At 46.3% G+C, this 144179-nt stretch overlaps 1 protein-coding gene across 1 annotated transcript; it reads left to right on the top strand.

Annotated features, from left to right (window-relative positions):
• Positions 1-81879: 81879 nt before the first annotated feature.
• On the top strand, positions 81880-126234 carry LOC135891824 (sodium- and chloride-dependent betaine transporter-like). Its single transcript, XM_065419497.1, has 14 exons — positions 81880-82027; positions 84982-85116; positions 86087-86227; positions 88770-88857; positions 91236-91368; positions 94669-94803; positions 97296-97399; positions 98492-98616; positions 99119-99231; positions 100180-100317; positions 102531-102633; positions 110472-110572; positions 111959-112129; positions 126073-126234. The coding sequence occupies exons 1-14, from the start codon at positions 81880-81882 to the stop codon at positions 126232-126234; spliced, it is 1797 nt and encodes a 598-aa protein (XP_065275569.1).
• Positions 126235-144179: the final 17945 nt, after the last annotated feature.

Here is a 144179-nt window from a genome sequence, read left to right as displayed (position 1 = left end):
AGCCTTTTTACTTCACTAAACTTCTACAAAATATCCCTAAGAGGGGCCTTGTTTTGTTACAGCTCAGTCAATACTGCTTTTTCATAATAAACTTTAAAAAAACATAATGCTTCAAATAGGCCTCACTACATACAGAATATCCTTTAAAAAGGTCCTTTTTTTAAAAATGGAGATATCCTATCTCCTAGAACTAGAAGGGACCTTGAAAGGTCATCGAGTCCAGCCCCCTGCTTTCACTAGGAGGACCAAGTACTGATTTTGCCCTACATCCCTAAGTGGCCCCCTCAAGAATTGAACTCACAACCCTAGGTTTAGCAGGCTAATGCTCAAACCACTGAGCTATCCCAGTCAATTCTGAATTTTCATGTTAAATGTTAAAAACCTTTATATAATGAAACACTGCATATTTAGCAAGTGATAAAAGTATGGGGGGAAAGTCAAGGGGTGAGGATATTCTTTAGATAGGGTATCTCTAAGCTTCATGCAGTCATAAAGTGGTGGTTTTTGTCTTTTAGAATCAGTAAATGGAAAAAATACTTGTTATAACTTTCATAAAGTATCTTTCAATGCAATCTCACCATTTTTTAAAACTTTAACAGCATTTAAAAAGTTAGGAAAGAAGTCTGTGTAAAAAAACAAGCAAACTGAAGAAGTGACCCCTAGAGCCTTCTTAAAGCAGCCTATAGCGCATGGAGCACTGGCTAGCCTAATTAGTTTTATCTGTTTTTGAAATGTAAAGAAAGCTCCAGCTCCAGCCTGTGTTGTATTATTTTAATAAAATCTATGGACCCAAAACAAACACAGGAGCTTGTACCGGTGTCTCAGCACACGGGTTGCAAACATTTAAAAACAAAGACATTCTAATAATGCAACCAAAAAAAATCATACTTAAATCTAAAAGCCCTAGGAAAATAACAGCTTACTATAACTTGCACATGAATTTGTTAAAAAGTGGGGAGGAAAATAAATTTCTCTCTGATCCATTGGATTACAAAATAAGGGGAATATGAACTAGCTGTTACTAAGGTTCTGTGGTTTTCACTCTGGCATATTTTCTGCATGCTCTTTTTTTTTAAATGGAAACACACATGTAAAAATGTTAAATAAAGGGCTCTGTCTTCATATAGGCTTGTCTTTTAAAGTGTTTATTCCTTTACAAAACTTCATAACTTTCACTTGTATTTGTTAAAAAGCAGGCAAAGAAGCAGCCTTCTTATCTCTGATCTACTGGTTTACAGAGGCTGTTTTTGCTGACCGCTGCTTTGCTGCAAAAGCCTGCTGTTTCAAACTCTCCTTACTAAAAAAAATGACCAGTGCGAGCCTAAAACCTAGAGGAAAACTTTTTTATCACTATACATTACTTTTATAAACAAGTTTTCTGTGTTTTTAACCCTGGATTGTTTCTGCGTTTTATTGAAACACTTATGCCCATGGGGCTAAATAAAAAAAAGGGTCTTCAGGCAGCCTGTTTTTCAAAGGGGTCTTCTTTTCTAATCCACTACCTTCAAAAGGCTGTTTCAAATGGTTCTCACTAAAAACCTTGGGGGGAAATTTTTTCTTAGTAAGGGTTTTGTGGGTTTAGGTCTGGGGTGCTTCTGCCTGCTCTATTTCATTAAAACATATGCAAAAGGAATGTGTCTTCAGATAGGTTTGTTTTTTCATGTGTTTATTTAATAAGTTAAAAAGGGGGGGGGGTTAGATATTACTTTAAAAAACACATTTTAAAATGGTTTATCATATGTGTTGGTCAGCTTTTGTTACAGGGTCCTTGTTGTTTAGATAAGAACAGAGCAGGGGGCCTTTTCCTGGAAAAAAAAACTCGGGAGGGCCTCTGGCTACATACTTTAGCTTTTTTAAACTTTTATTGTAAAAAGTTTTTATTTTATATAGTAAGCTTATTTACAGTTAAAGTTACTATTCTTTTTAGTACAAGTTTTTGGTATAATTTTGTTTTAAAAGCAGGCCTAGGGCTTTCTTGTTATGTTCTGGCCTTCTTCTCTCTAATCACAGAGGCTGTTTTTGCTAACAAGGGCTTTGCTGCAGCTTCACGGTTTTTACTAAAAAAATAACCCATTTTAGTCTAGGACCTAGGGAAAAACTGTTTTATCACTATACATTACTTTTATAAACAGGTTTTCTGTGTTTTTAAACCCCGAACTGTTTCTGCGTACTTACATTTTATTAAAACACTTATGCCTCAGGGGCTAAATGAAAACATGTGTCTTCATATAGGCTTGTCTTTTTCAAGTGTTTATACCTTTACAAGACTTTCACCTCTCTCTTTTTTAAAAAGTGGGGGAAGAAACAAACTTCTTCTCTCTAATCCACTGGTTTACAGAATAAGGGGAATATAAACGGGCTGTTACTAAGGACCCGTTGTTTTAAACCTGGGGTGTTTCTGCCTGCTCTATTTTATTGAAACACTCCTGTAAATAAAAGGGATGTGTCTTCATATAGGTTTGTCTTTTAAAGTGTTTATCCCTTTACAAGACTTAACATAACGTTCACCTCTATTTGTTAAAAAGTGGGGGAAGAAACAAACTTCTTCTTCTCTCTGATCCACTGGTTTACAAAATAAGGGGAATATAAACTGTCTGTTACTAAGAATCTGTGGTTTTAAACCTGGGGTGTTTCTGCATGCTCTATTTCAGGGGTAAGCAACCTGTGGCACGTGTGCTGAAGGCGGCGCGCAAGATGATTTTCAGTGGCACTCATGCTGCCTGGGTCCTGGCCATCGGTCAGGGGGGCTCTGCATTTTAATTTAATTTTAAATGAAGCTTCTTAAACATTTTAAAAACCTTATTTACTTTACATACAACAATTGTTTAGTTATGTATTATAGACTTATAGAAAGAGACCTTCTAAAAACGTTAAAATGTATTACTGGCACACAAAACCTTAAATCAGAGTGAATAAATGAAGACTCGGCACACCACTTCTGAAAGGTTGCCGACCCCTGCTCTATTTTATTAAAACACATCTGTAAATAAAGGAATGTAACTTCATATAGTTTTGTCTTTTAAAGTGTTTATCCCTTTACAAGACTTAATATAACTTTTACTTACATTTGTTAAAAAGTTTGGGGAAGAAGCAGCCTTCTTATCTCTGATCCACTGGCTCACAGACGCTGTTTTTGCTAACAATGGCTTTGCTGAAAAAGCATGCTGTTTCAAATTGTGCTTACTAAAAAATAACCCATGTTAGTCTAAAACTTTTTTGTCACCATACATTACTTTTATAACCAGGGTTGTTTCTGCATACTCTTTTTTTTTTATTAAAACACTTATGCCAAGGGGGCTAAATAAAGAAATGTGTCTTTAGATAGACTTGTCTTTTCAAGTGTTTATTCCTTTACAAGCCTTTCACCTCTTTTTGTTAAAAAGTTAAAAAGAAACAAACTTTTTCTCTCTGATCCACTGGTTTACAAAATAAGGGGTCTATAATCTGTCTGTTACTAAAAAAACTGGGGTTTTAAACCTGGGGTGCTTCTGCCTGCTCTTTTTTATTGAAACACTTCTGTAAATAAAGGACTGGGTCTTCATTAGGCATGTCTTTTCAAGTGTTTATTCCCTTAAAAGCCTTAATATAACTTATAAGCAATATAAGCAATCTTCTTCTTCTCTCTAATCCAATGGTTTATGAAATAAGGGGTTTATAAACTGGCTGTTACTAAAAACCTGGGGTTTTAAACCTAGGGCACTTCTGCCTGCTCTTTTTTTTTAATTACAACACATACAAAAGGGATGTGTCTTAGGTTTGTCTTTTCAAGTCATTATACCTTTGCAAAACTTAATGTAACTTTTACTTGTGTTTGTTAAAAAGCAGGTGAAGAAGCAAACTCCTTCTCTATGATCCACTGACTCACAGAGGCTGCTTTGCTAACAGGAGCTTTGCTGCAGCTTCACATTATTTTTACTAAAAAAAATAAATAAATAACCCCTGTTAGTTTAAAACCTAGGGAAAAACTTTTAAAAATTGTTTGTTAGTAAAAGCTTATGGTTTTAACTTTTATAAAAACCCCTATGCAAAAGGGCTACATGGTGGGGAAAATGCTGGGGGTCTGTTTCTTTAGATAAGAATAAAAGGGGGGGGAAGAGGAGGGGTGCGGAAAGAGGAGGGAGATGGCTCTTGTTTAAAATCTTGGAACTCTAGAATTGGTTCAGGAAAATAAATTCTATGATGCTGTTGTAGAACAAACTCTGATTGGTCCGATCCAAAGGTCATGCTAACAAGTCTGAGAGGGTCTGAACCAGGGAAGTTGCCTCATTTTACAGAAAGACTTGAAAGATGAGATTTTTCTCTCTCTCTCTCTCCTTCGCTCTCTCTCTCTCTGTGATTCAATCATGTGCTGTCTATCTTGCGCGTTGCAAAGGGGGCTCTCTTTTCTTGCTCTGTTCTTTCTTTTAACCTCTCTTTTTTCTTAACCTACACTGGTATTGAATAATTTAAATGCTTTTTTATTCACTTTTTTACCATGTGCTTACCAAACAGACTTTGCCGTAGTAAATTCCCTTTTTAAACCTAGTTTTTAATGTTTTTAAACGCTTTTTTCTTAACCTACACTGGTATTGAATAGTTTAATGTTTTTTATTCACTTTTTTTAATCATGGGCTTACTAAACAGGCCCTGCCTTAGTAAATTCCCTTTTTAAACCTAGTTTTTAATATTATTTAATGATTTTAAATGCTTTTTTATTAGTACTCCTTTATAGTTTTTGGCCATGTGCTTACTAAACAGGCCCTGCCTTAGTAAATTCCCTTTTTAAACCTAGTTTTATTGTTTTTAATATTATTTAATGATTTTAAAGGCTCTTTTCTTAACCTACCCTGATAATGAGTTGCTTAAATGCTTTCCTATTCACTTTTTTACTACATGCTTACCAAACAGGCTTTGCCTTACTAAATGCCCTTTTTAAATCTAGCTTTTAATGTTTTTAAAGGCTCTTTTTTTTAAACCTACCCTGATAGTGAATAGTTTAATTGTGTTTTTCTTAGCAATCCTCTTACCATGGGCTTACTAAACAGGCTCTGCCTTAGTAAATTCCCTTTTTTGCCTATATGTGTTCTTTTTAAAACTAGTTTTTAATATTATTTAACTCTTTTCTTAAACTAACCCCTTAAAAACAAAAATTTACTTTTTTCTTTAACTTCTATTTTTCTATTCTTGAATAACCTACCAAACTAAGTCTTTACCATCCTCTCTCCTGACTCAACCTCCCCAAATAATCTTTCTTTCCTTTTTTCTCTAAACCTTACTCAAACTTTCTTTTTTCATCTTTAAACTCTCTCATTCTATTCTTTCAACCTTTTTCTCTAAATGTATCCAAGCACAAACACACACAGCACTTCCCCTAGTCAAACACACACACACAATTTTTTTCAAAATGGCCGACGGTGCCAAACTTTGGCGCCAATGGAAACGGGGTGGGAAGGCGGGACATAAGCCCTAAATGGGGTGTGGAAACCTGTCAAAAATGCATGGTGATGAATACTATCAAGGTTATACTACTTACAGCTCATTCAGAATTGACAGTGGGCAGGAGGGTGCTTTAAATGGCTCCTTCCAATAAGAATTACCTTGTACTTTTCAATGGTAAGTTTCATCTGCCATTTCGTTTAGATCAGTTCCTCCTGATTTACCCTGGTCTATGTGAGAGCAGAATCTGGCTCTCTCTCTGTACAGTAGATACAATGTGAACCTTGCCTGACTAGTGTGCAATAATGAAGCAAAAGGGGCCGGGCAGAAGAAGTTCTTTTCTGAACTCAGAAGGGTGCTCATTCCCTGTAATTAAAATCCTAGTTACTGTGTTTGCAGGTGCAGAGTCAGATTTTGATCTCACCCACACATGTGTAAATCCAGAACCACTAAACTGATTTCAGTAGAGTTACTCTGTTTAACACTGGTGACTATGAGAGCAGCATCTGGTCCATTGGTAAACTTCTCATTCCTGCCACTGGCCTCCATGAATCTCACTGAGCATACACCTTGAAGATACCTTGCAGCAGCAACTATCATGAGTCAATTATAAGAGGAGTAAAAGAAAAAAAATCCCCTTTTCAGTTTCAAACGAGCAGCTCTTTATTTTAAGTGCTGTCTTGTAGGCCAGGGTAAATAGGTATGTTGAGCACATACTCTCCCCGCCCCCTCCCCATCCCCTTTGCCATTCTCCTTTCTACACTGGGAGCTGGTCTGCACACAGTTTGGTACTGCTCGTAATACATTGCTTTAGGAACAGATATAGTTAAAGCAGTACAACCCCCTAATGTGGATGTAGTTATATGGGTACAAAGACACTTCCATTGCTATAGCTTTCCTGTAAATTTACAGGCATAAACAGTACCAGTAGAGGCACTTTTGTACTGCTTTAACTATACCTCTTTCTAAACCAATACAGTACTAGTGGTGCAAAATCTGTGTGTCGGCCAGCACTAAATAATCCTGGTTTTTAATATTTCCTTCTATGGATTTCCTTCCCCCAGTATCTCTCCCCATTGTTGTTGCCCTTGTGATGCTGGCCAATCAGGTGCCAGCTTATGCTAAGGACCCCATGCCTCAGTGGAACACTGACAAATCCATAGGTGGAACCAGTCTGGCTAACCTGGGTATTACTATTGGTCAAATTGGTATTAGATTAATAAAAATGTGCTTTGTGTTTAGGCTGTATTGAATGCTTGTAAGTTCCTGCAGGCATCAATCTCATGTCTAACATCTCTATCCCATATCGTAAGGTGATAATTGAACATTTGCATTGTAAGCCTTTGTAACTGCATAAATCACCAGCCAGGAGAGAAGCATTAACTAGTGTGAAATACTAGTCTCCAACAGAAGGGGCGATGTTCTGCCAGACAAAGAAGTCCCATTGATACCAGGCAAATCATTATGGAACATCAGATGACAAAAAATATTGCTGATGGCTCTCCTTCCACCCTGCACCCCCAGTAAAGAGCAGACATGCAAGTGAATTCTACCCATCAGCTAAATTTGCAACTTGAAGCAGAAGGGGGTAGGGATAAAAACCCCTAACAAGGAAGAACTGTATTATTATGCTGCTTGGACAGTGAGGGGCAAGAAGTGCTAAGGATAAGCAAAAGAGCCCCAGTGCTCAGCCTGGGTCAGCCCTAAAGGACCTAAAGTGAGCAAACTCTAGATAAGCTTCTATTCATAGGTGGCATGTGACTCTTGTGTTTGGCTGGGCGTGAGCGCCGGAAGATCTCTAGAAATATATGTGTGAGTTGGGGGCCACCAGCAGCTGGACTGTGGCTCTGGCCCCCGCTCTGCTCTAGGCCCCACCCTTTCTTGACCTCCTCCCCCTGAGGCCCTGCCCGTGCTCCACCTCCACTCCGCCAAGAGCCCCCGCTCCAGCTTGACCTTTTCCCCCGAGACCCCCCCGACCGCTGCTCGCTCCTCTCCAACCCTTTTTTCTGCCCTCCCCCTTTTTTCCTGCATTAAGGTTAAGGAATGGGAGGCGGGGGAAGGGGCAGAAAAGAGTGAGTGTGGGTGGGGAGAGCCTCGGGTCGGGGGTGGAGAGGAGGGGTTGGGGAAGGCCTCGGGGGGGAGCGGGGGGGGAGGGCCTTGGGGGAGCGAGGGTGCGGTGTCAGGGAGAAGAGGCGCAGCATGGGCAGGGCCATGGGGGAAGAGGCCAAATGGGGGTGAGGCCTCAGTCTGGGCTCTGGCGGCCCCCCCCCTTCTCAGGAGTTTCTAGTGGTGGCGCTCCAAAGGCCCTCGGCCGGCGTGCCTCCAAAGGGAACTGTCGCATCTGGCATTTCTTGCCTCATTTGGGGAGGCTCAGCCTCCCCAAGCCTCTTCTACCCACTGCCCCTGCTTCAATTATTTTTTTGAAACTTAACATTGGAACTCATTTGTGTTTACGTATGTTTACCTGCTTTAACCTTGTAAATAACTCTTGTGTCATTTTTCCTGTATGATGAATAGCAAGATATTTTATTACAGGATTGGCTACAAGCGTTGTCTTTGGTGTGAGATCTAATGTGCAATTGACCTAACTAGTCCTTTGGGACTGGGAGTAACCTGAATTGTAAGGGACCATCTATTACAAAGACAAGCGTACCTGGGTAGCAAGACAGATTGGAGTATCCAAGGGGACTACCATGGCCTCCATGTTAAGGCTGTTGTACACTTGATAACTGGTTGGTGAAAGCTCACAACCAATTTCAGGGTTGTGTCTGCCCTGAGTGTGGTACCCAGGCTTTTGAACCATTACAGGATGGCTTGACTGCCCCTTCCACGCTGTTTTTTTTGTGTCAGTGATCAAAACATAATGCAGTATTTTAGCTGACCATATATTGCCACTTTATATAACAGTATTGTAGCATTTTCCAGGTTATTCTATTCCCTTCTTATAGGCCAACATCCTATTCACTCTTTGACTCCTCCCTTGCCCCATTCAGTTGTGTTTTACACTCCCTGTTCCTCTTGTGCCTATTTAGAGTGTAGGTTCCTTGTGAAAGGGAATGTCTTTGACTGTTTGTACAGCGCCCAGTGCAATGTATCCCTGATCCTCACTTTGGATGCTACTGTGATACAAATAAAAAGTGATGCCGAGAAACCATGATCCAGCTGTCCACAGGGCCAACTAGATTATTTGCAGTAAGATTACAGCTCATTCAGAATTGACAGTGGGCAGGAGGGTGCTTTAAATGGCTCCTTCCAATAAGAATTACCTTGTACTTTTCAATGGTAAATTTCATCTGCCATTTCGTTGCTCAGTGTTAAGATTTGTCAGGGTCTCAGGTACTTCGAGATAATGTGGCTGAAATGTTCAAATGTAGATGTGAACTTTAAGAGAGCAGAATCCCCCTCGTCCTACAGCATTCACAAAAACAATCACCTTGTTTGCTGGAGGGTGGGGGAGAAAATATATGGAGGAGCATCTTCCTTTTTTGGTTGTTCAGTAGAGGATTTGGATGCCCTCTCTTGGGCTCTCAGGTTCTGATGTTCAGTGGAGATAGCACCCATAGCTCCAGTTGAAGTCAATGGGAGCTGCAGGTGCTCAGCGTCTTTGGAAATCTGACCCTCAACCAACAAGGGTGATATTCAAAAGAGAGAGTGGGTGGCGCTTGTCCTTTGAAAATCTGCTTTCGGGACTGGTTGCTCAAGCTGTCCTGGTGCTCGGGCTCAGCAGGGCATACTGCCACTCGGATTTTCAAACCCTCGTGGTCACTACCACGTGACACTTTCTCCCTGTGCCTTGCTCAACCCAACTGAAAAGTCACTGAAGATACTTCTGCAAACATCTCATGGCAACCTGCTGGGACAGTACAACCACTTTGTCAGCACTTGAACTGATAGAAAAGCTTTAGAAACATATTGAGGAGAAGAAGGGGAGAAATGAACACAAGTTTATGGAGATGATGATAAAACAGTTTTCCACATTGTGTCTCTGGTACTTATGAATGATCTTCCCACTTCCCCATTATCCTATAAGTCAATCTAATGAAGGGTTTGTTAAATAGTGTGATATCAAATGCTACAACAATAGGCACCGTTATCAATGTATGTAATAATTTCCTACTTCTTTTCAGATGCACCCTGCAGTGTCTGGTCTGGGAGAGGTAAGCTCTGTTTAGTTCTGCGTGGGGTTATTCTTGTTAATTATTGCAATAGTGCCTAGGACTAGGGCTCCATTGTGCTAGGGGCTGTACACATACCGAACAAAAATGTGGTTAGTGAGAGACCAGAATAGCTCATTCTAGTACAGGACTTTGAAGAAGAGAAGCTTTATAGAAGTGCCATGTGCTGAATGGTGTAGCCTGTACTTACTGCTACCTCCAGGTTGTGGTTGTTTGTTTTAGTGGCTGTCTGAATTTCAATCCCCATGTGGTTCCCTATTTCTCCCACAATAAGTCCCTCCCATGAAAAGTGGCCACCTGCAAACAGTGTTTCAGGCCGCGTGCTGACCCACCCAGCTGCAGTTCTTTTGTGCAGTGTCATGTGTTAAAGCAGCCAGATAGGAAACAGCCCACCTGCCCTGGAAGCTGACAAACTGGTTGTTGCACACAGACAAGCTGCCTACAGATGCAGATAAAGGCACCAGATAGAGGTGTTGAGTTTGGAAAGCTGCAATAAAAGGCATCAGTGAGCGTGGTCAGAGAATCAGGAACAGAACAGAAGAGGTGGCTTTAACAGAGGTCCAGGATATTTTTACGGAGCATAGAATCTTTTTAATGTAAATGGGAGGAAAACTTTACTGGTGAAGGCGCTTTCTGAAGGAGGAAAGAGACTGAGAATGATGGTCTCCGAGAAGTACCGACTGGAAGCATCTTTATGTTACTAGACTGCAGAATGCTCCTATCAAGTGACTTTTACTCCAGTTCGAGGTATTTGAGCAGTGGTGCAAGTACGGTGGTCCGGTCCGGTACGCTGTACCAGTAAGCTAGGTATAGCTGGTACGGTGTACCGGAAAGACACAGCAGGCACCCGCCACCAGCCCCATGCCCAGCCCTTCCACGCAGCCTCATCTCCTGAGTCCTCCTGCCTTAGGTCCGTACAGCAGCACTAGCAGAGGACAGGTCGAGGGGAGTGGGGGGGCGAGGCTGAGGGTGGTACAGCAGCCACGCCAGAGGAGCTGCTGGTGCGGGGCTGCCTCGTGGCTCCATATTCTGCTCCTTTCCCCACTGTGGTTCTGGAGAGCCCTGATCTTCTGGGAGCTGCAGCGGCAAAAGAAGCAGAACATGGGACTGCCAGGACCCACACCGGCGGCTCCTCTGGTGTGGCTGTAGCGCCCCCAGCCCTTCCATGCAGCTGCATCTCCTGAATCCTCCAGCGCAGTGGGAGGAGGACAGAGCCCCCCTAGCTAATGTGGGACCGATGTGGATCATGGGAAGGGGACGGACAGGGAGACCGTGGGGGCCCCGGGCTGGGGGTAGGGCAGGGAGGGGTCACTTGGGGAGGTCATGTGCCACCCCTTTGTGTCCCTCCCATGAGTGCAGCATACTAGCAAGACATGATTTCTACTTGCACCACTGTATTTGAGATAGAAAACAGGTGAAGATGGGAAAAACTAGCCAATTAGGAGATGCAGAATGCATTACGCTTTGTGTCTGAAAATGATGTGGCGAGGCTGCTGCTGGTCCCTGAGAGTGGACAGTGTTAAAAGGAAACAAGAAACCATCCAGGGTCTCCTCTGACCTGAAAACACAAGGGAAAGGAAAGAAATAGGGCCTCACGTCTGTGGGTTGTGCAGAGATTTTTTCTTAGAAGCAACAGGCAAAACAAAGGTGGTGAACTGACAAAAGGCAGCATAACTTGTGCTGCGTGATAGTGACTGGTGAGAGAGAGAGAGAAAATGTTGCTAACTGAGTAAGCCACAAAACTTTGAGCATCTGTGTCACTTGCAGCCCTGCCAGTTACTTGTGGACCCAAGAAGAGAGCTTGGATGCCATCTGACATAACGGGTATATTTTTAATCTCATCTTTTTTTATAAGAAAATTAGGCTACAAAGGCACTGCGGCTTCCTGTAAGTAGACAACACTCCTTGCCATCTGTCTGCCTAGGTGTTTATCCCATGCTTGCTATTGTATACACTACCTCAGAGTCACTGCAATTTGGTTTGGCCTATTATAGAGAGAAGGGCCATCTGCAAAGTCCAGTTTCATGTCCTGATGTCTCTGAAGTTCAGGGTAGTTTGTGGTCAGGGAATGGGCATAGGGGCAGGAACTATGGGTATGGTGGTGCTGCAGCACCCCCAGGTTTTACGTGGGGCTCTGCTCCCTGCCCCGCATGTGGGGTCCTGGATCCCAGCCACGCGCCTGGCCTCTGCTACTGCCCCCCCCCAGGGTTCTGGCCCCGCATCTGGATGTCCCAGCTGCCGGCCCCGCGCCCGGGGTCTTGGCTGCTGGCCCCAGACTCAGCCCCCTTATCCCTGTCTGGTTCCCCCCCTCCTGGAGAGACAGCCCTGCTCCCAGCCCCAGTTCTGGGGGGCAGGACGCAGACGGGGTAAGGGGGCTGGCTTTTTGCACCACCACTATTTAAAATGTTCCAGCGCCACTGGGAGAGGGACCAGAATTAACTGAAACTAGAGAACCACTTTGAACCGCTATTTTTATTTGAACTGGAACTGAACCTGACCCATAATTTTGTCCTGAACTAGGGTGACCAGATAGCAAGTGTGAAAAATTGGGATGGGAGCTAGGTGGGGAATAGGTGTGATGAACCCCTGGGATGCAGCTTGGGAATGTGGGATCGCTGTGCCCCCTTAACTCTCCAGCCTGGGCTGTCTCTCACAATGCTTTGCTAGTGATAAGCAGCAAACCCCTTCAAACTAGCTGAAACTAGAGAACCACTTTGAACCGCTATTTTTATTTGAACTGGAACTGAACCTGACCCATAATTTTGTCCTACCTACTGAACCAGAACTGAACTAGGGTGACCAGATAGCAAGTGTGAAAAATTGGGATGGGAGCTGGGTGGGGAATAGGTGTGATGGGACCCCCGGGGTGCAGCTTCGGACTGTGGGACTGTTGTGCCCCCTTGACTCTCCAGCCTGGGCTTTCTCTCACAATGTTTTGCTAGTGACAAGCAGCAAACCCCACCAAGCGCTGTGATCACTTAGTCAACAACATGCAGGGACGCACCCAGCTAAATTGCATGAATGCTCTCTATGCCATTCATGAACCATACCCAGGGAAAAACCAGCAAATCTCCCCCACCCCAGTGCACGCTCATTAATTAGTTCGCCATTCCTTCAAAGGGTGGTGGACATGCCTCAGCCTGTAATCTGAGCAGATTCCCCAAGCTCTTCAGACAAACTCTCTGGTTAAGATAAAACATTAAAATAAGTTTATTAACTACAGAAAGATAGGTTTTAAGTGATGATAAGTGGTAGGCATAAAGGTCAGAAATAGTTACCTAAGAAATAAAAAGAAACACGCATTCCAAATCCTAAACGTTATCAGACTCAGTAAGTTTTGAGTCAAGCAGCTTTTCTTGCCCCACTGGATATTACAGGCAGGTTATAGTTCTTAATACACAGGCTGAATTCCCTGCTCAGCCTGAGACCAATCTCCCCAGTTCAAAGTCTTTGTCTTTCCAGCGTTCCTGTTGCCTTCAGTGCAGGTGGGGGAGGAGAGGGGAGACCCTATGATGCCACCATCCCATGTTTTATATTCTCAATTCATGTCCCAGGGAAAATACTGGCCCAGGCATGTCCTGGTGGGCCTTGCTGAGTCACAGAGTTGAGTAATCCCCATTGTGTGGTGCTTACGCGACTGTGTCTTATTGAATTGTAAATCCCTTGTTTACAGTTCCCCTGCTGGTGAATGGCTGGTGATGATCATTTCACACTCGCCTAGGTGTGGGTCCCCTCTTTTGTTGCCACTAGAGAGCTAGCTGTAGATGCCTCCCAGCCTCACAACATATTTCAATAACAACCATATGGCAAAATCTTATAACTTCCTACTCACTACAGATATACATATTGTGACAGAACAATGAGTTTCAGCAGATCATGGCCTCTCATATGATACCTTACAAGGCATGCTGTGTATGAAATATCACAACCAGCTACAAATGATGAGTACTGGGGTTACAGGGTGCTATTTTAAGGTACAGTGCCTCACAATAGGGTCCTATCGGGGACAATAGGCTCCTATATAAGACAAAGCTCCTAATATCGGAACGGTCCCAATAATATCAGGACATCTGGTCACCCTAAACTGAACTGGAAAAAAAATTGGGTGACTGGTTAAAATAAAGGTCCGGCATTTTTAAGCCCAGTGCGTTTAAACTACTGTGATCTTATTTTCAAACGAGACAGCACAATAACAAATAGGCTTGTGATTGCTACAGCAAGGCCTGTGCCAGTAGAATGAGATGAGAATACAAGGATGCTAGCCCACAAGAGTAGGGAGGGAGAGAGAAACTTAGGAGCAGCCTGCCCAACCATGAACCATCTCTGAGATTCCCCCTGGGGAGAGAAGAGGTGGAATGTTACCTTGTCCCAGAAGTTAACAATAACTCTTCAAGCCCACAGGCAAAGGTATTGGCACCCCAACCCTTCTCCCCCTTAGGCAGGCCACCTCCCTCCCATCCCCAATCCCTGGGGCAGCCCCTCCCACCCTCCAGTTGCTCTCCCCGAGCTAAGGCCCATGCCCCAAACTCAAATGTATCCTGTCACTGCAGAGGTCCAATATTATGCAGCAGCAAATATTAGATGTTATATTAGTCTGCGCAAAATAATTGTTCATAAAGACGTGTTTATCTGACAACACAAAACCAAAGTTAAATGGTGAAAAATAAAAATAGTTTCAATTTTAAGTTTCAACTCTTTTAATTTACCTCACTAAGATTGAAATTTGATCTGAACTGGTGTTTAATTTTTTTTTTCTTGAGTGGCTGGAACCTGAACACACAGAATACAATTGGACCCGAACCTGAACCAAACCGAAATAAATACCAGCTTGACTCCCTGCCAGGTTAAGGTACTGGGCTGTGAGTCAGGAGATCTGAGTTCCAGTCCTGGTTCTACCACAGATTTCTTGTGTGACCCTCAGCAAGTGACTGAATCTCTCTCTGCCTCAGTTCACTATCTGTAGAATGGAGATAAGCCTTCTTTTCTCCCACCCATGGCCTTGTCCATGTAGGGACACTCTCTTTCTATGGTGTACGTGCAGCATTTAGCATAATGGGGCCCTCATTTAACTAGAGTCCCCTAGGGGCTTCCATAATACAAAGAGATATGAATAAAAGGAGGCTGACTCTGTGGTTTTGCTTCAGGTCCATCTCAAATAAATGAAGTTAAGCCGCCTGCTCCCAGCATCAAACAACATCTCCAATCAGCACAGACAAAAGCATCATCCTGCGTGATGATGTGCACTGGGCTACAGCAAATTGGAGCGTAGTGAAGACTGTGACAGATCAAACGAGAGGCCTCTAAACTTTCTCTCTCCTTCCTTGCTCTTTTGCAGAAGCATTGCGATGAAATTATTAGCTGGGTGGCCTATCTGCTGCAGATGAAGTGGCAGTGAAAGACGCTTTGCGCGCTTGGGAAGCTTAGGGAAGGCTGTCAGGAGAAAGCTCTCAGAAATGGCTAGACTTCAGAATGACATGTTGGTAGGAGATCTGGCTGACGGTGACAGTGTGGGGGTCTGACAGGTTCCCCACCCCACTGAGCCAGAGGGAAACGCACTTGTGCTTCAGCAGTCAACAACCTGGGACAGTTTAGGGATTTCTGTAGATAACAAAAGTTTAAGGGACATCTGTGCCTAATAATAATAATACCCAGATTTTATATAGTACTTTTCATCAGCTGATCTCAAAACACATTACAAAGGAGGTCAATATCATTATCCACATTTCACAGATGGGGAAACTGAGGTACAGGGCAGGAAGTGACTTACCCAAGATCACCCAGCAGGTCAATGGCCTGGAGTGGAAACCAGGTCTCCTGTCCACTAGGCAGCACTGTTCTATAGAACTGTGGGGCTGGATCCTGTATGTTGCTAGAAATAAGAGCCCCGATCCAGCATAGCACATAAACCATGGGACCTCTAACAAGCTTAAAGTTAAGCACATGCTTAAGTGCTGCACTCAGTACCTTGCAGGATCAAGCCCTTAATAGACGTCTACAGGAATTCTAAGTTACTCTAGAATTCAACAGGGAGTGAGAGCCACACGAAGGGTTTTTTTAAACCATCCTAAAGAATTCTACAGTAGGGTAGAATTCTCTTAAACTCTACCACCCATGCTTTTACTCTTGTTGCTACAATCTCTCTTAGAAAAGACAGAATCAACTGCTTTGCGGGATAATCTAAACACTGCACAAAGCTGGCTCAGTGTTTGGTGGGATTAATAGGAAAGCTTTTCTTCTGTCTCCGTGGCCATTCAAGGGGTTGAATAATTTTCCAATGTATCTCCTCCACTTTTTTCTTTTCTTGGAGGTGCTATTTTCTTGTCAAGACCAGTTGTGAGAACACGAGAGAGTCAGATTGTACAAATAGCTCTCCTGAGAGTAGAACAAATGCTCAGTCCATGATACTGTCATTGCACAATAGAGAGCCAAAGGCCGTTGCTTCCATAGGGCTTCCAACTATGCTTGGGACCCTTGCAACATGTAGAGATGGGCTTGAACTAGAAACCCGGAATCTAAACATACTGAACTTCAGGGTAGTTCACACCTAGATCTAAACTTTATGGCTTATGCCCAAAGCTCAACATAGCCAAGGACCACATTCAGAAACAGTGCTAGAAACTTGCCAGGGAGAATGATCTATAGCAACGTTTAAAAAACCCCCAAATCCCTGTTCTCTGTGGACACTGAAATCATGCTATGAAATGATTGTGAAACATCATCCTGGCCCCATGCCTGACCATCATTTTAGTGCCTGGTGGTAACTAGTATAATTTCCTAGTGTGGACAGGCTTAGAGAGAGATCTCTCCTCCTATGCCCCTTTGCTCTGTGTGCAGTTCCCCTGTCCCTCAGCCTTCTTTTGTATTTGTCCAAATTCCATTTTCTCTTGCACATACCCTTCTGCTGAGCCCTCCACGTCTCCCCTTTCTCTGCTTGACACAGGGTGGAATGTACATCTTCCAGCTGTTTGATTATTATGCTGCCAGCGGTACGTGCCTACTGTTCCTGGCCATTTTTGAAGTCATCTGTGTTGGCTGGGTATATGGTAAGTGGAACACAAGGACCCAGGCTGCTATGGGAGGGATGGGAATAGCCATGTCAGCCCCATGGAAAAGCAGGAATGCCTCGTGCTTCCCATTTAATCTGTTCACCCATGGGATTCCTCAGTCCCCATACACTTAGTGTGGGAATGATTCTTATCTCTGCTTTGAAAGGGATTTTCCCAGGAAGAGAAGTGAATTCAGTCTTCCTGCTCATTCAGGCATAGGCACAGTCTCCCACGCACTGTGCTGTTCTGCCTGTGGACCTCTAGCCCTTTCTGGCTGACACAGACTATGCTCATTTAGAGTAGAAGAGGATTCTCCACGTAGGAGTGGCACTGGCTGCCGTTTTATGGCTGACCTGTCATGCGATCTCCCTCTGTCTTTCTGTTAATTTAATCCTGACAATTTATTTAACCTGAAATTCCATATACATACACACTGTGAATTAGCATGCATAAAACTCATTTGCATAGTGTCTGGCCACAGTTACAAATGAAATTAAAGGTCTGATCTAGCGCCCAGTGAAATCAATAGAAAACGCCCAATGACTTCAAGAGGAGCAAGGTTGGACCCCAAAAGCTTGTGCCTGCTCCCTCTGTGTGTGCATGTGTCTGTGTGAGAGAGATTTATACAAATGCAAAAACCAGAGCATGGATTCATTGCAGGACCACCCAAAATGCTGCCTTAGGGCATCACTTCACCTTCTATCTGCTCTGGTTATCTAAAACAGACCTCATGGTTTCAATCTCAGCTCTGATGCAGAGAGGACTGTATGTGAGCTCTCTTCTGGAACAGTTAATCCCAGTGTGTACGTGTTGTTTGGAGAATGCTCCCTGCAGCATGTTATTGGGGCATCAGCCGTCAAATCCAGAGCTCTGAAAACTTATCAACTTATTCTATGCTCGGTTTTCAGAGCTGGAAAAAAATTACATTAGTGCTTCCCCTTTGGCAAAGGCCATCAGTGGGTATGACTCAGCCTGGTCTGTTTACAGGACTAAAGCTGTGGACCTGAAATCTCAAATCCTTGTAACAATGCCTTGCTGACAGGCAGGAGGAAGCTACTTAGTGGTGGATGGCATCATAATCCCTGGCAATAGGGAAGCTTGGAATGTGTGTTTGTGTTAGCGCCACTGCTGTAATACTTTGCAGTGTAAGCCAGAGAATCGGTGCTGCCAACCCATAGGCAGGGAAAACCCATTAACTGGCATTAGTCACTTTTTTTTTAACCAACTCCCCCATTTTTTTCCTACTGACTCCATTTCAACACTCTTAGAAATGAAGCCAGCAAGTGCAAATTAAGAGTAAAGCCATTACAATCACAACATGTATTGTCCTGACCTGACCTATGAGGAAATGTTAAAAAAACAAAACAAAACTGGGCATGTTTAGTCTTAAGAAAAGAAGACGGGGTGGGGGTGGGGGGGAGCTGAGAAGAGTCTTCAAATATATTAAGGGCTGTTCTAAAGAAGTCGGGGATCAATTGTTCTCCAGGTCCACTGAAGGTCGGACAAGACGTAATTGGCTTAATGTAAAATAAGGGAAATTTAGGTTAGATATGAGGAAAAACTTTCTAACTATAAATAGTAGTTAAGCACTGGAACAGGCTTCCAAGGGAGGTTGTGGAATCCCCATCACTGGAGGTTTTTAAGAACAGGTTAGACAAACACCTGTCAGGGATGGTCTAGGTTCACTTGGTCCTGCCTCTGAGCAGGGGCTGGACTCGATGCCCTCTTGAGGTCCCTTCCCGCCCCACATATCTATGATTCTATGAATACTCAGCATGCTAACACTCAGCAGGATAGTGGCTCCCAACAGGGCTGGCTTTCTTCTTCGTTCCCAGCTGCTATGTCCCATTACAGACTGCTAAGCGTGCCCTGACTTCATTGCTAGTAATTCTTTTCTACATGAGCAATCGGTGAATTGTCACCAGGATGTTATATGATCACAGTTGGGAAGGGATGTGGCCTGTGCAATTGTGAACGGGGAGGCGTGATGCTCAGGAGGCCGTCTGTCTGTAAATGTGGTCCATGCCCTGGCAGTGTTTGAGAAGCCCTGCAATAGGGGGAATGAAATCTCATTGCCATAGAATGAATGGAATCCTCCCCCCTAGAATTTAAACACAGCCCAGGTTTTCTTTCACAAGATCGCATGGGGACCTTCACCTTTAGGATGCATCCCTCAAACAGACCTTCTCCTGGTGGAGATACAGAGTCACACAGGGATTGGGCCCCAGGATCTGTTCCCTTTTTAGTAGGGAGGGAGGAGAGTAGCTCCCTTTATGGGACTCTCACTAATTTCTGTAATGTGTGTCCAGCTACGACAGCTCTGGGCTCCTTCCTGCATATAAAGATTTACGAAGAACAAGGGATCCCCCTCACCACCCTCATGGAGCATTACTCCTCTGGCTAACTGCATGGGTTATCCCTTTCTCTGGAGCACCAGCACTGACCATCAGATACCGGACATAATGATCCATCTGGTCTGATCAATCCTGTGCTCCTAGTCAGATATGATTCTAAGAGATGCTGACTGCCTGCAGCTCTCACTAAAGTCAAGGAGGGATGTGGGTGCTCAGCACGGCTCAGTAGTAGACCCCAGGCCTGGAAATGTCTGATCTCTAAGCGACAACACTCGAGTTATAACTTGAGTGAAACTTTGCAATGAAGATAAACCCATAATCAGTTCCTGCAGGAATTAAGCTCTTTCGGAGGGTGGGTGTGGAGGAGAAGAGGTTTCTAGCTCCTATGATTGTGGAGAGAACCTTCCAAAGGGAAGCTGAGGCAGCGCTGTCAGACTGAGTTTGGAGAGAGAGAAGCCATTGTTTCTCTATTGTGATACCTTACAGTGCTCCTTTGGCAAGCAGTGAAGCCAGCCACTGGAGGATTCCACCTGCATAGGAGTACCTCAGGAAGGGGTAGTTGCTGTAGTGACTTTATGCCAACCCCTCTCCCCGTAGTCTGTGCAGGAGATAAGGCCGGAGGAAGGGAGCATAGCCCCAGTGACCCCTGGCTGCCACAACACCCCCTTGGGACCATTAGCAGTCAGTGTCTAGTAGAGAATCCACCAGACTTGTCTAATTTATGCCAGGAACAGGCCCTGTGTTTGCACAGTCTAGGATTGAGGAGCTACAGGGGGCAGTTCTGTGCCCTAGCCCCAGCTGCACCAAGCCCATCGAGAGGCGTGAAAGTTCTTCCTGCCTCCCTGGGGTGCTGTGTTTCAGGAGCTCTGCTGTCATTGTGATTGTAAACTCTCAGGGCAGGGACTCGGTGTCTTCCCGTGTGTTTGTGCAATGCCCAGCAGAATGGGGCCCTGATCGTGATTGGGTGCTACAGCAGTGTAATTAACAGATAAGAATGAATTACACTTTTTTTTGGCCCTCCTCCCATCTTCAGCGTGGATTCCTGGACAACTAATCTTTGCCATCGCCTCTTCTCTTTCATAACATGATACCTGGCTGGTGCTCTTTCCTTCCCCTCTCATGCCTCCTCATCAGTCTCCCTCTATTTCGGGCAAGGTGAATGCCTCTGGAGACTTTATCCTGATCTAAATATTGCCACATAAGGTTTGCATTGGAGACTGCCAGTGTCTTTCCATTTGTTCACCTCCGATGAATTCTCTTTGCCCGTGCCTTGTGCTGGTTCCCAGTTCTCCCACCTCATGACACAGCTCACTCTTGCCCATGACTATAGCATTTTCATGGTCAGTAAACTGTCCCTTGGTTTCTTCCCAATCACACATGCACCACGCACTGTCTCTCTGCTTCATTCTTCATCACTTTCCTTAGAGCCCATGTTTCTGTTCCATGGAAGGTTGTTAAGTGTCAACCTGATCTTTTCAAACAGAGAGGCCTCTTACTCTTTGTGATGTTGTTCAGCTTCCCCAGCGGCTTCTTGTCCATCCTGGAGTCTTCTCCTCAGCTCTGCCTTCTGCTTTGGAATAACAGGGACTGGTTATCTGAGGCAAGCATCCACTTTAGCAGCTTCCTCGTCCACTATGATCTACTTTTGTTCTACATTTGCATGTGACATTTCAGAGCTATGTCTCTGCCTACTGTGCAGATTGCTTATAATTTAATCTGCAGACTCCCAAGTCCCGGTAGCTCACACTTCTACTCCCCCGCTCCCCTCTATCCCATCCTGAACTGAAATGACTTTTTGAGCCACTTTTGAAATGAGCCAACACCATGGCCGATGAATTCCAGTGTAGACAAGTGCAAAGAAATGCATGTTGGGAAGAATAATTTAAAATACACACCTGCAGTGATGGCTTCTGAATTTGTTTCATCCTCTCAGAAAAGGGATCCAGGCATCACTATGGTCATGTCAGTGAAGATGTCTGCTCAGTGTGTGGTGTTAGTTGAAGATGTGATTGAGGCTGCATTAAGAAAAGAGAGAATAAAACAGACAACACTGCTGTTCAGTGGATAGCTCAGAGAACAGAGAGTCTGAAGAACTTGGGCCAGATCCTCAACTGGAGCTATGCCAGTGTGCATCAGCTAAGGATTTGGGCCATGGTTTCCATTCTGGGCTTTCCTATTGCTTAGCTGGGCAGATCTTGGACAAGTTATTTGGCCTCTCTGTGCCTTAGCTTGCTCCTCGGTAGAATAGGGACAATAATATCTACTTTTGTAAAGTGCTTTGAGATCCTCAAATGAAAGGTTCTATAGGACTGCAAATGATGATTATGCTACTCTATGAATGGGTTGTATAGTTGAATTCTGCTTTCGGCTTTGGTGAGTTCATCTCAAATTAGAGAAAGAAGGGCAATCAAACTGAGGGTGGTAGTTACTGTATGAGCAATTGCACCTTTTTATCTTTTCTCATAATACAAGAACAAGGGGAGACAGAGAGCCACAAATTTAAAATGGATTGAAGGAAATCTTTTTTTCCCTAATGCACCATATAATTAACCTGAGGAACTCACCATTGCTGGATAGTCTTGAGAACCAAAATTTAATAACTTCAAAAATGGATTAGACACATTTGAACTTGAACAGCATCTGCGGTTCTTATAGGCTAGAGAAAACATTATAAGGGCTCTGCATCCTGATGCTTCAGGGCATAAACAGATCACCAGCTGGGTTCAGAAAGAAACTTCCCCTCTGGATATAGGTTTGCAAAGTAGGGGAACTGTCAATGGGTTTTTTATGTCTTCTAAAACATCCAACACTGGTCACTTGCAGAGGAGATACTAGGGTTCATGGACTATTGCTTTGTTCCAGTCTGGCAATTCTTAGGATGCGCAGGATAAAAGCAGACACCTCTGTTCCTTCCAGCGAAGATCGCTCTGGGGAGTTCTTTAGGGCATTCCCTCCCGTAATGCATATAATCCTTCTTCAGCCTGATTACTTTGTCATTTGCTTGTGAAAGGTAGATCATGCAAACCTCATGTTCAAGGGCACTCCGAATCCATTCATGTCGGGTCCCAGTGTGTTCCACTACATCATCCACTGCTTGCAATGGGTGCGCTGGAACCACAGAAAAAGGTGTTTATCTGGAATACATTTGGAAAAGAAAACATTAACGATACTACTACTAAATATAATTAGTAGAATATGGATTCCTGTGCAGAGATGTCTTCTGTGTTCTCCTTGCTATTGTTTGGTATATTTGCTTTTGAAAAAGAGCTCTTTTCCAGTCATCCAGGATTTCCCTTCCACTTGATCCTGTAGAGAAATCCAGGATGAAAGTTTTTCTTCACACAATGCACAGCATGTGGAACTCTTTGCCAGAAGCTGTTGTGAGGGCTAAGACTATAACAGGGTTCAAAAAAGAACTAGATCAATTCATGGAGGATAGGTCCATCAATGACTATTAGCCAGGATGTGCAGGGATTGTGTCCCTAGCCTCTGTTTACCAGAAGCTGGGAATGGGTGACGGGATGGATCCACTTGATGGTTACACTGCTCTACAGCCAAAATGCTTCTGAAACAAATGTAGTCAAACGTTACTAATTCTGGGTCACTGAGGACGAAAATGATGCTTAAAATTGTTGATTGGCTCTAGTTTTCAAGATATGCTATTCGGTCAGTATATACGACCCTTGACTTGGGAATGGCAGAGGATAAGTGAGTTATAAAGGGAAGGGATCTCAATTTAAACCAAAAATGACTAAAATACATCTTTGACTGGACCTATGAATAAATCTATGACTGGGTTTGGACAGTACTTGCTTTTTAGGCAAAACAATGAATGATGCAATCTGAAGCTGGTATTGCGTCATACATGATATGAATTGCATCATGTTATTCCTAGAAGTCATGGATGATGCAATCATAACGAAGCTTACATCACTCTGCTGAACAAATTGCCCTATATCAGCTCTAGAAATCATACAGTGTCATGCTCTCTTATTTGTCAGTGTTTGATTTTGCAAAGGGACACATTTCTGTTTAGCCAAAGTGAGCAGAGATGCCTCGTACTTGTGTGAACAGTGCAGATAACTTCTGCTATGTTTGTGGTGAAGTGACTTTTGCATCACAAAAGCGCAGTATAACCTCTATGGTTAAGAAAGCCTATCACCTTTATTTTGGCTGCAAAATTGGAGATCAGGACAAGAGGTGGGCCCCACACATATACTGCAACACTTGTGCAACAAATCTTCGCCAGTGGTTGAACAGGAAAAGGAAATCTATGCCTTTTGCAGTGCCAATGATTTAGAGAGAGCCAACAGATCATACCAGCAATTGTTACTTCTGCATGGTGCCTCCAATTGGGAAAGGTGAGTCAAAGAAGAAAAAGTGGACTGTGCATTATCCAAACATTCCCTCAGCTATATGCCCAGTACCCCCCGGAGAAGGACTGCCGGTTCCTGATGCACCAGAATCATTCTCACTTGAGTCAGACGAGGAAGAGGAAGAGGATGAAACTTCTGGTCCTGAACCATCAATGTCACAGGACCCACATTTTCTCCCATCCTCCTCCTCTGAACCACACCTCATAACACAAGGTGAACTGAATGACCTTGTCAGGGATTTGGAACTACCCAAGAGTAAGGCAGAGCTGTTGGGCTCCAGACTACAGCAGTGGAATCTCCTGGCAGGTGATGTTAGGGTTTCCATGTTCCGTGACCGTCAAAAGGATCTTGTCCCATTCTTCTTCATGGAAGGTGATCTTGTAGCCTGCAACAACATGGATGGTGTGATGGCAGCCCTCAACATCGTTCACGATCCAGATGAGTGGAGACTGTTCATTGATTCATTGAAGACGAGTCTTAAAGCTGTTTTACTGCATAATGGCAATGTTTTGCCATCAATTCCAGTTGGTCATGCAGTCCATATGAAGGAAACCTATGACAACATGAAACAACTTTTGAGGTGCATAAACTATGACCAACATCAGCGGCAGCTTTGTGGCGATTTGAAGGTTGTTGCTCTCTTGCTTGGTCTGCAGACTGGATACACAAAGTACTGCTGTTTTCTCTGCGAATGGGCTAGTCGTGCAAGAGATTCCCACTACATCAAGAAAGATTGGCCACTCCGACAGTCATTGGAGCCTGGGAGGAAAAGTGTTCAGCATCCACCACTTGTTGAATCAAGGAAGATTTTGTTACCACCCTTACACATCAAGCTGGGTCTGATGAAGAACTTTGTCAAGGCCATTGACAAAACACAAGCAGCTTTCAAGTACCTCCGTGGAAAATTTCCAAGGTTAAGTGAAGCTAAGATAAAGGAAGGTGTCTTTGTTGGTCCTCAGATTCGTGAACTTCTTCGAGATGATGCATTTGACCATGCACTGCGTGGCAAGGAAAAGATGGCATGGAAAGCCTTCCAGTTAGTGGCAATAAATTTTCTCGGAAACAACAACAAGGCAGACAACTACAGGTTGTTGGTGGAAAACCTCCTCAAGGCATACAAAAGCCTTGGTTGCAACATGTCACTAAAGATACATTTTTTGCACTCTCATCTAGATTTTTTCCCACCGAACTGCGGAGCAGTGAGCGACGAGCACGGCGAGCGATTTCACCAGGACATTGCAACAATGGAGAAATGCTATCAGGGCAAATGGAGCCCATCAATGCTTGCAGACTATTGCTGGACAGTGACAAGAGATGCTCCATTTAATGAATACAAGAGACAAGCCAAGAAGCGCCAAGTAGACACTGAATAGGACTAAACTATGTACTTAATAGTTTTTTGCCTTTTGTTTCATAATAAATTTTATTTACATAACCCTTTTGCTGATTTTTAAAGTGTTACATAAACAGGACAGGTGAAATATTCTCATGTAAAGCAACCATAAACGCATGAAAAGACCTAGGTTTACAATTTATGATTAAAACTCTACTATCTACACAATATACATAGACATAAAATGTAAAAACTTAAATATCTTAGAAACAGTAGCCAATCAGTTGTTTTAATTGTCATATTTGAATTCAGCACATCAAAATACATAATAAATAGCACATTTTATCACTGAAGCAGACGACTTCTCAAAAATTGTAGACCAGTGTTACCTGTTCTGTTCGTTCCCTCTGGGTCACATGGCATTGGTCACTGTCAGAAGACAGGATACTGGACTAGATGGACCTTTGGTCTGACCCAGTATGGCTGTTCTTATGTTATGTTCATGATACTCTATTGACTTCAGCAGATTTACACCAGGGATGAATTTTCCCAGGCTGTATTTAACATCACAATGCGTTCCTGTGGAAAGATTGTGCAATGTCACACAGACTATTCCATGGTCCTGTTTGAACCTGGAAAGTGATATCAGTAAAGCTGGTGCAAAAAACGCTTTTTCCCCCGTATGGAAAATTTCAAATTTTCAGAAGAAAAAAAAAACCCACCACACTGAATATTTGTGGCCAAAATCAGAAATTCAGAAATGCTGCCTCCGTGACTCATGGGAGTTTTCCGGTGCCTCATGTCCAAATTAGTCTAGGGGTGGACAGTGGGCTCCCTGGCCAGACTATCTATCCCTTGATATGCCCCAATCTCCTGTCTTTACTGAGCCACTGCAGTGTATCATGGGAATCACATGGACGTGGTGCACCATGGAAGATGTAATAGAGCTGGGGAACCCAGCCACAGACAATGAGGGCATGAGCCATCCACTTCAACTCCCATTAAGCACCATGTCAACATTTGCAAATAGATTTTTTTTTTATTTCAGCAAAAAGTTTTCAGATTTTAAACAAAAAAGATCAAATTTTTCTATGGAAAGTTGACACTTCATGGAAAATTTTGCTTTGTCAAAAACCCAATTTGCCTTAAAAAACATTTTGAGGGAAAATATTGGACCAGCCCTAGAAACCAGCTAGGACAATTAAGCTGAAAGCCCCAGATGTATCCATCTGGTTACTAGGGCAGAATATTCTTCAGAGAGCCCCATCACCCACAGCCACACAGTTAATCTAACAGAACTGTCTCCTGTTGACCTACGGGGCACACTACAAAGCCTGTGTATACCCACAGGTCTATTCTGCGGGGGCGGGGGTTCAGCTAGGTTAGGGAGTTCTTTTAGGCCCAAATTGTTAAGAGTCGGTGCCTAAAGTGAGACACCTAGCCATAGGGGTCATTTCAGAAAAATTCAGGTGGGCAAAATTTGCTTTCCTGATGACCACATTCCAAGGGGGGGTGGGGGTGGGAGAAGGGGAGGGCAAAAAGTGGAAGACATAATGGAGCATGGGTGAGGGTGAAAACCAAGGTCTAACAAGGGACAACTGCCCCTCTTGCCCAATAGGTGCAGGGGCGTTATTTGCTATCTCCATATTTAGGCATCTAAATAAGTGGCCTGAATTCCAGAAATTCTGAACACCTGGAGGACCAAATAAACCCCTGCTGTATGGAATTAGAGCTTCCATTTTAGTAAAGCATAACTAAACCTGGATTTGGCATGAGTAATTTCTGAAAAACAAAAATTCTCACCCCCCTTACCTCTCTCTTTCTCTGTCCTTTCCTCTGGTGGTCAAGGTGCAGACCGTTTCTATGACAACATCGAGGACATGATTGGTTATCGGCCATGGCCGCTGATTAAGATGTGCTGGCAGGTTGTCACCCCTGGTGTTTGCCTGGTAGGTACAAACTATGGTGAGGCAAGTTTGTACAGGGATCCTGGAATCTGAGTGAAGAAGACAATTTGAGGGTCCACTATTGTATCATAGAATTGCTGTGGAGGAACAGTAGCTTCTCCGTAGTTGAAGCTGGAATCCATTTCCATTGTAAAGCCTTGTCTTAGGTCTGGAAATTTCATTTAGCCTGAAAATTGGCGTATTTATTCTGCAGGCAAAGGAGAATGTATCTGCAAAGCGTGAAGGGAATTGATCAAATCATTTTTGAATTTCAGCCCATTAAAGAATTACCTTGTTCTGAAATGTTCTCTTCTGTCAATATTTCTATGACTCCCGCTAGTTCAAAAACATCTTGCTCCTGCACCTTGCTTTCCATAAAGTCAAATCACCTTGAAAATGCACCCACCAACTATGTTTGAAGAAAACAGTTTATAATTAAGGAAAGATTAACTATTTTTGTCTCGTGCCCAGTTCTGTTTCCATTGATTTCAGCAGATGGTATGGGCCTAATTCTGCTCCCATGAACGTCGTGTATTTGTTTGCCATTGACCTCAATGGGATCAGGCACTATGGCCAAAATCTTCAACAGCTTGGATAGGCACAAATAGCTTTTGGAGCTGCCACCTGAGGGCTCCAATGGGAGTTGAAAACAATCAGGGAGTTTTCAGAGCTGCTGCTTGGTCATGCATGAGTTGCTGAGAGCTCAGTGGTTTGAGTGCTCTATAGGGCTGGGTGCTGGCTGAGAGATCATCTTTCAACGAGTATTTTCAGAGAGGGCCTTGGGTGCCCCAGGGCTGTTCTCAGAACTCAAAAGTCAGTCCTGTCAGAGGCATGACTAAGCCAGGAGTCACCAGAGAAGGTACCCAAACTGCAGCCCGATTGGCTGCTCCAGAGTTTCTGCACCCTGACTACAGAGAGCTTACAAATAAGGACCTTCCTCCTACACATACAAAAATTCTTGTTATTAATCCCTAAATGCATGACCTTGCACTTTTCACTATTAAAATTCATCCTATTAGTATTACTCCAGTTTACGAGTACTTGTGGCACCTTAGAGACTAACAAATTTGTTAGAGCATAAGCTTTCGTGGGCTACAGCCCACTTCTTCGGATGCATATAGAGTGAAACATATATTGAGGAGATATATATACACAAATACAGAGAGCATGAACAGGTGGGAGTTGTCTTAACAACTCTGAGATGCCAATTAAGTAAGAGAAAAAAACTTTTGAAGTGATAATCAAGATAGCTCAGTACAGACAGTTTGATAAGAAGTGTGAGAATACTTACAAGGGGAGATAGATTCAATGTTTGTAATGGCTCAGCCATTCTCACAAACATGATACAGTTCTGCGGTGACCTAGAATCCTACTTTCGACATCTCCGACTCAAAGAATATTTCCAACATACCTCTGAACAGCATGCTAACCCACAGAATCCCCCCTACCAGCACTACAAAAAAAAGGATTCTGCGTGGACTCCTCCGGACGGTCGAAACAACAGACTGGATTTCTACATAGATTGCTTCCGTCAACGTGCAAAGGCTGAAATTGTGGAAAAGCAACATCACTTGCCCCATAACTTCAGCCATGCTGAACACAACGCCATCTACAGCCTCAGAAACAACCCTGACATCATAATCAAAAAGGCTGACAAAGGAGGTGCTGTCGTCATCATGAATAAATTGGAATATGACCAAGAGGCTGCTAGACAGCTCTCTAACACCACATTCTACAGGCCATTATCCTCTGATCCCACTGAGGATTACCTAAAGAAACTATACCATCAGCTAAAAAAACTCCCTGACAAAGCACAGGAACAAATCTGTACAGACACATGCCTAGAACCCCGACCAGGGGTATTCTATTTGCTACCCAAGATCCATAAACCTGGAAATCCTGGACGCCCCATCATCTCAGGCATTGGCACCCTAACGTCAGGCGTGTCTGGTTATGTGGACTCTCTCCTCAGACCCTACGCTACCAGCACTCCCAGCTTTCTTCGAGACACCACTGACTTCCTGAGGAAACTACAATCCATCGGTGATCTTCCAGAAAACACCATCCTGGCCACTATGGACGTAGAAGCCCTCTACACCAATATTCCACACAAAGATGGACTACAAGCTATCAGGAACAGTATCCCCGATAATGTCACAGCTAACCTGGTGGCTGAACTTTGTGACTTTGTCCTCACCCACAACTATTTCACATTTGGGGACAATATATACCTTCAAGTCAGCGCACTGCTATGGGTACCCGCATGGCCCCACAGTATGCCAACATTTTTATGGCTGACTTAGAACAACGCTTCCTTAGCTCTTGTCCCCTAACGCCCCTACTCTACTTGTGCTACATTGATGACATCTTCATCATCTGGACCCATGGAAAAGAAGCCCTTGAGGAATTCCACCATGATTTCAATAATTTCCATCCCACCATCAACCTTAGCCTACATCAATCCACACAAGAGGTCCATTTCCTGGACACTACTGTGCTAATAAGCGATGGTCACATAAATACCACCCTATACCGGAAACCTACTGACCGCTACACTTACCTACATGCCTCCAGCTTCCATCCAGGACACACCACACGATCCATTGTCTACAGCCAAGCTCTAAGATATAACCGCATTTGCTCCAATCCCTCAGATAGAGACAAGCACCTATAAGATCTCTATCAAGCATTCTTAATACTACAATACCCACCTGCTGAAGTGAAAAAACAGATTGACAGAGCCAGACGAGTACCCAGAAGTCACCTCCTACAAGACAGGCCCAACAAAGAAAATAACAGAACACCACGAGCTGTCACCTTCAGCCCCCAACTAAAACCTCTCCAGCGCATCATCAGAGATCTACAACCTAGCCTGAAAGATGATCCTTTACTCTCACAGATCTTGGGAGACAGACCTGTCCTCGCTTACAGACAACCCCCCAACCTAAAGCAAATACTCACCAGCAACCACACATCACTGAACAAAAACACTGACCCAGGAACCTATCCTTGTAACAAAGCCCGATGCCAACTCTGTCCACATATCTATTCAAGTGACATCATCATAGGGCCTAATCACATCAGCCATACCATCAGGGGCTCGTTCACCTGCACATCTACCAATGTGATATATGCCATCATGTGCCAGCAATGCCCCTCTGCCATGTACATTGGCCAAACCGGACAGTCTATACGCAAGAGAATTAATGGACACAAATCTGACATCGGGAATCATAATACTCAAAAACCAGTGGGAGAACACTTTAACCTGTCTGGCCATTCAATGACAGACCTGCGGGTGGCTATCTTACAACAGAAAAACTTCAAAAACAGACTCCAACGAGAGACTGCTGAGCTGGAATTGATATGCAAACTAGATACAATCAACTCAGGATTGAATAAGGACTGGGAATGGCTGAGCCATTACAAACATTGAATCTATCTCCCCTTGTAAGTATTCTCACACTTCTTATCAAACTGTCTGTACTGAGCTATCTTGATTATCACTTCAAAAGTTTTTTTCTCTTACTTAATTGGCCTCTCAGAGTTGGTAAGACAACTCCCACCTGTTCATGCTCTCTGTATTTGTGTATATATATCTCCTCAATATATGTTTCACTCTATATGCATCCGAAGAAGTGGGCTGTAGCCCACGAAAGCTTATACTCTAATAAATTTGTTAGTCTCTAAGGTGCCACAAGTACTCCTGTTCTTTTTGTGGATACAGACTAACACGGCTGCTACTCTGAATCCAGTTTATGAGGTCATCCAGATCTTCCTGTAGGATATCCCGGTCCTTCTCTGTATTGGCAATACCTCCCAGCTTTGTGTCATCCACAAACTTTATTAGCACATTCCCACTTTTTGTGCCAAGGTCAGTAATAAAAAGATTAAATAAGATTGGTCCCAAAACCGATCCCTGAGGAACTCCACTAGTAACCTCCCTCCAGCCTGACAGTTCACCTTTCAGTATGACTCATTGTAGTCTCCCCTTTAACCAGGTCCTTATCCACCTTTCAATTTTCATATTGATTCCCACCTTTTCCAATTTAGCTAATAATTCCCCATGTGGAACCGTATCAGATGCCTTATTGAAATCTAGGTAAATTAGATCCACTGTGTTTCCTTTGTCTAAAAAATCTGTTACTTTCTCAAAGAAGGAGATCAGGTTGGTTTGCACGATCTACCTTTTGTAAAACCATGTTGTAATTTGTCCCAATTGATGTTCGTCCATCGTTATCGATGAAGACCTCAACAACTCATTCTTTCGATGACCGGGCTTTGTGCATCCGAAGATGACTGATCAGTCCAATTCGGGCGTGGAACGTCCTGTCACACGTCGGGCAAACATGTAATGGCACTGTCGATGATGTACAAGCAGCTCTGGACTTGCGCAGCTCACGCTTTTTTTCAGCCTCAGCAATACGCCTCACCTCAGAGGTATTATTGCCTGTGTGACTGAGGCTGTGCCATGCTGAACGGTTCAGTGCAAAGGTTTCCCGTGTGGCGGTGTTGATCTCGAAGGACTTCAAAGAGGTCTTCAGCGTGTCCTTGAATCGCTTCTTTTGTCCTGCATGGGAGCGCTTTCCCTGAGTGAGTTCTCCGTAGAAGAGCTGTTTAGGAATGCGTTCATCTGATATTCTCACAACATGTCCGGCCCACCTGGTCTGGGCTCTCATCAGCAATGTGTGAACTGACGGCAGACTGGCTCTAGTAAGGTCATCAGTATCGGGCACTTTGTCCTGCCATCTGATTTTTAGAAGCTTTCGCAGACAGGAAATGTGGAAGTGATTGAGCCTTCGTGCATGACTCCGATAGACAGTCCACGTCTCGCAGGTGTACAGCAGAGTTGGAAGCACCACTGCTCGGTAGACCTTCAGCTTCGTTGATAGGCTGATCTCTCGACGTTCCCAAACACTGAAGCGTTTACAGTGACGGACAGTTCTGAGTATGGAGTGTGGGGAGCTGGCTGGTGCATGACCGCAGTCTTCTTGATGTTAATAGTGAGACCGAAGTTATTGCATGCAGTTGAAAACTTGTCCATAGTGGCTTGCATTTCTGGCTCAGTATTAGCATTCAGAGCACAATCATCGGCAAAGAGAAAGTCTCGAAGTACAGTTTCCTTCACCTTGGTGATAGCATGCAGTCGCCTCAGACTGAATAATTTCCCATCAGTTCTATACTTCAGGCCTACTCCTTCAGTGCAGTGTTGAAAGGCATCAGTCAGAGTGGCAGAGAATATCATGCTGAACAAAGTGGGTGCTAAAACACACCCTTGCTTGACGCCGTTGGTGACTGGGAAGGCCTCAGATGTTTCACCGTCATCCAGGACATGAGCCATCATACCGTGATGAAATTGACGTACCATTTGTATAAATCTGTCTGGACAGCCAAATTTCGACATGATCCTCCACAGGCCCTGGCGACTGACAGAGTCAAATGCTTTCATGAGGTCCACAAAATTTGTTCACGATTCTGCTCTTGACATTTCTCCTGTAGCTGACGCACAGCAAAGATCATGTCAATAGTCCCACGACCTTTGCGGAAGCCACACTGTGATTCTGGCAGTAAGCCCTTCTCCAGGTGAGTAATCAATCGGTTCAACAGAACCCGTGCAAGAACTTTTCCCGCTGTAGAAAGCAGCGAGATTCCACGGTGATTGTCGCATACCTGGCGATTGCCCTTCCTCTTATAGAGGTGCAAGATGGACGCGTCTCTAAATTCCTGTGGAATGGTTCCCTGCCCCCAGAAGGACTGAAACAGCTCAGTGAGTTTCCGTAGCAGCACGGGTCCACTGACTTTGTACACCTCTGCTGGTATGGCATCTGACCCTGGGGCTTTGCCACTTGACAGCTGATTGATAGCTTTCTTCACTTCGTTCTCTTCTGGTGAAGCATCCATGGAGTCATTGACTGCAACTTGGGGCATCTTGTCAATGGCTTCATCATTGATGACTGAGGGGCGATTGAGAATTGCTTCAAAGTGTTCAGCCCATCTCTGGAGAATCTGCTTCTTCTCTGTAAGGAGCACAGTACCATCAGAGTTCAGGAGGGGAAAGCTCCCAGAAGACTGTGGACCATAGAATGTGTTAAGGGCTTCATAAAACTGCTTAAAGTCGTTCCTGTCCGCATATGCCTGTATTTCATCTGCTTTGGCGCTCAACCACAAGTCCCGCATTTTGCGCAATCGGTTCTGTACTGTTCTGCGAACGTTGATAAAGGCGGTCTTCTTTGCCGCCGAGGATGGACCGTTTTGATATGCACGATGCAGGCGGTGCTTCTCAGCAAGTAAGGCCTGGATTTCTGCATCATTTTCGTCAAACCAGTCTTGCCGCCTGCATGTGGAGGGCCCCAATACCTTTGATGCAGCTGTATGGACAGTGTTGCGGAATCGCTCCCAGTCTTTCTCAGCGTCATCCTCAATACGAAGATCAGCAAGCTCATTCTCTAGGTCTTCCACTAGATTTTCAGTGATGCGGCTGTTCTTCAGCTTCAACACGTTGATCCTTTTGAAAGCCTTACAGCCTTGTGGTCGTCTCTTCGGCATGATACGGAGCTTCATTTTGGATACTATGAGCTTATGATCCGTCCAACAGTCAGCGCCACACATAGCTTTTGTAACCCTGACATCTTGTCTGTCCCTTCTCCTGATGATGACATAATCGATCAAATGCCAGTGCTTGGAACAGGGATGCATCCACGAAGTCCTGTTGCGGGTAGGAAGGCGGAAGACCGTATTGCTGATCAGAAGGCCATGTGCTGCACAAGTTTTCAGCAGTAACAGGCCATTGCTGTTGCACTTTCCCACTCCATTTTTCCCGATGACTCCTTCCCAGGCTGCGGCATCGCATCCGACTCTTGCGTTAAAATTGCCAAGCAGAATCAGCTTGTCTGTGCGGTGCACTGACGATAGCAGAGTATCTAGTTCTTCGTAGAATTTATCCTTCACATCCTCTGGGTTGGTCATTGTAGGAGCATATGCGCTGATCAAAGTAGCTTGTTTTCCTTTTTGAAGTGGAAGCTGCGTTGTCATGAGCCGGTCATTCATACCCTTGGGGGACCTGGCAAGTTTCCAAACAAGATGATTCTTGATGGCGAAGCCAACTCCAGATTCGCGACGCTCATCACTGCTGCGGCCACTCCAGAAGAATGTATAGCCACCACCTGACTCGGATAGCTGTCCTTCATTAGCAAGGCGAGTTTCGCTAAGGGCTGCAATGTCAATGTTGGGTTGTATGGGGTTGTCAGGGAGGGGTAGTACCTCTGATGGGGGAGCAGTCGTACTCCTAGGAGTAGCTCATCCACTTTGGTCCCCACTTGACACCCAGCTCTCACCTGTGGCTCTAACTAGCTGTCAGCATGCGACAGCGGCCACACCCTGGAGACCGTCTCGACTGGTGGGCTAAACCAGGTGAGGGTAGCTGATGAGTATGAGACTCTCGGTGAGTCAGGGCCTGTCTACCCATTGCATGCGAAGGCTGGATCCGGCTGACTGAGGCAACCTGGTTCAACCTGGTTCAATGGTCAGGAAGGCGGTGACAGCAAGCGTTGTGGAACGCTTAAGAGCATGACAAGACACGTAGGCGTCCTGGTCATCCACTGCGCCCTGTCCTATCTCCAGCCGTCTCGACTTCTGTCCTGCCACTGGATACAGATAGGAACTGGGAAGAGAGAGTGAGGCTGACGTTGCGCAACTCTCCCTCACTTTAATCCAATTCACGCGCAAGTCTCGACATCATATCATATCATATCACATCATATCAAGTCCTGTGGCGATGGGCGAGCAACGAAGCAGCAGGTGTGGATACACTGGGAGCTGTAGCCGCGGACCTGCACGTAGGCGGCTCAGGCATAATGGTCGTTCCTCACTGACCGAAGCAGCAGTGGAGCTCGGCATCTTCTTGAGCGACTGAGCAGCACTATTCAGGATTGCACTGCTCACCTCCGTAGAACGAGGAGGGGGCTAGAAAAGGTGCCCTAAACATTGCCTGCTTCACCCTACCCTGGCCAGCACACCGCGGCTGGCGGGGATCCCCTAAAAGCGGTCGAACAAAAACAAAAACAAAACTTAGAGTGACACCGATCACTATTGGCACATGGAATGTGCGCACGTTACTGGACAACATCACGGCAGACAGACCGGAGAGAAGAACAGCACTTGTCGCTAGAGAGCTCGCACGCTACAACATTGACATTTTCCCAATTACCGTTGACCTCAATGTCCTTAACTACTTTCTTCTTCAAATTTTTTTCCAAGACCTTGCATACTACAGATGTCAAACTAACAGGTCTGTAGTTGCCTGGATCACTTTTTTCCCCTTCCTTAAAGATAGGAACTATGTTAGCAATTCTCCAGTCATATGGTACAACCCCTGAGTTTACAGATTCATTAAAAATTCTTGCTAATGGGCTTGCAATTTCATGTGCCAGTTCCTTTAATATTCTTGGATGAAGATTATCTGGGCCCCCCGATTTAGTCCCATTAAACTGTTCGAGTTTGGCTTCTACCTCGGATGTGATAATATCTACCTACATATCTTCATTCCCATTTGTCATCCTACCATTATCCCTAAGCTCCTCATTAAAGACTGAGGCAAAGTATTTGTTTAGATATTGGGCCATGCCTAGATTATCCTTAACCTCCACTTCATCCTCAGTGTTTAGCAGTCCCACTTCTTTCTTTGTTTTCTTCTTATTTATTTGGCTATAGAACCTTTTACTATTGGTTTAAATTCCCTTTGCAAGGTCCAACTCTACATGGCTTTTGGCCTTTCTCACTTGATCCCTACATGTTCTGACCTCAATAAGATAGCTTTCCTTGCTGATCACTCCCATCTTCCACTCCTTGTAGGCTTTCTGCTTTTTCTTAATCACCTCTCTGAGATGCTTGCTCATCCAGCTTGGTCTACAACTTCTGCCTATGAATTTTTTCCCTTTTCTTGGGATGCAGGCTTCTGACAGTTTCTGCAACTTTGACTTGAAGTAATTCCAGGCCTCCTCCACCTTTAGATCCCCAAGTTCTTCAGTCCAATCCAATTCCCTAACTAATTTCCTTAATATTTTTAAGTTAGCCCTTTTGAAATCAAAAACCCTAGTCACAGATCTATTTTTGTTTATCCTTCCATTTAGTTTAAACTGAATTAGCTCATGATTGCTTGAACCAAGGTTGTCCCTTACAACCATTTCTTCTATGAGGTCCTCATTGCTCACCAAAACCAAATTTAAAATGGCATCCCCTCTTGTTGGTTCAGCAACTACTTGGTGAAGGAATCCATCAGCTATCACATCCAGGAAAATCTGAACCCTATTATTATTACTAGCACTTGTCCTGCAGTCTATATCTGGGAAGTTAAAGTCTCTCATGATGACACAATTCCCATTAGTATTTACTTCATTAAAAACATTAAAGAGGTCTCTATCCATATCTAAATCAGATCCTGGTGGTCTATAGCACACCCCAAGCACTCTCTCAGGGGAGGCTCTAGTAGCTTTCTTCCCCAATGTGATTTTTGCCCAGACAGACTCTGTCTTATCCATTCTATCCCTTCTTATTTCTTTACAGTCTACCTCATCACTGATATACAATGCTACTCCACCACCTTTGCCTTTATTTCTGTCTTTCCTAAACAGCACATACCCTTCAATATCTGTATTCCAGTCATGACTACTATTCCACCATGTTTCTGTTATCCGTATAATATCCGGTTTCACTTCCTGCACCAGTAACTCTAGTTCCTCCATTTTGTTACCTAGGCTCCTCGCATTGGTGTACAAACATCTTAATTCTTGATGTTTGGCTTCGCTCACATTCTTTACCCGATTAGGCCCAGACATTCTACCACCAGTATCACCTATTAGAATGGTATCTACACTACCCTTCCTCCGTATGTCCATTCTCCTACCCACGGCTGTATCCTTTCTTTCTTCGTTTTCGTCCCTCTCAATGTTAAAATCTGGTGTGGAGATTACCTGTACATCTCCCAACCATCTCCCCCCAATTCCTAGTTTAAAGCTCTCTTAATCAGTTGTGCCAGCCTCCATCCTAGAAGTCTATTTCCCTCCCTACTCAGGTGAAGTCCATCCCGAGAGAACAGTCCTCTGTCCATGAATCCCTCCCAATGGCTATACATCCCAAAGCCCTCCTTATAGCACCACTGCCTGAGCCATCTGTTGATCATCATAATCTTGTCACACCTTTGCTGCCCTTCTCTAGGAACAGGCAGAATCCCACTGAAGATCACCTGAGCCTCGATTTCCTTAAGCGTCTTCCCCAGCCTGGCATAGTCTCCCCTGATACGTTCCAGCTAGAATCTAGCCGAATCATTTGTTCCCACATGAAGGACAATCAGCGGATTCTTTCCCGCTCCCATTAGGATCCTCTTCAGCCTCAGGTCCATATCCCGTATCTTAGCACCCGGCAGACAGCACACCCTTCTGTTCTCTGGATCAGCTCTGGTTACAGGCCTGTCTATTCTTCTCAGTAAGGAGTCTCCAATCATGTAGACCTGCCTTTTCCTGGTGATGGTGTGATTCTCCTGTCTATCCCCTGTTCCCTCTGGCTGCAAGTCCTCTCGATTCCTATTCACCCTTGCAATCCTCCGCAACCCATCGCGTATCCTCCTGGGGCTCATGTTAGGTGTTGTTATCTCCATTGACTCTTCCCTTCTTCTTACAGGACTAGCTGCTCTTCTCTTCTTCCTTGCCTTCTCACCTTCAGCGACCACCTGCTGTGCCCCTTCTTCTTCATTTTCCAACTCCGCAAACCTGTTCCTGAGCTCTATTTCTCCTTCACTAGCCTGTCTTTTCCTCTGCCTGGTTCTCTTAGTCACATGCTTCCACTGTCCACTTTCCTCACCCAGCAGTCTCCCCTCAGAGTTCTTTGGTCCTGTTTCCATCTGCAAGTCTGAGCTTTTCCATTCAGACTCCTCATGTCTTTGCTCCATCATCCGCTCGAACCCGCTTCTAAACTCAACCAGAGTTTCCACCTGCATCTCCAGGCCTCGGATTTTTTCTTCCATCAGCTCTATCAGGCGGCACTTCATGCAGATGAAACTCTTATCAGGTACCCCCTCCAGGATCATGTACATGCTGCAGCTTCCACATCCAGTCATCTTCATTGTGTCTTCCACTGCTTGGGTCACTACCACTGCTGCCTCTGCATCTGTCATAGCCTTCTCATCTAAATCCTGTAAATCTGGGAAACACAAACCAAACCAAACCACCACCACCCACAGCAAAACACCCCCAACAAGCACTAAAACACTGCTAGAACACTGCACACTCCCTTCACTAACCTGTCTGATCCTCTGCTTGCCTCTCTTAGTCTTCCCCCAAACTTCCCTTGCAAACTCCCACTCAAACTCCCCTGTTTACAGCTCTGTTTGCTGGCTCCTGTGCCACTGCAGCTCTCCCCCTGTTTGTCCCAGTTTGAATGACAGCTCAGGCTGATGGAAATGTAAATGAATTGGGGAGGATGGAATGTAACTCTGGGGAGCTGGGGGGAGTTATTCAAATCTCGCTACATGAGATGAGTGGAGAGGAGAACCCTGCAGTACTATTGCATCAGGGGGGAAGTGGGCTCACAATGTCCTTTCCAGCTCTGTAACCTCAGGGAAGTTGAATCTGTGCCCATGAGGCTCTTATTTCCTGGCTAGGAACTCTAACTTAATTAGACGTGACAGGCTGTGTGGCAGTGCTGATTAGTGCCCACCTCAGGTGCCTAATGAGTTACAAGGCAAAGCCCCATTCAGAGGAGAGGGGGAGAAAAAGCCTTGAGCAAATGGGGAAGGGAGGAAGTTAGAGAAGACAGTCAAGGAATGCAGCCTCCTGGATTGGAAACAGCACTGGGAGTCAGGAGACCTGCCTTCTAGTATTGACTACATCTGTGCTCTTAGGCAAGTGACTTGGCTTTACTGGCCCTCTCTGCACAGGGGAAAGGGTCTTTTATCAGCTGGACCAGCTTTATGCAGTTGGAAAGGCCCTTAACACCTGGGCCTAGTCTACACTGATTTTGTAGCAGTATTGCTATTTTGGTTAGGGTTGTTGTTTTTAATTGGAATGGTTATACTGGTACAACCCTTAATGTGGATGCAGTTATATTGGTATAAAGGTGCCTTTTGTGGGTATACCTTAATCCCCTTCCCACACTGGAATAAGCTAGACTGGTATAAGCACTTTTATACTAGTGGAACTGTTCTTAGCTTTTAGCTGTGGAACCTCCTGAGCCTAGAGGTGCATGAGGCAACCCATTTTCCCCACTGCTGTCTGTCCAGAGCAAGATGTTTGACTCAATAATATGTAGTCTCCATGATGGCAACATCATTTTCAGTCATCCTGCAATAAGTCATTCATTGTCCTCCATGCCTTCTTTTCCCCCCAGGAAGAATCCAATTTAAGGCATACCTTGTGCTTCTGCTACGGGTAACCTGATGGTATGGCCAAACCACCGTAGCAGTCTCTGTCTGATCACAAAGGTCCTGGTGGATTCTCCATCATTGACCATTTTTAATTCAAGATTGGATGTTTTTCTAAAATATAAGTTCTATGGCCTGTGTTATATAGGTAAGAAGTCAGACTAGATGATCACAATGGTCCCTTCTGCCCTTGGTATCTATGAATCACTGAGTCCTCAATCTGCTGACCCATGTGATGCAACACTTCCACATTGGTTATATGATCTTTCTAGTGAGTTCCTTAGAGTCTTTTTAAGCAATGCCTGTGGAATGCTTTTAGCATCCTCTTGTGTACTTCTGCCATCTGCCATGTTTCTGAGCACACAATAGAACTGTACAATCTCATTTTTGTGTGTAGCTGTGTCTTACTCTTCCAGATGTTTGACACATGGGAAAATGATCCACTGGCTTTGTCGATTCTTGCCTTCACATCTTTAGTGAGATGGCCATTAGCAGATATTGTACTTACAAAATAGATTAAGTCATTAACTCCTCTGTAATCTTCTCCATCAATCACACATCTGCCCGTGTTGATAGCATTCTCTCTGATCTCCATGATTTTGGTCTTCTGTATACAGATACAAAGTCCCACTTTGGCTGCTTCTGCTTTTGGGTTCATAAAGAGTCTTTTCATTCCATCCCAGTTGGTATCCAGCATGACAATATTGTCTGCAAAATCTCAGTCTGCAGCCTATTTCTTGCCTAAACAATACCACTGTTCTCGTCAGTAGCGGTCAGTCTTACCATCACAAAATCTATGACAGTACAGAAGACATGTGGAGAAATATGCAACCTTGCCTTATGCCAGTAACACTCTTAAACCATGCTGTGTCTCTACTTTTGGTCCTGATGCAACCTCGTCATACAAAGCTTTTATCAAATTAACAGTCTTTGCTGGGATTCCATAGTGTCTCAAGATCTTCCAGAGGGCATCTCTGTGCATGATATCAAATACTTTAATAAAATCAAGGATGTTAAAAACTATATTCTTCTGGTATTCTAAGCCTCTCTCAATGTGTCTTCTCAAGGTGAAAATCTGTTCCGAACATGACCTACCAGATGGAAATCCAGCCTGTTCTTCCCTGAGTACTTTATCAATAGCAGTTTTCATCCCATTCAAAATGATAATACAAAACACTTTCCCAGGTACAGATAGGAGTATCACCCTTCTCTAGTAATCACAAATAAGCTGTTCTACCTTTTCAGGGACTTTGCAGATAACACCTCTTCTCCAATCTTTGGACGGGTGTCCCTTCTCCAGACCACTCTTCAACTGCCTGCACATGTAATTCACCATCACTTCCTCCCCAGCTTTTAACATTTCAGCATTTGTTTTATCATAGCCTGGTGCTTTAAAACTCTTCAGCTGGTTTATAGCCTTAGTTCCTTCCTCCGAGGCGATTACTTGTAGTGATATAGATAAGACCGCTATGTCGTCACATTTCTAAGTATGTGTTAATGGTTCTGGCTGGTTTAGCACAGCCTGGAAATGTACCATCCAATGGGCACTCTGTCCATCCTTTATGGTTGAAATTGTACAGTCTTGAGCTTTTCTACACAATTCTACAAAGGTTAGAGCATTGTGATGTCAGTTGTTTAGATACTAGAGAAAACTTTTTAGAATCCTCTCTCCTATGTGCCTCCTCAGTGTCTCTTGCTTTATTTTTCATCCATTCTCTATGATCTCTTCTGGCTAATCTTTTAACTTCCTTGTCTCTATCCGCATATTCTTGTTGCAGAATAGTTCTTTTACTGCTCTCTCATTCTTGTTGCTTTCTCCTCTTTAATTCTTTCCTCTATTCAACTAGCTTCCATGTATTTGGTTGGAGCCATTCTTCTTTCTTCTCATCACACATGGTAGTATTGGATGCATCCTCACTTGCTTCTTTGAAAAAGTTCCATTGTTTTTCTGTCATCCCTGTGTGTCTTTAACTCTTCAAATCTATTGCTAAATTGCATCTTGAAATGTGCCTTCACTGTTGGATCTACTAACTTTCTAGTATCATACATTCCTTCTGCCTTGAGTGTTATTTTTGGGGGGTTTTATTTTGATTGTCCCAATAACAAGATGGTGGTCACTTCTAATACTAGCACTCCTATACAGCCTGGTGTTCAACTGAGATCTACTAAAGGCAACATGATCAAGCTGTTTCTGGGTGAAGCCATCATTTCATCTCCACGTCAGTTTGTCTTTCCTTGTGTGAAAATGCATAGATTGCATAGGACACAGAATTATAAAAACATTTTCCATTGTCAGTCTGTTCTAATATGCCATTTCTGCCCATAATGTGCTCAGATCCAGTATTATCATAGCCAACCTGTGTATTTAGATCTCCCATAGAGATAATAATATCATATTTATTGATCTTGCCGAAGACGCTGTGCAACCTTTCATAGAAACAATCTTTGCCTTGTTCATTGCAATCATTCGTTAGGTGCATAACACTGAACAAGTGTGACTTTTGCTTGGTTTGTCATAAAGCGAGCAGTCAGTATTCTTGATTGTGCAGGTACCCATTCCTTCAGTGCTGTAGTAGCTTCCTTGCTAAACTTAACCTTCCCAATGTTTATCATCTTCTCTTCAACCATGCCTTCCAACTATAATTAGATGGGTCCAGTCCACCTCATCTCAGTCAGTCCAAGTATACTTAGGACAAAGATTTTCATTTCTCTGATAACCTGGGTCAGTCTACCTGTGCTCTTGTCACAACCCAGTGGCCCCCTTCCTGAAGGGGTCCCCTGCGGAGGCAGATCAGCATTGTAGGTTGCTAATGCTATTGCAAGCATTGCCAGGGCCGGCTCCAGGCACCAGGCAACCAAGCACATGCTTGGGGCGGCACCTGGTAAGGGGCGGCCAATCTTGGGGTGGCGGGGGACAGCGCGGCGCGGCATTCCGTGGGGGGGGGGGGGCGCTCCAGCGGCGAGGCACTCGGGGGGGGTTCCGGCGGCGCGGCGCTCGGCGGGGGGGCAGCGAGGGGCGCGGTGCTCGGGGGGGGGTTCCGGCGGCGCGGCACTTGGCGGGGGGGGTTCGGGGGGCGGCACTTTTTTTTGCTGCTTGGGGCAGCAAAAAAGTTAGAGCTGGCCCTGAGCATTGCAAGGCATTTTGGGAAGGGTTAAATGGTTAAAGGTGTGAGTGTGGAGTGGAAGATTCCTTTTCGGGTTGTGAGATGCCGAAGGGGGAGGAAGGGAGAAGAGAACGGGTTAACTCAACGTCTCAGCTCTCAGCTCAGCCCGAAGATAAGATGCTGGCTCCAGTCCAAGGTCACGGTGCTCAAACAGACTCTATGCAGCCAAAAAACCTGCAGCCACATCTGCTTCTTACCCAACCCCAGCCAACCGTGGGAAAGGGGGGGTCAGCTGGGCAGGGGATCTAACATTCCAACTCCCAATTCTTGACTTACTTTTAGCTGTGAAGATACCCCATTTCACATTAAAAACTTGCTTGTGGATTTGATTCTCCAGCATCAGAATGTCAGCTGGATTTGCTGGTTGATCAATACTATCTTGTCTTACATCCAGCACATCATGGTTCTCCACAGTTGATATTTGTATTTGCAAATCTGTGACAGATTCATCTTGTCTCCGGGATGTTTCTGTAACAGAGAGCATTTTTGTAAGACATGTGGACTGCCTTTATTTTGGCTCCTACCCTTTGAACTTTCTGTCTTGGGTGACCCTACCAGGAGTTCTACACCTGCCAACATAGCTCTCAGGGTACCTGGAGTACACAAGCATACGCACCATATCAAGGTGCAGTCCCTGAGGAAACTATAACTGTCCTCACACTGGAGGGGTGGTTATTGTATTAACGAGACCGATATAATTAAAGTGGTAAAACTTGTGTGTAGACAAGACTTCAGCTACCTAGTCTACAACACAACCAGCTTACACAGCTGAAAGATGTTAAACTGTCTAATATTAAAGGTAGATGGGGGCCTTTGTGACTTAACTTTCCCAGCTGTAAAATGGGAATGATACTTATCCACCTTTGGTAAGCATTTGGAGATCTACAGCCAAAAAGTTCCTGTAGGTGCCAAATATTTTATTATGATGCGTTAGTGCTAATTTATAAGTGTGCTCAAGTGACTGATTTAGTCAAGTTACAGATAACAGATTTTTTTTGTTTACCTCTCACTTTATATAATGTCAGATATAACTTCCATGGACTTTTTAACTGCCTCTTTATAAAGAAGCTTCCGGGGACATGGATTAGAAATGCAGGAAGGGGTCTGTCTACCTCCCCCCACCCCAAAGAAAAATCCTCAATGAATATTTGTTCTGATTTTGAAATGGCGTCTCCCTGACTGTGCTTGTGCCCCTCTTTAATTCACTGCCTATGAATATTTTAAGAAATGCATGTACTGGCAGCAAAGCTCCAAGGACCAGCATACTGTATTTCAAGTGACTATTGCAGTATATTCATGGAAAGCACATTTCTAATTGGTAATTGTGACTATTCACACCAGCAAGCTAACTCCCAGAGTTCCACTGGGCCAATCAGGAAACACAAACATTGTTACCTTATGTGTCCAGCTAAAAACAGCTCAAATTCCAAACATGGAATCACAAACAAGCTACAGGCCAAGAACTATACCAGAAATTACTGGATGAATATTTTTGAATAAATTAGAGAAAATAATCTGTTCGCAGGCAATTCCCAAACAGAGAGAGTGTGTCAAAATTAGTTATATAAATGAGCTAATTGCTCAGCCCTGTTTGTGATATGGTCTGTAAGCATGTGATCAGATGAGTGATGTGTGCTGAACCAGACAGTCTGAGTAGAAAGATATATCTAGCTATGAATATAAATGTCTGTTAGAGAAGTGTTTTGATGCTCAGTGAGTCTGAAAACCACTGAGAAACACTTCTTTGTGGTAGTCCCAGGGAGTGCAGGGTCTCAGGAGGGTATAGGGTGTGAGACGAATGCTAGAAACATGGAGGGGGGGGGAGATCTATAGCTAAAAGCATATCTATCTATGGCACTGCTCTGTGGGTAGGTGTGTGAAGTGGGATAATAATATTACCTAGCGTTTTTCATCCAATGATTGCAAAGCGTGACACAGCCTCTAATGAAAGCCTCCCAGGACCCCTGTAAGGAGGGCAGTATTAGTAACCCGTTTGCATGTTTACAGTTGATGACATGGGTACAAAGAGCTGAAGATGCTGATTTTTCTATTGACGTGAACTGGATCTGTGACTGAGCATCACTTCTTTATTATCAGCCCTTCGAATCGGATGAGTTCTGGGATGTAGCATTACTGATAATACCCCTGCAGTAGTGGGAGACCATCCTGAGAAAATGTCATACCAATGGTAGGCTGTTATGTCTTTCTGTAGTGGCAATTCTTAACATGTCCCCGTTTGCATGTATAATATGAATGGTTCGGTTTTCCACATTACCTTTTTGTTTGTTCTAGGAACTATGTTACCTTTTTACCTTTAACAGATGATTGGTAACTTTCTGCCATTCAGTGCCAAGATTGATAGAGAACTCAGCTAAATCAGTGCTCACAGTAAGCTGAGACTTTTTTGTAGTACATGTGATTATTGGGAAACACAGTACTTACATTCCATTTACATTTGTCTATTGGAAGGTTGCTAACACTTCCATCCTTTCAAAACACTTCTTTCCAAGAATTAACACATACACATTGCCCATTATACAGTACTTTGGTCTCATTATCCATTTTATCCCACATATAGGATCCTAGTGAAATGTCTTTACTACAGGGCTTTGGAGCAACAGGCATGGATAAGCATACCCACTTTTGAGGGGTCCACTCGGTACAACCTCTGGTGTCCAATAGCTTCCCTCCCTCCCCAGCCCACTGGCTAGAGGTCCGGGGCAGCCAGAATGATCCCATGTGCAATAGGGGCTAACCTTCCATATCTTTGCTTCCAGAGCCTGTTGGTGTGTGATTTTAACAACAATTTTCCAATTAAAAGGTCTGGCCGTACTATGCTAGATACATACTGCATCCATTCATGTTTATATGTATTAAACAAAGATCTTTTTTGTTGTTTTAGCAAGTGTATCAAAACCTTAGTGTTTCCTGATATTACCCAAAACATTTTGTGTTCCAAGGTGGACAAAGCAAGTATTTACATTTCAGTACATCCCATATCTATAGCGGTATGGTTTTTCATTTCCATTTGTTTCTGTATTAGGTTGTCCTGTAGCTGGTATTCGCTTTTTCTGATTTTCTGAAAGACAAAAATAACATTTTTCTACCCCTCTTGGGGTAGCATTGATTATTGCTTAAAATATTTCTTTCTTTTACAAATACCCTTGCGGTTTGCAGGCAAAACAGAGGAATTACCCGCATATTTTCCTGTGTTTTTGTTCTATAGGCAGGCCAGGTTTTAATGGCTTCTACCTTTAAGGGTTATGGGGAAATTATCCCACTGTTTAGTCATTAAATCCATGAGGTGGTGTATCTCAGTTTTTCTTCTCATGCAGCAGACCAAGTTTGTAATATTTTTCCTGCTGTGTTAAGCTTTAAGTTTATTTACAGGTAATAGCAGAGAAGCATCATTACCATATTACCTTAAAGGATTTTTCCAAAAATCATACACACTATACATTGTTACAGGGGTACTTATTAGTATTAAATTTTAACAATAACATTATCATTGAATCTATTAAAGGTATTCTGTTATACCATGCCTTTTATTTAGACAATTTGTTTGCTGACCAGGTATGTCCTTTATCTGCAACTTCTTTTGTGCTGGCACTTCTTTTCTTCCTTTATCAGTTAAGTAATTTGCATCAATACAGGCTTGGCTTTTGGATTCAAAGCCATCAGCAGCTCAGAGACTCTGTCTTGAAAGGAACACAATTAACTTTTACCAGAGTTTTGATAACTTTTAACTCTTGCTTCTAAAACACACACAGATCTGAAAAAGAAAACACAGCCTATTGTCAGGGCCTGCTCTAGGTTTTTTGCTGCCCCAAGCAAAAAAAATTTTGGCTGCCCCCCCCCGCACTGCACCCTCCTGCCGCCCCAGCCCTGGGTCACTGGTAACTCGCTCCCAGGGCGGGTCATTCAGCAGGAATTTTGGATGTGCACAGAACACAAACAGGATTGGTTCCCATATGGTTACAGAACTGCAGTCAAGTGGAACAATTTTCAGCTTGTGTGATTGGAGGATATCTGGATGCATATTATAAGACTGTCCTACATAAATGAGGAAAAGTTGAGGTGCCTTTATTATTCTTTTGTTCCATTCTTTGTTTCTATGGGAAATTTGCCAATGCAATACCACTGTCTTCCTTTTAAACAAATAAAACTAAAACTTAAATAATAATAATAATAATAATAATAAAAAAAGAAATGGCTGTTGAAAATAGCAATTCCAGTCCTAATAACCACTGGGAAGCATTTCTTGCTCAATTTATTCTACTTTTTCTACAGCAAGTTACAGTGGATCAGTATATTTGATTTGGGAGTAATGAGGTAACAGCTGCCCAAATTGAGCTTGAGCACTCCTGAATTTTGAGGGTGTTCAAATCTGGAAGGCAGGTGCTGGATTCCCTTTCTGAATATTAGCTAAATCTGGAAAAGAAAAGTCAATTTCTGCTTCCATGGCTCAGAAGTGTAAATCCTCCTATGTGCCTGGTACTGTATCTAAAACTGCCCAGTCTAGTAGAGCCTCCCCTCCCTTACTTTTCATTTTAAATTCTAGTGGGATCCACGTACCTGCCTTGCTAGGCTTCGGATAGAGAGGTGCAATGTCCATTTAGTCCACCCAGTTCTTTCTTTGGGGGAGAGCCCAGGCTGGGGCGGCAGGAAGTGCGGGTGCAGGGGGGGGGAGAGCCCAGGGCTGGGGCAGCAGGAAGTGCGGGTGCGGGGGGGGGAGAGCCCAGGCTGGGGCGGCAGGAGGTGCAGCTGGGGGCCAGAGCTGGGGCAGCAGGGAGTGCGGGTGCAGGGGGGGGGAGAAGAGCCCAGGGCTGGGGTGGCAGGAGATGCGGGTGGGGGGAGAGCCCAGGCCTGGGGCGGCAGGAGGTGCGGGTGGGGGCCAGAGCTGGGGCGGCAGGGGGTGCGGGTGGGGGGAGAGCCCAGGGCTGGGGCAGCAGGGGATGGGGGCCAGGGCTGGGGTGGCAGGAGATGCGGGTGGGGGGAGAGTCCAGGGCTGGGGCAACACAGGGGTGCGGGGGGGGCCCAGGGCTGGGGTGGGGGGGCGGCAAAAAACCTAGAGGTGGCTCTGTCCCTACCATTTACAGCAAGCTGCAGCATGAGGTTTCAGTTCCACACTCCTTTCCCCTCCCTTTCCTGTTAATTGCGGCCAAGGGAATGCTGGGAAATGTAGGTCTTTCCCTGCTCCAGGGCTGGCTCTATAGGCAGGGAGCTAACCAAGGAACTACAGCTCCCAGGGCTCCCTGTTGGTTCTCATCTCCCATGCTGGATTCTTGCACCCCTGCAAATTTGCTGCCCCAAGCACCTGCTTGCTTTGCTGGTGCCTAGAGCCAGCCCTGCCTATTGTGGCTTTTTTGGAGCCCTAATAGGATTTTAATTAAGTAGCATGTTTTGTTTGCATTTCTTTTACCCCTTCCAGAATATACACTGCACATGTCCTGGGGAAAATGCACATTCCTTCTATACTTTAACTTTTAAAACATTAGCCATATCAATTTTTACATAAGGTGTAACTGTTTCTTTTGTTCTTACAGAGTTTTTATGTACCCTTATCAAAGTGACAGTCTGATTACACCGAGCCATCTCATAGCTCAGTGTTTCTAATATTGCTTCTTTTTGTTTTGTGCACCTCACCCCTGCTGTTGCTTCAGAGGGGCACTGTTTTTTTTTATTATTTCTTATTCTTTTACTACAGTTCTGACCTGCTGTTTTGTTACAAAAAACAAACAAACAAACAAACAAAAAGAATCCAGAATCTTTTCCCATTCTCCTGATTTTCACTGCCATGCTGCAGCCACGACTTTGGTCTTTATTTAAAAACATTTTAAATTTTGTAAAGAATCAAGTTACCCCTTAAGGGTTAATTGCCAAATCCCAAAGCCAAACAAGAGTGAAATGGATTTTTAGTGGCATTAAAAAACAAAACAAAACCAATTTATCTTAAACCTACAAAACAGGAATTTTACAAACCAGATGTGTTTGTTTAGGTTCTTAGAACCTCACATATTTCCACAGACAAATAGATACATACACTTTTCTTTTCCTTAACATCCCTTTCACACTGTTTTGTTTTTACATAGTTATACATAGATTACACTCCCTTTATACATTTGTGGCAGTTAAGTTCCAATAGAACCCCCTTATGTTCTTTTAGCAAATTTGACTAAATTGTTCATAGTCAAATGATTTTAATCAGATAGTCTCTTTACCTGGATTATTTACAGACACTCCTTTGGAAAAGGGCCCATTTTCCCTTCAGAATGGCTGCAAAGAAACCAAGAATTCTTTTTTTCCCTTTAACATGGTCCTTTTTAACATTTTCACCAAGTTTAACTGCGTAATTCTCTCCAGCCTCTGTAGAGTTAACTTTTTACTTTCTTTCCTTAAATCACTTATCTCCCAAAATGACATCTTTATCAACTCAGATTTCACCATTTTAAGTATTGTCCCAGGGATTCATGCCTGCACTTGCTGCTTTTCTTATTCCTGCCACTATGCCCTTAGGGCTTCCAACCTATTTTCCAATTTCTCTATCTGTTGCTTGCCTGCTTGTCTGGGCCCAATCCTGCTTTTTCCAATGAACCTTTCCTTTCCATAAGCACAAGCTTTGTTCCACTACCAATTTAGCAAGGAGGGTGGGCATCTCAACTAGCCCCCACCCTTCCTGGTTCCTTTCCTTAAACATTTCTTTCAGAATTGTGAAATGACCACAATATCACTCACAAAAAATACTACACTGCCCAAACTCCTATATCCTTCAGAGTTTGGTTTAACAGAATAAGATCTGGATCTTATGTTTGCCCGTGCCAGTGTTGGGGCTTATGATTTTAACCCACTCTGGGCCAGAGGGAGAGATGCTAAGCTTCCCTCTGTATTGCTCGGCCTTCTACCACCGAGGATTCATACACCAAATATAAAAAAAAAAAACCTCCCAGGGGCAGAGCGAGAAACCCTAAGTTCTCCTCTTATGCTCAGTCATGCTACGACCGAGGGTGTATACACCTATAGTTTTCTTTCTTTCAGTTTGGAGCGAGGATCTCTAAGTCCTCCTCCTACTGCCCAACCATACTACAACCGGGGGTATGCCCACCTTCTCTTGAACATTTTTTAAAGCTTGTTCAAACTTTCCTGTCGCTCCTGACACCGTTCAGTGAGTGACACAGCGTAGATTCTGAAATCGTAGCTTATCAAATTTCCCCGTCACACCTGACACAGGTCAGTGAGTGACACAGCCTAGATTCTCTGACCCTGCTACTCCTTGTTTCAGCGAGCAGCACTGCCTGGCCCTTAGGCCTTCTTGTTGCCCCTGATACTTCAGTGAACAATAGGACGTGGATTCTGTAATCATAGCTTAGAATTATATTATGAGTTTGTTATTTTCCTGCTACCTATCCGGAGGCCAGCAGGTTTGGTTAACCAGATTGTATTGTGCCAAGTTTACTTGGTGGTGTGCACACCAATCTTTACAATAACTGAGGCCTTTTACCAATATTCCCCCTTTCGCAATTCTTCACCAATTATGTTACATTAATAAAATAATACCAACAGGATCTTCTAAGAGAGATGAGGCAAAACACCAGATTTATTGTAAATACAGAGAAAGAGCGAGAAATCAGGATATGCAATTCAATATTATTTCACTACCATTCCTTATTCATTCACACACTCATTCATACAAGTTCTGCAGAGTTGTTCTAGTTACCAGCCTAGAGGCTGCTCGTGGCAGAGTACTGGCCAGGTAGCCAGGATTTCGGCTTGCTCTCCAAGGGTCATCCAGTTATCTTGGTGCTACGCATTCTTCGGCCATGGGAGATCACAGTTATAACTCTTAGGCTGGCACCTTTGATTTGCTACTTATTTATTTGCATCACACACATTCATCCTTTATCTTTAAGTCACATCTTACACTTTTGTTTTATTACCTCCTCTTCCTTGACATCCTTATTTTACAATTCTATTTTCCAGCTGTGACAGACTTTAATCAGCCTATTTAACCTTTTTGATACAATAGAAGAAGACAAGCAGGATAATAAATGAAGGGGGCAGGGCCGGCTTTAGGCCGATTCAGCCGATTCGGCTGAATTGGGCCCCGCGCTAAGAGGGCCCCACGCCGCAGCTCTCCACCCCGCCCCCAGCTCACTTCCCCCTCCTCCCCTCCCCTGAACGCTCCGCCCCCTGCTCCTCCCCCTCCCCTGCTTCCCGCGAATCAGAGGTTTGCGGGAATTCTGAAAAGAAGCAGGGGCGGGCAGGCAGCACCAGGTAAGCTGGGGTGGCGGGGGGCGCAAGAAGGGCTCCGGGGAGGCGCGTCCCAGTCCGGCCCCGGTTCCGGCCAAGCGCGCCGGCCCCAGCGGGTCCGGCCTGGCTCGGCTCCAGCCTGGCCCCCGCGGCACGGCTCAGGTCCGGCACGGCCCCCTCGGCTCAGGTCCGGCCCGGCCCGGCCCCTGCAGCTCGGGTCCGGCTCGGGTCCACCCCTGGCCCCCGCGGCTCGGCTCGGGTCCGGCGCGGCGCGGCTCGGGTCCGGCCCGGTCCCCGCGGCTTGGGTCCGGCCTGGCCCGGCCCCCGCAGCGCGGCTCGGGTCCAGCCCAGCCCCCACGGCACGGCTCGGGTCCGGCCCGGCCCCCACGGCGCGGCTCAGGTCCAGCCCGGCCCGGCCCCTGCTGCTCGGCTCCAGGCCGGACCCAAGCCTGGCAACCCCGGCCGGAGCACGGCTTCATTCCTGGGGGTGGGGCTTGCGGCAAGCCCCGCCCCCAGGAATTGGGCCCCGCTCTTCCTAGAGCCGGCCCTGGAAGGGGGTAAGGGATTTCTGCAAGACCAATTTCAGAGCACAGTTGTTTTTACAACAACTCTTATCACCTCCTCGAACAGACTCTTTGTCTGTGGATGTGTAACTTTTCACATAGAGATACAAGGAGGATAGTTTTAATTAGCTTGTCCTTGGTGCTCGAGCTTCTATATTCCTTTCTGTTGGCTTCATTTGGTTTGGGGCCTAAAAGGGGATATATCTATACCTATGAAATTACAAAACCATATATATATATATATATATATATATATATATAAAACTATCAATATCTCAACAGCGGAAGTTGTGACTACTCAGCACCACAGAAAATTTAAGTCACAAGGGGCTTGTCTGAGGCCACTGGAGATGTGAGGCAGAACCAGGAATAGAACCCTGGTGTACTGATTCCCACTCCTGTGCTGTAAACAGAAAACCGTCCCTCCTTCTATAAATACATCTCTAGTGCACCTTGTGATACATGTGTCCCAAAATGTAAACAAATAGCAACATTGTAAGCCTGGAGGTTGAATAATCATGGGTGAAAACTGGTTAAAGATCAGAAAAGTAAAGTGTGTGTGTGTGTGTGTGTGTGTGTGTGTGTGAGAGAGAGAGAGAGAGAGAGAGAGAGAAGACGGAGGAGAGGAATGGAAAGTGGAGAGGATTAGGTCTCTGAAATGCCTTTGCCCACAGCAATTACTGTGGATTGCTATTGGGTGTCAGTTTGTTTATCAGTTTAATTAACAGAGATTCCCTCTGTCTGCCTGTCTCTCTGCAGAGGCTAAAGCAACTCACTTCCCCAGCAGAGGACTTGCTTCAGCCAAAGAAGCACCGGGCTAGCGTGTCTGAACCATTGGAGAGCTCCAAAGCAGAATAAAGGATTTCATCCGCATCAGCCAAGGAATGCTCATAACTACAGAGAAGGAAACCCACTTGTAAAGCATATGGGAAAGGATTTCGCCTTTGCATTCTGGAGTGATTCCCCTTCTTGTTCCTGAGGTGGCTTCTCTTCACACCTGGGACAATGCACTCTTCATTTCTCCCCTGCACACCTGAGGCAGAGCCTCCTAGTCAGTGACTCTGGGATATCCTTCTCCCTCCCCAAGTTGATCAGGTAGTTAACTATACCGACGGGATGGCAGTTCTTTTGACACCGCTGGGACAGCTCTCTCCTTCTGCACCTGGGAAAGAGCACTGTGACTTCACCAGAGGCACTTTAGAGCCCTGACACTGAAAAAAAGAACTGGTGCCCCTCTGCCTGACTTGGGGCACAGCCACCACCCCAGCCCACAGACCCCCAGAACACACCCCCTTCCGCCATTGCTGTCACACACCGAGCTTCATACGCAGCAGATGCTGCAGCAGCCCGGGCTCGCAGCCTGGGGGGGGAGGGACGAGGCAGCAAAGGATACCGAGCGGCCTGGCCCGCCTCACGGCAGCGGAGAGTCACAGTTCCGCACCCTGTACCCTCTCCCTCACATTTGGCTCTGTGAATATGGCCCCTGCCTAAGGAGACTGCAGCGCGCGCTGGGTGTGCGGGAGCCGACCCGCTCTTACCTGCTGTCCCGGTGGTACCCCAAATTTTCGGGTGCCCTGCGCAGCCACCTATGCCTAAGGATGGCCCTGAGGAGACTGGAGGTATTTCAACTTGAATAAGGCATTAGATAGAGTTTCACATGACAGTCTCTTATGGAGACTGAATTCAAATGGAACAGCTATAAACTGAAATGCCAAAAACTACATCGATGTATATCAAGACTGCACAGTTAAAATCACAGGAAAAGCTGAAGTTAAGGGCCCATCAGCCGCATTACCTCAGCTCCGTGGCACGTATATTGGTATATAGACTGTGTGACATAATAGCAGCCTATTGAACTGAAGCACACACTGAACCAGAAAAAGAAGAGGAGCAAATACTACACACTGTGGGACTGGTTCTCCATTGCACTGCACTCTGTGGGTATGTCTACACTGCAGCTGGGAGCGAGGCTCACAGCCCTAGGGGAGAGACCTGGTGTTGCTGAGGCTGAAGCTAGTGCGCTAAAAATAGCAGTGTGGACATTGCTGTGCTGGCGAAGACTCAGGCTAGCCAGCCAAGCTTGGATCCTGTGTCATTCCTGTCCAAACTTGGCTGGCTAGCCTGAGTCTCTGTCTGTGCAGCAACATCCACACTGCTATTTTTAATGCTCTACCTTGAGTCCCACTAGCGTGAGGTCTGTCTGGGAGGTTCACTCCCAGCAACAATGTAGACATAACCTGTGTGGTCATTGACACCTGTGCTGAGTGGGCATAAAACACTAACACTGATGAATGTGAGTGGAAAATCCGTGCCTCTTGTGTGCAATGCAGTAGCATTTATATTGCTATTGGGGCCTTAGCTTTTGCTCTTCTTGTGAATGTCACTGTGCAGCCTTATTGCTGAATTAGCACCATTTTTTTTGTGTTTAGTTTCCTTTCCTTTAAAAAGAAAAGAAAAGAAAGAAAGAAAGATTTCTGGTGCAAGGAATATTTAAATGGCCCCAGTTAAGTGTCAACATTCACACTTCATGGATGGGAATGGTTGGAAGATGTGGAAATTTGGTTGGAGACAATTTTTGGCGAGTCTGGGTGGATAGCAGGCCAGCACCACATCTGGTTCATTGTGATGGGTGTACTTTTGCAATGAAAACAGGGTTTTTAAAAAAAAGAAACTTTAGAATGTGCAGACAGCAGGAAAGTTGTGGAATGGTTGTTTCCTGTGTTCATTATTTTCTCCTTCCCTTGTGTTAATACTGATGTGGCTTTTACTTGGAGGGTTGCTGTATGAGTTTCAATAAGACAAATGTTGCCTCAGACAATGTTGCTTGTACAGATTGCCCTAGCAAAAGTCTGAGTGCAGCAGCTGTGGCCAGCCTGGAAAACTGTGCAAATGTGCAATAAGACTGCTAAAATTTGAGCAGATGCCCACTGAGCATGCTCAGAAGTAAACTTTTCAATTGCTTATAACTGCTGTATTGTTATTTCACTACCACCTCTTCCCCCCCAACACACTCCCCAGCAAGCGGAGCACAAGTGCTCGCAGGATTATGGCTAGGCCAATTTTGTTTTTTAATTCCAAGTTTTAGGCTTCAGCAGTTTTTCTCGCATCCTTGCTCGAAAGAGTGTGGTACAGTATTAGAGGGGGAGTGTGTATTTTAATCTCTCTCCAATAATTCAAGTGGCAGAAGGAGAAGGTTGGTTTTGTAGCTCAGGCACTGGAGTGAGACTCAGGTTATTGGAGTTCACTTACAGACTGTGACACAGATTCATTCTATGTCCAGGGGCAAGTCACTTAAAGTCTCAGTACTTCATTTTGTAAAATACTAGGGATAATAATACTTACAACTGCCCTAATATGATGGGAGGATAAATTCATTCATTCATGCTCAGGTTTAATACTGGAACTAGGCCCATGATCCTTAGATCTGGCCATGATTTGTTTGGCCACAAGGGCACCTTCATGGTAGGGTTGCCACCCGTCCAGTTTTCACCCGAACAGTCTGGATTTCGGCTTGTGTGTCTGGGTGCCATTTGACGAGTCCTGATGTCCGTTCTTTTTTAATCTGTGGCAACCCTAAGCAGAGGGAAGGAGGCAGCGCAGCAGCAGCAGCCGCCTCCAGGGCCAGGCTGCTTGTGCAGCTGGTGGGGTGCAGAGGTGGGACCTTGTGGGGAAGAGGCAGGGCAGGGGGCGGGGCTTCAGTGGTCCAGTTACTATCCATTAGAAAGGTGGCAACCCCCAAGTCCCAAGGGTACTGTAGGCCAGTTTGGTTCCCAGTGTAACTTCTTTAACTTATACTGGCTGTAATAGCTCCAAGGGATTGTTCTACCAGCCAGAGATCAACAGAACACAGCAGCCCTCTGGCCCCAGCCTGGATCTGTCCCCTATACTTGGAGCACTGGGGCTGGGAAGGGGCAGCACGCAGCTTTCCCCCAAGCTGGAGGAATTCCCAGCAGCCCGATTAGAGCAGCTTTAAAGTCTCTTTATGTGGCACTGGCAGCCCAGAGGACTGGTAGAGTGGATCAGGCTCTGGCCCTACTGTTCAGTGGTTGTGTGGAGACAAATGCACTCCAAAATAGAACATAGGCTCTTTCCCCCTGTTTCATAAAACACAATCCTGTATTATGGCTTATGCTGATGGAACTACCATTCACAGGTGACCATATAACACTGCCCAGACTTCTCTGCGCTCCTTGCCTCCATCAGGAGTCATTGAGTATTTTTAGATATGACCTCGCCAGCTCCTTTTAGAGTCTAAGCAGGATTTTGTTGGGAAATGATATAAAAGAACCTATAGAGTCCCTCAGAAGGCCCAGCACAGCCAGGGGCTGGGTGCTTCCTGCTGCTCCCCAAGTGCCCTCAACTTCCACCTGATGGGCTACCGTTGATGGATATTGAAGGTGCTCAGCACCCAGTAGTGTCCAACCCAGATAAATGGATCAGGAAATGTGCTTGATCCCTGTGTGAATGTATAGGCCCCAATCCTGCAAACACTTAGCTTTAGCACATGGGTCTGTGTCTGCAGGATGGGAGCCAAAGAAAGGGGAAGATACTGAATGCTAATGAGAAAACTGGAGGCACTGGTACCCTAGGTCCTGCTACTAACCATGTGAGTATCTCTGCCGAAATCACTACAGAGCGAGATATAAATATAGATACAGAGAAGTTGCTCTAAAGAGGAAATCGGAGCATTTATGAAACACACACAGGGAGTGTTCCTTTAAATAAGACATGGCATCACGTGAAAACAACCCAGTGGGCATGTGTCAGAACAAAGGCTTGGGGCATGCTGATCCTGGCCAACAACAATAGTGTTACACAAGCCGTGAACTCAGACTGGGTGTACGTGTGTGTGCATGGTAGAAACGCAGACATTTCAATATGTTGCCTTGAGTGCAGTAGAATAAATATACATCCTCCTTGCACAGCTCCCAGTTCCTCCATTGCATTTTGCAGGTTGACAGCTGGATTCTTCATTCTTTTTATTCGTGCTGAGCTCCAGCACTGAAAAAGGTTGAGCATAATCATTCCTGGTGGAGTTTGAGGCGATTCATTCCATGTCCACAGTTCCCAGGGCACTGTAAGGGGATTCCACAGTTTAAAGAGCTGGGAATGTGAGGCAGTCTGGTTAGGTTTTATCAAACTGTGTGTGAGAGGAGAGCTTGCTTCGTTCCAATGACCGTAAAGGGACTTGGAGTAGGCCGTGGATACACTCGAAACTTCAAAGGACTCCCGCAGCAGCACTTTGAAGTGTGAGTGTGGTCGCGCGCCAGCGCTGGGAAAGAGCTCTCCCAGCGCTGCAGGTACTCCACCTCCACGAGGGGATTAGCTTACAGCGCTGGGGCACTGTTTACACTAACGCTTTACAGCGCTGTAACTTGCTGCGCTCAGGGGGGTGTTTTTTCACACCCCTGAGCGAGAAAGTTGCAGCACTGTAAATTGCCAATGTAGCCAAGCCCTTAGTTCCACTGAATGTTGTAACTGCTGCCTGCAAATTTCTGGCCTTAGTTCTGCCTGGCATGGCCTCTATTTCCCGTGTTCTCTCTCTACCAGTGCTTCCTATTACAGTTAAAGGTCTGGAGAGGGAAGTATTGTAAGGGAGGTGAGGAGAAATTTCCATTGTTCACACACACTCCCCCTCTCTCTCACTCCTCCCACAAGTGAACTTGATAATAATTTAACAGGGAGATCTGATGGAGGGGGGAGAGAGGGAGGAGAGAAGGAGGAGAGAGGGAGGGATCTTTTCCCCAATCCCCTTTCTCCCAGAGTTGTAGGCACCTTGACTTGCCTGTTCTTGCATATAATGAGTTGCCTGTTGGCCACCCGGTGACTCAGTGGGATAGTACTACGCTGCCTGTGGAGACTTGAGGTGGATTCAGCTGAGCTGGGTAATTGTTCCATCCATGTGTCTGTCTGAGTCTGTACGTCATGTTGCCTGTGCTGGGGCCTTAGGGAACTCCACAGCCCCTTACTGTCACTTAGGCAGTGACCCTGCAGACTTCATGAACATTTCAACAGAACTGCTTCCTGGAGTCCAGGGGTGCATGGAGTATTTCGATGGGCGGGCAAAGGAGTCTGTGAGAGGGAGAAGCCCCCACTGCTGTTAGGCTAGGAAGAGGGACCTGAAGAAAGTAAAGGAATTAATTTTGAGGGACCAACTGAAGGGAACTTTTCTTATTGATTTCCAATGGAAATTCTGAGGTGAGAATGTAGGGACACCAGAGGGGGAAATGGGTGTGAGGGGACTTGGCAGCAAGGGATGCTAGAGAGATTGGCAGAGAGGTGGATGGATAGCAAAGGGAATGGGCACCGAGGGATTTCTAGTGGGGTGGAGAGCACAGGGCTGTGAGAGGGACAGGCAATAGGTACCATTAGGGTTAGGGAGTACGTGGGCCAGGTAGCAAAAGGGATGGGCAGAGACAGTTACGGGCTGTGAGAAGGACACGCACTGAGGGGAGCAGGCAGTGACGGGGTTGTAAAGCAGGGATGGGTTGAGAGGGTGTATGGGGAGTGGGAGGGAGGACTTAGTGGGACAGGCTGCAGGAATTTCATTTGGTGTAAGCAAAGTATAGAAATTCCTTCTCTTCAAACACCATCTCCCCGGGGAGATCAGTGTCCTGACGTGTACTTGGGCGCCTACAGGCTGCTGCTCTGTGAGAAGAACTTTACTGGTTCCTGGGGTGCGTGTTTGCTGGGGAATGTTCTGATCCAAGGATTCTGCTGGGGAGGGGAGAACGCTGTGAATAGGGTAGTGTGAAGAACTGCACTTTTTTTTGGTTTGCTGGTACTGCAAAAAATATTGGTTTTGGTTGACCCGGATCTGAACATTGTGGAAAATATCAGTGAGTTGAAGAAGTCTGTGCTGGGTTGAATGAAGGTGGTGGCCCCCTTGTAACTTTTAGGCCATGTCTACACTAGAGACCTTACTGCGGCACAGCTGTACCGATGCCGGTGCGCTGCTGTAAGGTCTCCTGTGTAGCTGCTCTATGCTGACGGAAGAGAGCTCCCCGCTTGGCACAATTAAACCACCCCCAACAAGTGGCATTAGGTATATTGATGGGAGAATCTCTCCCACCAAAATAGCACTGTCCACGTTGACACTTCTGTCAGTGTAACTTATGTTGGTCGGGGGGTTGTCTTTTCAGCCCCGTGACTGACAAAAGTTTTATTGACAAAACTGCTGGTGTAGACATAGCCTTAGACTGGTGTTTAGGGCATTAAATGTTCATTGGCACGGGGACTTGAAGTTGGATCTGCCACATTCCAGGGGAGTGCCCTAATCTCCAGACTATAGAGTTATTCTCATTGTGTCTCACTCTCCGGCCCAATGACTATTCAAGTATTTTATACAAAGCACAACAATTTCAACAGGAGAGATGGAGAGAGAGCCCCACCCCAGAAGAGCTAAGAGCCTGCTGGTTAGGGCAGAGGTGGGTTCAAATCCCTGTTCCAGAGCTTGTGGGACCCTTGGGTTTAAGTCCCTGCTCCAGAGCAGGAATTCAGACCTAGGTCTCCACATCCCTGATGAGTGCACTGGGCTAAAAGCTATAAAGTCCCCAACCTCTGCCTCCTCTGGCTGTTTTGTGAATCTAGGCTGGAAATTTCTCTCTGGCTGAAACTATTCAGCAAATTTGTATTAGGTTCAGGAATAGTTCCAGGTTGACTGAATAGTGTTCATCAGAAAAACTCTTCACCTAAAAAAATGTGCCAAGTTCTAATTGTAAATCCCTTGCTGAGAGCGAGAGAGAATGTGTGGCGCTAAGATGTCTTTAGGAAGAAGGAGTTTTGTCTGCGCACTGGTGAGAGTGGTCAAGTAACATGCCTATGGATAAACAGGCATATCTCTGGGCCAGATCCTCAGCTGGTCCAACTCCAGTGACTTCACAGGAGTTGCTCCCATTTATAGGTGGCGTGGTCCTGGAGGGCACTGGTCTGTGTGTCTGTGCCTGTATGCTAGTCTGTCTGCAAGTACACATCTACGCACACATGAACATTCATGTGGATCACTATGTTCGCACAGGCCTGTTGGATGAGTGTACATGCAACAGGTCATATTAAACATTCATGAAAGATATTCCATATCTTCTTTGAATGAGCAGAGTTTTCAGTGGAGTCCTTGATGGTCACTGCCAATCCCATTGGAAATATCTTTGCTCCAATTCTCCACTCAGCAGCTGCTGACACCGGATGAGTAAGCCTTGGACTTTAGCATAACCTTGGATGTAAGAGCCAACTTTTCCTGAACTGGCAGGGACACAGTCCTAACCTGATGGCTGGGTGCAGGCTAAAGAGATGCTCTGGGGGAAAGCTTGCAATTGAAAGCCGCCATTGGTTTGTGTGCGTCTGTACTTTGGAAGGGAATTTCAGTACTTTGTGAGAGTGAATAGAGCTGTAACCTTGGCAGAGCTGAGCTCAGCTTATGACTATTTACAGTGTAGGTTCCTTGTGAAAGGGAATGTCTTTGACTGTTTGTACAGTGCCCAGTGCAATGTATCCCTGATCCTCACTTTGGATGCTACTGTGATACAAATAAAAAGTGATGCTGAGGAACCGTGATCCAGCTGTCTACAGGGCCAACTAGATTACTTTGCTGTAAGATTAAAGCAGTAGTATAACCTCGATAGTATCCATCACCATGAATTTTTGACAGGTTTCCATGCCCCATTTAGGGCTTATTTCCCACCTTCCCACCCCGTTTCCATTGGCGCCAAAGTTTGGCACGGTCGGCCATTTTAAAAAATTTTGTGTGGGTGTGTTTGACTAGGGGAAGTGTTGTGTGTGTGTGTGCTTGGGTACATTTAGAGAAAAAACTTGAAAGAATAGAGTGAGAGAGTTTAAAGATGAAAAAAATTAGCTGTTTTTTACCAGAGATATGGAGCCTTCCTCACCCCCGCTCTCCACACACAGTCACACACACACACTGCCCCCCTTTTTTTTACTTTAAATTGCTTCCAAATGATAAATGCTTGCCCATGCTAAAGCATAACAGCTAATACAAACAGGCTGCCTACAAAACTGTTTCACTAAAAGCGTGATCAACATTGCCCCCTAAAACTCAGGACAGCTTTCTTACCCCCATGGCCTGATCTCTGTGGCTCTGGCTTTTATTTTTTAATTTGTTTGTCCTTGGTTTAGATTAAAAAAAAATTAAAAAGGAGAAGAAAAATAGGGGTGGGGGGGGGGAGGCGAGAAAAGTAAATGTGTGTGTGTGTGTGTGGAGAGAGCCAGGGTGAGGAAGGCTCCATATCTCTGGTAAAAAACAGATAACTTTTTTACATAAGCTATTTTTTTCTTGTGTTTTATGTATAAATCCAAACCTTAAAAAGCAATCTTGTTTTCTTTAATTAAAACACGTATGTAAACTCCCCTCAAATGCCAGTTTTCATATTCTTACCCAGTTGTTGTTTTGGTACTTTAAAAACACTATTTTTTAAAGGACAGGCTAGTATCTTAAGCCTTTTTACTTCCCTAAACTTCTACAAAATATCCCTAAGAGGGGCCTTGTTTTGTTACAGCTCAGTCAATACTGCTTTTTCATAATAAACTTTAAAAAAACATAATGCTTCAATAGGCCTCACTACATACAGAATATCCTTTAAAAAGGTCCTTTTTTTTAAAATGGAGATATCCTATCTCCTAGAACTAGAAGGGACCTTGAAAGGTCATCGAGTCCAGCCCCCTGCTTTTACTAGCAGGACCAAGTACTGATTTTGCCCCACATCCCTAAGTAGCCCCCTCAAGAATTGAACTCACAACCCTAGGTTTAGCAGGCTAATGCTCAAACCACTGAGCTATCCCAGTCAATTCTGTATTTTCATGTTAAATGTTAAAAACCTTTATATAATGAAACACTGCATATTTAGCAAGTGATAAAAGTATGGGGGGAAAGTCAAGGGGTGAGGATATTCTTTAGATAGGGTATCTCTAAGCTTCATGCAGTCATAAAGTGGTGGTTTTTGTCTTTTAGAATCAGTAAATGGAAAAAATACTTGTTATAACTTTCATAAAGTATCTTTCAATGCAATCTCACCATTTTTTAAAACTTTAACAGCATTTAAAAAGTTAGGAAAGAAGTCTGTGTAAAAAAATAAGCAAACTGAAGAAGTGACCCCTAGAGCCTTCTTAAAGCAGCCTATAGCGCATGGAGCACTGGCTAGCCTAATTAGTTTTATCTGTTTTTGAAATGTAAAGAAAGCTCCAGCTCCAGCCTGTGTTGTATTATTTTAATAAAATCTATGGACCCAAAACAAACACAGGAGCTTGTACCGGTGTCTCAGCACACGGGTTGCAAACATTTAAAAACAAAGACATTCTAATAATGCAACAACAAAAAATCATATTTAAATCTAAAAGCCCTAGGAAAATAACAGCTTACTATAACTTGCACATGAATTTGTTAAAAAGTGGGGAGGAAAATAAACTTCTCTCTGATCCACTGGATTACAAAATAAGGGGAATATGAACTAGCTGTTACTAAGGTTCTGTGGTTTTCACTCTGGCATATTTTCTGCATGCTCTTTTTTTTTTAAATGGAAACACACATGTAAAAACGTTAAATAAAGGGCTCTGTCTTCATATAGGCTTGTCTTTTAAAGTGTTTATTCCTTTACAAAACTTCATAACTTTCACTTGTATTTGTTAAAAAGCAGGCAAAGAAGCAGCCTTCTTATCTCTGATCTACTGGTTTACAGAGGCTGTTTTTGCTGACCGCTGCTTTGCTGCAAAAGCCTGCTGTTTCAAACTGTCCTTACTAAAAAAAATGACCAGTGCAAGCCTAAAACCTAGAGGAAAACTTTTTTATCACTATACATTACTTTTATAAACAAGTTTTCTATGTTTTTAACCCTGGATTGTTTCTGCATTTTATTGAAACACTTATGCCCATGGGGCTAAATAAAAAAAAGTGTCTTCAGGCAGCCTGTTTTTCAAAGGGGTCTTCTTTTCTAATCCACTACCTTCAAAAGGCTGTTTCAAATGGTTCTCACTAAAAACCTTGGGGGGAAATTTTTTCTTAGTAAGGGTTTTGTGGGTTTAGGTCTGGGGTGCTTCTGCCTGCTCTATTTCATTAAAACATATGCAAAAGGAATGTGTCTTCAGATAGGTTTGTTTTTTCATGTGTTTATTTAATAAGTTAAAAAGGGGGGGGGGTTAGATATTACTTTAAAAAACACATTTTAAAATAGTTTATCATATGTGTTGGTCAGCTTTTGTTACAGGGTCCTTGTTGTTTAGATAAGAACAGAGCAGGGGGCCTTTTCCTGGAAAAAAAACTCGGGAGGGCCTCTGGCTACATACTTTAGCTTTTTAAAACTTTTATTGTAAAAAGTTTTTATTTTATATAGTAAGCTTATTTACAGTTAAAGTTACTATTCTTTTTAGTACAAGTTTTTGGTATAATTTTGTTTTAAAAGCAGGCCTAGGGCTTTCTTGTTATGTGCTGGCCTTCTTCTCTCTAATCACAGAGGCTGTTTTTGCTAACAAGGGCTTTGCTGCAGCTTCACGGTTTTTACTAAAAAAATAACCCATTTTAGTCTAGAACCTAGGGAAAAACTGTTTTATCACTATACATTACCTTTATAAACAGGTTTTCTGTGTTTTTAAACCCCGAACTGTTTCTGCATACTTACATTTTATTAAAACACTTATGCCTCAGGGGCTAAATGAAAACATGTGTCTTCATATAGGCTTGTCTTTTTCAAGTGTTTATACCTTTACAAGACTTTCACCTCTCTCTTTTTTAAAAAATGGGGGAAGAAACAAACTTCTTCTCTCTAATCCACTGGTTTACAGAATAAGGGGAATATAAACGGGCTGTTACTAAGGACCCGTTGTTTTAAACCTGGGGTGTTTCTGCCTGCTCTATTTTATTGAAACACTCCTGTAAATAAAAGGGATGTGTCTTCATATAGGTTTGTCTTTTAAAGTGTTTATCCCTTTACAAGACTTAACATAACGTTCACCTCTATTTGTTAAAAAGTGGGGGAAGAAACAAACTTCTTCTCTCTGATCCACTGGTTTACAAAATAAGGGGAATATAAACTGTCTGTTACTAAGAATCTGTGGTTTTAAACCTGGGGTGTTTCTGCATGCTCTATTTCAGGGGTAAGCAACCTGTGGCACGTGTGCTGAAGGCGGCGCGCAAGATGATTTTCAGTGGCACTCATGCTGCCTGGGTCCTGGCCATCGGTCCGGAGGGCTCTGCATTTTAATTTAATTTTAAATGAAGCTTCTTAAACATTTTAAAAACCTTATTTACTTTACATACAACAATTGTTTAGTTATGTATTATAGACTTATAGAAAGAGACCTTCTAAAAACGTTAAAATGTATTACTGGCACACAAAACCTTAAATCAGAGTGAATAAATGAAGACTCGGCACACCACTTCTGAAAGGTTGCCGACCCCTGCTCTATTTTATTAAAACACATCTGTAAATAAAGGAATGTAACTTCATATAGTTTTGTCTTTTAAAGTGTTTATCCCTTTACAAGACTTAATATAACTTTTACTTACATTTGTTAAAAAGTTTGGGGAAGAAGCAGCCTTCTTATCTCTGATCCACTGGCTCACAGACGCTGTTTTTGCTAACAATGGCTTTGCTGAAAAAGCATGCTGTTTCAAATTGTGCTTACTAAAAAATAACCCATGTTAGTCTAAAACTTTTTTGTCACTATACATTACTTTTATAACCCGGGGTTGTTTCTGCATACTCTTTTTTTTTTTATTAAAACACTTATGCCAAGGGGGCTAAATAAAGAAATGTGTCTTTAGATAGACTTGTCTTTTCAAGTGTTTATTCCTTTACAAGCCTTTCACCTCTTTTTGTTAAAAAGTTAAAAAGAAACAAACTTTTTCTCTCTGATCCACTGGTTTACAAAATAAGGGGTCTATAATCTGTCTGTTACTAAAAACCTGGGGTTTTAAACCTGGGGTGCTTCTGCCTGCTCTTTTTTATTGAAACACTCCTGTAAATAAAGGACTGTGTCTTCATTAGGCATGTCTTTTCAAGTGTTTATTCCCTTAAAAGCCTTAATATAACTTATAAGCAATATAAGCAATCTTCTTCTTCTCTCTAATCCAATGGTTTATGAAATAAGGGGTTTATAAACTGGCTGTTACTAAAAACCTGGGGTTTTAAACCTATGGCGCTTCTGCCTGCTCTTTTTTTTTAATTACAACACATACAAAAGGGATGTGTCTTAGGTTTGTCTTTTCAAGTAATTATACCTTTGCAAAACTTAATGTAACTTTTACTTGTGTTTGTTAAAAAGCAGGTGAAGAAGCAAACTCCTTCTCTATGATCCACTGACTCACAGAGGCTGCTTTGCTAACAGGAGCTTTGCTGCAGCTTCACATTATTTTTACTAAAAAAAATAAATAAATAACCCCTGTTAGTTTAAAACCTAGGGAAAAACTTTTAAAAATTGTTTGTTAGTAAAAGCTTATGGTTTTAACTTTTATAAAAACCTCTATGTAAAAGGGCTACATGGTGGGGAAAATGCTGGGGGTCTGTTTCTTTAGATAAGAATAAGACAGTTAAAAGGGGGGGAGAGGAGGGGAGGGGAAAGAGGAGGGAGATGGCTCTTGTTTAAAATCTTGGAACTCTAGAATTGGTTCAGGAAAATAAATTCTATGACGCTGTTGTAGAACAAACTCTAATTGGTCCGATCCAAATGTGATGATAACAAGTCTGAGAGGGTCTGAACCAGGGAAGTTGCCTCATTCTACAGAAAGACTTGAAAGGTGAGATTTCTCTCTCTCTCTCTCTCTCTGATTCAACCATGTGCTGCCTATCTTGCCCTTTGCAAAGGGGGCTCTCTTTTCCCTTTTCTTGCCCTGTTCTTTCTTTTAACCTCTCTTTTTTCTTAACCTACACTGGTATTGAATAGTTTAAATGCTTTTTTATTCACTTTTTTACCATGTGCTTACCAAACAGGTTTTGCCTTAGTAAATTCCCTTTTTAAACCTAGATTTTAATGTTTTTAAAAGCTTTTTTCTTAACCTACACTGGTATTGAATAGTTTAATGTTTTTTTATTAACGTTTTTACCATGGGCTTACTAAACAGGCCCTGCCTTAGTAAATTCCCTTTTTAAACCTAGTTTTTAATATTATTTAATGATTTTAAATGCTTTTTTCTTAGTACCCCTTTATAGTTTTTGGCCCTGTGCTTACTAAACAGGCTCTGCCTTAGTAAATTCCCCTTTTAAACCTAGTTTTATTGTTTTTAATATTATTTAATGATTTTAAAGACTCTTTTCTTAACCTACCCTGATAGTGAGTAGCTTAAATGCTTTCCTATTCACTTTTTTACCATGTGCTTACCAAACAGGCTTTGCCTTAGTAAATGCCCTTTTTAAACCTAGCTTTTAATGTTTTTAAAAGCTCTCTTTTTAAACCTACCCTGATAGTGAATAGTTTAATTGTGTTTTTCTTAGCAACTCTTTTACCATGGGCTTACTAAACAGGCTCTGCCTTAGTAAATTCCCTTTTTTGGCTATATGTGTTCTTTTTAAACCATTTTTTAATATTATTTAATTCTTTTCTTAAACTAACCCTTTAAAAACAAAAATTTCCTTTTTTCTTTAAGTTCTATCTTTCTATTCTTGAATAACCTACCAAACTAGGTCTTTACCATCCTCTCTTCTCACTCAACCTCCCCAAATAATCTTTCTTTCCTTTTTCTTTAAACCTTACTCAAACTTTCTTTTTTCATCTTTAAACTCTCTCACTCTATTCTTTCAACCTTTTTCTCTAAATGTACCCAAGCACAAACACACACATCACTTCCACTAGTCAAACACACACACACATTTTTCAAAATGGCCGACGGCACCAAAATTTGGTGCCAATGGAAACGGGGTGGGAAGGCGAGACATAAGCCCTAAATGGGGCGTGGAAACCTGTCAAAAATGCATGGTGATGAATACTATCGAGGTTATACTACTTAAAGCTCATTCAGAATTGACAGTGGGCAATGGCTCCTTCCAATAAGAATTACCTTTTACTTTTCAATGGTAAGTTTCATTTGCCATTTTGTTGCTCAGTGTTAAAATTTGTCAGGGTCTCATGTACCTCGAGATTATGTGGCTGAAGTGTTCAAATGTAGATGTAAACTTTAAGACAGCAGAATCCCCCTCATCTTACAACATTAACAAAACAATCACCTTGTTTGCTGGAGGGTGGGGGAGAAAATATGTGGAGGATCATCTTCCTTTTTTGCTTGTTCAGCAGAGGATTTGGATGCCCTCTCTTGGGCTCTCAGGTTCTGATGTTCAGTTGAAGTCAATGGGAGCTGCAGGTGCTCAGCGCCTTTGGAAATCTGACCCTCAACAACAAGGGTGATATTCAAAAGAGAGAGTGGGTGGTGCTTGTCCTTTGAAAATCTGCTCTCAGGACTGGTTGCTCAAGCTGCCTCGGTGCTCGGGTTCAGCAGGGCATACTGCTACTCAGATTTTCAAACCCTCACGGTCACTACCATGTGATGCTTTCTCCCTGTGCCTTGCTCAACCCGACTGAAAAGTCACTGAAGAGGCTTCTGCAAACATCTCATGGCAACCTGCTGGCACAGTACAACCACTTCATCAGCACTTGAACTGATAGAAAAGCTTTTGAAACAAATTGAGGAGAAGAAGGGGCGAATTGAATACAAGTTTATAGAGATGATAATAAAACTGTTTTCCACTTTGTGTCTCTGAGGTACTTATGAATGATCTTCCCACTTCCCCATTATCCTATAAGTCAATCTAATGAAGGGTTTGTTAAATAGTGTGATATCAAATGCTACAACAACAGGCACCATTATAAATGTATGTAATAATTTCTTAGTTCTTTTCAGATGCACCCTGCAGTGTCTGGTCTGGGAGCGGTAAGCTTTGTTTAGTTCTGCGTGGGGTTATTCTTGTTAATTATTGCAATAGTGCCTAGGACTAGGGCCCCATTGTGCTGGGGGCTATACACATACCGAACAAAAATGTGGCTAGTGAGAGAACAGAACAGCTCATTCTAGTACTGGACTTTGAAGAAGAGAAGCTTTATAGAAGTGCCATGTGCTGAGTGGTGTAGCCTGTACTTACTGCTACCTCTAGGTTGTGGTCGTTTGTTTTAGTGGCTGTCTGAATTTCAATCCCCATGTGGTTCCCCATTTCTCTCACAATAAATCCCTCCGGTGAAAAGTGGCCACCTGCAAACAGTGTTTCAGGCTGCATGCTGACCCACCCAGCTGCAGTTCTTTTGTGCAGTGTCATGTGTTAAAGCAACCAGATAGGAAACTGCCCACCTGCCTTGGAAGCTGACAAACTGGTTGTTGCACACAGACAAGCTGCCTGCAGATGCAGATAAAGGCACCAGATAGAGGTGTTGAGTTTGGAAAGCTGCAATAAAAGGCATCAGCGAGCGTGGTCAGAAAATCAGGAACAGAACAGAAGAGGTGGCTGTAACACAGATCCAGGATATTTTTACAGAGCATAGAATCTTTTTAATGTAAATGGGAGGAAAACTTTACTGGTGGAGGCGCTTTCTGAAGAAGGAAAGAGACTGAGAATGATGGTCTCTGAGAAGTACCGACTGGGAGCATCTTTATGTTAATAGACTGCAGATTGCTCCTATCAAGTGACTTTTACTCCAGTTCGAGGTATTTGAGCTGTGGTGCAAGTACGGTGGTACTGTCCGGTACGCTGTACCAGTAAGATATGTATAGCTGGTATGGTGTACTGGAAAGACACAGGAGGAGCCCGCCACCAGCCCCATCCCCAGACCTTCCATGCAGCTGCATCTCCTGAGTCCTCCTGCCTGAGGTCTGTACAACAGCACTGCCAGAGGACAGGGCGAGTGGAGTGGGGAGGCTAGGCTGAGGGTGGTACAGCAGTGTCAGATTAAAACAGAGTTCTCACTCTTAGGTAGGGTGCAGCAAGTCAGATACTTTATTATCTCTAACAATTGCGTGGAGGGAGAGAGCAAAACAGGTCTCTCACCTGGTAAACAATTACAGCAAGCATTTATACCTTTTGTTACAGATAATAATGGGCAACAGCTGCATTTTGTTTATACATAGGTCATCCTCATATCTTATTTTTCTCACCTCTATTTAGACTATAGATTACATTCCATACTTATCTAAAACAAGGTCGCAACAACTTCTCCCACAGTTCTTTCCCACTCGCCTCACACAATCCTCGCTTTTACAAATCTTGCGTTATTAGGGTTACAGCTAGCCTGACTCTTGCTCACATAAGGGTACTGTTTGAATATGAAATCCCCTTCAAATCCCTGTCAGTTCTTTCTCTAATTCCATAGCAGCCACACCGGAGGAGCTGCCAGTGTGGGGCTGCCTGGCGGCTCCATATTCTGCTCCTTTCCCCACTGTGGTTCCCAGCGCAGTGGGAGGACAGACACCCCCCCCCCCAGCTAATGTGGGACGGATGTGGATCACGGGAAGGGGATGGACGGGGAGACCGTGGGGGCCCCGGTCTGGGGGCAGGGCAGGGAGGGGTCACTTGGGGAGGTCATGTGCCACCCCTTTGTGTCCATCCCATGAATGCAGCATACCAGCAAGACATGATTTCTACTTGCGCCACTGTATTTGAGATAGAAAACAGGTGGAGATGGGAAAAAACTAGCCTCTTAGGAGATGCAGAATGCCTTATGCTTTGTGTCTGAAAATGATGTGGCGAGGCTGCTGCTGGTACCTGAGAGTGGACAGTGTTAAAAGGAAACAAGAAACCATCCAGGGTCTCCTCTGACCGGAAAACATGAGGGAAAGGAATGAAATACGGTCTCATGTCTGTGGGTTGTGCAGAGATTTTTTCTTAGAAGCAACAGGCAAAACAAAGGTGGTGAACTGACAAAAGGCAGCATAACTTGTGCTGCGTGATAGTGACTGGTGAGAGAGAGAGAGAGATAGAGAGAAGCTGTTGCTAACTGAGTAAGCGACACAACCTTGAGCATCTGTGTCACTTGCAGCCCTGCCAGTTACTTGGGGACCCAAGAAGAGAGCCTGGATGCCATCTGACATAACGAGTATATTTTTAATCTCATCTTTTTTATAGGAAAATTAGGCTACAAAGGCACTGCAGCTTGCTGTTAGTAGACAGCACTCTTTGCCATCTGTCTGCCTAGGTGTTTATCCCATGCTTGCTATTGTATACACTACCGCAGAGTCACTGCAGTTTGGTTTGGCCTATTATAGAGAGAAGGGCATCTGCAAAGTCCAGCTCCATGTCCTGATGTCTCTGAGGTTCAGGGTAGTTTTTGGTCAGGGAATGGGCATAGGGGCAGGAACTATGGGTACGGTGATGCTGCAGCACCCCCAGGATTTACGTGGAGCTCTGCTCCCTGTCCCGTATGTGGGGTCCTGGCTCCCAGCCCCGCACCTAGCCTCTGCTCCTGGTCCCCCCTACAGGGTTCCGGCCCCGCATCCGGATGTTCCAGCTGCTGGCCCCGCACCCGGGGTCTTGGCTGCTGGCCCCAGACTCAGCCCCCTTATGCCTGTCCGGTTCCTTCCCTCCTGGAGAGACAGCCCTGCTCCCAGCCCCAGCTTTGGGGGGCAGGGTGCAGACAGGGTTAAGGGGGCTGGCTTTTTGCACCCCCACTATTAAAAATGTTCCAGCGCCACTGGGAGAGGGACCAGAACTAACTGAAACTAGAGAACCACTTTGAACCGCTATTTTTATTTGAACTGGAACTGAACCTGACCCATAATTTTGTCCTACCTACTGAACCAGAACTGAACTAGGGTGACCAGATAGCAAGTGTGAAAAATTGGGATGGGAGCTGGGTGGGGAATAGATGTGATGGGACCCCCGGGGTGCAGCTTCGGACTGTGGGACTGTTGTGCCCCCTTGACTCTCCAGCCTGGGCTTTCTCTCACAATGTTTTGCTAGTGACAAGCAGCAAACCCCACCAAGCGCTGTGATCACTTAGTCAACAACATGCAGGGACGCACCCAGCTAAATTGCATGAATGCTCTCTATGCCATTCATGAACCATACCCAGGGAAAAACCAGCAAATCTCCCCCACCCCAGTGCACGCTCATTAATTAGTTCGCCATTCCTTCAAAGGGTGGTGGACATGCCTCAGCCTGTAATCTGAGCAGATTCCCCAAGCTCTTCAGACAAACTCTCTGGTTAAGATAAAACATTAAAATAAGTTTATTAACTACAGAAAGATAGGTTTTAAGTGATGATAAGTGGTAGGCATAAAGGTCAGAAATAGTTACCTAAGAAATAAAAAGAAACACGCATTCCAAATCCTAAACGTTATCAGACTCAGTAAGTTTTGAGTCAAGCAGCTTTTCTTGCCCCACTGGATATTACAGGCAGGTTATAGTTCTTAATACACAGGCTGAATTCCCTGCTCAGCCTGAGACCAATCTCCCCAGTTCAAAGTCTTTGTCTTTCCAGCGTTCCTGTTGCCTTCAGTGCAGGTGGGGGAGGAGAGAGGAGACCCTATGATGCCACCATCCCATGTTTTATATTCTCAATTCATGTCCCAGGGAAAATACTGGCCCAGGCATGTCCCGGTGGGCCTTGCTGAGTCACAGAGTTGAGTAATCCCCATTGTGTGGTGCTTACGCGACTGTGTCTTATTGAATTGTAAATCCCTTGTTTACAGTTCCCCTGCTGGTGAATGGCTGGTGATGATCATTTCACACTCGCCTAGGTGTGGGTCCCCTCTTTTGTTGCCACTAGAGAGCTAGCTGTAGATGCCTCCCAGCCTCACAACATATTTCAATAACAACCATATGGCAAAATCTTATAACTTCCTACTCACTACAGATATACATATTGTGACAGAACAATGAGTTTCAGCAGATCATGACCTCTCATATGATACCTTACAAGGCATGCTGTGTATGAAATATCACAACCAGCTACAAATGATGAGTACTGGGGTTACAGGGTGCTATTTTAAGGTACAGTGCCTCACAATAGGGTCCTATCGGGGACAATAGGCTCCTATATAAGACAAAGCTCCTAATATCGGAACAGTCCCAATAATATCAGGACATCTGGTCACCCTAAACTGAACTGGAAAAAAAATTGGGTGACTGGTTAAAATAAAGGTCCGGCATTTTTTAAGCCCAGTGCGTTTAAACTACTGTGATCTTATTTTCAAACGAGACAGCACAATAACAAATAGGCTTGTGATTGCTACAGCAAGGCCTGTGCCAGTAGAATGAGATGAGAATACAAGGATGCTAGCCCACAAGAGTAGGGAGGGAGAGAGAAACTTAGGAGCAGCCTGCCCAACCATGAACCATCTCTGAGATTCCCCCTGGGGAGAGAAGAGGTGGAATGTTACCTTGTCCCAGAAGTTAACAATAACTCTTCAAGCCCACAGGCAAAGGTATTGGCACCCCAACCCTTCTCCCCCTTAGGCAGGCCACCTCCCTCCCATCCCCAATCCCTGGGGCAGCCCCTCCCACCCTCCAGTTGCTCTCCCCGAGCTAAGGCCCATGCCCCAAACTCAAATGTATCCTGTCACTGCAGAGGTCCAATATTATGCAGCAGCAAATATTAGATGTTATATTAGTCTGCGCAAAATAATTGTTCATAAAGACGTGTTTATCTGACAACACAAAACCAAAGTTAAATGGTGAAAAATAAAAATAGTTTCAATTTTAAGTTTCAACTCTTTTAATTTACCTCACTAAGATTGAAATTTGATCTGAACTGGTGTTTAATTTTTTTTTTCTTGAGTGGCTGGAACCTGAACACACAGAATACAATTGGACCCGAACCTGAACCAAACCGAAATAAATACCAGTTTGACTCCCTGCCAGGTTAAGGTACTGGGCTGTGAGTCAGGAGATCTGAGTTCCAGTCCTGGTTCTACCACAGATTTCTTGTGTGACCCTCAGCAAGTGACTGAATCTCTCTCTGCCTCAGTTCACTATCTGTAGAATGGAGATAAGCCTTCTTTTCTCCCACCCATGGCCTTGTCCATGTAGGGACACTCTCTTTCTATGGTGTATGTGCAGCATCTAGCATAATGGGGCCCTCATTTAACTAGAGTCCCCTAGGGGCTTCCATAATACAAAGAGATATGAATAAAAGGAGGCTGACTCTGTGGTTTTGCTTCAGGTCCATCTCAAATAAATGAAGTTAAGCCGCCTGCTCCCAGCATCGAACAACATCTCCAATCAGCACAGACAAAAGCATCATCCTGCGTGATGATGTGCACTGGGCTACAGCAAATTGGAGCGTAGTGAAGACTGTGACAGATCAAACGAGAGGCCTCTAAACTTTCTCTCTCCTTCCTTGCTCTTGTGCAGAAGCATTGCGATGAAATTATTAGCTGGGTGGCCTATCTGCTGCAGATGAAGTGGCAGTGAAAGACGCTTTGCGCGCTTGGGAAGCTTAGGGAAGGCTGTCAGGAGAAAGCTCTCAGAAATGGCTAGACTTCAGAATGACATGTTGGTAGGAGATCTGGCTGACGGTGACAGTGTGGGGGTCTGACAGGTTCCCCACCCCACTGAGCCAGAGGGAAACGCACTTGTGCTTCAGCAGTCAACAACCTGGGACAGTTTAGGGATTTCTGTAGATAACAAAAGTTTAAGGGACATCTGTGCCTAATAATAATAATACCCAGATTTTATATAGTACTTTTCATCAGCTGATCTCAAAACACATTACAAAGGAGGTCAATATCATTATCCACATTTCACAGATGGGGAAACTGAGGTACAGGGCAGGAAGTGACTTACCCAAGATCACCCAGCAGGTCAATGGCCTGGAGTGGAAACCAGGTCTCCTGTCCACTAGGCAGCACTGTTCTATAGAACTGTGGGGCTGGATCCTGTATGTTGCTAGAAATAAGAGCCCCGATCCAGCATAGCACATAAACCATGGGACCTCTAACAAGCTTAAAGTTAAGCACATGCTTAAGTGCTGCACTCAGTACCTTGCAGGATCAAGCCCTTAATAGACGTCTACAGGAATTCTAAGTTACTCTAGAATTCAACAGGGAGTGAGAGCCACACGAAGGGTTTTTTTAAACCATCCTAAAGAATTCTACAGTAGGGTAGAATTCTCTTAAACTCTACCACCCATGCTTTTACTCTTGTTGCTACAATCTCTCTTAGAAAAGACAGAATCAACTGCTTTGCTCAGGCCCCAGTCCTCTTTGCATTTAAGTCAATGGGAGTTTTGCATACTGTTGTCAAAGAGAGCAGGTCAGGATGGGGCCCTCTAGCCCCCAGTCAGTTGCAGAAGTGAACTCCATCCTTGCTTTGCTATGCATGCCCATAGGAGAAAGCACATTGCCCCACAATTTATGTTGTGATTTCTTTATTTGTTTGAAATGTAGAGAAAAGATGCATTATCCCAAGTACTGAGAGCTTTGTTATGAAACTTAGATAAAAGTTACCTTCTCAGCTGTCTGCTCCTTTCTTTGCCCTGGGCCTATTATGTACAGAGAGTTAGCGTTTATCAGATCATTTTATTTGCATTGCGCAACCTGCAGACACAGTGATGATAATGTTCTCTACGGTACAGTACTGTGTCAGCTTCCCCTCTTCCCCTGCCCATTTCCCATCTCCCTTCCTTTTCCAAGCAAAATTCTGCTTCATCTTCACCCTGGTGTGCATTTAACTATTAAAATGCATGGAGAATGATGGATTTTTGTCGCATTACCCGGTTAACACACTATTAAGGCACCACCTGTTAGAGCAGCCAAAAAAATTAATGAAGTCCATAGTTATCCAATTTCACTGTGCTCTATAATTAGTCTTGCCGGGGTAATGAAGACCATGGGTGAAATTCAGCCTTGCTGTAAGCAAGAACTTACACCAGGGCTTGATTTGGCTCAGAAAGTAGGTACAAAGTAGAGAGGGCCCCTCACCAGAGCCTCTCTTACCTTTGGGGATGTTGGGATCCAGCTGTAGGTCTGAGCTTTCTGGCTCAGGCCTGTCTCTAGTGGGCCGAACCGTGACACATGTTTTCTAACCCCCCATGATTTTCTCATGAGTCTCATGATATTTGTTGTTTTCTGACCGCCCCTGGAGGCGTTGTGATTGTAAAAAATAAATACGTAACTAAGAGAGCAAGAAAGAAAGAAAGAAAGAAAGAAAGAGCTTAATTCTCACATAATTCTCTAATTCTCATAGTTGTGGAGAAAAGCTTGAAAATGTGACCTGAGTGCACCCTAACGACTCACAAACCAAAAAGTAAATACAAAAAAATTCCAAATGTATTTTTAAAAACTCATGTTTTTTATGCTAATATCACGAGTGTTTGCCTTGGCCGGACTCCTGATTTTTGGGCCCTTGGGGTTGGCAATAGTGGAAACCCCAGAGCTGATTCCTGAGCCTCACTTTGCAACTTGGACCCATCTCTGGTGCCGAGAGACCAGGACTCTGGGCAAAGTCTATTCCAAGGTTCCACAAATGATCTTTAGCCATGACTAGGATTTCACTGGGATAATTCATTAGCTGAAACTTTTCCCATGAGGCAGTCACAGGTGAATCTCTGTCTCGAAATCTGTGTTTAACGTAAATCATGTAAGGATACCCCCCACCCCCGGGGCCGTCCTTAGGATTTATGGGGCCCTACACAGTATTATTAAACTGGTGCCCCTATGCCCGACTTGGTTCAAGCCCTGCTTGGACTGCAGCAGGCCTATGCCTGTGAGTGACCCCCAGAGCAGCTGCCTTAAGTGCCTGGGGGAATCACATGTTAAGGAGCAGTGCCGGATCTGCAGAAACTTTCGGTCCCACACCCAGAAGGAGCGGGACGTCCTCCTCAGGGCTCTCCTGATGGAGTCCACCCTCCACCCGGCTTCCAAGCCGTCTGGGCAGATTGCACCAAGTGCCTTGGCCTCTGTGCACAGCGCATCACCAGCACCCGACTCCTCCTGGCACCATTCACCATTGCCGGTGCCGAAGAAGAAGACCAGGAAGTGCTCCCCGGCACCGAGCAAGAATGCCCGGGGTCTTCTATCAAGAGACTCGGACCTGCCCACCAGACTGCTCCGGAGCCACATGATTGTGCCTCCCCAGCTGGGGCGCCCAGCCCCGAAAGGTCCATCACCAACTCTTGGGGGTGGTATGGGACCTGCACTCCTGCCTGCACCTTCGTCAGCTCAGGCTCCCACGGCATAGAGATCACCCAGGTCTCCACCTGCTCCGCTGACTACCCTGATGCTGCAGGACCCAGCTCAGGCTCCCCAAGAGGGCAAACCCAACATTAAGACCCCTCAGGGAACACGGGACCAAAGTTGATCACTGGACAGAAGGTGTTGATATTCGCTGCTGTGTCAGGAATCCCGAGGCAGATCGCAGTCGCATCGCTTGTCGCCCGGGTGAGCTTCCAGATCCCCGTGATGCTACTTTCCGGCATGGGGCCGATGCTCCCTTTACTTTTCCCGCCACCGTTCGCTGTCTCGACAGTTGTCCTCTAGGCGTTGGTCCTGATCACTAGCATGGGGGGAACGTTCCCCATCCCAGTACCAGTTCCCCTCTCCACGCTGCAGTTACTGTTCAGTTACGCCCACATAACGGTCACCCGTAGGCACGACCAGCAAACAAACCCAGGCATCGACGGCTTCTCCCTGGTCACTGGAAGGTGGTTCCTCCGGTATGGAGGTCCAGTTCAGCCCATCGCCACAGTCTCATCGATGTGGCTGGGCACAGGAGCTCGCTCCCTCATCAGCAGCACCGCAATGGCAGCAGGGCCAGTGGCAAGCGCAGTGGCCATATTGGAGCACATGGGGCGTAGAGCAGCCAAAAAAAATAATGAAGTCCATAGTTATCCAATTTCACTGTGCTCTATAATTAGTCTTGCCAGGGTAATGAAGACCATGGGTGAAATTTAGCCTTGCTGTAAGCAAGAATTTACACCAGGGCTTGATTTGGCTCAGAAAGTAGGTACAAAGTAGAGAGGACCCCTCACCAGAGCCTCTCTTACCTTTGGGGATGTTGGGATCCAGCTGTAGGTCTGAGCTTTCTGGCTCAGGCCTGTCTCTAGTGGGCAGAACCATGACACATGTTTTCTAACCCCCCATGATTTTCTCATGAGTCTCATGATATTTGTTGTTTTTCTGACCGCCCCTGGAGGCGTTGTGATTGTAAAAAATAAATACATAACTAAGAGAGCGAGAAAGAAAGAAAGAGCTTAATTCTCACGTAATTCTCTAATTCTCATAGTTGTGGAGAAAAGCTTGAAAATGTGACCTGAGTGCATCCTAAAGACTCACAAACCAAAAAGTAAATACAAAAAATCCCCAAATGTATTTTTTAAAAAATCATGTTTTTTATGCTAATATCACGAGTGTTTGCCTTGGCTGGACTCCTGATTTTTGGGCCCTTGGGGTTGGCAATAGTGGAAACCCTAGAGCTGATTCCTGATCCTCACTTTGCAACTTGGACCCGTCTTTGGTGCCGAGAGACCAGGACTCTGGGCAAAGTCTGTTCCATGATTCCACAAATGAGCTTTAGCCATGACTAGGATTTCACTGGGATAATTCATTAGCTGAAACTTTTCCCGTGAGCCAGTCGCAGCTGAATCTCTGTCTAGAAATCTGCGCTTAATGCAAATCATGTAAGGATCCCCCCACCCCTGGGGCCATCCTTAGGATTTATGGGGCCCTACACAGTATTATTAAACTGGTGCCCCTATGCCCGACTTCGTTCAAGCCCTGTTCGGATTGCAGCAGGCCTATGCCTGTGAGTGACCCCCACAGCAGCTGCCTTAAGTGCCTGGGAGAGTCAGGTGTTAAGGAGCAGTGCCGGATCTGCAAAAACTTTCGACCCCGCACCCAGAAGGAGCGGGACGTCCTCCTCAGGGCTCTCCTGATGGAGTCCGCCCTCCACCCAGCTTCCAAGCCGTCTGGGCAGGTTGCACCAAGTGCCTTGGCCTCTGTGCACAGCGCACCACCAGCACCCGACTCCTCCCGGCACCGTTCACCATCGCCAGTGCCGAAGAAGAAGACCAGGAAGTGCTCCCCGGCACCGAGCAAGAAGGCCTGGGGTCATCTATCAAGGGACTCGGACCTGCCCACCAGACTGCTCCAGAGCCACATGATTGTCCCTCCCTGACTGGGGCGCCCAGCCCCCTGAAAGGTCCATCACTGACTCTTGGGAGTGATATGGGACCCGCACTCCTGCCTGCACCTTTGTCAGCTCAGGCTCCCACGGCATAGAGATCGCCCAGGTCTCCATCTGCTCCGCTGACTACCCTGGTGCTGCAGGACCCGGCTCAGGCTCCCCAAGAGGGCAAACCCACCGTTAAGACCCCTCAGGGAACACGGGACCAAAGTTGGTCGCAGGACAGAAGGTGTCGATCTTTGCTGCTGTGTCAAGAGTCCCGAGGCAGATACCAATTGTGTCGCTGGTTGTCCAGGCGAGCTTCCAGATCCCCGCGGCGCTACTTTCTGGCATGGGGCCGACGCTCCCTTTACTTTTCCCGGCACCGTTCGCTGTCTCGATAGTTGTCCTCTAGACGTTGATCCTGATCACTGGCATGGTGGGAACGTTCCCCATCCCAGCACCAGTTCCCCTCTCCACGCTGCAGTTACTGTTCAGTTACGCCCATGTAACGGTCACCGGTAGGCACGACCAGCAAACAAACTCAGGCATTGACGGCTCCTCCCTGGTCGCTGGAAGGTGTTTCCTCCGGTACAGAGGGCCAGTTCAGCCCATCGCTACGGTCTCATCAATGTGGCTGGGCACAGGAGCCCGCTCCCTCGTTGGCAGCACCGCAATGGCAGCATGGCCAGTGGCAAGCGCAGTGGCTGTATTGGAGCCGGTGGGGCGTACAGGGTGTGACGATGCCTCCTTTACATCACTCCTCGGTGGCTGCGCCAGAACAGCGGGCAGCAGCCCCCCCCGCACTGCACCCAGTACCGAAAGGCCGTTCTGAGGTTGGGGCAGATGAACCTGAGCCCACCCTAAAGCCTCTTTCTCCAAAGGTGGTTGAGACCCCAGTACCCCCACTGGCAGTCCAGTCTTCCTCATTGTCCTCAGATGAGGCGCTGTTGGGACTTTCTAAAGCTAGCTCGCCAAATGATTTTCGGGAGCATCAAGCCCTTCTCTGGCGTGTGGCCGAGAACTTGGGGCTTGAGGTGCAAGAGATGGCGGAGCAGGAGTACACCATCCTCAACGTCCTCTCGGCCTCTACGCCCGGCCGAGTCGCACTGCCTGTGCATGAGGGGGTCCTCAAGATAGCCAAGTCTTTGTGGCAGACCCCCTCCTCCATTCCACCCACCTTGAAATGAGCCGGGAAAAAATACTTTGTGCTGGCCAAAGGTTTTGAATACCTTTATTCTCCCCCGCCCCTTGGCTCGCTGGTTGTTTCTACGGCCAATGAAAAGGACAAGCAGGTTCCCCCTCACCCTCAATTCCCAAAAATAAGGACACTAAAAAACTTGATTTATTTGGGAGAAAGATTTATTCTACCGCCAGCCTGCAATTTTGGGTGGCAAATCATCAGGCCCTGCTGGGCCGAAACAATTTTAATCTCTGGGACGGTCTCAAAATGTTTCAGGAATCCCTCCCTCAGGGATTGGCCCAAGAGTTTGGCACTCTGGTGGAAGAGGGCACCGTGGTGGCCAGATGCTCCCTGAAAATGGCCTGGGACGCGGTGGATTCAGTGGCAAGGGTGGTCACATCGACGGTGGTCATGTGATGTAGTTCCTGGCTCCAGACGGCAGGCCTCTCCCAGGAGATGCAGACTGCGATCCAGGACCTCCCCTTTGATGGAGTTGGTCTGTTCTTGGATCAGACAGACACCAGACTGCACAGGCTGAAGGACGCCAGGGCTACCCTTCGCTCGTTGGGTATGCACCCGCCTCAAGCCATCCGCTTACCACAGCCTACATGTGCCTGCAACTGATGGGCCACATGGCCGTGTGCACATACGTGGTCCACCATGCCCATCTTCATCTACGACCTCTGCAGGCATGGCTGGCCTCAGTCTATATTTCCAGAACTCACACCCTGGACCGAGTGGTCATGTTGCAGAGCCACGTCCTTCGTCCTTGGACTGGTGGCTGGATCGGGAGTTGGTGTTGCAGGGGGTTTCCTTTGTCTCCCCATCTCCGTCGCTTACCTTGGTTTCAGACGCGTCAGACCTGGGCTGGGGAGCCCAACTGGGTGAGCTCAGCACCCAGCGCCGCTGGCTTCACAGAGAATTGGCCCTTCATATCAATGTGAGGGAGCTCAAAGTGGTTTGCCTGGCCTGTCAGGCATTCTTGCCCCACCTGAAGGGCAGGGTGATGCAGGTCCTGACGGACAATACAGCCGTGATGTACTACATCAACAGGCAGGGCGGAGCCAGGTCTTCGGCCCTTTGTCAGGAAGCTCTCAGCCTCTGGGACTTGTGTGCGACATGCCATTCATCTGGCAGCCACCCACCTGACCGGAGCCAAGAACGTCCTGGCAGATCGCCTCAGCAGGACCTTCTCATCTCGCCATGAATGGTCACTTCATCCACAGGTGGTCAGTCTGATCTTCTGCAGGTGGGAGACTCCCCAGGTGGACCTGTTCGTGTCCAGACAGAACAGGAAGTGCAACGTGTTCTGTTCTCTGCTGGGCAGGGACAAGGGCTCCCTGTCAGATGTTATCTTGATTCTGTGGTCAGGAGCGCTCATGTACGCCTTCCCACCAGTGCTGCAAATACACAGAGTCCTGCTCAAGGTAAAGCAAGACAAAGGATTGATCATTCTCATAGCCCTGGCGTGGTCTCGTCATCACTGGTTCAGCATGCTGCTGAGTCTCTCGGCAGCCACCCGGCTGCAGCTGCCTCTTCGACCGGATCTCCTGTCACAGAACTATGGCAACCTGCTGCACCTGAACCTGGTGTTGCTGCACTTGACGGCTTCGCTGCTGCATGGTTAAGTGCGGACGAATGGGGGTATTCTGCTGGTGTCCAGCAGGTCTTGCTGGGCAGCAGAAAACCGTCCACCAGGGCCACATATGTGGCAAAGTGGAAGTGGTTCATGTGTTGGGCCACGGACCAACACATTCGTGCAGATGAGGCTGTGCTGTAGGACATCCTGGACTATTTACTGCACCTTAAGCACCAGGGTCTGTCTCTATCTTCGATCAAGGTACACCTGGTGGCCATTTTGGTGTTCCACCCTCTGCTTCGAGGCGGGTCAGTCTTCACCCATCCCATATCGGGGAGCTTCCTGAAGGGGTTGTAGCGCCTTTACCCGCATGTACGAGACCCGGTCCCCCCTTGGGACCTGAATCTTGTGCTGTCCAGGCTCATGTGCCCCCAACTTCGAATCCTTGGCTTCCTGCTCCCTCCTGTTTCTCTCCTGGAAGGTCTCTTTTTTGGTTGCTATAACTTCGGCCTATAGGGTGTCCGAGATCAGGATGCTCACGTCGGAGCCGCCCTAGACGCATAGGTGCCAACTTTTCCCGGTGCGGGTGGGTGCTCGGGCCCCCTGCCCACGCCCCGACTCCACCCCTGGCCCGCCCATGCCCCGCCCCCATTCCAACCCCTTCCCCAAAGTCCCCGCCCTAAGTCCGCCCCCTCCCTGCCCCTATTGGACTTATTCCCCAAATCCTCACCCCGTCCCCGCCTCTTCCCCGAGTGTGCTGCGTTTCCCCTCCTCCCCCTCCCTCCCAGCACTTGCCGCCATGACACAGCTGTTTTGCGGCGGCAAGTGCTGGAGCTAGGGGGAGAAGCGGCGCGCTCAGGGGAGGAGGCAGAGCGGAGGTGGAGGTGAGCTGGGGCAGGGCGGGGAGCTGCTGGTGGGTGCAGAGCACCCACCAATTTTTCCCCGTGGGTGCTCCGGGGCTGGAGCACCCACGGAGTTGGTGCCCTATACCTGGATGGTCTTCTACAAGGACAAGGTCCAGCTGCGTTCACACCTGGCCTTTCTGCCCAAGGTTGTCTCCCAGTTCCACACTGGTCAGGACATTTACTTACCAGTTCTTTGTCCAAAGCCTCATGCAAAGGATGAGGAGAGCAGGCTGCATACCTTGGACATCAGAAGGGCGCTGGGCTTCTACATTGATAGATCAAGGCCGTTCTGTAAGTCAACACAGTTGTTTGTTGCTGTCGCTGACAGGATGAAAGGTTGCCCAGTGTCAGCCCAGAAAATCTCATCTTGGATCACGGCCTGCATCCGCTATTGCTACGAGCTGGCAAGGGTGCTCCCGCCAGTGATCGTGATGGCTCATTTGACTAGGGTGCATACGTCATAAACTGCCTTCCTGGAGTATGTGCCGATCCAAGAGATCCAAGAGACCTGGTCGTCTGTCCACATGTTCGCGTCACATTATGTGTTGATCCAGCCGGCGCGAGATGACACTGGCTTTGGCAAAGCAGTGCTGCAAGCTGTGAGACTGTGAGACAGGGGCAAAGCAATTTTGGGGGCCCCTTCTGTAAAAAAAAGTTGCAATACCATAGAATACTATATTCTCGTGGGGGCCCCTGTGGGGTCCGGGGACTGGGGCAAATTGCCCCACTTGCCCCCCCCTCTGGGCGGCCCTGACGTTTAAAAAAGGTTTTGTCATCAGCGACAGGGAGGCTATTGGGAATAAGAGGATGGGGATGAGGTAGGTCTAGTCAAAGGGAGGTGGAGATGAAGGTGGGGCCAGGATTCCATTTCAGCTGACGAATCAATTTGCTTCCAACTTTTAAGGAACAGTCCTTCCATGGTGCAGCTAGTTCTCAGATGGAGTTTCCCTGGACTACGCTGGGAACTGCCCTGAGCTGAGGCTTCTGTCACAACAATACAAATGTGTCCAATTGGGTGGCTGAGTCCCTTCCAGGCTCATTTCACCTGTGTGTCCTGTAACAGCTTCTTACAGTCTGTGTTCTGTTTTCCCTCCCAGTTTCCCCTGCTCTGTTGGGCCTTGGAGAGTAAAGCATCTGTGGAGGCTGAGCCCCATGGGGGCATGGTGCTGCTCGAAAAGGAGAAGCCAGAAATGGAGCCAAGAGGCCAGTGGAATAATAAAATGGAGTTTATGCTCTCCATGGCTGGGAAGATCATCGGCCTGGGCAATGTCTGGAGATTCCCTTATCTCTGTTACAAAAATGGAGGTGGTAAGTCCATAAAAGCCCAGTTTATGTGAGATGTTGGCCCAGGAATATGAGCACCAGAGCAGACACTTTCATCCGTTCATATATACACGCCCATACATAGAGAGCACGCCCACCCCCCGTACCTCCAGTGAAGCAATCTCACAGCGAGGTAAGCTGAGCTGTGGGAGACAAATCTCACTCCACAGGTGGATGCTCAGAGTAGCTCTGCCAGATGGAGAGGAGCAATCCAGCTTTCAGTAGGCTCCCCATTTTAATAATGGATGAACCTCTAGGTTTGCCATTTGTAGAGGCAGCCAACAGGTGAGATGCTTATCTAAAATACAGCTGAATTATCAGAACCTTTTGGGGCTCCATCCGCCCGGGAACCCACCCTGTCAGTTCCCCCACCCAACAGTCCCTGGGACCCTTCCTTCCCAGCCCACGTGCATTCTCCCTCCTCCCAGCTATTCCCAAGCTCTCTCTGATCACAGCTGATCTTCTGGCAGGGGAAAACACTTTGTTGCTGTTATCTCCTTCAGGGCCTGGGCTCCTCCTCAAGGGCACTTGGGCAACTGCCCCCCTATCCTGTATGTTCTGTGAGCCAGGTGATGCTCCCGTCCCCACTAAACCCACCCTTCAGGCCTGACTGGCCCATGATTTCACCGTACTTTGGTATTTCTGGTAACCCTGACAGGAAAAAACACTTATCCAAACAGAGGTGTGTTGTCCCCAGAGAATTCTAAAACTGAGTAAGGTCACCGGATTTTCAAAGCCAAAGGGCAAGGCACTTGTCCCAGGGGTAAAGATGAATTTGAGGAGCTTCAGGAGGGTGTGCCTGGGAGGATGAGAACGGAAAGGACACTTCTACCTCTTCCCCGGTAATAGATCGATAAGTAGGTAACCCCTGGCCAGGGGAAACATTCCCACAGAAAGAGTTCATCCCCCTTCACTGCTGCTTCTTGTGTGACTTGTTTAATTCCTTAGTCCAGTAAAACGGCAGTAAGATCTTTTACATGGTTAAAAATGAGATTCTCTAGTGACCGTAAAATAAAAGAGAGTGGGTGGGGGGGGGGAGGAGGGAGGGGAAGATCATTGAACATCACCAGTTTGTTTATAAAAATGGTTGGACTTTGGTTTATTGAGGAAAACTAAAATAATATAGTCCTGTAAGGTATTAAGAACACACCTTTTGCTCCCATTCCACGGTCAGGTCCTGAGATAATGTTTACAGTCATATATACCACTCCCCCTTTGACTTCCCAGTCAGTAAAGGCCAGGTCACAGTGACCTTGCATTTGGGTCTCTTCTGCCAGGTGAAACAGGAGTATCAGGATTGATAATCCTTGCAGTGTCTATCCTGACCAGTGTCACTGAAAAGGCTACTTGCATACTTTCTGTTGCATTAAAAATTACTAAATTATTTGCCTCAATGATTATTTCTAATGTAGCTGTAACATATCAGGCTGTGATCTTGTTAGGTCTCTCAAACTGACCACAATTAGGTCTGGGCAAAACTTGGCTGGGAGACTACCACAGAAAATTCAAGATGCTGCAGAAAGTGGTTTTCACGTTCTAGTACAAAGCACCCTTCCCGTTGAGACCCAATGGTTCAGAATTGTGTTGGGGGTCGGCTGACCACTTGTACAGTCATGAAAGCGTCCATGTCATTTTTTGCAAAAATAGATGTTAACCCTGGTATCCTGGCTAGCACTTTGGGAACTTCAGAACGGAAAGAAGCTTTATAAATGTAAGGTGGCACTCTTATAAATGATTATTGATTACACTGATCAGCCACTAGGACGATCAGAATCAGAAAACAGGGTATGGGATCTCCCTAAGGATTCATCTAATCAAGTACTGGATAATACTGTTGTCTCAGAAGAACTCTGACAGAAGGTCTTTTATGTGGCTGTGAAAGGAGTAGCTGCCTTTAGCTGAATACGTACAGGATCTATGTTTCCTACTTCATGAACTTGGACTGATCCTGTCTAGATGTGAAGGGTCTGCTGGCCTTACGTCCCCTGCAACTATAATACATCCGTGTTTAGGATGTATTATTTTGATGTTGCTCTTTATTTTAACATTATTGGCATAAGAACAAGGAGAAATGTTCTTTATTTAGACCCAATTGTTAATTATCCATCATGGGAAGGAATGTGGGTCTGCATGACTGATTCTGGCAAGGGAGAAACAGATCTAAGAAGAACCAGATTTGCTTTTGAGAGAAGGAGCCCAAATCTTTCTTCCAAACATCTGTGTTTTTATCAGAGGACTGGGGCAAAGGATGGGAATATATTCACTTATCATTTGTTCCTTGTGTCTGATGAGGCCCTGAGGGCTGTTGTTTCAACCAGGAGAATGGTATTTGCCTGCCTTATGTCTGCCATTAGACTGGGGTGGGTGGGTTCTGAAGTGTGGAGTCCAGCTGCTCTCTTTGGAAAGGCAAATTAGGAGATGGGAGAAGGAAAGGCTGGAGACTAAACCAAGACCCTGGCAGCAGTTTAGAATCAACTGGAGAGAGCTGTCCTGTGACTGCTGGGTAAGGAGGACCCAGTTTGCATACAATAAGATTTCCTTTTATCGTCCCAAACCTTTGCTCAAACCGGTTTTAAGGGCTGGAAAAGTGTAGTCAACGTTTATTTTCTGTGGCTTTTTTTTGTCTTCTTGCCATTCTGCTCTTCCAGGTTCTGGCCAGGACCAGACGCAGAAGTGCTGAAATAGCACGAGGACGGGGGTGCTTGTGGTATTTCCAGGACAAGAAGAAGAAAGCTGAGAGGCTGTTCTCTTGCAAGATCTGCACAGTTTTGCAGGCCCACCAGGTCCATTTAGTTCAGTTAGACATTTACATTCAAGGGTGTTTACCTGAGCCTTGATGGTACATCTCGCTTGTTAGTGTACCTGGTAATGGGTGATGATGATAATGTCGAGTAGTAAAGATTCTTCCATTTGCTGCTTCTCTCTCTCTCTCTCTGCAGGTGCCTTCTTTATCCCCTACCTCATCTTCCTCTTCACCTGTGGGATCCCAATGTTCTTCCTGGAGACAGCGTTAGGACAGTACACCAGCCAGGGAGGGGTCACCGCCTGGAGGAAGATCTGCCCTCTCTTTGAAGGTGAGTCAATGAATGGGTTTCTTGGGTCCACGATGGAATTTCTGCGTCTCATGGGTTTTTGTGTGAAAAATTTCAAAAGGTCTAGTTCTTGTTCTGAAGCAGAACAAAAAGAAATGATAAAACCTGGACATTTTTGTGAAATGGAATTCTTGTTTTCTGGACAGCTCTACTTTAAAACCGCAGAGAATTAATCTCAGAACTATCCTGAAGTTTTATAAAAACAAGAAGAAGTCTGGTGGCACCTTAAAGACTAACAGATTTATTTGGGCATAAGCTTTCATGGGTAAAAATGCATCCGAAGAAGTGAGGTTTTTACCCACGAAAGCTTATGCCCAAATAAATCTGTTAGTAGTTAAGGTGCCACCAGACTCCTTGTTGGTTTTGTAGATACAGACTAACACGGCTACCCCCTGATACCTGAAGTTTTATGATCTCCATTTTACAGAGGGGGAAACTGAGGCACAGAACGATTAAGTGATTTGCTCAGAGTGGCATTTGCTAATATTGGCAGAGCCAGGATTAGAAGCTACCTCCTAGAATCATAGAAGATTAGGGTTGGAAGAGACCTCGGGAGGTCATCTAGTCCAACCCCCTGCTCAAAGCAGGACCAACCACAACTAAATCATCCCAGCCAGGGCTTTGTCAAGCTGGGCTTTAATAACCAATAAGGATGGAGATTCCACCACCTTCCTGACCCTATGCTTTTGCTCTGGCCCCATTCTTTGGGTGTGGGATGTAATTAGCAGTGAAAACCCTTTTTATTTCTGATTTCTCCACCATGATGAACCACATCTGGATCTCCCACCCTCAACCTGAGTCTTACAGGATTCTTTGGTGAACCAAATTGCTCATTAATCTGCCCTGCCCGCAACTCCTGTGGGACGGCCTATGGCACTATTTGAAGCTAAAGTCTGATATATTTGGGGCTAGCCTGGGGCCATTTTGTAACTCCTGTCACTTTCCCTCTTAGGAATTGGATACGCCTCACAAGTCATCGAATCCTATCTGAATATCTACTACATCGTCATCCTATCTTGGGCTATCTTCTACCTGTTCAGCTCCGTTACTGCTGTGCTTCCCTGGGCCACCTGTAATAATCCTTGGAACTCAGGTACAACTTCAGCTAGTCTGCTTCTGGAAAGAGGATCTGGGTTTGAAAACTTTCCATCAAAACTGCTTTTTGACAGAAAATTGGGTATTTGATTAAACACATTTTTCTTTGCACTGTTTGCTTTATGTGGAAAATTTTGAATTTTCATTGAAATATTCAGCTGAAAACTAAAATATTTTGATTTCAAAATGCAGTTGTGGGCCAAATGGGTGTTGTTTGGTTTCCTCATGTGCAGGGCTGGATTTACACCTTGCATGCCCCTAGGCAGGGTCCGCACACCTTCCCTGGTGTCTGGGCAGCTGCGGGGCCCCCTGGCTCTGAGCCCCCCCCCCCTTCACAGGGGCTCAGAGCTCCAGAGTCTCCTGCCACCCATGACTTGGCGCTCCTGGGCCCCCACTGCCTATGGAGGCTGGGATCAGTGGGGGCCTCCCCCCACGGCAGCCAGGAGCAGCAGGGTCCCCCCACCGTATGTGGCAGCTCGGAGATCCGGGCAGTTGGGAGCTGTGGCAGATTAGTCACTGGGCCAACGGGGCTCATGCCCAGGGGTCCTGGTCAACTAGGGGCCCCTGGAAAAATGGGTGCTCTGGTGCCCTGACCTGTTCTGCTGTCCACCCCGGCACTCCTGCTTGGGTGCGGGCTCAGGGCGCGGGGGCTTGCCCCACTCCTCCCACCCACCCGGAGCTCTTGATGGGGAGCGAGAGAAGCCACCTGCACCCTGACCCCTCTCCCCAGCAGGAGTAGTGGGGTGCGGGGGGGAGGCGGGGCAAACCCCCGTGCTCTGACCCCATTTCCCCAGCAGGGCTGGGAGGGACTGCAGGTGTAAGGGGTGGGGAGTGTCCCCCACTTGCTCTGGCCCAGAGCCCCACAAACCCCTTATCCACCTCTGGCGGGGAGCACCAGGGGTCTCCGCTGCCTGGCAGCAGACGGGAACTGTGGGGTACCCTCACAGTGGCTCGGAGCTCCTAACCATTGCGGGCAGTGGGGGTACTGCCATTTTTAACTTTTAGGCATCCCTCTACGCATACCTCCCGCACCCCCCCACTGCCCAGTGCCCCTCCACAATCCCTCCCACTACCCAGAGCCTCTCCACAACCCCCCAGAGACCTGCTCTGCACCCCGACTCCACTCACCAGCCCCACTGGGAGGTGACTGTGTCTGCTGGGCTGAGCGAGGAGCGATCCAGCAGAGCTGCATGGGGCTGTCTCTCACTCAGCCGACTCTGGCCCCACTCGTACTGGGACCTGGCAAAAATTGAATTTTTAGGTGCCCCTAGTCACGTGCCTACTGTGCCCAATGGGAAATCCAGCCCTGCTCATGTGCCCATTCTTCTTTATGGCCTGGGCTCCTCAGCTAGACTACTTCTCCCATGATGCACCATGGCCAGGATGCAACAGCCTCCTGACACCATGAGGAGAGACCATGGTGCATCATGGGTTAGGTAGTCTGACCAGGGAACTCAGCTCATAGCAGGAGCATGCGGCATCCAAACTACAACTCTATGGCAGCATTTCCAAATCAAAATGTTTTGGTTTTTGATTTTTCACGTGAAATTGAAAATTTTCAGCAGCAAAAAAAGCCCATTTTCAGACCAGCTTTAGTCTGGAGTCATCACCCCACTCCAAGCCATGGAAGGAGCTTTTCACTGGAGCTGGCACTGCCCTTATCTAGTGTGACAGGGTACAGCACAACCCACTCACTGCACCTCAGACCCTCAAGCATCTGGGCCAGCCTCCGTCACAGCAGAGAACTGTTTGTTCAGTCAGTCTTTGGCTCACTCAGGCCAGGTCTCTGCTAGGAGTGCACTGTCGGGATAGCTGCACCAGTGTACTGTACAGGCAAAGCACGTCTCATGTGGTTGCAGCTTATACTGGCAAAATTGTGCTTTTTCCAGTATAGCTTATTCCAGCTCACCCCCACCCCTCCTCGTTCCCTGAGTAAAATAAGCTTTCCTGGCTAAACTCTTATAGTCTCAAATCAAGGTTGGATGTTTTTCTGAAAGATTTGCTCTGGGGATTATTTTGGGGAAGGTCTATGGCCTGTGTCATCCAGGAAGCCAGACTGGCTGGTCGCAGTGGTCCCTTCTGGCCGTGGAATCTGCGGATCTATGAAAGTTCCCCTCTCCATGTGCAGTCGACTCACAGTCCTTCCCTGGCCATACCCCTGACAGGGGTCACTGCCTTCCCCAAAGGGGGAATCCGACTCTCACAGCTCCAGAAGCAGAGCTTTATTTGTGGGGAAAGCCAGGGAAATGCCTCTCTGAGCTATCTCTTAACATTAAGTAACTTCCCAGCCTGGGTAACCATAGTTGCTGCCCCACAGTACCCTGCATTCCACAGCCACCTGGGTTCTATTCAGTAAGGAGCTTCCACTTCCCTCATCCCTCTGGCTGTTCCTGGACTAGGATTCTGGCAGGGGTGGGGGGAGAGTGAAGTTTTACAGGGCAGCATGCAGCTGCAGTGAACAGGGAGGAGGCGGGAGGGAGCACAAAGGCTGAGAAACATGAGAATTCTCCAGGCTCATCGACTTGCTTCCTCCTTTGTAGATCGCTGCGTGGACTTTCTGAATCACTCTAACGTGGAGAACTGGACAGCGCCTGCTAATGCCACCTCCCCAGTTACTGAGTTCTGGGAGTACGTACCCAGGTTTCACACTCTTCTCTCCTCAAGCGGTCACAGCAGTGTGAATACTCCAAATGGAGTCTCTGTAAGGCCAAAAAAGATGTGCAAGTGCCACATCTCGGAGCCCAGACCTATGGCACATCGCACATCATGGGGCACATGAGCACACTCACTGCACATGCAAACTTGCATACTGACTGGGCACACTGACTGACAGAAATCCATGGGGCACGTGGGCACTCCCAAGACACACGCTGTCTCACCCCATGCACCACACAGCCCCAAAGGTCAGACATTGACCCTTACCGAGAACACATGCACATACGCACACGGACACATTCTTTCTGACATGGCAGATGCACTCAGCACCCGCAGGTTGCGGATACACAGGGCCTGAACACTTGTTGGCAGGGCCGCCCTGACAGACACCCAGCGGGCACGCATGTACGCACACCAAGTATGATGATCTATCTAGAGCAGGAGGCCAGGTGGGAGGGGGCTGGAAGAGATTCTGCAAAGATGCTCTGCGGTGAAGCAGGAAGAGACAATGTAGCTTTTCCCCTTATTCTAATTGAGTTCCTTGTTCAGTGTTAGAGGAAAGCAACTTTTTCTGTGATTCTTTACTGCTGGGTACCTAGTGCACCCCGTGAAAACACCCAGAGGGCAAACAGACGTAGCACCCGAGAGGAGTCCTGAAAGGAGAAATGCTGCAGAATACACTGTAGGGAATCATCCAGCACTGGCCCTCAGGGGGGTGTGAACAGTATGGGAGTTGTAATTCTAAGGACTCGCACTCACAACCGTGCCCCCACCCAATCTAGGGAAGTCACGGGAAGCAAGTGGGAATCAGGGGCTCAATCACAATAGCACGTTTTCATCCATCGCTTTCAAAGTGCTTTGCAAAGATGATCAGTATCCATTATCCCACTTAGCCTGTCTGGGTATGTCTACACAGCAACTAGACACTCACGGCTGGCCTGTGCCAGGCGACTCGGGCTTGCGGGGCTGTTTCATTGCTGTGTAGACGTCCAGGCTTGGGCTGGAGCCTGGGTTCTAGAACCCTGTCGGGTGGAAGGGTCCCTGATTCTGGGCTCCAGCCCGAGCTCAGGAATCTACATTGCAGTGAAACAGCCCCGCAGCCCTTCCTCCCCCTCCCTTTCCCCCCCCCCCCGTGAGGCTGACTCAGCTGGCATGGGCCAGCTGCGGGTTTTTCTTTGCTGTGTCTATGCTTCCCCATTGGTGAAGTGACTTGTTGAATGCCACAGGATGAGCCAGAGGAAGAGCTGGGACTTCAGTGTCAGGCTCCGGTGCCCTGGGCACATCCACCAATAGCTACAAAAACCATTGTGATTTCAGTACAACATTAGGGGCTCCCCTGTAGCTGGCAGAGTTCTGGGGAGGGGAGGGGGTTTGGCCGGGAGGACATAGAGTTGTCAGCTATTAGGGTAGTGAGAGGCTGCAGGGGAACTGTCTGGACATGGTGGTCAGTTCTCACATGGTCCCCGTTATGCTATGTCTACACTATGAACGGGGGTGTGTGGTCCCAGCTCTTGTAGATATACTGATGCCAGCTCTCATCTGAGCTAGTGTGTGTAAAAGAGTAGAAATAGTAGTGTAGCCATGGTAGCATGGGCAGAGACAGCACTGTGCTAGCTGCCCTGAGTACAAACCTCCTGAACTCCATGGGTACGTAGTGGGGGCTCCTAGCACAAGCCACCCCTGCCCATGCTATCACGACCACACTGCTATTGTCAGTGTGCTAACTCAGGTGAGTGTGAGGGCGAGTATGGCTGGGTGAAGTGGGACTCACTCCGCTTCCCTCCCCCCCCCCCCCCCCGCTCATCGTGTAGACATAACCTTAGGGAGCCTGGGTGCTGAGGGGAACCTGTAGGGATGAATGAGGGCCATAACCATAAGGGTTCCTGGAGAGAGCCATAGAACATGTGGTGTTTGGAGGAAACAAAGTAGCCAGCAGGTGATTAGGAGCCATTGATGATACCGGGGGGCTGTAGGGGAGGCTGCTGATTGAGTGTGGCCTGTGAGGCAGCCAAAGGGATGGCAGTGATGTGAGATCGGGAGTGACTGTGCTGTGAATGGTTGGGGGCTGCAGTGGGGCTATTGAGGGCTTTGGGAGAGTTGGAGAGCCCAGGCTGACTAAAGGGTGAGGTGGAACTGCTGGGGCCAGGCTGCGAGGGGATCCCAGAGACACCTAAGGCATTGTGGTGACCAAGAATACAGTAATGCTGTCAGGGCTAGGGTGACTGGAAGGAGGAGTGATGGGGGAGATTGGGCAGCTGCGCTATGGGATGTGTATGAAAACTCTGGGCGGGGGGCTGCTGGAAGAGTCAAGTCTGGGATGTTAACCTTTCTCCCTCCTCCTGCACTGGCAGGAAGCGAGCCCTGGGGCTCACAGACGGTATTCACAATCTGGGCACTGTGCGCTGGGAGCTGGCTCTCTGCCTCCTGCTCGCCTGGGTCATCTGCTACTTCTGCATCTGGAAAGGAGTCAAGTCCACAGGCAAAGTAAGAGAAAAGTCTGTCCCCTTAGTCCCTAAACCTCCTCCTAGCTGCCATTATATCTCTTTCCCCCCCTTCTTAGCCTTCTCCATGATACAGAGAAGAAGAAGAAAGGAGGCAGGGAACACACAAGACATAGGGCCATACTCGGATTGGCATGGGTGGGTGCAACTGCATTGAGGTCACAGCTGCTTACGCTGGGTCTAAATTTAGTCCATTATGAGAAGAGCAAAGAAAGTCAGTCAATCAGAGGGGAGACAAGGGAAAGATCTTAGAAGAAATGGTGAAGTCCTAGACCAGCATGGTCCACTGTAATGGGGAAACCTTGTGAAAGACGCTGCTTCACCATTAGCAACACACAATCATCCAGTTGCTGATGCACAGTCCCCACGTGGTCTGGTGGCTTTTGCAACATTAGCCTGTTTTAGTGTCAAATCTCCAATCACCAATCATAATTAAACACCAGAGCTGAGTGAATATCCCACTAGAAATAATCTCCTTAGGGGGTTCATCGCGGTTACCTTCCACTTCCTCATTATTTGTAATTGCTCAGTTTGGGGGTTTTCTGTCTCTCTTTTTTTCCCTTTAACTCAATGGATTGCTCACAAACAGGGCGCTGCTGTGAGCATTCCACACTCAATACTGAAAATTTGAGCTTGGCTGGCTGGTTGTGATTGTATAAGTCACATGGTATTGTTTCTATTCCTGGATTGGATGAGCATAACATATTTCACATGGGAGGCTTAAAGAAGCCACTCAGGCTTCAGTGGTGCAGGGCTGAAGTATAACCCCCTGAGCAGCAGTGAGGGTGGGTTATACTACTCAGGGTTGGTCTTGCACATTTCTAGAGGACCTGTGACAATCACTGAGGGGTGAGTGGCCAGTTTCTTCAATCCCCTTCTTCCATAAAAGATGTTTCCCACTATTTGCTCTCTCTCCATCCATGAAGCTCCCATCACTCTCACGTTTTCCTGGTACAGGTATTGGGACGCGTCCTTCACAATAGACACATCTTTTTAGTTCTGCGTCAATGAGCTGCTGAGTCCACAGGGCTGTCTTCATCTCCCATATTTACAACCTTTTTACCACTGTGCTCCTTGGCTCAACTCTCAGATGGGAATGTGTGGAGCCTGCAAGACTCTCTGCCTTTAATGGAAATGTACTGAGTTGCTCTCTCCTGCTTGCTGCATATGTGTGGAGTCCCAGGGGACTCAATTAAAATCCATGTCTCCTCCCCACTCTTCTCTCTTTGCACTTCAGAAAACAATCAAATACTGAAGTGTAAACATGCGGATTTAAAAAGATACTTTAAAATGATGTTGAAAAATTGGAAAGGATTTAGAAGAGCTACAAGAATGATCTGATGCCTGGAAAATCTGTCTTGCAGTTAAAGCCAACCTGGAAACGGTTTTCCTGTCCTGTGGAAACTTTTGAGATTTCAAAAAACGTTTCCCATCCTGAATCAGGACAAAAGGTCAAAATATTAAAAAATGTCACAAACTGAAAATCCAAAAAAATAAAATAAATCAATTTGGGTCAATTGAAACATCTAGTTTCAATAATTTTGCAATGTTTCATTTCTATTACAAGTTTTCAAATTTTTTTTTACTTCCATTAGTTTAGTTTTCTAAACCTAAAAATTATTTTGAACTGGTAAGCCAGAATTTGTCATGTTGGCAATTTTGAAACTTTATATACAAAACATTGAGTACCGATTTGTGGAAACCGACCCTGTTTCATGAAAAGTTTTGGTTTTTCACAAATCCACATATTTTGATGGGCAAAAATAGTTTGATCAAAATTTTTCCAACCATATCTACTGTGAGAGACTAAAAAAAGCTCAATCTATTTATCTTAACAAAGAGAATGTATTTACATGGGCAGAATATTTCTGACAGTAGATGGCTCCTTAATCTAGCAAAGTCATAACAAGAGCCTACGGTTGGCCGCTGAAGTTTGACCAATTTAGACTAGAAATAAGGTGCAAATGTTTAACAGTGAGACTAATTAACCATTGGAGCAATTTACCTAGGAATGTGGTAGATTCTCCGTTATTCCAAATCTTTAAATCAAGCCTAGATGTTTTTCTACAATAAATGTTCTAGCTCAGTCAGATGTTATGGGCTTACTGCAGAAATTGCTGTGTGAAATTGTATGGCCGGTGCTACGCATAATGGTCCTCTCTGCCTTAAAATCTACTAATCTGATGGGATGCTATCAAGTCATTTAACTGTTCTGCTGTGTTTCTTACCACCTGAAAAAGTTGTGCTTTGACATATTATGAACAAGCAGTAGAGAGATCACAGAATCTCTTAAGAAGAACATACCTTGGTTTAATATTTGCAGTGGTGTAAGATTATTTTCAGAGATCATCTACAGACGTTTGTAGTCAACAGGAAGTCAACTCTTGACTGAAAGTTATTTTTTAATAGTCAATACTTAAAGGCCCGGTACCAGATCCTAGAGCTGGGAGAATAATTCATATGAAAAGTCTGAATGAGTAGTTTTTTAAAACCAGTTCACTTTAGCCACATTTGTGTTACTTTTGTGTTTACTTTCCTCATACTTCAAATAAATCTGGTTTACTAGCATAAATGTTCACAAAAAGTGAATTTCAGAGACAAATTTCAGTGCCAGCAGTGCTTGTGTGCTCCTCCAATCAGGGAACAGAAACAGTACCATCTGACTTATTTGACAAATCACAGTTAAATAACAGAGTTTGATGTTTGAATATTTGCGATCGATCCATAGTGTGAACAAAAATTCAAAAGTATATTATTTGAGTGAATCTGAATAATGAATACCTTTAGGGAAATTGCAGCTTGCTCACTGATATTCAATTCCAGAAGCAGAAAAATGGGCTTGACGAATGATTCATTCTGCTCAAACCGTTCCCTAAACCAATGCCTTTCATTTCCCACACAAAAGAGAGGATAGGAGGGCTTTACAAAACTGTGGTCAAGGCTTTCAAAAATACGTCAAGATTTGGGGGGCTCTCAGATTCAAGTTGAGATGCCTTAAAGAGTCTGCATTTTTCAGTGTGGTGAACAATCACTCTTGGGAAATCAGACCTCTGCCGGGTGTCTCAAATTGCTGCCTTGTCCCCCTCAAATTCACTGCTCACTTTTGGAAATCTTGGCCATGAATAGAAATATTTTCATGACCTTTAATTAGAATTCAGTGAAAGCAGAGGCTTTGGGGATTTAAAGACTCAGGTGTTGTTAATAATAGAGTTAGGGGATTTGCTTTGGATGTATAATCTATAGGGTGACAACATCCCCTTTTTATCCTTCTCTCTGCTTCCAGGTTGTTTACTTCACTGCCACATTTCCCTACTTGATGCTTTTTGTCTTGCTGATTCGAGGGGTCACCCTGCCTGGTGCTGCTGAGGGGATCATGTTCTACCTGAAGCCAGACATTTCCAGGCTTGCAGATGCACAGGTGAGTGAATACAGCCTGATACTGTGAGGTGTGGAGAGACTCCAACAAAGTGGTGATGGGAAAAGCAGGGGTTCAGCACCTCACAGGATCAGGCCTTAATTGACTGCTATCTAGATCAGGTTGGACTTCCCTCCCCTAAGAGACCGACAAAATATTGAGGCCTCTTTAAAAGGGTTGATGGGGGAATCTCAGCCCAGCACAAATATAGCCTTTTTGTCAGGATATTTTAAACAAATGGATGTGTTAGGTCATTGCCGTTTAGGGGCTTGGCAAATGCAGAAGCATCTATGAAATATTCAGTGTATGACAGATGGTTTTGTTGAGCCTTAAGTGAAATGATGTTGAACAAAAGAAGAAAAAAAACTCCCTCTTCACGCTCTCTGGCCCAGCTTGAGCTTTTCTTGGAAGAGGCTGGAGCTTCCTCGGGGAGACGAGCTTCCTAGTATAAGACAAACTGCAGTAGGTAACTATTGGAGCTACAACTGGTCAGTTTTTATAAACAGGAGCCCCTTTATTCTGAGATTCGGCATTTCTGGCATTTGCTGTGAAATCAGCACCTTCTTGCAGAATTGTGCTCCAGAATCTCGGCTTTAATTTAAAAAACATTGTTTCTAGCCCTTGTCCGTATGGGGGGAAAAAGCTTGAAACTGTGTAACTTGCATTCAGTGTTAGTTCCCTGAGTTTGCAGATCTCCAAACTATTGTTCCATGCATCCCAATGGGGTGTTAATTCTGAGACCTAATGGAGGGTATTTAAATGTTAATTATTTCACTGCTGATTATTGTAGCAGAAGCAATCAGCTAATGGGCTTTTCCCACAATCTCAAACTGTCTCCCACATCTTCCCAGATGGCAAAAGGCCCAACTGCTCCCTACCCAGCTGCTAACACCTCCAGCTTTCAGATGCAGTTATGTCTTGTCAACACAAAAATCGGTGACATGTTGAAAACATGGAGACAGCTTAAGTTAAATGGAATTTTAATATGAAAATAAATAACACAGGGGTTGAGTGTTTTATTCGTGTTCAGTTAATTCATTAAAAACCTCCATTTTCTAATCTAAATGAATTTGATATGGAATTTCTGGTCTGCCACATGGGAGAGCGGCAGGAGCCAAACACCTTGCTGCAGAATTTGTGTCCAGTTTGTTGTGGAGAAGGTTGGACCTTGATTATAATGGGGCGGGGGGGGGGGGGGGAAGTGCGGGAAGGTTCCTGGGTGAATCAGTAGGTCTGGATCCATGAGGGATCTCAGTTAATTCAAACAGCAGTGGCTGGCTGCGTGTATTTGAAGGCCTGCCAATTTGCAGCCACTTGGAAGCCTGCTGGGCACCGTTTAGGGGACAGCAAGGATACTGGACAAGGTGTTCCTTCCTGGCTGTTAACTTGCTACTAATATCCTTACCTGGCTGTGTGGAAGATTCTGAGCACTGCAGCCCATCTTTGTGGCTCTGTACACTAGCATCACATGGTGTGAGAGAAAGTGCTATCAATACAGTGAAGTGGAGGAGGAGCCAGCAGCTGAAGGCTGAAATAACAACAAACTCTGCTGCTCTGGATGGGTGCCGGGATGAGTTAATGGTGGTGATGAGATACTATGAACCCAACATCTCCTGGCTGCTCCCGTTGTCCTGATCTTCTTCCACCCTCATGTGTAGGGAATACCGGGTGGTGTGGTGTCATATAAAGGTTTTATTGGCACTTGTTTGGGATGGCTTTGTGAGATACTCATGGTTTTTTCACTCCCAAGCAGCTACGTGATCTCCAACTTGTGCTGGTACAGTCTTTATACCATGCCACATCCCCATGCACCCTCTCTGTACATTCTCCGGGCCCTTTAGCTTAGAAAAAATGAATGGTGTTTGGGATTGATCTAGCCCCCTGAATCACTGCCTCAGGGGAACAATGATGACAGCCCTCTTGGAATATGCCCTCCATCAGGGTAGCTGGTGAAGGACAGATTATGCAACAGACACCCTAGGGCAGGGATAGTCAATTACTTTTTGTCAAGGTCCAAATTTCTTGGTCAAGGTATAGTCCAGGTCCAGAGTCCAGAGAAATATTTTCACACCTCCATAACAATAATGATGATAATAAGCAAATACAAAGATTTTGCGGTCCGTTCGAAAGTGTCTGGCAGTCCAGATTTGGCAGTCAATAGGCACGGTCTGCATATTGACTGCCCCTGTCTGAGGGCTTAAAAATCACTCTACCTTCCCCACTCAAATCCATTCTTCCTTGGATTATTTGAGAGAAGCCATTGGGGTCCAGAAGGAAAATCCTCCCTTTTCATGGTGGAATCTTCACTCCAGTCCCCCAAGCTGGGACAATCAATCCAGAGACACGTCACACCCTGTATGGATTCTTCCCTTCTCTGCCTGATGTGGATTTCTCTATGTCTGACAGATTGCTTCCCAAAGTGTGTGTACCCTGACAGGACTTTACCATCTATTTCCTTAGCCATGGCTGGAAATCACTGTCCTTTTCTGTTCTAGGTGTGGATGGATGCAGGCACTCAGATCTTCTTCTCTTATGCTATCTGCCAGGGGTGCCTGACAGCCTTGGGCAGCTACAACAAGTACAATAACAACTGTTACAGGTAGGAGCAGCCTGTGCCTCTCTCTCCCTCTCACATCCAGCTGAGGGCCGTGTGGGCAGCCGAGCAGAATGTAGTTGGAGCTGTGGCACTCACTGCTTCGAAATCATGCGTGGGGCCCATGCCATTTCGTCCTATGCTCTTGTCAGCTCTTACAAGCTAAGCAGGGCTCAGTGACTGGGTAGGAGACTACCCAGGAAAACCCAGGGGCTACAAGAAATGCCTTTGGTGGCTCTGCCGGTGGCACTCTTCCATCTGGGCAGGGAGAGGGGGCACGGGACTCCTGGAGATGCCATTGTTGAGTTGATATGAGTATTGTAAAATGTTAACTGATATGGAAATAAGATTTAATAATGCATGTGGCCAAATTCAGTTCAGTTACCTGGGTCTGATCTCGGGGGAATTACACCAGATTCACAGTGGTCTAAAGAAGAAGAGAATCTGCCCCACGGCATCAAATGCCTTATTAAAATCCCAGCCCCTTTAGTGCGCCCTGTGTGTGTTTTAATTCGATCAGAAAGAGTAACAGAAAGGTTTGTCTGGCATGACAGGTTCTTTTTCATCCAGTGCTTTTTGCTTCTAGTTCCCTTTTCCTCTCAGGACTGATCCCCAGCCCATTCAAGTCAATGGGAGTCTTTCTATTGGTTTCAGAGGGCTTTGGATCAGGTCCCTTGTTATTTAAGGATCCTTTTTCTCTCAATATTTGTTCCATTGCTCTACCCTCATATGGTGATTCCTGTTGCCCCTTGTTATGCCAAGTCCCTAGTGACTTCACTGGGGCATCCTGCTTACAATATATGGCTGTAGCCCTCCGTCATTTTTATTGCCAAGTATAATCATGTAGTTCTTGTAGTGCCATGGGTCAAGGCTGTAGGCTGCCGAGTTCTGGGCTGCTGGCCTCTGGAGGCTGCTGGCCTCTGGAAGAGTCTCAGACTAGTGTTAGTGTAAGCAAGTGCATGGATTCATGTCCTATTCAAAAAGTTGATCACAAAAGCAATTGCCCAAAGTGGTAAATTTGCAGAGGAAAACAATGCCGTCTCTCTCTCTCTCTCTCTCTCTCTCTCTCTCTCTCTCTCTTTGGTTCTTCCCCCACAGGGACTGCTTCATGCTATGTTTCCTGAATAGTGCCACCAGCTTTGTGGCCGGCTTTGCTATCTTCTCTGTGTTGGGCTTCATGGCACAAGAACAGGGCGTGCCCATTTCAGAAGTGGCCGAGTCAGGTAGGTGCTTTCTAAATGTGGCAGGGCCAAAAGGAAAACTTAAAACATGGGTGGACTTTTTAGGAATTGACACCTTTGAATATGAAGCCAACCCATGAGGTTAGCAGTGCTGCTACCTTGAACCAATCCTACATCCTCTGTAATTGCTAGTGTCCCCAGTCCAGTTGCCCAGAACAGCCTCTGCCTATTCTGCGGACTCAGAGGCCCTGTCATCCAAAACCACTGCTTTATTCTCTGCTATCCTGATGCACTTAGTGCCACTGTCCAGAAGCAGAGCTGCATTCCCTGTTGTTTTGAAATCCCTGATTCTTCTTTCCAAAACCAGCCTCTCAGCCCATGTCAGCAGTTATTATCCCGTGTGTCAGTGACCATTGCACGATACATTCTGGGGAAGTGAGGTCTTGCAGGCTAAGTTTTTTAAACAGCACATCAAACTGGTCTCTGTGTTGCTGGGTCGTGTTGTTGGGGAAACCTCATCCTTACTCAGCTATCTGATTGGCAGGTCCGGGCCTAGCATTCATTGTGTATCCAAAGGCTGTAATGATGATGCCTGTGTCTCAGCTCTGGTCCTGCCTATTCTTCCTTATGCTGATCTTCCTGGGACTGGACAGCCAGGTATAGTAAATAACCCTCCTCTTTCCCTCTAACTCCAAGGTGTCTGTCACATGTTTGAGAGCCTCATGTAGATCATAACTCGTGGTTGGGAAATGGTGATGTGTCTCTCAGCCACCTGGAACACCTGTCACACATCCATGTTACTACTTCAGAATGACAATACTTAGAGCTGGCTAGTACATCCCAGCAATCAGCTGGTGTTAGGTGTTACTCCTTAACAGTGATCTGCAGCACCTGTACCTTCCAGCATAAGTCTCTGACAATCCAGTGACAACCAGCAGCCACGCTTCTTTGTCCTTCCCACCAAGTCTGCCCTTAGGGGCTAGCAGTCATCTCTCATGAACCAGGCACTTTACTACACATTTTGTTTCAATCTCCTCTAAGTTCACTAGGACTCCCTTTGTATTGTGACAAGCCCCATCTGTAACTGTAGTTTAATGGCATCTCCCACTGTACTACGAGTGTTCTTGATTCCAGGTGTGACTTGTGACCTGCAGTACCCTCACTGTCTCCTGCCTCCAGAGTAGCTGCTTCCTGGCAGTAACTTCTTTTATACCACAGTGGTTCCTTGTGACACACAATTTATTTCTTGATAATCCTTTGTGGTGAGGTGCAATTCCCTTATGTCTCCATGTTCCGTGTGTCATTTCTGTTGTACCTGAACATCCTCCCTACTCCAGGTGGAAGGCTTGGGATAATCTCACTCAGTTCCAGATGTGGTTCCAGTCACTCCTCCAGGGTGCTCAATTCCTGATGTTGCACCAGTGGTAACTCCACTTCCTATGGGACTCAGATGCAGCTACACCTCCCTGTTTCCAAGCCGTTCATGCTTTAGGTGTAGGAAAAAGGAGAGAGACTAACTGAGTGGAAGAATGGAAGTGGGAAAGAGGATGGCTAGGAAAAGAGAGACATTAGGTCCTTGGTTTCTTGACATGAATTCTTCTGCAGTTCGTCTCTGTTGAGAGCGTGGTGACGGCCATTGTCGACATGTACCCAGAAGTTCTCCAGAAGAAAGGGCACCGGGAGCTGCTGATCCTGGCCTTTGCAGTCATATGCTACCTACTTAGCCTGATGCTAGTCACTGAGGTAAGAAGGGAAGTACATGGTGGGGGAGAGGGATATGGACTTGTTTGGAGCAGTATTATCTGCTGCAAGTTTGTATTTCACACTGTTAGTTATTCTCTCTCTCTTTAGTTTACTTTATTAGCTGGTGCATATCAGAACCAGTAGTTCTTCTTTCTTATATAGTGCCAGTTGAGATGCTGTCATACTGTATAGCTGAGCCTTCCTCTGGGGTATGTCTCAGAGATAACCTAGCACAGGGGTCAGTAACCTTTCAGAAGTGGTGTGCCGAGTCTTTATGTATTCACTCTAATTTGAGGTTTCGCGTGCCAGTAATACAATTTAATGTTTTTAGAAGGTCTCTTTCTATAACTCTATAATATATAACTAAACTATTGTTGTATGTAAAGTAAATAAGGTTTTTAAAATGTTTAAGAAGCTTCATTTAAAATTAAATTAAAATGCAGAGCCCCCCAGACCGGTGGCCAGGACCCGGGCAGTCTGAGTGCCACTGAAAATCAGCTCGATTGCTGCCTTTGGCACACGTGCCATAGGTTGCCTACCCCTGAACAGAGCACCAGGGAAGGGCCACCTGAAAGGAACTTTATATCCAAACTCCAGTTCTGATGGCTCTCAGGTCAAAAGTAGAGGAGCTACACGTGAGATGTGAATGCTGCCACTCTTTGCCATGGTGGAGGCCTTCCAAGGGAAGGCACAGTTGGCTGGCTGTCATGGAAAACATGACTGGGGGTATGAAGGCTGTTGATAGCAGGTCCTAGACTAAGTTAGAGCAGTGGCTCTCAACTTTTCCAGACTACTGTACCCTTTTCAGGAGTCTGATTTGTCTTGTGTACCCCCAAGTTTCACCTCACTTAAAAACTACTTGCTTACAAAATCAGACATAAAAATACACAAGTGTCGCAGCACGCTGTTACTGAAAAATGGCTTACGTTCTTATTTTTTACCATATAATTATAAAATAAATCAATTGGAATATAAATATTGTTCTTAAATTTCAGTGTATAGTATATAGAGCACTATAAACAAGTCATTGTATGTATGAAATTTTAGTTTGTACTGACTTCACTAGTGCATTTTATGTAGCCTGTTGTAAAACTAGGCAAATATCTAGATGAGTTGATGTACCCCCTGGAAAACCTCGGCGTATCCCCAGAGGTACGTGTACCCCTGGTTGAGAACCACTGATTTAGAGGAAAGAAGTCATTGATAGCTGCTCCCCACACTCTGGAGACGGCAGGATCTTGCTATCTGATACAACCCTTAACCTCTCTTAGATGGCATTCCTGCAGTCATCTGAAAATTCAGAGGTCCTTGCTGAGATTTTACTGGGGAGAATTCCCGCAGAAGGCAATAGGAGTTTAGCCTGAGTAAGGACTGGGTGAAAACTGCATCAGGACTTCAGGACCTATCTAACTTCCCTGGGGCTTTTACACATTGCCCATCACTGCGGGATAATCTAAACACTGCACAAAGCCGGCTCAGTGTTTGGTGGGATTAATAGGAAAGCTTTTCTTCTGTCTCAGTGGCCATTCAAAGGGTTGAATAATTTTCCAATGTATCTACTCCACTTTTTTCTTTTCTTGGAGGTGCTATTTTCTTGTCAAGACAAGTTGTGAGAACACAAGAGAGAGTCAGATTGTACAAATAGTTTTCCTGAGAGTAGAACAAATGCTCAGTCCATTGTCATTGCACAATAGAGAGCCAAAGGCCGTTGCTTCCATAGGGCTTCCAACTATGCTTGGGATCCTTGCAACATGTAGAGATGGGCTTGAACTAGAAACCCGGCATCTAAACATACTGAACTTCAGGGTAGTTCACACCTAGATCTAAACTTTACGGATTATGCCCAAAGCTCAACATAGCCAAGGACCACATTCAGAAACAGTGCGAGAAACTTGCCAGGGAGAATGGTCTATAGCAGCGTTTAAAAAAACCCCAAATCCCTATTCTCTGTGGACAGTGAAATCATGCTATGAAATGATTGTGAAACATCATCCTGGCCCCATGCCTGACCATCATTTTAGTGCCTGGTGGTACCTAGTATAATTTCCTAGTGTGGACAGGCCTAGAGAGAGATCCTTCCTCCAACGCCCCTTTGCTCTGTGTGCAGTTCCCCTGTCCCTCAGCCTTGTTTTGTATTTGTTCAAATTCCATTTTCTCTTGCACATACCCTTCTGCTGAGCCCTCCACGTCTCCCCTTTCTCTGCTTGACACAGGGTGGAATGTACATCTTCCAGCTGTTTGATTATTATGCTGCCAGCGGTACGTGCCTACTGTTCCTGGCCATTTTTGAAGTCATCTGTGTTGGCTGGGTATATGGTAAGTGGAACACAAGGACCCAGGCTGCTATGGGAGGGATGGGAATAGCCATGTCAGCCCCATGGAAAAGCAGGAATGCCTCGTGCTTCCCATTTAATCTGTTCACCCATGGGATTCCTCAGTCCCCATACACTTAGTGTAGGAATGATTCTTATCTCTGCTTTGAAAGGGATTTTCCCAGGAAGAGAAGTGAATTCAGTCTTCCTGCTCATTCAGGCATAGGTTCTGTCTCCCACGCACTGTGCTGTTCTGCCAGTGGACCTCTAGCCCTTTCTGGCTGACACAGACTATGCTCATTTAGAGCAGAAGAGGATTCTCCACGTAGGAGTGGCACTGGCTGCCGTTTTATGGCTGACCTGTCATGCGATCTCCCTCTGTCTTTCTGTTAATTTAATCCTGACAATTTATTTAATCTGAAATTCCATATACATACACACTGTGAATTAGCATGCATAAAACTCATTTGCATAGTGTCTGGCCACAGTTACAAATGAAATTAAAGGTCTGATCTAGCGTCCAGTGAAATCAATAGAAAACTCCCAATGACTTGAAGAGGAACAAGGTTGGACCCCAAAAGCTTGTGCCTGCTCCCTCTGTGTGTGCATGTGTCTGTGTGAGAGAGATTTATACAAATGCAAAAACCAGAGCATGGATTCATTGCAGGACCACCCAAAATGCTGCCTTAGGGCATCACTTCACCTTGTATCTGCTCTGGTTATCTAAAACAGTCCTCATGGTTTCAATCTCAGCTCTGATGCAGCAAGAGGACTGTATGTGAGCTCTCTTCTGGAACAGTTAATCCCAGTGTGTACGTGTTGTTTGGAGAATGCTCCCTGCAGCATGTTATTGGGGCATCAGCCTTCAAATCCAGAGCTCTGAAAACTTATCAATTTATTCTACGCTCGGTTTTCAGAGCTGGGAAAAAATTACATTAGTGCTTCCCCTTTGGCAAAGGCCATCAGTGGGTTTGACTCAGCCTGGTCTGTTTACAGGACTAAAGCTGTGGACCTGAAATCTCAAATCCTTGTAACAATGCCTTGCTGACAGGCAGGAGGAAGCTACTTAGTGGTGGATGGCATGATAATCCCTGGCAATAGGGAAGCTTGGAATGTGTGTTTGTGTTAGCGCCACTGCTGTAATACTTTGCAATGCAAGCCAGAGAATCGGTGCTGCTGACCCATAGCCAGGGGAAAACCCATTAACTGGCATTAGTCACTTTTTTTAAACCAACTCCCCCATTTTTTCCCTACTGACTCCATTTGAACACTCTTAGAAATGAAGCCAGCAAGTGCAAATTAGAGTAAAGCCATTACAATCACAACATGTATTGTCCTGACCTGACCTATGAGGAAATGTTAAAAAAACAAAACAAAACTGGGCATGTTTAGTCTTAAGAAAAGAAGACGGGGCAGGGGTGGGGTGGGGCTGAGAACAGTCTTCAGATATATTAAGGGCTGTTCTAAAGAAGTTGGGGATCAATTGTTCTCCAGGTCCACTAAAGGTCGGACAAGATGTAATTGGCTTACTGTAAAATAAGGGAGATTTAGGTTAGATATGAGGAAAAACTTTCTAACTATAAATAGTAGTTAAGCACTGGAACAGGCTTCCAAGGGAGGTTGAGGAATCCCCATCACTGGAGGTTTTTAAGAACAGGTTAGACAAACACCTGTCAGGGATGGTCTAGGTTCATTTGGTCCTGCCTCTGAGCAGGGGCTGGACTCGATGCCCTCTTGAGGTCCCTTCCCGCCCCACATATCTATGATTCTGTGAATACGCAGCATGCTAACACTCAGCAGGATAGTGGCTCCCAACAGGGCTGGCTTTCTTCTTCGTTCCCAGCTGCTATGTCCCATTACAGACTGCTAAGGGTGCCCTGACTTCATTGCTAGTAAGTCTTTTCTACATGAGCAATCGGTGAGGTTGTCACCAGGGTGTAATATGATCACAGTTGGGAAGGGATGTGGCCTGTGCAATTGTGAACGGGGAGGCGTGATGCTCAGGAGGCCGTCTGTCTGTAAATGTGGTCCACGCCCTGACAGTGTTTGAGAAGCCCTGCAATAGGGGGAATGAAATCTCATTGCCATAGAATGAATGGAATCCTCCCCCCTAGAATTTAAACACAGCCCGGGTTTTCTTCCACAAGATCGCCTGGGGCGCTTCACCTTTAGGATGCATCCCTCAAACAGACCTTCTCCTGGTGGAGATACAGAGTCACACAGGGATTGGGCCCCAGGATCTGTTCCCTTTTTAGTAAGAGGGAGGGAGGAGAGTAGCTCCCTTTATGGGACTCTTTCACTAATTTCTGTAATGTGTGTCCAGCTACGACAGCTCTGGGCTCCTTCCTGCATATAAAGATTGACAAAGAACTAGGGATCCCCCTCACCACCCTCATGGAGCATTACTCCTCTGGCTAACTGCATGGGTTATCCCTTTCTCCGGAGCACTAGCACTGACCATCAGATACCGGACATAATGATCCATCTGATCTGATCAATCCTGTGCTCCTAGTCAGATATGATTCTAAGAGGTGCTGACTGCCTGCAGCTCTCACTAAAGTCAAGGAGGGATGTGGGTGCTCAGCACGGCTCAATATTAGACCCCAGGCCTGGAAATGTCTGATCTCTAAGCGGCAACACTCGAGTTATAACTTGAGTGAAACTTTGCAATGAAGATAAGCCCATAATCAGTTCCTGCAGGAATTAAGCTCTTTCGGAGGGTGGGTGTGGAGGAGAAGAGGTTTCTAGCTCCTATGATTGTGGAGACAACCTTCCAAAGGGAAGCTGAGGCAGCGCTGTCAGACTGAGTTTGGAGAGAGAGAAGCCATTGTTTCTCTGTTGTGACTGCAGCCGGGATACCTTACACTGTTCCTTTGGCAAGCAGTGTAGCCAGCCACTGGAGGATTCCACCTGCATAGGAGAACCTCAGGAGGGGATAGTGGCTGTAGTGACTTTATGCCAACCCCTCTCCCCGTAGTCTGTGCAGGAGATAAGGGGAGCATAGCCCCAGTGACCCCTGGCTGCCATAACACCCCCTTGGGACCATTAGCCGTTAGAGTCTAGTAGAGAATCCACCAGACTTGTCTAATTTATGCCAGGAACAGGCCCTGTGTTTGCACAGTCTAGGATTGAGGAGCTACAGGGGGCAGTTCTGTGCCCTAGCCCCAGCTGCACCAAGCCCATCGAGAGGCGTGAGAGTTCTTCCCGCCTCCCTGGGGTGCTCTGTTTCAGGAGCTCTGCTGTCATTGTGATTGTAAACTCTCAGGGCAGGGACTCGGTGTCTTCCCGTGTGTTTGTGCAACGCCCAGCAGAATGGGGCCCTGATCGTGATTGGGTGCTACAGCAGTGTAATTAACAGATAAGAATGAATTACACTTATTTTTGGCCCTCCTCCCATCTTCAGCGTGGATTCCTGGACAACTAATCTTTGCCATTGCCTCTTTTCTTTCATAACATGATCCCTGACTGGTGCTCTTTCCTTCCCCTCTCATGCCTCCACTCACTCTTCTGCTTTCCTTTCCCTTCTGCAGCTTCAGCCTGCTGAACAGGTACTTGTGCTTTCCCTGCCATCCAATGGGTGGGTTGCTTAGAGGGCTCTGCTGCCTCTTTGCCAGACTGCCATATTTTAGCTTCTCTCTGGTTATGCTTTGCAAACTCATGTCTTCAATGTCTCCTCATCAGTCTCCCTCTATTTTGGGAAAGGTGAAGGCCTCTGGGGATTTTATCCTGGTCTAAATATTGCCACATAAGGTTTGCATTGGAGACTGCCAGTGTCTTTCCATTTGTTCACCTCCAATGAATTCTCTTTGCCCGTGCCTTGTGCTGGTTCCCAGTTCTCCCACCTCATGACACAGCTTGCTTTTGCCCATGACTATAGCATTTTCATGGTCAGTAAACTGTCCCTTGGTTTCTTCCCACTCACACATGCACCACGCACCGTCTCTCTGCTTCATTCTTCATCACTTTCCTTAGAGCCCATGTTTTTGTTCCATGGAAGGTTAAGTGTCAACCTGATCTTTTCAAATAGAGAGGCCTCTTACTCTTCGTGATGTTGTTCAGGATGGACAAGAAGCTGCTGGGGAATCTGGAGTCTTCTCCTCAGCTCTGCCTTCTGCTTTGGAATAACAGGGACTGGTTATCTGAGGCAAGCATCCACTTTAGCAGCTTTCCCGTCCACTATGATCTATTCTTGTTCTACATTTGCATGTGAAATTTCAGAGCTTTGTCTCTGCCTACTGTGCAGATTAAATTATAAGCAATCTGCAGACTCCCAAGTCCCGGTAGCTCACACTTCTACTCCCCCGCTCCCCTCTATCCCATCCTGAACTGAAATGACTTTTTGAGCCACTTTTGAAATGAGCCAACACCATGGCTGATGAATTCCAGTGTAGACAAGTGCAAAGAAATGCATGTTGGGAGGAATAATTTAAAATACACACCTGCACTGATGGCTTCTGAATTTGTTTCATCCTCTCAGAAAAGAGATCCAAGCATCACTATGGTCTTGCCAGTGAAGATGTCCGCTCAGTGTGTGGTGCTAGTTGAAGATGTGATTGAGGCTGCATTAAGAAAAGAGAGAATAAAACAGACAACACGGCTGTTCAGTGGATAGTTCAGAGAACAGAGAGTCTGAAGAACTTGGGCCAGATCCTCAACTGGAGCTATGCTAGTGTGCACCAGCTAAGGATTTGGGTCGTGGTTTCCATTCTGGGCTTTCCTATTGCTTAGCTGGGCAGATCTTGGACAAGTTATTTGGCCTCTCTGTGCCTTAGCTTGCTCCTCAGTAGAATAGGGACAATAATATCTACTTTTGTAAAGTGCTTTGAGATCCTCAAATGAAAGGTTCTATAGGACTGCAAATGATGATTATGGTACTCTATGAATGGGTTGTATACTTGAATTCTGCTTTTGGCTTTGGTGAGTTCATCTCAAATTAGAGAAAGAAGGGCAATCAAACTGAGGCTAGGTCTACACTGGGGGGGGGGGGGGGGTTAAATCGATTTAAGATACACAAATTCAGCTATGCGAATAGCGTAGCTGAATTCGACGTATCCGAGCCGACTTACCCCGCTGTGAGGACGGCGGCAAATCGACCGCCGCGGCTCCCCCGTCGACAGCGCTTACTCCTACCTGGGCTGGTGGAGTACGCGCATCGACTGGGGGATCGATTGTCGCGTCCCAACGAGACGCGATAATTCGATCCCCGAGAGATCGATTTCTATCCGCCGATCCGGGCGGGTAGTGAAGACAAGCCCTGAGGATGGTAGTTATTGTATGAGCAATTGCACCTTTTTATCTTTTCTCATAATAAAGAACAAGGGGAGACAGAGAGCCACAAATTTAAAATGGATTGAAGGAAATCTTTTTTTCCCTAATGCACCATATAATTAACCTGAGAAACTCACCATTGCTGGATAGTCTTGAGAAAACCAAAATTTAATAACTTCAAAAATAGATTAGACACATTTGAACTTGAACAGCATCTGCGGTTCTTACAGGCTAGAGAAAACATTATAAGGGCTCTGCATCCTGATGCTTCAGGGCATAAACAGATCACCAGCTGGGTTCAGAAAGAAACTTCCCCTCTGGATATAGGTTTGCAAAAGTAGGGGAACTGTCAATGGGGTTTTTATGTCTTCTAAAACATCCAACACTGGTCACTTGCAGAGGAGATATTAGGTTTCATGGACTACTGCTTTGTTCCAGTCTGGCAACTCTTAGGATGCGCAGGATAAAAGCAGACACCTCTGTTCCTTCCAGCGAAGATCGCTTTGGGGAGATCTTTAGGGCATTCCCTCCCGTAATGCATATAATCCTTCTTCAGCCTGATTACTTTGTCATTTGCTTGTGAAAGATAGATCATGCAAACCTCGTGTTCAAGGGCACTCCGAATCCATTCATGTCAGGTCCCACCGTGTTCCACTACATCATCCACTGCTTGCAATGGGTGCGCTGGAACTACAGAAAAAGGTGTTTATCTGGAATACATTTGGAAAAGGAAACATTAACGATACTACTACTAAATATAATTAGTAGAATATGGATTCCTGTGCAGAGATGTCTTGTGTTCTCCTTGCTATCGTTTGATATATTTGCTTTTGAAAAAGAGCTCTTTCTCCAGTCATCCACGATTTCCCTTCCACTTGATCCTGTAGAGAAATCCAGGATGAAAGTTTTTCTTCACACAATGCACAGCATGTGGAACTCTTTGCCAGAAGATGTTGTGAGGGCTAAGACTATAACAGGGTTCAAAAAAGAACTAGATCAATTCATGGAGGATAGGTCCATCAATGACTATTAGCCAGGATGTGCAGGGATTGTGTCCCTAGCCTCTGTTTGCCAGAAGCTGGGAATGGGTGACGGGATGGATCCAGTTGATGATTACCTGTTCTGTTCGTTCCCTCTGGGTCACATGGCATTGGTCACTGTCAGAAGACAGGATACTGGACTAGATGGACCTTTGGTCTGACCCAGTATGGCTGTTCTTATGTTATGTTCATGATACTCTATTGACTTCAGCAGATTTACACCAGGGATGAATTTGCCCAGGCTGTATTTAACATCACAGTGTGTTCCTGTGGAAAGATTGTGCAATGTCACACAGACTATTCCATGGTCCTCTTTGAACCTGGAAAGTGATATCAGTAAAGCTGGTCCAAAAAACGCTTTTTCCCCCGTATGGAAAATTTCAACTTTTCAGGAGAAAAAAGAAACCCACCACACTGAATATTTGTGGCCAAAATCAGAAATTCTGAAATGCTGCCTCCGTGACTCATGGGAGTTTTCTGGTGCCTCATGTCCAAATTCCTCTAGGGGTGGACAGTGGGCTCCCTGGCCAGACTATCCCTTGATATGCCCCAATCTCCTGTCTTTACTGAGCCACTGCAGTGTATCATGGGAATCACATGGATGTGGTGCATCATGGAAGATGTAATACAGCTGGGGAACCCAGCCACAGAGAATGAGGGCATGAGCCATCCACTTCAACTCCCATTAAGCACCATGTCAACATTTGCAAATAGATTTCTTTTTTTTATTTCAGCAAAAAGTTTTCAGATTTTAAACAAAAAAGGTCAAAATTTTCTATGGAAAGTTGACACTTCATGGAAAACTTTGCTTTGTCAAAAACCCAATTTGCCTTAAAAACATTTTGAGGGAAAATATTGGACCAGCCCTAGAAACCAGCTAGGACAATTAAGCTGAAAGCCCCAGATGTATCCATCTGGTTACTAGGGAAGAATATTCTTCAGAGAGCCCCATCACCCACAGCCACACAGTTAATCTAACAGAATTGTCTCTTGTTGACCTACGGGGCACATTACAAAGCCTGTGTATACCCACAGGTTTATTCTGTGGGGGCAGGGGTTCAGCTAGGTTAGGGAGTTCTTTTAGGCCCAAATTGTTAAGAGGGGGTGCCTAAAGTGAGACACCTAGCCATTGGGGTCATTTCAGAAAAATTCAGGTGGGCAAAATTTGCTTTCCTGATGACCACATCCCAAGGGGGGGGTGGGGGTGGGAGAAGGGGAGGGCAAAAAGTGGAAGACATAATGGAGCATGGGTGAGGGTGAAAACCAAGGTCTAGCAAGGGACAACTGCCCCTCTTGCCCTATAGGTGCAGGGGCGTTATTTGCTATCTCCATATTTAGGCATCTAAATAAGTGGCCTGAATTCCAGAAATTCTGAACACCTGGAGGACCAAATAAACCCCTGCTGTATGGAATTAGAGCTTCCATTTTAGTAAAGCATAACTAAACCTGGACTTGGCATGAGTAATTTCTGAAGAACAAAATTTCTCACCCCCTTTACCTCTCTCTTTCTCTGTCCTTTCCTCTGGTGGTCAAGGTGCAGACCGTTTCTATGACAACATCGAGGACATGATTGGTTATCGGCCATGGCCGCTGATTAAGATGTGCTGGCAGGTTGTCACCCCTGGTGTTTGCCTGGTAAGTACAAACTATGGTGAGGCAAGTTTGTACAGGGATCCTAGAATCTGAGTGAAGAAGAGAATTTGAGGGTGCACTATTGTTTCATAGAATTGCCGTGGAGGAACAGTAGCTTCTCCGTAGTTGAAGCTGGAATCAATTTCCATTGTAAAGCCTTGTCTTAGGTCTGGAAATTTCATTTAGCCTGAAAATTGGCGTATTTATTCTGCAGGCAAAGGAGAATGTATCTGCAAAGCCTGAAGGGAACTGATCAAATCATTTTTGAATTTCAGCTCATTAAAGAATTACCTTGCTCTGAAATGTTCTCTTCTGTCTACATTTCTATGACTCCCGGTAGTTCAAAAACATCTTGCTCCTGCACCTTGCTTTCCATAAAGTCAAATCACCTTGAAAATGCACCCACCAACTATGTTTGAAGAAAGCAGTTTATAATTAAGGGAAGATATTAACTATTTTTGTCTCGTGCCCAGTTCTGTTTCCATTGATTTCAGCAGATGGTATGGGCCTAATCCTACTCCCATGAACGTCATGACATTTGTTTGCCATTGACCTCAATGGGATCAGGATCAGGCACTATGGCCAAAATCTTCAACAGCTTGGATAGGCACAAATAGCTTTTGGAGCTGCCACCTGAGGGCTCCAATGGGAGTTGAAAACAATCAGGGAGTTTTCAGAGCTGCTGCTTGGTCATGCATGAGTTGCTGAGAGCTCAGTGGTTTGAGTGCTCTATAGGGCTGGGTACGGGCTGAGAGATCATCTTTCAACTAGTATTTTCAGAGAGGGCCTTGGGTGCCCCAGGGCTGTTCTCAGAGCTCAAAAGTCAGTCCTGTCAGAGGCATGACTAAGCCAAGAGTCACCAGAGAAGGTGCCCAAACTGCAGCCCCTGATTGGCTGCTCCAGAGATTCTGCACCCTGACTACAGAGAGCTTACAAATAAGGACCTTCCTCCTACACATACATTGGAGAGAGAGGGAATTTCCTGGAGATTTAGAGGATCCATGTTGGAGAGGGCAAGGCGAGGTAAGGATTTGGGTAGGGGCTGGAAAGGTGGGGAATAGGAGGTAGAAGAGCACAAAGACTCACATCCCAAAGGTTCAGGAGAGGGGAGGGGTTGGTGAATGGAAAACAGCACAGGGGGGAGGGAAAATTCCAAAAACCAAAAAAATGTTTCAAAACTCAGTTAAGGCTGGTAAGTAACAGCAGTGTACATACCCATGACATTATTTCCAACTCCCAAACACTTACGAACAAAGATATAACTAGGTAAGGAGACCACAAATCTTCTACTGCTTATACATCCCTTGTCAGGAACCATCTCTCACCATCTGTTTCTGACTCACCATGTACCCTCCTGCTATTCTGACTTTTATGTTCTTCATTCCTCAGGTGACTTTCCTATTTTCAGTGATCAAGTACACCCCCCTCAAATACAACAACTGGTACGTGTACCCTCCGTGGGGCTACGCTCTGGGCTGGTTGATGGCTCTCTCTTCCATGATCTGCATTCCACTCTACGTCATTTTCATCCTGCTGAAAACCGGGGGATCACTAAAGAAGGTAAAAGAAGGTCCAGAACTTCTAGGTCCCAGATTCAAATACAGCCCAGGTCATCAGTGACTGAAGACTGTGTGAGTGCTTCCCATTGGCTTGTGTGAAACAAATAGATGATCTCCATCCAGTACAATAGAACCTCAGAGTTATGAACCCTTGGGAATGGAGGTTGTTCGTAACTCTGAACAAAACATTATGGTTGTTCTTTCAAAAGATTAGAATTGAACATTGACTTAATTCCTTGACTTTAGCAAAGCTTTTGATACAGTCTCCCACAGTATTCTTCCCAGCAAGTTAAAGAAGTATGGGCTGGATGAATGGACTATAAGGTGGATAGCAAGCTGGCTAGATCATCGGGCTTAACAGGTAGTGATCAACGGCTCCATGTTTAGTTGGCAGCCGGTTTCAAGCGGAGTGCCCCAAGGGTCGGTCCTGGGGCTGGTTTTGTTCAATATCTTCATTAATGATCTGGAGGATGGCGTGGACTGCACTCTCAGCAAGTTTGCAGATGACACTAAACTGGGAGGAGTAGTAGATATGCTGGAGGGTAGGGATAGGATACAGAGGGACCTAGACAAATTAGAGGATTGGGCCAAAAGAAACCTGATGAGGTTCAACAAGGACAAGTGCAGAGTTCTGCACTAAGGACGGAAGAATCCCATTCACTGTTACAGACTAGGGACCGAATGGCTAGGAAGCAGTTTTGCAGAAAAGGACCTAGGGGTTACAGTGGACGAGAAGCTGGATATGAGTCAACAGTGTGCCCTTGTTGCCAAGAAGGCTAATGGCATTTTGGGCTGTATAAGTAGGGGCATTGCCAGCAGATCGAGGGACGTGATCATTCCCCTCTATTCGACATTGGTGAGGCTTCATCTGGAGTACTGTGTCCAGTTTTGGGCCCCACACTACAAGAAGGATGTGGAAAAATGGGAAAGAGTCCAGCGGAGGGCAACAAAAATGATTAGGGGGCTGGAGCACATGACTTATGAGGAGAGGCTGAGGGAACTGGGATTGTTTAGTCTGCAGAAGAGAAGAATGAGGGGGGATTTGATAGCTGCTTTCAACTACCTGAAAGGGGGTTCCAAAGAGGATGGATCTAGACTGTTCTCAGTGGTACGCGATGACAGAGCAAGGAGTAATGGTCTCAAGTTGCAGTGGGGGAGGTTTAGGTTGAATATTAGGAAAAACTTTTTTTACTAGGAGGGTGGTGAAGCATTGGAATGGGTTACCTAGGGAGGTGGTGGAATCTTGTTCCTTAGAGGTTTTTAAGGTCAGGCTTGACAAAGCCCTGGCTGGGATGATTTAGTTGGGAACTGGTCCTGCTTTGAGCAGGGGGTTGGAGTAGATGACCTCCTGAGGTCCCTTTCAACCCTGATATTCTATGATTCTATGATTAATACAGCTTTGAAACTTCACTATGCAGAAGAAGAAGAATGCTGCTTTCCCTTTATTTTTTTAGTAGTTTACATTTAGTACAGAACTGCACTGTATTTGGGTTTTGTTTTTTTTGTCTCTGCTGCTGCCTGGTTGCATACTTCCAGTTCCAAATGAGGTGTGTGGTTGACCGGTCAGTTCATAACTCCGATGTCCGTAACGCTGAGGTTCTACTGTACTAGTACGAAACCATCTCAGCAACTGGCCCTAATTGAACCTCTTGTTAAGAGGCTTAGAAGAGAGGCCACAGATGAATAGAGGTGTGGGAAATAAAGTACCCTCCTGCTCCCAGAGGTAGTCACTGTGGATCACATTTGAGACACATGAGTGGGACAGTGGGGATGAAGATAGTCCTTATGCTGCCCATGCTGTCCTTGATCTGTGGCACTGTCAGTACAGCAGTTTTCACAATCGTGAATGTCATTCAGACAATTCAGTGCGTAACATTTCTTTGAAGGGATAGACCTGGTTCACTGAGGCCTGGCACCGTGTTCGTTGGTTACATCTGGGTAAAGTTGGCATAAGTTAGAATGGGAGTAATTTGCACTAGTGTAAAATGACACGAGATGCAGGAAAATGGAGAATCTGGCCCGAACTGTTTGGAAGTGCTTCAAAAAGAATATAGTGAATCAATGTGGTGACCAAGTAGAAATGTCTCCTATCTACCTCTCCTCTATAGGCATGTGACCATATCTGTCAGTTTTTTCCAATGCATCCCTTTTCCTGTCAGCCCTTTGATTCTCTAGCTGAGAGTTGTAATGTGATGAGAATGGAAGGAGCTGTGTAAGAGAAGGCTCTCTTGCCAATATCATTTGAGACCATGAAAGGATAGGCAAGAGGCCAGTGTAGATGAATGGAGGGATTTGGAAGGAATGCAAAGAGAAACCAGAATTGTGCATTTGGCTGGAACAAGTCCATGGAGAGTTTTAAAAAGAAAGAGGAACGTTTTGGACTGGATGCTGGAGAAAATGGGGAAGCAGCAGGGTCATTTGAAGCTGAGGCTGAAGGTGATGTGGTGAGCCTTTGTGGGACAAAGGTACTTTCATTTGGTAGCTGCCAGTTTATAGGAGCCCAAATCCTGAAGCCCTTACTCAGGCAAAACTCCCAGTGACTTCATTGGAAGATTTGCCTGTATGAGGAGTTATGGGTCCATGGGCGATACACAAAACAGTGGTCAGGATCGCCTCCTATGATAAAACTCACAGGATGGGGCTCAGAGGAGGACATCTCAGTGAGGATCTCCTTGGCTAAGTCCTCCCCGATCATTTGGTCTGGATGGCCTGGCGTTTGTCTGCTGCAGAATGACCTGCAGCGGCCGTTGCTACACTGGGAAGGTTCCCGTGAATTTGCTCAGCTCCCAGGGGACCAATAAGCACCTCGGCCTTCCTGGAGCAGGCCAGATCCTCAGTTCTATGTGCAACCGATATGCATGACTATGATGATGCAAGGGAACCATAATGCTGACTTACCCGGCTAGTGGAGGATTCCCCCAGTGTGGCACAGAGCTGTCATAGCAGCATCTATCTCTACCCCTCCCACTCCCTGGTGCAAAGAGTGTCAATGGAAAAGGGAGTTTTACTGAGGCAACTCTATACTATGTCAATCCCTGGCTTCCAGAAAGGCCCCCTGAGGACACAGGCTTCTGGGCTTAATTTCCACTGGAGATCACCTGCCCCCAGGATCAGGGGGACTGAAGGTGGCATAGAGCACCCTCCTGAGTTGTGCCAAGTGCAAGTCCTGGATCAGACACTGGCTCTTTACCTCTGATCTCCCCCTTACTCCTTACCAGTGTCTCCCCTGGCCAGGGCTGCCCCAGATAACTCTTCACAAGGTGTAGTACCTAACCCTGCCCTGGCCCAGGCAATCTCTCCAGGGTCAGTATGGGCAGGATATATAACTTGCTCCAAGTCTATACAAAGCTGCCTTTTCCCTGCCCAATCCCGTCTTCTTCCATCACAGGGAACCTGAACCTGTGGAGAGCCTTATGCAAGGTTCTAAGATGTCTGTGTGTGTGTGTGTGGGGGGGAAATGGGGCCATGGAGGTGGCCACCCCCTATTCCAAGGTCCACACACACTGTTACTTCCTTGTGTAGACCTGGGGAAGCAAAATCTCTCATAGAATCATAGACTTTAAGGTCAGAAGGGACCATTATGATCATCTAGTCTGACCTCCTGCACAACGCAGGCTACAGAATCTCACCCACCCACTCCTGTATCAAACCTGTGTCTGAGCCATTGAAGTCCTCAAATCATGGTTTAAAGACTTCAAGGTGCAGAGCATCTTCCAGCAAGTGACCCATGCCCCACGCTGCAGAGGAAGGCGAAAAACCCCCAGGGCCTCTGCCAATCTGCCCTGGAGGAAAATTCCTTCCTGACCCCAAATATGGTGATCAGCTAAACCCTGAGCATGTGGGCAAGACTCACCAGCCAGACACCCAGGAAAGAATTCTCTGTAGTAACTCAGATCCCACCTCATCTAACATCCCATCACAAGCCATTGGGCATATTTACCGCTAATAGTCCAAGATCAATCTCATTATACCATCCCCTCCATAAGCTTATCAAGCTCAGTCTTGAAGCCAGATATGTCTTTTTGCCCCCCCCCCCCCCCCGGAAGGCTGTTCCAGAACTTCACTCCTCTGGTGGTTAGAAACCTTCGTCTAATTTCAAGTCTAAACTTCCTGATGGCCAGTTTATATCTATTTGTTCTTGTGTCTACATTGGTACTGAGCTTAAATAATTCCTCTCCCTCCCTGGTATTTATTCCTCTGATATATTTGTAGAGAGCAATCATATCTCCCCTCAGCCTTCTTTTGGTTAGGCTAAACAAGCCAAGCTCTTTGAGTCTCCTTTCATAAGATAGGCTACTAGGAGGATCCGAGGAATGGAAAACCTTTCTCTGTACCTTTTCCAGTTTGAATTCATCCTTCTTAAACATGGGAGACCAGAACTGCACACAGTATTCTAGATGAGGTCTCACCAGTGCCTTGTATAACGGTACTAACACCTCCTTATTTCTACTGGAAATACCTCGCCTGATGCATCCCAAGACCACATTAGCTTTTTTCACGGCCATATCACATTGGCGGCTCATAGTCATCCTGTGATCAACCAATACTCCGAGGTCCTTCTCCTCCTCTGTTACTTCCAACTGATCCCTCCCCAGCTTATAACAAAAATTCTGGTTGTTAATCCCTAAATGCATGACCTTGCACTTTTCACTATTAAAATCCATCCTATTACTATTACTCCAGTTTACGAGGTCATCCAGATCTTCCTGTAGGATATCCCGGTCCTTCTCTGTATTGGCAATACCTTCCAGCTTTGTGTCATCCACAAACTTTATTAGCACATTCCCACTTTTTGTGCCAAGGTCAGTAATAAAAAGATTGGTCCCAAAACCGATCCCTGAGGAACTCCACTAGTAACCTCCCTCCAGCCTGACAGTTCACCTTTCAGTACGACTCGTTGTCATCTCCCCTTTAACCAGTTCCTTATCCACCTTTCAATTTTCATATTGATCCCCATCTTTTCCAATTTAGCTAATAATTCCCCATGTGGAACCGTATCAGATGCCTTACTGAAATCCAGGTAAATTAGATCCACTGTGTTTCCTTTGTTTAAAAAATCTGTTACTTTCTCAAAGAAGGAGATCAGGTTGGTTTGCACGATCTACCTTTTGTAAAACCATGTTGTAATTTGTCCCAATTACCGTTGACCTCAATGTCCTTAACTACTTTCTCCTTCACATTTTTTTCCAAGAGCTTGCATACTACAGATGTCAAACTAACAGGCCTGTAGTTGCCCGGATCACTTTTTTCCCCCTTTCTTAAAGATAGGAACTATGTTAGCAATTCTCTAATCATATGCTACAACCCCTGAGTTTACAGATTTATTAAAAATTCTTGCTAATGGGCTTGCAATTTCATGTGCCAGTTCCTTTAATATTCTTGGATGAAGATTATCTGGGCCCCCTGATTTAGTCCCATTAAGCTGTTCGAGTTTGGCTTCTACCTCGGATGTGGTAATATTTACCTCCATATCCTCGTTCCCATTTGTCATCCTACCATTATCCCTAAGCTCCTCATTAGCCTCATTACAGACTGAGGCAAAGTATTTGTTTAGATATTGGGCCATGCCTAGATTATCCTTAACCTCCACTCCATCCTCAGTATTTAGCGGTCCCACTTCTTCTTTCTTGGTTTTCTTCTTATTTATATGGCTATAGAACCTTTTACTATTGGTTTTAATTCCCTTTTCAAGGTCCAACTCTACATGGCTTTTGGCCTTTCTCACTTGATCCCTACATGTTCTGACCTCAGTAAGGTAGCTTTCCTTGCTGATCACTCCCATCTTCCACTCCTTGTAGGCTTTCTGCTTTTCCTTAATCACCTCTCTGAGATGCTTGCTCATCCAGCGTGGTCTACAACTCCTGCCTATGAATTTTTTCCTCTTTCTTGGGATGCAGGCTTCTGATAGTTTCTGCAACTTTGACTTGAAGTAATTCCAGGCCTCCTCTGCCTTTAGATCCCCAAGTTCTTTAGTCCAATCCACTTCCCTAACTAATTTCCTTACTTTTTTAAAGTTAGCCCTTTTGAAATCAAAAACCCTAGTCACAGATCTATTTTTGTTTATCCTTCCATTTAGTTTAAACTGAACTAGCTCATGATCGCTCGAACCAAGGTTGTCCCCTACAACCATTTCTTCTATGAGGTCCTCACTACTCACCAAAACCAAATTTAAAATAGCATCCCCTCTTGTTGGTTCAGCAACTACTTGGTGAAGGAATCCATCAACTATCGTATCTAGGAAAATATGAGCCCTATTATTATTACTAGCACTTGTCCTCTAGTCTATATCTGGGAAGTTAAAGTCTGCCATGATCACACAATTCCTATTAGTATTTACTTCATTAAAAACATTAAAGAGGTCTCTATCCATATCTAAATCAGATCCTGGTGGTCTATAGCACACCCCAAGCACTCTCTCAGGGGAGGCTCTAGTAGCTTTCTTCCCCAATGTGATTTTTGCCCAGACAGACTCTGTCTTATCCATTCCATCCCTTCTTATTTCTTTACAGTCTACCTCATCATTGATACAAGGCTACTCCACCACCTTTGCCTTTATTTCTGTCTTTCCTAAACAGCACATACCCTTCAATACCTGTACTCCAGCCATGACAACTATTCCACCATGTTTCTGTTATCTGTATAATATCTGCTTTCACTTCCTGCACCAGTAACTCTAGTTCCTCCATTTTGTTACCTAGGCTCCTCACATTGGTGTACAAACATCTTAATTCTTGCTGTTTGGCTTCGCTCACATTCTTTACCTGATTAGGCCCAGACATTCTACCACCAGTATCACCTATTAGAATGGTATCTACACTACCCTTCCTCCGTATGTCCATTCTCCTACCCACGGCTGTATCCTTTCTTTCTTTGTTTTCTTCCCTCTCAATGTTAAAATCCGGCGTGGAGATTACCTGGACATCTCCCCCCAATTCCTAGTTTAAAGCTCTCTTAATCAGTTGTGCCAGCCTCCATCCTAGAAGTCTATTTCCCTCCCTACTCAGGTGAAGTCCATCCCGAGAGAACAATCCTCTGTCCATGAATGCCTCCCAGTGGCCATACATCCCAAAGCCCTCCTTATAGCACCACTGCCTGAGCCATCTGTTGATCATCATAATCTTGTCACACCTTTGTTGCCCTTCTCTAGGAAGAGGCAGAATCCCACTGAAGATCACCTGAGCCTCGATTTTCTTAAGCGTCTTCCCCAGCCTGGGCATAGTCTCCCTTGATACGTTCCAGTGAGAATCTAGCTGTATCATTTGTTCCCACATGAAGGACAATCAGCGGATTCTTTCCCGCTCCCATTAGGATTCTCTTCAGCCTCAGGTCCACATCCCGTATTTTAGCACCCGGCAGACAGCACACCCTTCTGTTCTCTGGATCAGCTCTGGTTACAGGCCTGTCTATTCTTCTCAGTAAGGAGTCTCCAATCACATAGATCTGCCTTTTCCTGGTGACGGTGCGATTCTCCAGTCTATCCCCTGTCCCCTCTGGCTGCAAGTCCTCTCGATTCCTATTCGCCCTTGCAATCCTCCGCAACCCATCCTGTATCCTCCTGGGGCTCATGTTTGGTGGTGTTATCTCCATTGACTCTTCCTTTCTTCTTATAGGACTAGCTGCTCTTCTCTTCTTCCTTGACCTCTCACCTTCAGCAACCACCTGCTGTGCCCCTTCTTCAATTTCCAACTCCGCAAACCTGTTCCTGAGCTCTATTTCTCCTTCATTAGCCTGTCTTTTCCTCTGCCTGGTTCTCTTAGTCACATGCTTCCACTGTCCACTTTCCTGACCCAGCAGTCTCCCCTCAGAGTTCTTTGGTCCTGTTTCATATCTGCAAGTCTGAGCTTTTCCATTCAGACTCCTCAGGTCTTTGCTCTATCATCCGCTCGAACCCCTTTCTAAACTCAACCAGAGTTTCCACCTGCATCTCCAGTCCTCAGATCTTTTCTCCCATCAGCTCTATCAGGCGGCACTTCGTGCAGATGAAACTCTTATCAGGTACCCCCTCCAGGATCATGTACATGCCTCAGCTTCCACATCCAGTCATCTTCATTGTGTCTTCCATTGCTTGGGTCACTACCACTGCTGCCTCTGAATCTGTCATAGGCTTCCCACCTAAATCCTGTAAATCTAGGAAACACAAACCAAACCACCACCACCCACAGCAAAACAAACCCCCAACAAGCACCAAAACACTGCTAGAACACTGCACACTCCCTTCGCTAGCCTGTCTGATCCTCTGCCTGCCTCTCTTAGTCTTCCCCCAAACTCCCCCTGCAAACTCCCACTCAAACTCCCCTGTTTACAGCTCTGTTTGCTGGCTCCTGTGCCACTGCAGCTCTCCCCCTGTTTGTCCCAGTTTGAATGACAGCTCAGGCTGATGGAAATGTAAATGAATTGGGGAGGATGGAATGTAACTCTGGGGAGCTGGGGGGAGTTATTCAAATCTCGCTACATGAGATGGGTGGAGAGGAGAACCCTGCAGTACTATTGCATCAGGGGGAAAAACTGGGCTCACAATGTCCTTTCCAGCTCCATCACCTCAGGGAAGGTGAATCTGTGCCCATGAGGCTCTTATTTCCTGGCTAGGAACTCTAACTTAATTAGAAGTGACAGGCTGTGTGGCAGTGCTGATTAGTGCCCAACTCAGGTGCCTAATGAGTTACAAGGCAAAGCCCCATTCAGAGGAGATGGGGAGAAAAGCCTTGAGCAAATGGGGAAGGGAGGAAGTTAGAGAAGACAGTCAAGGAATGCAGCTTCCTGGATTGGAAACAGCACTGGGAGTCAGGAGACCTGCCTTGTAGTATTGACTACATCTGTGCTCTTAGGCAAGTGACTTGGCTTTACTGGCCCTCTCTGCACAGGGGAAAGGGTCTTTTATCAGCTGGACCAGCTTTATGCAGTTGGAAAGGCCCTTAACACCTGGGCCTAGTCTACACACTGATTTTGTAGCAGTATTGCTATTTCGGTTAGGGTTGTTGTTTTTAACTGGAATGGTTATACTGGTACAACCCTTAATGTAGATGCAGTTATATTGGTATAAAGGTGCCTTTTGTGGGTATACCTTAATCCCCTTCCCACACTGGAATAAGCTAGACTGGTATAAGCACTTTTATACTAGTGGAACTGTTCTTAGCTTTTAGCTGTGGAATCTCCTGAGCCTAGAGGTGCATGAGGCAACCCATTTTCCCCACTGCTGTCTGTCCAGAGCAAGCTGTTTGACTCAATAATATGTAGTCTCCATGATGGCAACATCATTTTCAGTCATCCTGCAATGAGTCATTCATTGTCCTCCATGTCCTCTTTTCCCCCCAGGAAGAATCCAATTTAAGACTTATCTTGTGCTTCTGCTACGGGTAACCTGATGGTATGGCCAAACCACCGTAGCAGTCTCTGTCTGATCACAAAGGTCCTGGTGGATTCTCCATCACTCATGATTTTTAATTCAAGATTGGATGTTTTTCTAAAATATAAGTTCTATGGCCTGTGTTATACAGGAAGTCAGACTAGATGATCACAATGGTCCCTTCTGCCCTTGGCATCTATGAATCACTGAGTCCTCAGTCTGCTGACCCATGTGATGCAACTTTCTCAATGAATCTTCTCAAGGTGAAAATCTTTTCCGAACATGACCTACCAGATTGAAATCCAGCCTGTTCTTCCCTGAGTACTTTATCAATAGCAGTTTTCATCCCATTCAAAATGATAATACAAAACACTTTCCCAGGTACAGCTAGGAGTATCACCCTTCTCTACTTATCACAAATAAGCTGTTCTACCTTTTCAGTGATTTTGCAGATAACACCTCTTCTCCAATCTTTGGATGGGTGTCCCTTCTCCAGACCACTCTTCAACTGCCTGCACATGTAATTGACCATCTCTTCCTCCCCAGTGTTTAACATTTCAGCATTTGTTTTATCCTAGCCTGGTGCTTTAACACTCTTCAGCTGGTTTATAGCCTTAGTTCCTTCCTCCGAGGCGATTACTTGTAGTGATATAGATAAGACCGCTATGTCTTCACATTTCTCAGTATGTGTTAATGGTTCTGGCTGGTTTAGCACAGCCTGGAAATGTACCATCCAACGGGCACTCTGTCCATCCTTTGTGGTTGAAATCGTACAGTCTTGAGCTTTTCTACACAATTCTACAAAGATTAGAGCATTGTGATGTCAGTTGTTTAGATACTAGAGAAAACTTTGTAGAATCCTCTCTCCTATGTGCCTCCGCAGTGTCTCTTGCTTTATTTTTCATCCATTCTCTATGATCTCTTCTGGCTAATCTTTTAACTTCCTTGTCTCTGTCCGCATATTCTTGTTGCAGAATAGTTCTTTTACTGCTGTCTCATTCTTGTTGCTTTCTCTTCTTTAATTCTTTCCTCTATTCAACTAGCTTCCATGTATTTGGTTGGAGCCATTCTTCTTTTTTAGATAGTCTCATCTCACATGGTAGTCCTGGATGCATCCTGACTTGCTTCTTTGAAAAACTCCCATTGTTTTTCTGTTATCCCTCTGTGTCTTTAACTCTTCAAATCTATTGCTAAATTGCATCTTGAAATGTGCCTTCACTGTTGGATCTACTAACTTTCTAGTATCATACATACCTTCTGCCTTGAGTGTTGTTGTTTTTGGTTTTATTTTGATTGTCCCAATAACAACATGGTGGTCACTTCTAATACTAGCACTCCTATACAGCCTGGTGTTCAACTGTGATCTTCTCTAGCACCTACTAAAGGCAACATGATCAAGCAGTTTCTGTGCGAAGCCATCATTTCATCTCCACGGCAGTTTGTCTTTCTTTGTGTGAAATGCATAGATTGCATGGAACACAGAATTATAAAAACATTTTCCATTGTCAGTCTGTTCTAATATGCCATTTCTGCCCATAATGTGCTCAGATCCAGTATTATCATCGCCAACCTGTGTATTTAGATCTCCCATAGAGATAACAATATCATATTTATTGATCTTGCCAAGGACGCTCTGCAACCTTTCATAGAAACAATCTTTGCCTTGTTCATCGCAATCATTAGGTGCAGAACACTGAACAAGTGTGACTTTTGCTTGGTTTGTCATAAAGCGAGCGGTCAGTATTCTTGAATGTGCAGGTACCCATTCCTTCAGTGCTGTAATAGCTTCCTTGCTAAACTTAACCTTCCCAATGCTTATCTTCTCTTCAACCATACCTTCCAATGATAATTAGATGGGTCTAGTCCACCTCATCTCAGTCAGTCCAAGTATACTTAGGACAAAGATTTTAATTTCTCTGATAACTTGTGTCAGTCTACCTGTGCTCTTGTCACAATCCAGTGGCCCCTTCCCTGAAGGGGTCCCCTGCGGAGGCAGATCAGCATTGTATGTTGCTAATGCTGTTGCAAGCATTGCAAGGCATTTTGGGAAGGGTTAAAGGGTTAAAGGTGTGAGTGTGGAGTGGAAGATTCCTTTGCAGGTTGCGAGAGAACGAAGGGGGAGGAAGGGAGAAGAGAACGGGTTAACTCAATGCCTCAGCTCAGCCCAAAGATAAGACGCTGCCTCCAGTCCAAGGTCACGGTGCTCAAACAGACTCTATGCAGCCAAAAAACCTGTAGCCACATCTGCTTCTTACCAAACTCCAGCCAACCGTGGGAAAGGGGGTCAGCTGGGCAGGGGATCTAACATTCCAACTCCCAATTCTTGACTTACTTTTAGCTGTGAAGATACCCCATTTCCTTGTGGATTTGATTCTCCAGCATCACAATGTCAGCAGGATTTGCTGGTTGATCAGTACCATCTTGTTTTACATCCAGCACATCATGGTTCTCCAGTTGTTTGTATTTGCAAATCTGTGACAGATTCATCTGGTCTCCAGGCTGTTTCTGTAACAGAGAGCATTTTTGTAGGACCCGTGGACTGCCTTTAATTTGGCTCCTACCCTTTGACCTTTCTGTCTTGGGTGACCCTACCACGAGTTCTACACCTGCCAACATAGCTCTCAGGGTACCTGGAGCACACAAGCATACGCACCACATCAAGGTGCAGTCCCTGGGGAAACTATAGCTGTCCTCACACTGGAGGGGTGGTTATTGCACTAACGAGACCGATATAATTAAAGTGGTAAAACTTGTGTGTAGACAAGACTTCAGCTACCTAGTCTACAACACAACCAGCTTACACAGCTGAAAGATGTTAAACTGTCTGATATTAAAGGTAGATGGGGGCCTTTGTGACTTAACTTTCCCAGCTGTAACATGGGAATGATACTTATCCACCTTTAATAAGCATTTGGAGATCTACAGCCAAAAAGTTCCTGTAGGTGCCAAATATTTTATTATGATGCGTTAGTGCTAATTTATAGTGTGCTCAAGTGACTGATTTAGTCAAGTTACAGATAAGAGATATTTTTTGTTTACCTCTCACTTTATATTATGTCAGATATAACTTCCATGGACTTTTTACCTGCCTCTTTATAAAGAAGCTTCCAAGGACATGGATTAGAAATGCAGGAAGGGGTCTGTCCACCTCCTCCCCCCCCCCCAAAAAAGAAAAATCCTCAATGAATAATTGTTCTGATTTTGAAACGGAGTCTCCCTGACTGTGCTTGTGTTCCTCTTTCTTTCACTGCCTATGAATATTTTAAGCAATTCATGTACTGGCAGCAACGCTCCAAGGACCAGCATACTGTATTTCAAGTGACTATTGCAGTATATTCATGGAAAGCACATTTCTAATTGGTAATTGTGACATTCACACCAGCAAGCTAACTCCCAGAGTTCCATTGGGCCAATCAGGAAACACAAACATTGTTACCTTATGTGTCCAGCTAAAAACAGCTCAAATTCCAAACAAGCTACAGGCCAGAAATTACTGGATGAATATTTTTGAATAAATTAGAAAAAACAACAATCTGTTGGCAGGCACTTCACAAACAGAGAGAGAGACTGTCAAAATTAGTTATAGAAATGAGTTAATTGCTCAGCCCTGTTTGTGATGCAGTCTGTAAGCATGCGATCAGATGAGTGGTGTGTGCTGAGCCAGACAGTCTGAGTAGAAAGACACATGTAGCTATGCCAATGTCTGTTAGAGAAATGTTTTGATGCTCAATGAATCTGAAAATCACTGAGAAACACTTCTTTGTGGTAGTCCCAGGGAGTGCAGGGTCTCAGGAGGGTATAGGGTGTGAGACGAATGCTATAAACATGGAGGGGGGGGGAGGGAGATCTATAGCTAAAAGCATCTCTCTCTATGGCACTGCTCTGTGGGTAGGTGTGTGCAGTGGGATAATATTACCTAGCGTTTTCCATCCAATGATCGCAAAGCATGGCACAGCCTCTAATGAAAGCGTCCCAGGACCCCTGTAAGGAGGGCAGTGTTAGTAACCCTGTTTACAGTTGATAACACGGGTACAAAGAGCTGAAGATGCTGATTTTTCTATTGACGTGAACTGGATCTGGGACTGAGCAGCAATTCTTTATTATCAGCCCTTCGAATCGGATGAGTTCAGAGGAGCCACAACTCCCATTGAAGTCAGCGGAAGTTGTGACTACTCAGCACCACAGAAAAATGAAGTTGCAAGGGGCTTGTCTGAGGCCACTGGAGATGTGAGGCAGAACCAGGAATAGAACCCTGGTGTACTGATTCCCACTCCTGTGCCTTAAACAGAAAACCGTCCCTCCTCCCATAAATACATTTCTAGTGCGCCTTGTGATACATGTGTCCCAAAATGTAAACAAATAGCAACATTGTAAGCTTGGGGGTTGAATAATCATGGATGAGAACTGGCTAAAGATCAGAAAAGTAAAGTTGTGTATGTGTGTGTGTGTGTTTGAGAGAGAGAGAGAGAAGACGGCAGAAAGGAATGGAAAGTGGAGCGTTAGCTCTCTGAAATGCCTTTGCCCACAGCAATTACTGTGGATTGTTATTGGGTGTCAGTTTAATTAACAGAGATTCCCTCTGTCTGCCTGTCTCTCTGCAGAGGCTAATGCAACTCACTTCCCCAGCGGAGGACTTGCCTCAGCCAAAGAAGCACCAGGCTAGCGTGTCTGAACCATTGGAGAGCCCCAAAGCAGAATACAGGATCTCATCCCCATCAGCCAAGGAAGTGCTCATAACCACAGAGAAGGAAACTCACTTGTAAAGCATATGGGAAAGGATTTCGCCTTTGCATTCTGGTCATAGGCGTGCACAGCACATTTCATTAGGGTGTGCACCCAGGGAGCCTCGCCCAAGCCCCACCCCGATCCACTCCCTCCCACTTCCTGCCCTCGACTGCCCCCCTCAGAACTCCCAACCCCCCCTGCTCCTTGCCCCCTGACTGCCCCCCCTTGGGATCCTGCCCCTAACTGCCCCCCAGGACTCCACCCCCTATCTAAGCTTCCATGCTCCTTGTCTCCTGACTGCCCCCTCCTGAGACCCCCCCACTGTAACTGCCTCCCTAGGACCCTACCCCCTACCTGTCCCCTGACTGCCCTGACCCTTAGCCACACCCCCACACCCAGACAGACCCCCGCGACTCCCACGCCAATCCAACCGCTCCCTGCCCCCTGACAGGATCCCCGGAACTCCCGATCCATCCAACCCCCCCTGCTCCTTGTCCCCTGACCACCCCCTCCAGAGACCCCCCTGCCCCCTAATCACCCCCCCAGGGCCCTACCAACTATCCAACCCCCCTGTCCCCTGACTGCCCCGACCCCTAGCCACACCCCGCCCCCTGACAGGCCCCCTGGGACTTCCACACCCTATCCAACACCCTCATTCTCTGTCCCCTGACTGCCCCCGAGACCCTCTGGCCCATATCCAACCCCCCTGGCCCAGCCTGGCCCCCTTACCACGCCCCCGCTCAGAACAGAGTCCCCACCAAATCCCACCCCCGAACATCCCCTTGACCAAAGACGTGATGGCACTTATGGGACAGGCGCAGAGAGCATCAACCAAGCTGGAGCACAGTGGTGGGAGAGTGCTATGACTGACTTAAGTCAAAGGTCATGTGTAGTGCTGGGGAGGCAGCGATTTGCTGGGCAGGCCCAGGCAGGGGAGCAAGGGGGGGGTCACGGTAGCAGCGTGGGGTTCACTGTGTGACACAATTACAACAACTTTGTGCAGCTGCTGGGGAAGTTTGTACAGGCAGCAAATACACCCTGCACGGGCGGGCGGGACCCTGTCACCCCGACTCAGAGGTGCTGACTTTTGGTTTTGCCAGTGGGTGCCCCATCCTGGCTCCACCCCCTTATCCAAGGCTCCGCCCCCACTCCACCTCTTCCTGCCCCATCCTCCTAGACCCCCCTGAACGCCACCTTCTTGCCAGCTCCCTCCTCTAAATGCCTCCCACCAGCTGCTCACTCCTTTCTGCCCCCTCCTGCCTTAAGGGCGAGGTGTGGGTGCTGGAGGGGTACTCTGCCAGTTTGGAGGGGAGGCTATTTTCAAGATATTTATACACTTTCATTCTAGTTATTGAAAGTGTGTCTATCATTGGTATCTCAAAATATTTGTTTTATTTAAAACAAATAAAAGGAAGTTCTTCTTCACGCAGCGCACAGTCAACTTGTGGAACTCCTTACCTGAGGAGGTTGTGAAGGCTAGGACTATAACAATGTTTAAAAGGGGACTGGATAAATTCATGGTGGCTAAGTCCATAAATGGCTATTAGCCAGGATGGGTAAGAATGGTGTCCCTAGCCTCTGTTCGTCAGAGGATGGAGATGGATGGCAGGAGAGAGATCACTTATCTCCCCTTCCTGATGTTTCCCAGTTCTTGCTCTCCACCTGTGTCCCTTTTCCCATCTCTCTCTGCTCCCCACTTCCTGGTGGCTCTGTTTAGCGCCTGCTCTCACCAATGCACTCAAAGCAGCTCTGTCTTCCCTGAACCCCACCCCCTGTGGCCAGCCTAGAAACGACATGCTCTGACATAGGGAGAAATTTAATTCAACAGCCCAGCATAGAAATGGCCCATTCATTCATCCTGCTGTGTGTGGCTGCTGTGTCGCTCCAGCTCTTCCCAATCCCAGGGCTGCAGCCCACCCCCATTTTGACTCCTTCACACACTCTATGACTTTTTTGGGAGGAAGGGATGGTGATCGGCAGGGGAGGGGATAAACTTCCTCTCTTGTAGGAAAAGCCCCTCAGGCAGGCTTGATCTGGGCATGGGGGAGGGGGAGACAGCTTTGAGCTGGGCAAGCATTACTTTCCCGGCATGAGGCTGCAGTGAAGCCCCTCTGGACAGGTAAAGAAGGGGGAGGGGGCGAGCTGCAGGACCCAGCCCAATTTCACTCATCAAACACAAGGGAGAACTTTTCTTAAAGGAGCCATGTCCTTTGGTTTGTCCCCCTGCCCAGCACTAAGGGGATCTGCAGCTGGTTTCTCCTGGCTGAAGGGGGAGCACAGGTCCTGGGAGGAAACACCAGGGTAGGCTGAGACTGACTAGCTCAGTCCTTGAGAAAGCCACCAGCCCATACTCCCCCCAGCAGCCCCCTGGAGCCAGCTGAGAAGCTGCCCACCCATCTCCCCCCAGCCTCCTGCCAAGAGGCTGCCCACCCTTCTGCAGCTAGCCCAGAAGCTGCCGTGCCTGGGCTGCTGGTCCCACCTAACCCAGCTCCCTCTACCCTGAAAATCAGAAAGACTCACTCACCTCTGCCTGCAGTCTAGGAGCTTCAGCAGTGGCAGGGGAAACAGCTGATTGGCTGCAGCCAGCCAAAGAGCTGATGAGAGCTGCTGCAGCATGCTAAATAGCTGATTGGCAGTTGCCAACAGCTGATCTCCCCAGGGGGTGCTAAGCAGCCTCCTCCCCTTCCTCCTCCCCCCTCCGAACCTCCAGCGGGGAAGGAGCAGCCTTAGCAGCCTTCCTAGATTGAGCTCAGGCATGATTAGGGTGTACCTGGGCACACCCCGTGCGCACGCCTATGATTCTGGTGTGATTCCCCCTCTCGTTCCTGAGGTGGCTTCTCTTCACAATGCACTCTTCATTTCTCCTCTGCACACCTGAGGCAGAGCCATCCTAGTCAGTGACTCTGGGACATCCTTCTCCCTTCCCAAGTTTATCAGGTAGTTAACTATACAGACTTGGGATGACAGTTCTTTTGATGCCGCTGGGACAGCTCTCTCCTTCTGCACCTGGGAAAGACCAATGTGACTTCACCAGAGGCGCTTTAGAGCCCTGACACTGAAAAAAGGAACAGTAGATATAAAATAATGGGGAAAGGAAATTGCAAAGAGTAGAGAGGTTCAAAAGTAAAGTCAGGAAGGCAAAGGCACAAAATGAGGGGGTGTGAGCAAAAGGAACAAGTTAAATGGTTTATAAGTACATAACAAGCAGGAGGCTGACAAAGGAAAGTGCACAGGTAGGTCACCTACATACCAGGGAGAGAGAGAGCCAATCACATACCAAGGAGGCTGCAGTGCTGAGTAGCTATTTGGCTTCAGCTGTCACTCAAAGGGTGAGTGACAGGATACTTAACATAATCATAGTTAATGGGGAACGGGAGAGACCACAAGACAGACTCAGGATGGAACAGGCTGAAGGATATCTGGGTAACTTGTGCTAATTCAAATCAACATGGGCCAGTGAAATTCATCCTAAAGAGCATGAGGCTAGCAGAGAGCTGGCGATTCTTTTGGGGAGAGCCTGGAGTGCAGGGGAGGTCCCACAATACTGGTTAAGAGTAAACATGGCACATAGGGGCCAAAAGGGGCTCCAGGAATTACACACGAGAAAGCTTAACTGCATTGCCTGCAGCTGGCTAGAAGAATTAATAAAGATGTCGATAGGCCTGTTTCCCTGCTACACTGCACTTTGTGGCGTCATTTACACCAGGGCAAGTGATACCACATCAGAATGGCAGCTTTTTACACCACTTTGCCCTGGTGTAAATGACTGCACAAAGTGCGGTCAGGCTCAAAACCTGAGCGCCTCCAGGCAAATACATGATAAATAGTAAGGCAACGAATAGCCATGATGAGTTAATCAGAAAAAAGTAATGCCAAAGTATCTTAATCTCTTTCTTTGACAGGATAATGCCCGAAGGGAATGCAGGGACAGAGCCATCCTTAGGATTTATGGGGCCCTACGCAGTATTATTAAACTGGTGCCCCTATGCCTGACTTGGGGCACAGCCACCACCCCGGCCCACGGACCCCTAGAACCGCACCCCCTCCCCACTGCTGACACACACCGAGCTTCATACGCAGCAGATGCTGCAGCAGCCTAGGCTCACAGCCTGGGAAGAAGTGGGCATTGCTATACATTTGACATGTCCTTTGCTGAATGTAGGGAGTTCTGGGTCCATCAGCACAAATTACCAGGCTCTACTGTCAGAGGGGACCATGGGAAGTGAGGAACCCAGTGACAGAGCAGGCTGTTTGGTAGGGATCCACCTGTCAGGAGGCTGGCTACACCTCATTTCCATCCAGTTACTCCAGAAGTGCTGGAGAAAGGGCCCTAATTTCAGAGTTTGGGGGGGAGGGGTGTTTGTTAGCAGTATGTTCCCGCCTTAAAAGTTGGTTTACAGCACTTGTATGCACAGAATATGCCCCCATGTGCAATCTTTGTACTTGTTTTTCATAGACTTGTGTATATTTTGGAAGACTTTGTACTGAACAATACTCTTAACAATAAAGGTGATTCGTCAAACTGTTCTTGTCTGTGCAAATCTCCAGCTAGTGGTGCTCCTGTTCAGTAACCCAGCTGGATACCCTGCTGATAGAACTGGATGGAGATGGGTGGAGAGCTGAGTTCAGTCCCTAGTTAGTCAGGCACCAGGATAGAGCCAGAAGGCCTGGGCTCAATATCCATAGTTGGTGAAACCCCTGAGTGACAATCCGAGGGGTTAAGGTTAATCTCTAGTTGATGAAATGCCTGGTAGGTTGAGTTTTAAGTTAGTTTTTATTAGCCACTCTTCACTGGCCATAGGACACAACCTATAGATGAGACTTCTCTCCTCAGCCTATGAAGAAAACTGCAGTTCATTGTCCTGGGCACTGGAAGGAGGTGTGACCTTTTACTAATTCCTACTGGTTACTGGTTTCCTACTGAATTTGGCTGTTATTTTATGCTTCATTTGCCATAGTGCCAGCAGGATCGATTTTTGCAACACTTTTTAAAAAATATAAACCAATAGATCCTAAACCCTCAATTGCTTTGGAGTACGAGCACCATTCTGTATCCCCTACCTGTGAGCCTTTTCTGCAAAGGAGGACATTTATGTTTGGAGCTGTCTGTTCTGGTTTGTCAAGCCTCAGCATGGAGAGTCATGTAGAAAGGAAAGGAATTCCCCCAGAGAAATGGATGCAGTTCCCATGAAAAATCAGCCTTGGGCTGCTCAGTGTTACCCTCCCTTGTGACATGCTGTAGAACAGTGGTCTCCAACCTTTTTACGCACAAGATCACTTTTTGAATTTAAGTGCAACCCAGGATCTACCCCGCCCCTTCCCTGAGGCTCGCCCCTTCCCTGAGGGCCCGTCCCACTCACTCAATTCCCCCACCTCCATCGCTCGCTCGTCTCCCTCACTCACTTTCACCCAGCTGGGGAAGGGGTTGGGGTTTGGGAGGGGGTGCAGGCTCAGGGCTGGGGCCGAGGGGGTTGGAGTGCGGGAGGGGGCTCTGGGCTGAGCCTGGGGTTGGAGTGCAGGAGTGGCTGAGGGGTGCAAGCTCTGGGAGGGAGTTTGGGTGCAGCATGGGGCTCCGGGCTGGGGCAGTGTTGGGATGAAGGAGGGGGTATGGGATGTGGGGTCTGGGAGGGGGCTCAGGGCTGGGGCAGGGGGTTGGGGTGCAGGAGGGGGTATGGGGTGATGGCTCCAGGAGGGCCTGGGAGTTGGGGTGCAGGAAGGGTCCGGGCTCCCGCCGGGGCTAAGGCAGGCTCCCTGCTTGCCCTGGCCCCACGCCGCTCCTGGAAGTGGCCAGCACGCCCCTGCAGCCCCTGGGATGGGGGCATGTGGCTCAGTGCGCTGCTCCTGCCTGCAAGCACCACTCCCACAGCTCCCATTGGCCGCAGTTCCCCCTTCCCAGCCAATGGGAGCTGCGGGGGAGACCCCAGGGCCGGTGCAACCACTAGGCGGACTAGGCGGCCGCCTACGGCGCCAAGTGGTTGGGGGCGCCAAAAAGCAGTGCCCAATTTTTTTATAAACAGCAGAGCGCAAGGCTGCTGCTGCTTCCCGCCTCCCGACTCCAGAGGGGCCGCCCACGGCACGGCCAGTCCCTCCCCCCGGGGGAGCAGCCAGTTGCGGAGCGGGGAAGGGGAGGGTCTAGCGCTAGCAGCTGTGCCTTCTTCCCCGCGCCGCGGGCCGAGCCAGGCTCCCCGCCACCCCCGGGGCTCTCAGCAGTGGTGGCAGCAGGCTTGGGCGCGGGGAGCGCTGGCTGCCTGTGCCGCCGCTGAGAGTCCCGGGGGCGGCAGGGAGCCCGGCTCGGCCCGTGGCGCGGGGAAGAAGGCGCAGCTGTGCTCTGCTCTTCGGGCGCAGGAGCTGGGTGTCTACTCCGCCTGCAAGATACCTAGCCGGGCCACGGGGAGCTGCACGGGCCCGCGGAGCACCAGGGGGTGGGCAGGTCCAGTCCCTGGCCTGGAGAATGGTGTATGTGGGAGCAACCCGGGCACCCGTCCCCCAGCCAGCGCCACCCCCTCCAACACCCACCGACTAGCTACCTTCTCCCCTGTGCACCCTCCGCCCCAACAACCCACCCTGTCCTGCCACTTTTGCCTCTGGGCAACCTCCACCCAGCAACTGCCACCCCCTGCCACGGTCACTTTCACCCCTGAATCAACCTCGGGACCCCCCACCCCGCCTGCCATCATACTCCTGCCCACTCCTCCCTTGTGCAAACCCATCCGTGCCACCTTCACCCCCCTGCAACAACCCCGGGCACAGACACCCCCGCACCTGCCAGCCCCTTGCAACAACCCCATCCTGCCCACTCCTCCCTTGTGCCCAGGGCCGGCTCCAGGGTTTTGGCCGCCCCAAGCAGCCAAAAAAAAAAAAAAAAAAAAAGCCGCGATCGCGATCTGCGGCGGCAATTCGGCGGGAGGTCCTTCGCTCTGAGCGGGAGTGAGGGACCGTCTGCCAAATTGCCGCCGAATACCTGGACATGCCGCCCCTCTCTGGATCAGCCGCCCCAAGCACCTGCTTGCCAGGCTGGTGCCTGGAGCCGGCCCTGCTTGTGCCACTCCCTCCCTGCCACTGCACCCCCTGCAACAACCCTGGGCACAGACACTCCCCCGCCTGCCAGCCCCTTGCAACAACCCCCTCCTGCCCACTCCTCCCTTGTGCCACTCCCTCCCTGCCACTGCACCCCCTGCAATGAGTCCCTTTTGCCTCTGTGCAATCTCTTCCCTGCCACTACACCCCAGCCCCCTCCACCTCTTGGCCACCTCCACCCCCCGGCAACAATTGTGTGCACCCCCCTCTCTGCCACCTTCACCCCCTGGAAGAGCCCCCATACGACCCCCCTGTTTGCAGACCCTCCCCATGCCCCCTGCACTTTGTGAACATCTGGGCCCCTGAGGGGAACTTGGCCATAGGAAGGTGGGGGCTGGACATGGGGGGGCGGTGCAAGGTGGAAGTTTCGCCTAGGGCGCAAAATATCCTTGCACCGGCCCTGGGAGACCCCTGCCCTCCCAGGGGCCGCAGGGTCGTGCTGACCACTTTCTGAAGCGGCATGGGGCCGGGGCTGCCTTAACCCAGCTGCACTGCCAGACTTTTAGTTGTCAGAGATTGTGATTGAATGTGAGAGGCTCCAGAATCGACCAGTTGATCACGATCTACCGATTGGTGACCACTGCTGTAGAAGCTATGAGCACACTTATGAAACGCAGTCACTGTACTTTCCCCTCCTGCAGACTCTCAGAACTACAGTAGTTTCCACTATAAGGCTTGGTTGCATCCAGTGCAGGGGGGAGGGGAGCTATCACCTTTTAGGAACAGAGAAATTGCCAGGCTGGAGCGGAACAGTGGTCCATCTATTCCATGAGCCAGTCTCTGCCAGTGACCAGCACCAGATGCTACAGAGAAGACATATTGCAGTACGTGAGAGCGTGGTGTGCCACTGTCTGCAATGGGTCAGCGAGCTTCTGAGTAGATTGAGTTTGCTCGTGTTCACAAACTCACGCTTTATTAGTAGCTGACACAAAGTTTTAGCTCTCGCAGTGAAATGTCCAAAAATCCTAACTCCCATGCTTTTTGAAGGTGCCAGTTAGGCTCTCGTTGGTCTCTTCTGAGGCTACCTCTCCTTTCTGTGTTCCAGGTCTGGTCTGTATTACAAAGATGGGTTCATGTAAGTTGTCTTGCACTGACCGCTTTGTACGTGTGTCTATGCTCAAATTTGTCTCTGGTCAATGTAAGTGCCTCCTGATGGTGATGCAGTAAAACCACCTCCCCCCACAGCGTGCAGCCATGGTTGACCTGCTGACGTCAATGCGGTGCAAGTGTAAACACTGTGTGATCTGTGTCAACCCTAACAGTCCCCCAGCAACCATCCCACAATGCCCCTCTGTGACAGTGGCCATTCTGATCACAATTTTAAACTCCAATGCTCCCCACCTGAAAGTCCCCTGGGTGTTTTTGAAATGCCTTTTCCTGCTTGCCCACCTTGGTGAACACACCTAGCAGCTCCCCCTGGTTGTGTGCAATGGCACAGCCAACCATGCTGGCTCCAGACACTAGACGCAGTCCTGCCTGGAGTAGACAAGAGATGGTGGATCTCCTGGGCCTGTAGGAAGAAGAGGCTGTGCAAGCACAGCCATAGCACAATGGACATCTACAAGCAGATAGCACAGGGGATGAAGGTGTATGACAGGGATCAGCAGCAGTGCCACATGAGAACAAAGGAACTTCACCAGGAATACCAAAAGGCCAGGGAGGCCTCTAATAGATCTGGTGGTGCCCTGCAGATCTGCTACTTTTTTATTGAACTGCCTGGCATACTTGGAATAGACCCCACCAGAAACCCATAGGCCACTGTGGATACCTCGGAGGAGCATGAGCTAGAGACCCCGGCCATGAAAAGTGAGGAGAAGGAGCGGAGAGACTTAGCGAGGAACTCCAGCGAGGCTGTGAGCCAGGACCTGTTCGAGACTCCATCACAGAAGACAGTCCTGCCAGGTAAACACGAATGAGCCTGAAAACGGGGAAGAGAATCTGGGGGTGTGTGTATGTGCATTTTCCCTTACAGTCTTTACACTTAATGATGGCACCCAGCTCATCCACAAGTTAACAAAACAGAGCTATTGGAGACACAAGGTAGGTGAGGTAATATTTTTCATTGGACCATCATCTGTTGATGGAAAGTATAAGCATTCAAGCTACACAGAGGTGTTCTTCAGGTCTGGGGAAGGAAATTAGAGTGCCTGAGCTAAATACAAGTTGGAACAGATTGTTAAGTAAAAGGGGTAACGCAAGTTGTAGGAGGCCACTTGAAAAGAAGTAGGCAATTGAGGGTTACATTGTTTTGCATAAGGGGTTTGAAGTAGGCAATTAAAGGTTAGCAAGCAGTGGGGTGTGTTACAAATTGTTGTAATGAGCCATAAAACTGGTGTTCCTGTTGAGTCCATGATTTTAAGTGTCTAGCAAAGTTATGGAGTACTTCTGGCACCTTAGAGACTAACAAATTTATTTGAGCATAAGCTTTCATGGGCTAAAACCCACTTCATCGGATGCATAGAATAGAACACACAGAAAGAAGATATTTATACATACAGAGAACATGAAAAGGTGGGAGTAGCCATACCAACTGTAAGAGGCCAATCAATTGAGATGAGCTATCATCAGCCCGAGAGAGAAAAAAGTCTTTGAAGTGATAATCAAGATAACCCATAGAAGGTGTGAGGATATTTTAACACGGGGAAATAGATTCAATTAGTGTAATGACCCAACCATTCCCAGTCTCTGTTCAAACCTAAGTTAATTATATCTAATTTGCATATTAATTCAAGTTCAGCAGTCTCTCTTTGGGGTCTGTTTTTGAAGTTTTTTTGTTGCAAAATTACCAGTCTTTTGAGGGTGTTGCGCAGATTTCCTTTGAGGAAGCAAAGAGTACTTGTAAACGTACAGCAAGCACCACACAATTCATCTGAAGGTGCATCTGAAGAAGTGAGGTTTTTTTACCCACGAAAGCTTATGCCCAAATAAATCTGTTAGTCTTTAAGGTGCCACCGGACTCCTTGTTGTTTTTGTGGATACAGACTAACATGGCTACACCCTGATACTTGACACAATTCATAGGATCACTAAAATACCCAGTCCTATTTATAAAAGTACAGCAAACACCAGACAGTTCCTAACAGCACCCTAATATTCAGACCAGAGAACACTCCAAGAGAGACATTGCTGTGAATGACCTTAAAGTGCTCATTCAAAGCCTCCCTTAGTTGCACAGCTTCATGTTGGGCTCTTGTAATGGCCCTTGGGCCTGGCTGTTCAGAGTCAGCCAATAGCCTCTCCACCTCCCCACAGGCAGCAACTTTCCCCCCTTTGCCTTACAGATATTATGCGGGACACAATAGGCAGCTATAACCATGGGAATATTGTGACATTGTATAAAAGATGGGTGACCATTTATAATATTATTGATCCCATTATTATATAATTGCAACAAATCTTGTACAAAGTACATCATGTAAGGTATCAATGGAAAAGTTAGTCTGTCAAGTATGATTATCCTGGTTAAATCCATGTATCATCACAGTATCTGACGTTCTGACTATTGGTGATGTATTTGTACCTCAGATGTGTTTGTTCTTGGGGTGACACCCACAGGGTAGTTTACATCCAGTCTCTCCAGTCCATTGTGAATGGACTAGTCAAGCTTGATGGGCCACTAAGAAGAATCAACTCTCCAGATAGCAATTCCTGAGGACATCTCAGACAACAAAGAGCAAATGGCCACCCCTGTGATTTAACAAAACATATTGGGGCATTTGATGCAGACATGTGACTTCAGACTCCCTCTTTGTCAATAACTTTCCATACACAGGGGCTATGGGCTTTGTTTGGTATAGGTAAATTTCCACGCACATGGCAGAGAATATAAAAGACACCTGAGACATCTCCATTTTGCCTCTTTCCTGCTACAGTTCTCTGGACTGGATTGACAACTGAAAGGAGTGTTTTGAACTATGGACTGAGGACCTTCCAATCTTTTGGAAGTTACCAGCGGGGCTTTTGCAAACCAGCAGACTATTCCTTCACTGCTACAAACCTGATTTAAGGACTTCCCAAATATTGGTAAGTATATGATCTTTTAACCATATATAACTCTATTCTTTTCTTTTATTAATTAATTCTTAGCAGGGTGGATTTGATTGAAATCAAATTGATTTAAATCATGATTGATTTAAATAACTAGTCAGGAAGACTCGATTTAATCATGGTTTTCTACATAAAAGTACATTCTTGTTGGTTGTTATAACCTTAATACATATTCTTCACAACTCAGAGATAGATGTAGGTTTCATTTTTAGAAGGTATACACTATACATTTTTAAACCGTGGTTTATTTTGAAAACTTTTCAGATTAGTTTTGCAGCTATATCAGAAAATGAATGATTGTTTGGTTATTTCATTTACCAAAGGTAATTGAAGCAGATATTTATGAAGTCATTGGGAGGTGAACTATCTCCAATTCAACAAGTTAATCAATATTTGGAGGATTTTCTTGCCAGGCTGTATTAGGAGGAAAACATCACTAGACAGACATTTAAATTGTTTTATTTAACTAAAACAATAACGTTAAGTATTCTGGATTGTTTTCTTCAACAGCAAACATATAATATTTTAACAAAAAAGCATATGTCCCTCGCTTCTCACATTTATCTCCAGACTTCTTCTCCTTGTCCAGATCTATTCTGCCCCCAACAATCTTCTTTGAAACTCTGCACTTCAAGAGAGAGGTAAGGGATTGACTCTGTGTACACAAATTTGCAGAGGAACAATAGGGTTGAGGTCTGTTATTTCTCACCTCTCTATATTATTTATTTATTTAAAAACATTTTTGCTGTTAACAAGCATGTTACCTCTGGAGACACAAATCCACAGTTTGAGAACTGCAAAACTAAGCATCTCTGATGGTATCTTCTAGACTGAGCACTGAGTCCCATTGGGTAGATAGAAAGATGTAAAACAGGCTACATAAAAAGCACTAGCGAAGTCAGAACAAACTAAAACTTCATATATACAATGACTTGTTTATACTGCTCTATGTACTATACACTGTACACTGAAATGTAAGTACAATATTTATATTCCAGTTGATTTCTTTTATAATTATATGGTAAAATGAGAACATAAGCAATTTTTCAGTAATAGTGTGGCTGTGACAGTTGTATTTTTACGTCTGATTTTGTAAGCAAGTAGTTTTGAAGTGAGGTGAAACTTGGGGTATGCAACACAAGTCAGACTCCTGAAAGGGGTACAGTAGTCTGGAATGGTTGAGAGCCAATGAATTAGAGCATATCTTATAGAAACACATCCAAAGTGGCTTTAAAAATGGTCAGTGATGGAGAATCCACCACCCTTGGTAAGTTGTTCTGATGGTTAACTGCCTTCACTGTTAAAAATTAGGACATTAATTCTAGTCTGAATTCATCTAGCTTCAGCTTCCAGACATGGCTGCTGAGCTATAAACAATGTGCATTGTTTGTAACAGAATTGTCTCTTGCTTTTGCCCAGGATTTTTGTGCCTCTCTCTTTCACTGACGGTTATTAAACATGCAGAGTTAACACCTATTTAGTTAGTTATGTGTGTTCAAAATTCTGTGTATCCACCTCTGTGGTGAGTTGTAACTTTCGCTGGTGTGTGTGTGTGTGTGTGTAAGTCAGATAGCCTGAGAAAGGATTATGCCCTTGTATTTTCAATTTTTTAAGTGCGCCAATCTGATGTACGTGTACTGACAGAATCCTGTTGAATAAATACATCACTGCTGGGATTCTAGTATGTGAGACTGGTTCACAGCTATAAATAGAGGTGGTTTATAACCTTGGCAAACCTTTCTGAAGTCTCCCTCCCTGTTTGGAGGAGCGGGAGGCTGTTTGTGCCACATTTACCCTGGGCAGACTTGTCAGCAGCACTTTCAGGTCATTCTGGCAAGAGTCCTGCCAACGGGCTGACGTACGGCCCATCGAACGACTGTAAAACAATTTCAAACTGTCCAATTCTATTGACAGCAGCAACTCCCCCACTGGGGACGAAACCCTATTAATGAAACCAAGAGCTCATTTCCTGCCAGCATGTCACATGAGCAAACAGTAGCAGAACACATTTTCTCTCTCTCACACAGTTTGTCTTTCTCTCATGCACAGACACAAACAAATCTATCTAGCTAGCTGTCTATCTATCTATCTATCTATCCATCCATCCCACCACTGCAGTGTCCAAACAATAAACTGGTAAGATGCATCTGCCTGGCACTGTCCAATCGAATGTAGATTTGAAAGCAGATTCAGGTCTTTGCCCTTCCCGGGTTCTGAGGTAGCTCTGGTTTTCTTCTTTTCTCACTTGCTCACTCATAACTTGCACTAAGGGCCATCTTCAAAAGGCCACGTCCTTAGGAAACCTTTAGCTGAAGATACCAGCCTCTCAAAGGCAATATTAGTAGTAGTAGCAGAAGTAGTATCACTTTTTCAAGGATATAATTTTTCTGGGGAACTAGACTTTTTGCCACAGTCACTCGGTGTAAAAACAGCCAGAAATGTGTGCCAGTGGGAGAGTGCCCTCCCAATAACAAAAAGTAAGGTTCAAAAAATTAAAAATGAGGGTCACGCCCCACTATTTTTCCGCCTTTACATCAAAAGGTTTGGATCTTCCTTGTCGCTCTTCCCTCAGGAGGAGGCACTGTGTCTGATCTGTGATTGACAGGCATCATGTGTCCAATGTGTTACATTTTGATCTCTTTTGCTGTGTCTCTGTCTCTTCTTTGTTCTTCAGGTTCTGATACCACCATCATCACTGTGGCAGCTCAGATGGATTATTATTCCTCCTGTAATGTCTCTCCTCTCCACGTTGCATGGCCATTGTCCTCCTCATGTTTCTTCCCCAAATCTGCTATTTTCCCCCCCCACTACTCCCCTCTCCCATCCTCTTTTCCCACACCCAAGTGCTCGCGAGGTTCGATTCCAACAGCCAGTGTTTCACATTCAGGCCTTCTCTACACTAGGAGGGTTTTGCCAGTGTGGTTATACCCAGGGAACCAACACAAGTTATACCAGTGGTTCTCAAACTTTTGTACTGGTGACCCCTTTCACATAGCAAGCCTCTGAGTGCGACCCCCCTTATTAATTACAAATACTTTATCTATTTAACACCATTATAAATGCTGGAGGCAAAGCGGGGTTTGGGATGGAGGCTGACAGTTCGCACCCCCCCGTGTAATAACTGCACGACCCCCTGAGAGGTCCTGACCTGCAGTTTGAGAACCCCTGAATTATACCAATATAACCATGCTTATACCAGTAAAACAGGATCTTCGCTAGCGCTTTTATCAGCATAGTTACATTGGTAACAAAAATCACACCCCATCCTGGCATAGCTGACATGGCAAAACTTTTAAGTGCAGACAAGTGTAGGGCGGTTCGGCCGGGGCTCGTCCCCCTCCAGGGCGGCAGGGAGCCAGACCACCTCGCTACTTGGGTCAGGTGTGTCGGGGAATTAGCTTAGCTGTGCGGCAAACAGTCAGTAGCTCAGGCCCTCAGGCAGGGGCTGAGCAAACAGGTTCAAGAGCAAATCCCCAGGCTCCTGGCTCTGAGCAGCCGGGGAGACTGCCACCCGCGCGGTGGGTGGCAGGGGGGACGCAGGCCCACCCACTCCACTGCGTCCCAGCCCGGGGCCCTAGCAGCGGCACAAGATCCGCTGCTGTGTCAGTGGGGATCCTGACCGCAACACACTGACATGGGCTCTGGCAGTGTTACAGCCAGACTCGGGTCAGCTGCCCCCGGGCTACTTCCTACCTCCCCCTCTAGAAGTACCTGGGTCAGGGTGGTGTCCTCCATGGGGTCACACTCCATGGGCTCCTCGGGGTAGCTGGCAAGCGTTTGGTTTGGCAGTTCCTCAGGGTAATGGGCGAGTGGTAGGCTTGGTAGCGTCTCTGGACTCGGGCTAGCATCAGGCGTTGGCTGGTCTGGCCAATCCTCGGTTCGGCCACTGATCGCCGTGGTCTCCCCACTGGGAGCTACACCACAGGCGTCTGGTCTCTCCAGTGGCTGAGCTTCAAGTGAGCTCTGGGCTTTTATACTTCCTGTCCTGTGCCTTGACCTCTGAGGGGCAGGCGCAGGGGTTGCTGGCTCCGCCCACTTTGGTGTCCAGGGAAGCTCGTCCCCCTCTGGGGCAGCGGGGAGCCAGACCGCCTCGCTACACACACACACCCTTAAGTCTGGCTCCCGCTCGTCGGGCCAGACTCTTCCATACCTCCCAGGTGGGATAGAAAGTCAGCATTAGCGTGGTCCTTGCCTGTCCTATGGCAAACTGTAAAGGCATAGGGCTGGAGCACCAGGTGCCACCGCTGTATTCTCATATTATTGTCTTTCATTTAATTCATCCACTGAAGCGGGGCGTAGTCGGTGAGAAGGGTGAACGGGGCTCCAAGAAGGTAGTAACGTAGGGCATTACAAGCCCATTTCACTGCCAGGGCCTCCTTCTCCACCAGCGCATAGTTCTTCTCCTGCGGAAACAATTTCCGGCTGATATATAAGATGGTCTTCCCCATCTATCTCTTGGGACAGGACAGCGCCCAGACCTACCTCCGAGGCATCAGTTTGGAGGATGAAGTCTCGGTTGAAATTTGGGCTGTAGAGGACCGGTTCACGGCAGAGACTCTTTTTGAGTTCCTGAAAAGTGTCTTCGCATTCCGGGGTCCAAACCACACGTCGAGGGCTGTCCTTGGTTAAAAGGCCGATCAAAGGAGCAGTGATAGACGCAAAATGGGGAATGAAACGCCAATAATAGCCAGCAAGGCCTAAGAACTGTTGCACCTGACACTTTGTGGTGGAAGGCGGGCAGGCCGCCAGGGCCTGGACTTTTCCCACGAGGGGCTTCACTTGTCCGTTCCCTATGGTGTAGCCCAGATAAGTAGTCTCTTGCCATCCAATGCAGCATTTTTTTGGGTGGGCTGTCAACCCGGCAGCCCGCAGAGATCTCAGGACTGTCCCGAATGATCCTCCCAGTGGCGGCTGTAGATGACCGCATCGTCCAGGTAGGCGGCTGCATAGTCTCGATGGGTTTGGAAGACACGGTCCATCAGCCGCTGAAACGTGGCTGGGGCCCCATGGAGGCTGTGCGTAACAAATGCGGTAGCAAACGCGGTCTTCTCCCTCGAAGCAGGGTCAAGGGGGATCTGCCAGTAGCTCTTGCTGAGGTCAAGTGTGGTGAGGAAACAAGCCTCCCCCTAACTGGCCAAGCGGCATAGGATATGCGTCAATTTTGGAAATGGCGTTGACGTGTCGGAAGTCGATGCAGAAGCGCCGCATCCCATCAGGCTTGGGATACGCCATTCACTCTGTGAGGGTTCAATTATGCCTAGCTCTAGCATGGCTTGTACCTCTTCCTCGACGATCTGCCACATGCGGTGCGGCAAGGGCCTGGTCGTTTCTTGGATCACTACCCCAGGTTCTGTCTGAATGGTATGATAAATCAGGGTTGTGTAACCTGGCTGGCCGGTGAAGGTTCGCGGGAATGCCTGCAGGAGGCACCGGGCTTGCTTGCGTTGTTCGTCCGTGAGGGTCTCTGCAAGCTGAGGCCCCTTGGTGTCCTGGGTCAGGGCGGCATAGGGGCCCAGTTCTGGCTCCGGCGGGTAAGGGTTCATTAATAAGCCCTCGCGTTCCCGCCAGGGCTTCAGGAGGTTGACATGGTACCGCTGGGTTTTCTTATGTTGGTCCAGTTGGTTAACCTCATAGGTGACGGGTCCCACCTTCCGGACCACCGCGTAGGGGCCCTGCCAGTGGCCAGTAGCTTGGACTCGCTTGAGGGCAGGAGAAGCAGGACCCGGTCCCCAGGTTTAAAGTCGCGGCTCTGCATGTCTCGGTTATAGGTTCATGCTTGAGCCTCCTAGGCAACCCGTAAGTTTTCCCGGGCGAGCGCCCAGGCCTGAGTGAGGAGTTCCTGGAGCTGGAAGACATACTTCAAGAGGCCCTGGGTTGGTGATGGAGCTTGTTCTGAGCTTTTGCGCATCAGGTCGAGCAACCCCTGTGGGCGGCGGCCATACAACAACTTAAAAGGGGAAAACTTCGTAGAGGTCTGGGGCACCTCCCGGATCACCAGAAGCAAAGGCGGGAGTAGCTGGTCCCATTGGCGTAGTTCTTATAGGGGGAATTTGTGCAACATGTCTTTTAGAGTACGGTTAAACCGTTCAACCAAACCGTCAGCTTGTGGATGGTAAATAGAGGTGCGGAACTGCTTGATCTCCAGGAGCCTACACACCTGCCGCAGCAGTTGGGAGGTAAAGTTGGTGCCCTGGTCCATGAGGATCTCCCGGGGCAGGCCTACACGAGCAAAGACCTTTACGAGCTCGCCCGCAATGGTTCGGGCGGTGATGCTCCGCAGCGGTACTGCCTCCGGGAAATGGGTAGCATAATCTACTAGGACCAACACATACTGAAACCCTGCGGTGCCTTTCGGGAGGGGCCCCACCAGGTCCATGGCCACGCTTTCGAAGGGCGTTTTGACTATGGGCATGGGGACCAACGGGGCCATGGGTGTCTGCGGGGGTGCGGTTAGCTGGCACTCTGGGCAGGAATTACAATAGCTCCTTACTTCCTGATGCATGCCGGGCCAGAAGAAGCGTGTCAGTATCCGGGCTAGAGTCTTCTCATGGCCCAAGTGCCCGGCAGCAGGGATGTCGTGGGCGAGTTTCATTACTGCCCGCCGGTGACAAGGAGGCATGAGTAGTTGGCTCTGGGGTTCTCCAGTGCGCGGGTCCCGTTTTACCCGATAGAGCTGGTCCTGTCGCAGTTTGAAGTGTGGCCACTGCTTCACCCAGTGCGGGTCAATTACAGCCCCATCGACCGTGGCTAGTTGCTCGTAAGTGTCACTGAGGGTGGGATCTGCCCTTTGGTCATGACAAAAGTCAGTGTGAAGCAGGGGTTCAGCAGCAGCTTCTGGAGGGGAGTCCTCGGGCTCTTC

Source organism: Emys orbicularis, chromosome 1 (assembly GCF_028017835.1).
Source record: "Emys orbicularis isolate rEmyOrb1 chromosome 1, rEmyOrb1.hap1, whole genome shotgun sequence".
Taxonomy (NCBI): Eukaryota; Metazoa; Chordata; order Testudines; family Emydidae; genus Emys; species Emys orbicularis.
Note: the sequence above shows the minus strand (reverse complement) of the source record. Positions and strands in the feature narration are given on the sequence as shown.

Coding starts and splice junctions, on each gene's coding strand:
- LOC135891824 (XM_065419497.1), top strand. CDS start 81,880: ATGGTGCTGCTCGAAAAGGAGAAGCCAGAAATGGAGCCAAGAGGCCAG. Junction 82,028..84,981: donor CTGTTACAAAAATGGAGGTG/GTAAGTCCATAA, acceptor CTCTCTCTGCAG/GTGCCTTCTTTATCCCCTAC. Junction 99,232..100,179: donor TCCTGGGACTGGACAGCCAG/GTATAGTAAATA, acceptor ATTCTTCTGCAG/TTCGTCTCTGTTGAGAGCGT.